Source organism: Taudactylus pleione, unplaced genomic scaffold, assembly GCF_031769625.1.
Source record: "Taudactylus pleione unplaced genomic scaffold, aTauple2 ptg000039l, whole genome shotgun sequence".
NCBI classification, from domain to species: domain Eukaryota; kingdom Metazoa; phylum Chordata; class Amphibia; order Anura; family Myobatrachidae; genus Taudactylus; species Taudactylus pleione.
Window position 1 is genome coordinate 12379380 of NW_028284441.1, and position 144179 is coordinate 12523558.

General features: G+C 42.6%; 4 protein-coding genes across 4 annotated transcripts; 2 read left to right on the top strand and 2 right to left on the bottom strand.

Annotated features, from left to right (window-relative positions):
* Positions 1–15877: 15877 nt before the first annotated feature.
* Positions 15878–18743, top strand: LOC148538618 (general transcription factor II-I repeat domain-containing protein 2-like). Its single transcript, XM_088453493.1, has 2 exons — positions 15878–16926; positions 18506–18743. Exons 1-2 carry the CDS (start codon positions 15878–15880, stop codon positions 18741–18743), a joined length of 1287 nt encoding a protein of 428 aa, XP_088309619.1.
* Positions 18744–40050: 21307 nt separating this feature from the next.
* LOC148538619 (olfactory receptor 6F1-like) lies at positions 40051–41016 on the bottom strand. Its single transcript, XM_088452717.1, has one exon. The coding sequence runs from the start codon at positions 41014–41016 to the stop codon at positions 40087–40089; it is 930 nt and encodes a 309-aa protein (XP_088308843.1). The 3' UTR covers positions 40051–40086.
* Positions 41017–62968: 21952 nt separating this feature from the next.
* LOC148538620 (centrin-2) lies at positions 62969–75585 on the bottom strand. The gene is made up of 5 exons (XM_088452730.1): positions 75429–75585; positions 72052–72210; positions 70284–70412; positions 68338–68475; positions 62969–63867 (listed from the first exon to the last, which is right to left on the bottom strand). Exons 1-5 carry the CDS (start codon positions 75429–75431, stop codon positions 63778–63780), a joined length of 519 nt encoding a protein of 172 aa, XP_088308856.1. The 5' UTR covers positions 75432–75585; the 3' UTR covers positions 62969–63777.
* A 146-nt stretch (positions 75586–75731) lies between these two features.
* Positions 75732–92354, top strand: NSDHL (NAD(P) dependent 3-beta-hydroxysteroid dehydrogenase NSDHL). Its single transcript, XM_088452744.1, has 8 exons — positions 75732–75882; positions 78182–78227; positions 82586–82747; positions 84276–84422; positions 84987–85115; positions 85457–85599; positions 91430–91532; positions 91643–92354. Exons 2-8 carry the CDS (start codon positions 78207–78209, stop codon positions 91973–91975), a joined length of 1038 nt encoding a protein of 345 aa, XP_088308870.1. The 5' UTR covers positions 75732–75882; positions 78182–78206; the 3' UTR covers positions 91976–92354.
* Positions 92355–144179: the final 51825 nt, after the last annotated feature.

A 144179-nucleotide genomic window follows, 5' to 3' on the forward strand; every position in this document is an offset into this window, starting at 1 on the left:
ATTTCTTTTTACATATTTTAAGAATCATATTATAATTTTATAAACTTTTATGTCTTTATAAACAGAAATATTTCATTTGATAACTTGTCTGTAAAACAATAATCAAATAATATAAAAGTGTTTTCTAAAGTGACAAGTGGATAGTATACAATAATTCACGGTAAATGAGAATCTAATTTTTCCCTGCTGTGTCCTAATACAGATGGAAGATGAAGCAGAATCTAAAAACTTGTATCATGTTCTAAAAGCCACATGAGTAAGCTAATGACAAACAGGCTGGAGTGTAAGTTACATTATCCAGGACCAGAAGGTTATCCTCACTCCTCACAAATAGTTGCTGCTTAATATCACCTAATAAAATCTAAGTTCTACATGTATGTAAATAATAATTCAGGTAACTGTGAAGATACAAGTCTGCTATCACACCATGAAAATTGTGGGAACTGTATTTATTTTTTGCAGTAGTTTCAGAGAAAACACAAAATGTGAATTTGTATTTGTGGTATCCAATAGGCACTTTTGTATATTCATGTCAACATTATCAAAATAACCTGTTTCTGTATAAAATGACAATATGATGTTGTGCTGATCAGATTGTCTTCATTGCATGATTTTTCTTCTGTAACATGTTCACTGTGCAGAAATATATATATTATTTGTTTAGGTATAAATAGTTCCTTAGTATGCTGATATAGTCTGCCAAAGTTGTGGGAATCAACACAATTCCCAGAACACCATCACCATTTTATAGCAAGCCTTTTCATCCTACAAAGTAATTTACAAAGTAACAAAGTCACAAACTTTTGATGATTTTTTTTTGACAAAGCATTAACCATGTATTAACCATGTGCACTACAGACAAAAGTTTTAGAGCACCCCCATTTTTACAGTTTTTAATGAAATTTAAGCAATTCAAGTCCAGTAAATAACCTGCAACGGTACAAAGTTAAGCGGCAAATTGCCATAACTAAAAAAAAAAACAAATGACAACAATTTAGATTAGCAAAACCTGAAAAATTATTTGAATGTCAGAGTAATAAAAAAGGACTTTTTCAGAGATCACCTAATGGGTTAAGACCTTACAGCTGTTCTATAACAATGAAAACGATGCTTGCCTGGGACTTGAAGCACCGTCAGTGGATTACTGAAGACTGGAAGAAGGTCTTATGGACTGACTAATCATAATTTTAAATCTTTGGTTGATAACACATGGTTTTTCTACACCGTATGCAAAAAGATGGTTCCTCAGTGTATGGGGTTTACTGCAGCTTCCAGGCATGTTTAAGCCAAAAGTGCAATGCTTTTATTAGCAAAACACCCCATACTGTATATTGCTATTAAAAGCATTGCCCAACTGTCAAACATAGAGGAGGATGTATGATGGTATGGGCAGGGGCGCCGAGAGGGGGGGGAGCAGGTATGAAGTACCCGGGCTTGCCTCCCTTCTACATCACAGCAGTCCAGCACACGCTGCTGTGTGCTGGGCTGCAGTGGGAGACTGCTCGCAGCTGCTAAGCAGCAGCCTCCTATGCCTATGGGGGGAGTGATCACGCTGATCGTACCCCCCATTGGCTATTCGCCGGGCTGAGGGGCTCACAGCGCCCCCCTCCCAGTGAGCAGCGCCGCAAAAAAAATTTCCTGTGTTTTTTTTCCTAAGGGTGCATGGCCACGCCTCCCGCAATTAGGCCATGCCCCCTGTCACCCGGGCCCGGCACGGCTCTTGGCGGCCCTGGGTGTGGGGCTCTTTTGTTGGATCCCAAGTCATTGACTTGCACACAGTGAGTGGCACGCTAAACTGAAAGGGCTATCACGGCCTTTTGCAGCACCATGCTACACCCTCTGATCTGCGCCTAATTGGCCAAGTATTCTTTCTACAGCAACATAATGATCCAAAACAGGCTATGTCAGGAATGCCCTCAAGGAAAAGAACAAGATGTTAGGCTTCAAATCATGGAATGGTCTCCAGACTTAAACCCCATCAAGCTGGTTTGGGAGGAACTGGACAGAAGCGTGAAAGCATCGCAACCTACACGTGTAACACATTGGTGGGAACTTCCGCAACAGTGTTGGGAAGAACTTCCTGAACCGTATTTGATTTCCATTGTAGAAAGAATGTGACAAGTGTGAAAAAATGGGGGTATTCTAAAACCTTTAACTGATAGTGTACATAAAAGGACATCAATGAAAGTGGTATAATTCAAAGAAGCAGCACAAATGCTACAGTATGTATACTTTTTATAATGTCATACTTAGCTACATACATATGGCACATACCATTTTTAGCTACATACATGATGATAAGGGTGGGGATGGGAATAGCCAGCTGGACATGTGCTGATCTGGATCATTATTTTGTTATTTTATATAATGCATACATATTCTGCAGCGCTTTACAGAGAATATTTTGGCCATTCACATCAGTCCCTGCCCCAGTGGAGCTTACAATCTATATTGCCTACTACATGTACACACACACTAGGGTAGAGGTTCCCAAACTCTGCTATAGTCCACTTTTTAAGGATATCCATGCTTGAGCACAGGTGACTTAATTAGAGCCTCAGTTAATTTGATTTAAACTTCTGGATATCCTTAAAACCTGGACTATAGTGGCGGAGTTTGGGAACCGCTGCACTAGGGTTTTTTTCCAGGATCCAATTAACCTATCGGTATATTTTTGGAGCTTCAGCAAGACTGATCTTACTTTCTTGCAGTTCCACGTCGACTGAGCCATACTGTAAATACTGACTACTCATATTCTTCAGAATCCAACCCACATTATTAACTCTCATCTACAATGCCCTCGGCAACACCACCATTTCATACATCTCAAAATAATCTCCCTCACTTCCTTTTAGATTTGCTTATGGCCTACATATCATCTCCTCTCTCATAATATCCTCCCATTCTTGCCTTCAATACATCCCCTGTGCCATTATGTACTTATGGAATTACCTGCCATGTCCAATCAGATGCTCCCATATTCTTTAAATCTTTAAAGCCTCTCTGAAAGCTCATGTTTTTATTAGAGTTACGGCAACTTGATATAGCTTAAGGGTGTGGCATGCCCCAACCTTCCAATGGGTGGCATATTACCTACATGCCACAAAATACTTTACCATGTAGTCCCCAGGATTAATCACATGCCCCTCAGACCCTCCCCTCATTCTCCTCACACTACCGCACATGCTCGACACATCTCCACATGTCCTTCACATTCCTGTCAGACTTCCCCAAATGCCCCTAAGACCCCATCACATGCCCCTCTCCTCTCCTCACACACCCGTCAGATTCCCACACATGCCCCTGACTCCGCCTCATGTCACTGACATACCTATAATGGCTGCACCCATTTAATATGCATACCTTGCAGCCACAGCTGAAGAAATCACCAGGAAAATGACAGCATAATTTTCTTGGACATATGTACATATGCATTAGACTATGGCACAATGCATGCACCTGTGCTAGGGGGTTGGCCACATAGAGATTGCACATGATTGCACTTTCCTGGGATAAAATGCTCCTGTCTCACATGCCCTTCATATGACCCTCAAGTTTACCCATTAGACCTTCTTACACGTCTTCCCAACCTTCCCCCTTCACTGGATAATCTGCTGAAAATACTTTGAACTGCCTGCCTCATATTCCTGTCTCACTGTCCTCGAGCCCATATGTAATTATATTCCGAAATGTGTTTATTAAATGCACTAAAGGTTTAACATAAAAATGTAACATTGAAGCAATCAAGGCAAACAGGACGCGGTCCAAAAATAAACAGTGCGAGCTAACATCCATCCAAAAAGATAAACAGGGGATAGGGGATAGTAGTGGGGAGGGAGTGTGAGGAAAGGGAGGCACAGGGGAGAGAGTGTTCCAAGCAGCATGGGGGCATATTCAATCAGCCACGGGAGTTCACCCGCGACTAATTGCTGGACAAAAGTCCCGCAGCGCGGGATTAAGCTATTCAATTAAATAGCTTTGTCCCCTGAACATGTTATATTAAAATATTTTTATCAAATAGAATCAATAAGCTTACATTAAATAAACAAAATATGGTATCTATTACACAAATTGCAATTGTATTTTGCTTGGCCCACAAAGCTTTAGGACATGAAATAGGGTGGTAAAGTGGGCACAGGGACCAGATTTTCTATATTTGAATAAGTAGCTGTGGTCGTGCAAGGGTTAACTAGCCTTGGGCAACAAATTTGACACTTGAAATCCACAGATGGGGGTCACTTACATGTGAGCCACTTGCAGTTGGCCTTGCCCAACAAGGTTTTGGGCATGAAATAGGGCATTAAAGTGGGCACAGGCACCAATTATTGCATTTGAATAAGTAGCTGTAGTTGTGCAAGGGTTAAATAGCCTTGGGAAACAAATTTGACACTTGGAATCCAAAGAGGGGGGTCACTTACATATGACCCACTTGCAATTGTCCTTGCCCAACAATATTTGGGCATGAAATTGGGTGGTAAAGTGGGCACAGGGACCAGATTTTCTAAAATTGAATAAGTAGCTGTAGTTATGCAAGGGTTAACTAGCCTTGGGCAACAAATTTGACACTTGGAATCCACATAGGGGGGTCAATTACATATGACCCACTTGCAATTGTCCTTGCCCAACAATATTTGGGCATGAAATTGGGTGGTAAAGTGGGCACAGGGACCAGATTTTCTAAAATTGAATAAGTAGCTGTAGTTGTGCGAGGGTTAACTAGCCTTGGGCAACAAATTTGACACTTGGAATCCACATAGGGGGGTCAATTACATATGACAAACTTGCAATTGGCCTTGAAATAGGGTGGTAAAGTGGGCACAATCACCAATTTATATATTTGAATAAGTAGCTGCATAACTACAGCTACTTATTCAAGTGTGTAAAATCTGGTGTTTGTGCCCACTTTACCACCCTATTTCATGCCCAAAACCTTGTTGGGCAAGGCCATTTGCAAGTGGTTCATATGTAAATAACGCTACTGTTTGAGTTCCAAGTGTTATATTTGTTGCCCAAGGCTATTTAACCCTCACACAACTACAGCTACTTATTCAAATGTATAAAATCTGGTGTTTGTGCCCACTTTAATCCCCTATTTCATGCCCAAAACCTTGTTGGGGAAAGCCAATTGCAAGTGGTTCATATGTAAGTGACCCTCCTATGTGGATTCCAAGTGTCAAATTTGTTGCCCAAGGCTATTTAGCCTTTGCACAACTACAGCTGTGATACTCTATAATTGTGCCATGTGGCTTGTGATCTATATATGTCATTTGTGACAGTGGTCTTGGAAAGGGTTACTGCAGAAGCAGGCACGACGGTGTGGAAGGACAAGTCCCCGCGTGCTGCTACGAGACCTACTCGCGGGCTGGATGGTAAACATCCGGGACCCGGAGAGGAGGTTATAAAACTTGGTCTTACCGGCAGTTGGGGGTTGGAGAATAACGGGCTCTCTGTACGGAGACCGGCGTTGAGTGCTAGGTCGCGGTTGGAGACTGCACTGTTCCCGGTGATCAGAGCAAAGCATTTTTCCCGTAGTGATCGTTCCCGGTGTCTGGAGGCCCCCTCTCATTCGCTGGTGCCTCCCGAGAAGGGGGCAGATCGAAGGCGGAGTTAAGATAGCAGAGAGCCAGCCCTCTTTGCTGATTCCTAGTGACTGGAGGCCGACAAGAGTTGAAGCTGGGCGGAGCTACACCCCAGTTGGAGGAGAGATCTCTACGAGTGTGAATGACAGTGGCAGCATCTAAAGAAAACACCTGGAAGAGGTCTGTAAAAATTACTGCTGTCATCATCACGCACTCACTATAGCTCTTAACCTCTTCAATAGCACAGACCAGACACAGACACAGGGAGATATTGAGTGCAGAGTCTAGGATTACATCTGTATAGCTTTCCAACACCTGAAGTGCAGAAAGGGAAGTTAAATACTACAGACAGTTGTCAGGAACTATTCCTGGGGAAGTTTGAGTTATAAAAGCAGGCTTTACACTTCCATCTAATTTCATAAAGTGCCACGCCAGGGAGTTAAATCACTTTGCAATAACTGCACAAGGACAATATTATAAGCCCCATATACCAGCAGGCGAGATAAGTCCAAGAGACAATAGCAACCGGATAACACAGAGTCCTGTTTTAATTACTTCCAGCCTAATTTATATAGCCGACAAACTGTACTTACCTAGCGCAAAGGATTAAACAGGAGATAGTAGTCACCAGTTACAACTGTAACCCTTCAGGAACGAAAGTGACAAACTTATTCTACTGCAATTTACTACGTTTGCAATTGTTTTATTTAATTGTGCACCAACGAAGCCCTGGCCAGGTCGGACACCCAGGAGTAGCCTGGTTTTAGGAATTGAATTGTTATTAGGTGTGTTATCCAATTCCCAAAATTGTTACTTACATTGTGATATTAGTACCAAAGTGAATAGGTTCATTTACGATTGTTAGTGAGTTATTGTTATTATAATACTGTAAGAAAGTCTTCTCCTATAATTTATTCGCTTCTAGATCCTACCTTGAAGTGTTCCCGTTTAATAAATTACAAATTGTTTCACATTGTGTGTTTATTGTGTGGGTGTGCTGAGGACCACTTGCCTCTCTGCTGAGAAATTGAGAAGAGCAAGCCACCGGAAACCCATCAAAGCAATAGAACATTACACAGCTACTTATTCAAATGCTCGTATAAAATCTGGTGTTTGTGCCCACTTTACCACCATATTTCATGCCCAAAACCTTGTTTCGGCAAGGCTAATTGCAAGTGGATCATATGTAAGTGACCCCCCTCTGTGCATTCCAAGTGTCAAATTTGTTGCCCAAGGCTCTTTAACCCTTGCACAACTACAGCTACTTATTAAAATGTATACATTGGTGCCTGTGCCCACTTTACCACCCTACTCTATGTGTGTATATATGTGCATACTGTGTGTATATATTATATATATATATATGTGTGTGTGTATATATATATGTGTACACTGTGTATATGTGTGTGTGTATATATAGATAGATATATATATATATGTGTGTGTGTATATATATATATATATATATATATGTGTATACTGTGTATATATGTATTATATATATATATTTATGTATATATATATATATGTGTGTGTGTATATATATATATATATGTGTGTGTATATATGTATATATATATATATATATATATATATATATGTGTGTGTGTGTATATATATATATATTTATATATATATATATATATGTGTGTGTGTATAGATATGTGTATATTTGTATATATGTGTGTGTATATTTGTTGACTAGACTTTTCATACTACATTCCTTTGTGCACATTCATGATCCCACATATACGCTTACAACATTAATTAGATCACATTCCAAACCATTAAGGGGGTTCATATACATGGCCTCACATCACCATTTTTGTGCATCATATATTACACACACTCTGCATGTGCATTCAACATTAGCCTTTAAACTTTCCTTGAACACAGCCTTTTCATTTGTTTAATTTCTTAATTCCTTTTTCGCATTTGTTAACAGCCGCAGCCCGGAGCAGTAGACAGCGTTTGGTTGCTTGGCAACCCATTGACGCGTCTTGCCCACGTGACGCTGTGACGTAATTCACAGGCGACCCAGCGCACGTCAGAGCGACTACAGCCTCCGGGACAGCGTGCATCACCGAGGTGGGGATATAAGGTAAGACCAGTTCACATTCTGCTTTCATTGTTATTTGTGTGTATGTCAGCCTGAGGACAGGACCCTGCGTGGTCATCCTCCATCGACCCCCAGGGCCGACGTGGGATATTGTTAGCGAGGGCTATGCTGCTGAATGCAGCTTGGCCCCCGACGTCGCTGCTGACATCTGTAAGTGTATATTGTACTTGGCGATGCCGGCTCCCCCACCGGATCCAGTCGCTGATGAGGTTGGGTACACTAGACATCGTCTAGTGTGTACCTAACATAAGATTGCTGGTGGAATTATCTGCTAGGGGGCACCAGTCCAAATTTTGCCTAGGGCACCAAATTGGCTAGGGCCGGCTCTGACTGTCATCCTTAGCTTTCAGTGCTGTTGTGACTTTATATAAACAAATATTGCTAAAAAAAATTGGTGGTTCTTACCTGCCTCCTGTACCCGGGCTGTAGCACCTCTTCATCTCGGCTGCGGCCCAGTCCCTATCCAAAAGGGAAAGAAACACGCAAGCATTGCACATGTGCAGTAACAACAGCTGCAGTCCTTAGAAGCTGAATAGGGCTGCTATAAAAAGAAAAAAAGCATCTGAGCCTTCCCATTGGAAGCTCTCTATCTGCTAATAGCAGTCTGGGCTGGCAGTCCCCGGGAGTGGGAACTCCATCCCCTGGGACTGCCTGTCTGAAGTGGGATTAGCAGAAAGCCCTTCCAATGGGAAGTCACTTCTGCTTTTATTATAGCGGCCACAGGAGGATGGTAGGAAGCGCCGCTGTTAATTGGGGTTGGAGACTGGGGACTCATAAAGAAGTGGTGAATTTTACAGGGGGGAGCTGCAGCCTGCATCCACTAGGTAACAGGGGGGAGCTACAGCCTGCATCCCCTAGGTAAAATCTGCTACTGGCTCAGAATATTCTGGTGGTAACATTTTTTACTTTATCAGCAGTAAGCAAGTGGTATTCCATGAAGGGAATGTTTTACCCCCAAAAATAACATAATATAACAGAGAGGCATTATAATAATATACATATAATGCTCTTCTAAAAATGAATAACAGGTCATATATATATATATATATATATATATATATATATATAGTCAGGTAGATGGCACTATTCGATCGATTATGCTGGTCCATGAATCGATCAAATAGTCCGATCTAATTTACAATATTAGTGATCTGGGTGTGAATTATTTGGATGTAAAATTAAGGTTCGAGAGTGGCAAATTGGTGACTGAATTATTTAAGAAGCCCACTAACAGGAATACTCTCCTGCATTTCGGTAGTTGTCATCCAAAACCACTGCAGTATGGTTTACCATACTCACAATTCCTGCGTGCTCACAGGATTTGTAGTGATGAAGATATAGCTCTCAGAGAGATTGATTTGATGAAACATACATTTCTTGAGAGAGGCTACCCTGTAAATATCTTGAACCAAGCAATTAAAAAAGCCATGGCTATATCGAGGGTTAATTTACATAAAACAGGCAGAATAAAAGAAAAGAAAAAGGGCAGGTTACCCTGGGTCAACCATTATCATACCCAGAGCAATGATATTAGGAGTTTAACCAAAAAATTGTGGCCCATTGTAGGGACTGACTCTGATTTAAATCTGCACGACACTAACATCATGCCCTGTTATACCAGAGGACGAAACCTCCGCAATTGGGTGGTCAAAACTGATATTAGCAGTATGAGTAAGATAGACACAGTGTGCTTTCTGCGTCCTATATTAGGATGCATCAAATGTTTAAACTGTATGACCTGCCGTTCATTAACAGTAGGAAATAGATTCTGTCATCCATACAGTGGTCGTAGATATACGATTCGTTATCGTTTAACATGTACGACTAAGTTTATCATATATGTTATCACCTGTCCATTTGGGCTCATATACAGTACGTTGGTAAAACCGACAGAACACTACGGGGTTTATTTACTAAGCAGTGTTAGGAGACAGAGTGAAAAGTGATAAGCCAATCAGCTCCCAATTGTCATTTTTCAAACACAGCCTGTGAGATGACAGTTGGGAGCTGATTGGCTGGCACCTTATCACTTTTCACTGTCTCCTAACACTGCTTAGTAAATAGACCCCTAAGGGAACGAATGGCGTTACACCAGTCGGCCATTCGGGCTGCTATTTCTTCTGAGGGCAGTGACCAACCGGTGGCCCATCATTTAGCTTCCAGTGGCCATAATGTTGCTTCCTTAAGATACATGATCATTGATCATGTACCCAAATCCCCAAGGCGAGGAGATAGATCTCGCATGTTATTACAATGCAAATCCTGTTGGAGTTTCAAATTAGATGCTCTGGCACCACGCGGACTAAATGAGAATTTGGGGCTATATTGCTTTCTCTGAGAATAGATCAACTGCATAAAATATTGATTATATTATTCATTCATTGTAGTAGTTGTTAGTTTAATATTGGAATAGAGTTTAGATGTTTTTCCTAAGCTGTCAGTATATTCTGATGATATTTTTTGTGTTATTTCTCATTCCATTCCATGTTGAATTTTTTGGGATATTCATGTGTTTGTGACTCCAAAAAGTACCATTATTTAAACAGAGATAAAGATATATGATAAATTCCCAAAGGTATAAAGTAGCTGACGTTATAGCAAAAAGACTCATACGATACTCACAATCGTTCAGCCTAAATCCAAGTGTGTGTCCTCCAATAGCAATAGTGACACTAAGGATCAGACTTTCCCCCTCTTATACCAAACTGTGTGTAGCATCACTTCCTTCACAATGAACTACCTAGTGTCCTACAAAACCACTTTAGATAACATATTCCTAATACCAAATTTACATAGAGTGTTCCTCCCTTAATGATAAGATTGCACCTTTTAATTGTAAGGGGTCAACTTTAGTTTAACTATTCCAAACAGACCAGAATTGTGTTCGGACATTTTTTCCCAGCATCCACCCTGCTTCCGGGATCCTCAGCAGTAGCGTGGGAGCACGCTTCTCACTTGCACTCCATGTGCTCCAGCCGCACCTAAGTGGCATCACTAACAGCGCGGTATGACTGACACCAAGCCGCATAGACGCGGTGACTCCTCCGTTATCCGGGCTTCATTAACAGTGGTGGATACTATAATATGCATTATATTAGATTTTAACCCAATGGAATGCAAAACACTTCCTGTTTGCGTTCCATCACCTGGATTTGGATGTTTACAATAGCGAGTCTACTTAAAAAATACTTTATACGTGCACTGTGAAAATGTCTCAATAGAATATTAAGTGTAAATGAATACTAATAAGAAAATAATCTGTAATATTAATCCCACTTATAAATGGCACTGTGATCCATATGTGGCTAATATTATACATACAATTCAGATTAATCATTAAATATACCTCAATATAGCCAACACTCAAAAAACAGCTCTGTGATTCACGTGCGACTAATTTTTTAAAATACTTTTAATTTGGATACAAACAAATCCTTGAGTCTTCAGATAACTTCAGCTTTACAAAAAGAGGATCATTACACACCATGATAATCATTACAAGTTTGAACACATTAGGAGAACAAAGTCCTAGTCCTCCCTTAGAAAGTACATACATTTATAATTAAAAAATCCCAGTGAAAACATTGGAAGATTTTTTACAAAAAAAAAGACAATGTCTATACAGGTTGAGTCTCCCATATCCGAAATGTTTGGGACCAGAGGAATTTTGGATATCGGAATATTCCGTATTTTGGAATATTTGCATACTATAATAAAATATCTTGGGAATGGGACCCAAATCTAAACACAGAATGCATTTATGATTTATATACATTTTATACACACAGCCTAAAGGTAATTTTATACAATATTTTTAATAATTTTGTGGCTCAAACAAAGTTTGAAATTCATTTATGTTTACACAAATTCACTTTATATACCTTATATACAAAGCCTGAAGGTAATTTATACTTTATTTTTAATAATTTTAATGTTTGTATACAGCAAAATGTAAAGGTTTCATTATCTCAGTCTAGCTAAACAAAATCCGTATTTTGGAATATTCCATATTTCTGAATATTTGGATATGGGAGACTCAACCTTTATCCTCATTTAAACCATTCGGGTAAAGTGTATTTAATGTATATATCCAAAAGGACTCTCGTATCGAAAAAAGCAGTTCTCTATTCCCTTCTCTATGGTCAGCTTTTATATGTTCTAAAATTGTAAAGGTTAAATCCCTTACACTAGAACCATGAACCTCTGAAAACTGTCTAGTTAATCTATGGGTCCTTACATTATTTCTAATGTTACAAAGATGTTCTTGGATACGTATTTTAGCTTCTTAGTTACGTATTTTAGCTTGTCTCTTAGTTTCACCAATAAAGGCTAATCCACAACTACATAAAATTCTGTAGATTACATCGGTGTTATAAGTGACCATTCCCTTCAAAGTGTACATAGATCCATCATCTTTTTTAAGATTAAATGTTTTCTGTTTCCATGTGTTTACAACAGATAAATTTATTACATGGGAAACAACCCTCTCTTTTTTTAAGAAAACTGTCACATATAGTATTGTTTGGTTTCTCAGTTTTCAACCTACTTGGTGCCAAACTTTTTACATTTGTAGCTTTTCTAAAAACCAGACTAGGTTCACTTGGTAGATACGGACCTACAACCAGGTCTTTTAGAAGAATACTCCAATGTCATTCCAAAACTTTTTTAACTATATTGTTCTCTTAATTAAATTGGGTAATGAATGGCCTACATTGCCATTTCTTTTTATCATTCGGGTCAGATTTTTTTGGCAAGCAGCTCTTCCCTTATTCTCTTGGAGGCTTTTTGTCTAGCTTCTTCAATCATTAAGACGTCGTATCTCCTCTCCACAAATATGTCTTTAAGTATCAGTGATTGACTCCAGAAGTCGTCCAAATTACTACAGTTCTTTCTAATTCTTAAAATGTGAGCAAAAGGTACATTATTTTTCCACATGGGGTGGTGGCAACTTGAGGAAGGAATAAAACTATTGGCATCTACTACCTTAAATAAGGTTCTAGTGCTTATTTTCCCATTAGGATTTCCTTCTAGCACTAGATCAAGATAATCAATTTGACATCCAATTTTAGAATGAAATCATTAGTGTGAGGGTGAGTGAAGAATTTATCAATACTAACTTTATCGCCTTGTCAGATGAAAACTAAGTCATCTATATATCGATGATAAAAAATTATATTATCATTTTCCAAAAATTTGTTGTACACAAAAAGTTCCTCCCACTCACCCATCAGAAGATTGGCATATAATGGAGCAAATTTTGTCCCCATCGCCATTCCCTATAGTTGAAGCTTAAACAACCCATTAAACTCAAAAAAATTATGTTCCAATATAAATGTAATATTATTAATAATGAAAGTTATTTTAGCTAATATTTTCTCAGGATCTGACATTAGGACTTTCCTCACTGCCTCTAGACCCTTTAAATGGGGGAATTGATGAATATAAGGCTTGGACATCTATTGTTAACCACTGATATGAAGGGCTCCATACTTGAATTATTAAACTACTACTTGAATCTTTTAAATAGGATTTATTTTTACATAAGGCTGCAATTTGAGATGTATGTAATGTGATAAATTCGCAGTGAGACAATTTATCCCCAAAATAATGGGTCTTCCTAGGGGCATTTTTCATCTTTATAACCCTTAGGAATATAATAGAAGATGGAAACTGTAGGATATTTTACAAATAGATAATCAAATTCATCTTTACAAATCAAATTGTCATTTTTTTGCCTCATTTAATAAACTATACAACTCTTCCTTATACTGATCCATTGGATTTTCAGATAGCACTTTATATGTTGATGAGTCATTAAGGATTTTATCGGCCTCTTCCAGATATGCACTTTTGTCCTGTATTACAACTGCCCCCCTTTATCTGCTGACTTAACAATCAATTCATTATCTTTTTTTCAAAAGTTTAATCCCTTGTTTCTCTACAGGGAGATTACAATTAAATTTAGTGTGTTTAATTTTCAACTTTCTAAAATTATCCTTCACTGAGTCATAGAAAATATCTAAATGACTACCACAAGACTACAGGATAAAATTAAGAAGGCAATGCAACTAGTGGTTTAGGTTGGGGGACATATGCTACTTTCTGTATTGGATTTTTAAGAAAATGTCTTTGAACAATTATATAATGAATACATTTATTCAAATCAATGAATAGATTAAACTTATCTATATGTTGATCAGGCGCAAATGTAAGGCCTTTTTCTAAAACCACAGTCTGTTCTGTGGAAAGTGTCTTTTTAGAGATGTTAATGATCCCTGTTTGTTGCTCTCAAGTGGATATAGTATAACTCTTCTTTTTTGGGGGGATCTGTCTTCCACCTCCTTTCCCTCTTCTAAACAAAAGCCTTTTTTGGTCCCTTGTGGGGAATCCAATCTTACATGTACCTCTTCCCTCCTTTGTCTATGTGGGAGCACATAGCTCCTTCTCTCTTCTAAAAATTTTGATTATGAAATACAATGGGAGAAGGGGACCTCAGGAGTTTCATACCTATTGTGATAAGAGGGGAATCTTTTTCTTTGCCTCCCATAGTTAGGACCTCTCTCTACCCATTGATTCTGGCCTATAGGCGAATTAAAATATGTTTTCTACGTTTATAACTAATCTGCTGCCATTCTGAACTTCTCTTAGAATGAAAATTAGTAAGACGCCTCTATTTGGTCCCTGATCACCAGAATCATCCCTTTTTTACAAATTGTCTATTTTGTTGTGTATTTGTATCATATCTTATCTCAAAATTGGACCAATTGTGGACTCTTCCACTTAGATAGTCATTTTTATCACGGTTAAATTTATTTTGTTTTCTCATTATAATATCATTCTCTAGGTTATCTCATTTAAATTGGAGGTCGCTCACATCTCTTTTAAATTCCTCACTATCTTCAAATTTGATAACAGCTGATTATAATTTATTAAATTCTTCCTCCAATTTAACCAGTTTGTTCTTTCTTTCAACTAAAATTAAACTAGTCAATTTAGCAGAACATTCATTAAGAATGGTATTAAAGGATTTCACCTAAAGTTCTAAAGAAAGAATATCTTCTCTGAAATTAATCCTGTTATAGGAGAACATATCCTCTGTTGAATCCTATCTAGCACCCTCTGGTTATTTTTGTTTGTATCTGTTTTTTTATTCCGACTAACAGGGGATCCACTAAGAGGAGCAGCTTGGTGTTCTAGTGCATGATAAGTGTATTTTTTGCAAATAGTATCCAATGTATGACTGCAGTTACACATATAAAAAACACAGGTATTGTGAATCAATAAATGAGTCCTTAATGCAGGGGTGGGGAACCTCCGGCCCGCAGGCCGTATACTACCTGCAGAGTGTTATCATCCGGCACGGCCAGCTGTCAGCAGCAGCAGAGTCAGCGTAGTGTAGGGTTCTTCTATCAGTGGCGGCATGTAGCACAGCGGGGGAGAGGAGATGTCAGGACTGTCATTGGCGGCAGCTAGTCGCTGACAGCCCTGACCCCCCGCTGCTCTAACAGCAGGTGGCAGGTAGCGCAGCGGGGGGGGGTTGTGTGTGTCAGGGCTGTCATCGGCAATCAGCGTCAGGAGGTCGGGGGGAGGGGGGTTGTGTGTGTCAGGGCTGTCATCGGCTACTAGCGGCAGTGGGGGTGTCAGGGCGGTCATCGGGCAGATTGGTGCAGGTGCTCACTCCATATCAGCGGCAGCAGTTAGCGGAGCGCACGGGGGGATCAGGATGTCAGTGAGTGGCATGCAGGGCTCTCTCCCCATCCGTGGCGGCAGGCAGGCAGTGCACAGGGGGGAGGGAGGCGGGAATCAGGACTGTCATCTGGCTGCCATTGAGCTGGTTAGTGCAGGACTCTCCTCCTAACAGCGTGGGCAGGAAGGCAGTGGTCGCACAGCAGGGGTTGTGTACAGTCAGTGCTGTCATCAGGCTAGTTAGGACTGAGAGGACCCCAGGGCTGCCTTATCAATCTGCCTGTCACACATCCATAGGGACTGCCCCTGCAGACTCTGCCTGGCAACATACAGAAAGCCTCCCCCTTCTCTTGGCTTCTGGAACTGTGTATTCAGTGTATATATTTTGTGAGCCAGAGGACAGTAAGTGACAGGCAGGCTAGGAGCATATATATATTGGCAAAAATCCAGTGACTAGATAATAATAGTTATTAAGTAATGTGACATCCTACAAATGGCGAGTACAAAAAAAAGAAAAGTTGATGCTGAATGTCGGTCTTTCCAAGAAAATTGGACAAATGAGTATTTTTTTATTGAAGTCATAGGCAAACCTGTGTGTCTAGTTTGTGGCGATGCGTTAGCAGTAATGAAAAAAGTCAATCTGGAGCGTCATTACAGCTCAAAACATGCTAAACTCAATGATTTGAGAGGCCAAATGCGTCTGGATAAAATCAAAGCTCTTCAGCTGAGTTTGGAATCACAACAAGCCACTTTCACTAGGCCTCATTGTGACCGAGACAACGTTATTCAGGCGAGTTTTGTAGTGAGCGAGCTAATCGCAAAAAAGCTGCAGCCTCGTGTAGAGGTAGAGTTTGTGAAGGAGTGCATGGTGGCGGCTGCGGAGTTATTAGCACCAAACAAAGTAAAATTGTTTCAGACTATTAGTTTGTCTCGGAGAACCGTCTCAGATCGGATTACTGACTTAGCACAAGATATTGAAAAAACACTGAAGGTTTCTGCAGGAGATTTCCAATTTTTCTCTCTGGCTTGTGACAAGACAACTGACATAACAAATACTGCAAAACTGGACATTTTTGTTCGTGGGATAACTGAAGAGTTTGACACGAGAGAGGAACTGTCACTAGAAGCCATGCATGGCACTACAAGAGGTGAGGACTTGTTTGAGAGACTTGTTTTGGCAATGAAAAAGCTTGAGCTTACATTTGAAAAGTTAAGTGGCCTTACTACAGATGGAGCTCCAGCCATGGTTGGCTCGCAAAAAGGGCTAATTGCATTTGTCAAGAAAGAACTGAATCGTCTCAGTCTTGATCCAAGTGAATTAATTATATGCCACTGCATCATACACCAAGAAAGTCTCTGTGCACAGTCATTGAAGCTCAACAATGTGATGTCAACAGTAGTGTCATGTATAAATTTTCTCAAAAGCCAAGGGCTTAACAGCCGCCAATTTAAGGAGTTACTGAATGATCTTGACTCTGAGTATGGTGATCTTGTTTATCACTGTGAAGTGCGGTGGCTGAGTCGCGGGAACATACTCATGAGGTTTTACAAACTGCGGGATGAAGTCAAGCAGATCATGGATATTAAGGAATCTATATTAGAACCTCTATACACTCCTTCCTATACCTTCTAATATCCTGCCTATACCTTCTAATATCCTGCCTATACCTTCTAAGGATGACGCTAATTTGCGCTTCAGACCTGGAATCTGTGGTTCCAAAGCACAAGTATTATTCAAGTAAAAGTACAGTCAGTTACACGCTATTGATCCAGACACAATTCGGCGCAAAGGAATTATACAGACCCAAGTACAGTATACATACGCAGCGCTTCCGGACCAGATGTTAGGCATCAGCAAGAAACCCCTTCGTCAATCAGCATTCAGCAAGAAGACTAAGACCCAGTGTTGGAGCACACAGAAATAGACAACACAATAGAGAAGTTTGTTGCTGATGCCATTGGTTCCCAAGGGGGATACATCTGTTACAGAGCATTTAACAGGCTGATTCAAATAGACACAACCCAGCCTCCAACAACTGAGGGTCTCTGGTTTCCCGCCCCATGCAACATCCTAACAGTTGTTCATATTATATACATTTTGTTGCTTGAAGTCTCTGCGGTCCATAAGTTGAGAATGCATGATGCGATCTCCACACCGATAATACCGGAATTCTGTTGAAAGAGTACGCATCAGTACAAAACCAAACACGGCTTACTTAGCATGTATAAAACCTTGGTTACCAAATAATCTTTATTTCACAGCATTTATACTAAATGAACAAACTTAAATCTTATCCCTTAAAGCTTATGGAACCTTGCATGTGGATATGTAATGTGTGAGTATGCGGGGTTTGATATAAAGACGCTAGTTAACTTGGAGCAGATGCGTGCGCATAAAGCTAATGAACAGCGTTTTCATATAGGATCTTATGCATTAGCTAATATGCGATTAGTTACCAGCGCAATTGTCCGTATTAATGTGTGTATGAGAAATGGTGCACTTACATCTCACTTAAACTAAGTGAACACCTAGCAGTGTGGAATGCTGAGCCTTATAGTTCCACACGCCCCCCTCTCTCAGCAGCCCCCACCCTTCCCAGGCTCAACAGTCAAGTCCTTTGTTCTCCCAGGCTCTTGTGTAAATGCAAATTAGCACAGCTACAAGACCCAAAACCTAAGATAACACTCTTGGCTTTGAAGGTGTTTTATTGCAGGAAGCCTGCTAATGTAAGGTGTGTATTCGAGCAGGGTCACCTGGAGTGAGAGCAGACATTGTATCCAGGAAGCTTGTCTACACAGGCTAGTTGTCACGTGGCCATTTGCTCTGTTTAGCTAATGCAATATATCCTTTGGGGGAATTATAATAATATACACTTTATCCAGAGCACCCAAACTACGTAAAGTCATTAAATGGGCTTTTGGTGAATCGCCGTAACTTATGGCGATGGTCACAGATGCAATCGCATGATGCAAATAGTAATATCGCCACATGTACTAAAGAGTGAGTTTATCTAAAATGCCGCTTAGGCGGCCATTCGCAAAATGGCGTCTTGCGGCCAGTCGCAAGATGGCGTCACTGCGATTCAATTTTAAACTGATCTTGTCTCAGCCAATAATCCAGCTTCGACAATATGAAGGGAAAACCTGTCAGGGAACTCAGTGATAGCAAGCGGCTGTGTGATCTAGCATTCATGGTGGAGCTGAACATCAGCTCCGTGCTTTCAAACATGAAATCATTTGAAGCTAAATTAAGGCTGTGGAAAGTGCAACTGGAAAGGAATAACACGGTGCATTTCCCCACTCTGGAAGGACAAAAGCCTTCTAGACACTCGAATATTCTGGTGAATGTGCAAAACTAATTGAGGCATTTGATGAAAGATTTAAGGACGTGAAAAATAAACAAATGGAATTGAACATCTTTGCTACACCTTTCAATCTGGAACCGGCTGATGTGCCTGATAACTTCCAACACGAAATCATTCAGCTGCAACGCGATGATGAGCTGAAAGCTAGATACCACAACCTCCCACTGCTTGAGTTCTATAAACGTTATATAAGTAATGCTGAATTTCCCACTTTGAGGAGACATGCATTGAAATATGCATCTCTGTTCGGAACAACTTACTGCTGCGAGCAGTTCTCTTCAAAACTGACCATCGCAAAGAGACGACTGCACTCCAGACTGACCGACGCAAACCTGGAAAATCAGGTGCGAGTAGCAACATCAGCAATACCAGCTAACATCACACGCCTCACCAAAGAGAAGCAGTTGCAGCAATCGTATTAAGAGTGAGTTAATACAGTTTTTAACCAAATATAGGAGGCTCATTTTTAAGTTAATAATTTTGTATGGCCCCCGTATGATTTTCTAAAAATCAAAATGGACCTTGGCAGAAAAAAGGATCCACACCCCTGCATTAATGGTTCGATTCAATCACTCTCTCTGCGTTTTGACCACTGTAGGTTTTTCATAAGTAAGTTGCTGATAATTATTGAACCAGCAAGCTCCTTCTCTTCATACAATAATTATTTTGAGGTAGAAGTTTTTATCAAATTATATTTACCCACGAGCTGTCACTATAGTCCCAAATCAAAAACTGTGGGTGGCTATTATATGCAGAGAATTGGCGAGTAGTTAACAGCACAGCAAGGCTCCGGGTCTCCTGACCTCAGGCGGGAAGACTGCTTATCAGTATACATACGTCTGTCTAGGGTCTGGAGCTAAGTGCCAGGCATGGGCCTAGATGTAGCCGCTGTTAGCAGTACTGTGGGCTCCGGATCTCCATGTGTCCAGGATCTGGGGCTACGTGGCAAGCATGGACAAAAATATAGCCGATGTTAGTGGTGCAGTGGGATCCAGATCTCCCCACCTCAGAACAGTGTCAGCTTATTGGTGAGTGAATACGGGATTGGGGTTCTCTCGGCTGTACTCCCTCTGCTATTAGCCGCAGCCACTGTAATTAGATTCTACTTGTCGGATCTCTGGACCTGAGACACATCAGCATTAGTAGTCCATTTGCAAAGGCAGAGGAGCAGCCCGGGATGTCACCTACGTTTCCCGAAGGTAGGAGCAGCAACGCGTTTCGGCCACCACTGTAGCCTTTTTCAAGCTGTATTGCTCCTATGTGCTCCTGGCCAGTTTAAATAGCCAGGTTCTTTGGCTCATTGGCTAATTAGATCTCTTTAGCTAACTCTTAAAGTGCCTTTTTAGACTTAGCGTGTCTCTATTAAAAATGAGCATAATTCCTGCAGTCATTAGACACACAATTAGATCCATTTGAAACAAGCATATAACATAATTGTGTAATACTAAACAAACACTTTCAAATTCCAAACTAAATTATTTAAAAATATATATGACAAATGAAATCAAATAAATTATACATTCCTTTTTATTCACTTAACCAATACTGTCAAATTGAATTAAACAGATATACACAGATATCATTATATCTAAAAGTTTTATCTAAATTGTAAATTGACGTATCTGATTAATCAGACTACCATAAAATTATCTTTCCACCAGAAATATATTTTTACACAAAATAATGAAATAATAACATAATATATTCAATAATTATCCATATATTATCTAAAAAATATAAATTAAGTTAAGTTCAATAAACTACATCCCTACATATCCATGTATACACATACACATGTATATGGTATATACACACACAACATGTGTGTATATACTCTAAATAATAATAACTATATAAAAATTACATTATTTGTATTTCTATTTATTGTTGGTGTATGGTATTGTTATTATTTTGTTGTAGTATTAGTTGTGTTTACATATTGTATCACAATTGCCATTTACTATTGTTATGAGGATTGCTATATGAGTGTTTGTAATAAGACACTGTCTGCAGGCCCTGTACGGCATGTGACATCATGACGTACGGTATGTGAAGCGTGTGGCATGTTGGTGACGTCACGTTCCCAGCACCTGGCAGTGCATTCTGTCTGCTCATTCTGCAGGGATGGGGGCCTTGTATAAAAGTGCATTTTTGTATTATTTCACATTCTTTTTTTTTCAAATTCATTATTTTTAGATGGTCAATCATAACAAGAAAAACAGAAATAAACATCAATACCATGTCACCGACAGCAAGACGATAAACAATACCAATATCAAACAGCTTTGCACAGTCAAAAATAAAATTGGATTGGTTAAAACAAAAACAAAATATAAATCAATCTATTAGTGGTGACAACAAAAAAAAATTGATAACCAAATTATCAATACAAATAAGTACTTAGATATGAGACAACAATCATAGGTCAGAAACCATTAAGGGGGAGGAAGGGGTTGGGGAGGGAAAGGGAAGGGGAAAAAGACCACAGAAAATAAATGAAATAAAGAATTTCAGCTTAAACTAAAGAAGAAAATGCGCTTGCCCCCCATGGGTCTCCATACACGTCATCTTCCAGAGGAAGACGGGGGGTAGATGTCTATGTTCAGCAGAAAGCCAGGGAGCCCATACTTGAGCAAATATATGTCCTCTATCATGGAGGTAGTAAGTTATCTTTTCCATAGAAGCTATATGCCAAATCTGGCGTTTAAGCGCAGAAAGAGACGGTGGGGAGGTATTTTTCCAATTAAGGGCTATCAGAGATTTGGCCGCCGAAAGAACATGCATAAGTAATTTCTTTGAAAAAATATGAAGATTTGGTGGTGAGCAGCATAACAAAAATACCCAGGGATCTTTTGTAACTGGGGATTCCAAGAGAGAGTTCAAAAGGTCAGTAACCAAATCCCAGAAGGGGATAATATTTGGGCATGTCCACCAAATATGTAACATAGTGCCTCTATGACCGCAACCCCGCCAACAGTAAGGTGATGAGGAAGGAAACATCTGATGGAGTCGCACAGGTGTATAATACCATCGGTAGTAGATTTTGTATGAGGTTTCCTTAATTTTAGTGGAGATGGAGCATTTAGAGATACCGAGTCGGACTTCCTCCCAGGTTTCTTCTTCTGGAGGAGGGCCTAAATCTGTCTCCCATGCAACCTCATGAGATCTTGGGGAAGGAAAAATTATATCAAGAAAAATAGAATAAAGTTGTGAAATCAGGCCTTTGGTTAGGGGACAATATTTACAAAGGTGTTCGAAGGGCGTAAGTTCTCTGAGTACCGATGCAGAAGGTAGAGAGCGCAGAAAATGACTAATTTCAAAAAATTCAAAGGGGCTTAATATTTGGGCTGGGCATTGTATTTGGAGTTCTGGTAAGTACAACCATTGGCCCTGTGTGGAGAAATCTACAGGAAACTTAAAGCCCGCTTTGGACCATAAGTATGCTTTTTAACAGAGGACCCAGGGGAGAATAAGGGATTAAACCAAATAGGAGTTAGGGGAGAAATGGAGGAGGTAAGATTCAATTTGAGTGAATGTCGGTCCCAAAGGGAGATATTAAATTTAAGGGCAGGAAGTTGTTTAATGGTGACAGGGCGTTGTATAGGGGATAGGCCCCAAATGGAGGTAAGGTCAGGAAGGGTAATATAGGCATCTTCTAGGTCTAGCCAGGAAGTGGATCCTGGGGGTGAAAAAGAGGTAACAATTTGCGAGAAATGGGAGGCTAGGTAATAGAGTTTAATATCTGGAAGGCCTCTGCCACCAGCATCAACCGGTCTCTTCAAACCGTTGGCCGATATTCGGGGGAGTCTATGGTTCCACATAAAATGGACCAAAGCTTTCTGGATATCTCGGAGAAGGGTGGTTGGTACTGCAACAGGAAGTGTTTGGAACAAATAGAGCCATTTGGGTATAATGTTCATTTTGACCAATATGATCCTGCCCAGCCAGGAAATAATAAGACGGTTCCAAGAGTTTAGGTCAGCTTGCATTTTGGAAAAAAGAGGTGGAAAGTTCTCATGATAGAGAAGATCATAGCGAGAAGTGAGATAAATTTAAATCCCCAACTATCGAATCCGTTTGGGTTGCCATTTAAACTTAAAGGCGGCCTGGAGAGTCTCAGTAATTGGAGGGGCCACGTGGAGCAATATGGCCTCTGATTTAGAATAATTAATTTTATAATTAGAGATAGCACTATAGGATCGCAGAACGGTGAAAAGGTTGGGAAGGGAAATCTGTGGTTGGGTTAGGGAAAGCAGGATATCGTCCGCAAAGAAATCTTGGAGTGAGTGCGCCCCACCTGCACACCCCATACATCTGGGTGAGATCTGATCTGAGAGGCAAGCGGTTCTATCACGAGAGCAAATATAAGAGGGGATAGGGGGCAGCCCTGCCGGGTACCATTGGTAATGGAGAATGAATTAGAGGGGATACCATTAATAAGAACCTTGGCAGAAGGAGCTGAATACAATGCTAATACTCCCGTGAGATAGTCACCCGTGAAGCCAAACGCCTCAAGGGCGGCCCTCATGAAACCCCAGGAGATCCTATCAAATGCTTTTTCAACATCAAGAGAGAGCATGATAGTAGGGGATCTCCTGGAGTTCGTTATATGAATAAGGTCAATGGCCCGTCTAGTGTTGTCCCTAGCTTGACGACCTGGGATAAACCCAACCTCGTCATAGTGGATCAGGGAGGGAAGGAGGGTGTTCAGTCAATTTGCCAGAATCTTAGCATATATCTTTAGATCTAAATTAAGGAGGGAGATGGGTCTATAGCTAGCGCAATTAAGGAGGTCTTTGCACTCCTTAGGGATCACAATGATTCTGGCTTCCAACATTTCAGCAGGGAAATAGGTACCTCGAAGAGCATTATTAAAAAGGATGTGCAGGTGGGGGGCAAGTAGATCCAAGAACTTCTTATAATATGCTGCCGTGAACCCATCAGGGCCGGGGGATTTACCGGATTTTTGGGAACATATGGCTTGTTTAAGCTCATCGGGTGAGATCTCAGCATTAAGATGTTCGAGAGCACTAGTGGACAAACGTGGCAATTGAGACTTGGCAAGAAAGTCAGAGATTAACTGGGAAGCAGGGATAGTTGGCGGTGGATCTGAGGGAGCCGTGAGGATGTAGAGATTAGAGTAATAAGACTGGAAGGCAGTTCATTATTTCACATTCTTGATAAAAGTTTGGTGGGACTAAAACGTTGAACTATGACACAGCTCATTCTTTAAAAGTACCCATGAGTGCCGCCTTTTCTTCTCTATTATTTATATATGGTAATATATATAAACAAACTGTATATATAATTGTATGTATTGTGATAGGATCACTGGTAAAGTGGTCTGTGGCAGGTACATTTGTCCCAGATTCCTGTCTTTTGTGTTTTAAACCACCAGGAGAAAGTCTGCAGTGTAGCAGGCTTGAGTTTCGGCTTTTTGAAAAGCCGGTTTGGGACCTGGGGGTTGTGGGTGAGAGGAAAGGGAGGGCTCCACCCACGGCCACTCCAGGTTTTGGTTCTCGCAGCCTGGTAACAGGCTTGTTAGTTTTCCACCTGAGAGTGGCCAATATAAGCCTAGTGTGTTTAGGGCTGATTGTCTCACCTGGGAGAGCAGGCAGGGAGTTTGCTCAGAGACACTTGAAAAACCTATTTGTGAGTACTGTACTGTGCTGTGCTTTGTTGCTGGTGAGGGCATTAGGCCCTGCCAGGTTCTGGTAGTGAGGGAACTACCTGTGAAGTTAGTGCCCCGACAGGGCTAGGATTTATATTTTTGTTTTCTTTATATTTCTGTCATTGTACAATAAAGACTGGCGCCGACCAGCTTGTACCTGCATCCAGACTGGTGTGCTGCTTCCCTGCTGCTGTGTGTGTGTGTAAGGAAGGAGTCCTCTACCCAGGAGAGGGACCCCCTAACCTAACTGTGTCACAATATGGTGGAGAATGCGGGCACCCACACACACTGAACTTGCAGCAAGAGGAAAACTTTCCATTTAAAAATTAAAGGGACAGACACCCAATTTGTGAGTGTGGAAATAACAGTGTCCTTGGAGTCCCATAGAGGAGGCGTCAGCCAATGCTCAGAGAGGCAAGGTTCAGCTTCCAACCTACACCCCAGGACAAAATGGAGGACATGATTAAGGCCTTGCTCCAAGCTACAGCAGCTCAGCAGGAATCTACCAGAGCTCAGCAGGAATCTACCAGAGCTCAGCAGGAGACGAACAAACTTCAGCAGGAATCTACCTGAGCTCAGCAGGAATCCACCAGGGTGCAACTGTTGGCCTTGGAGACAGCCCAGAGGCAACAACAGGTCGCCATCGAGGAAACCTGCCAGGCCATAAAAGAGGTGGTACAGCACCTGGTCGCCCGGCCCAGAGATGTTACTACTGGTCCTCCCACCACCACTCACTCCATACGAGCCAGTCACTTCCTCCAAAAGATGACTTCGGGCGATGATGTGGAGGCCTACCTCATCGCATTTGAAAGAACGGCCGAAAGGGAGAGTTGGCCCAAGGAGCAGTGGGCAAGTCTGGTGGCACCTTTTCTGTCGGGGGAGCCACAAAAGGCCTATTTCGACTTATGCCTGGCTGATGCCAAGGACTATAAAAAACTAAAACAGGAGATCCTAACTCGCTTGGGAGTCACCACCTTTGTTCGTGCCCAACGGGTTCACTGCTGGGAGTTCCATATGGATAAGCCTCCACGTTCACAGATGCATGACCTCGTCCATCTGTCCTCAAAATGGCTGCAGCCCGAGACGCTGATGGGACCACAGATCGTGGAAAGGGTCGTGATGGACCGGTACCTGCGATCATTACCTGTGACTCTGCACAAGTGGGTGAGCCATGCAGACCCTAAGTCCGCGGACCAGTTGGTCGAGCTGGTGGAGAGGTACGTGGCGGCTGAGGAGCTGATGAGTATGCCCCACTGAGCCCTGATGGCGCCCCACTGAGCCCCGATGGCGCACCGGCAAACTCCCACAGACACTGGTAAGACTGTTCCAGGGGAGAAGGGTGCTGGGCGGTGGAAGGTACCTAAGACTGAGGGTGTAGAACCTGGAGACAGGCTGCCAGGTCGGGAAGGTTCTTGCCCCGTAAACGACTAGACATTAATATGACTCAGTGTTTCCGATGTGGTGGCTTCGGCCATATTGCCGCTAATTGTGCACTTACAACTGAACCTATGCAATGTGATACTGCTCATGTCTACCGCAGGGGGTCTTTCTTTGCACAGATAGCCTGTACGGCTGACCGGCAGCCTGTGACTAATAAGCACATGTGTGTACTCACTGTAGATGGCAAACGAGTAGAGGCACTGTTAGACTCTGGTAGCTTGGTGACACTTATAAAAGCTGAGCTGGTGAACCCCTTGCGGCGTGAGGGGAAAACTGTTGGTGTGACCTGCATACATGGGGATACTCGATATTATGTTACTGCCAAGGTGAACATCGAGACACCATGTGGTTCGGCTATAGTTTCTGTAGGTTTGGTACATGGTCTGATGTATGATGCAATATTGGGGAGAGACTTTGCTCACTTCTGGAAGTTGTGGGAAAGCCGTTTTGTTCCAGAGGTGAACAACCCCGATCCATTTGAGAAGGTTGTCGATGTAGTGGAGGAGGGAGTTTCTTCTGAGTCAGAGTTATTCCCTTTTTCTACTATGATTGGCGAACTAGAGAATGCGGAGCGTGACGGTGGCCCGCCAACTGATGTGCCTCCCATTGAGGTGGGAAGTGTTGTTGGGCCAGGTGATCGTCTGCCTGACTTAGAGGTCAGAAGAGAGGTCTTTGCCGTGGAGCAGTTGAATGACCCTACTTTGGTAAAAGCCAGGGAGAATGTAAAAGTAGTCGATGGTAAACCTGTAGACCCTGATAGTCCTTTGTCCTATCCCCACATGGCAATGTGGCAGGATTTGTTATATCAGGTGACTAAGAAGGGGGAAGATGTTGTAGAACAACTAATAGTTCCCAAAGCCTACAGAAGAACAGTGTTGGATCTGGCCCATGGTCATATAACGGCAGGCCATCTAGGGGTAGAGAAGACCACTGAGCGAATAATACAGAGGTTTTTCTGGCCCGGGCTGCATAAAGAGGTATCTGACTTTTGCGCATCCTGCCCTGAGTGTCAGTATCATGCTCCCAGGCCACATTTTAAGGGTCCACTAGTTCCATTGCCTATTATAGAGGTGCCGTTTGAAAGAATAGCGATGGATTTGGTTGGACCTTTGATGAAGTCTGCCAGGGGACACCAGTATATTCTGGTCATAATGGATTACGCTACCAGGTACCTGGAAGCGATCCCGTTGCGCAATACATCAACCAAGACCATTGCCAGAGAGCTAGTTCATGTCTTTAGCAGGCTGGGTATACCCAAGGAGATACTAACTGACCAGGGTACACCATTTATGTCAAAAGTCATGAAAGAATTATGTCGCCTGTTCAAAATTGAACAGTTAAGAACTTCGGTTTATCACCCCCAAACCGATGGGCTGGTCGAGAGGTTTAACAAGACGTTGAAACACATGCTTAGGAAAGTGGTTGACAAAGATGGTAGGGATTGGGATTACTTATTGCCGTATTTATTGTTGGCCATAAGAGAAGTTCCCCAGTCCTCCACCGGGTTTTCACCCTTCGACTTGTTGTATGGGAGACACCCAAGGGGGCTACTAGACATTGCCAAAGAGACATGGGAGGGGCAGTCTAGTCCTTACAAAACGGTGATTGAGTATGTTTCTCAAATGCAGGAGAGAATTGCTGCGGTAGTGCCGATAGTGAGAGAGCACCTGGAACAGGCTCAACAGGCACAGCAGAGGGTATACAACCGCAATGCTCGGTTACGCAGCTTTGCTCCTGGGGACAGAGTGTTAGTATTGGTTCCCACTGTGGAAAATAAACTTTTGGCTAAATGGCAAGGGCCCTTTGAAATCTTAGAAAGAGTGGGACAGGTCAATTACAAAGTTTACCAGCCGGGGAAAAGAAAGCCGGAACAGATATACCATATAAATCTGTTAAAGCCCTGGAAAGATAGAACGGTACTGTCGGCCGACCGAGCCCCTCCAGTAAATCCAGGGCCCTTAGTTCCCGAAGTGACAGTGGCAAAAACCCTGTCGGCAATTCAACAACAAGAGGTCAAGGAGTTTCTGATTAGAAATAGGGTGCTGTTCTCTGACGTACCTGGGAAAACCTCGGTCATTAAACATGACATCATCACTGATCCAGGGGTTAAAGTTAATCTAAAGCCCTATAGGTTACCAGAAGCACAAAGAGAATTGGTGTCGAAAGAAATTAAAAATATGCTAGAGTTAGGGGTTATTGAAGAATCACATAGTGAATGGTCAAGTCCCATTGTGTTGATTCCAAAGCCCGACGGGAGTGTGCGTTTCTGCAATGACTTCCGAAAGTTGAACAGCGTTTCGATGCCTACCCGATGCCAAGAGTGGATGAACTGATTGAGAGACTAGGGACGGCAAGGTATTTAACCACTCTGGACCTAACCAAAGGGTATTGGCAAGTACCGTTAACCGAGAGCGCCAAACAAAAGACAGCTTTTTCAGCGCCAGATGGCTTGTTTCAGTACAAGATGTTGCCCTTCGGGCTACATGGGGCACCTGCTACCTTCCAAAGAATGATGGACAGGATTCTAAGGCCCCATAGAATCGGCTGCTTATCTGGATGACGTGGTCATTCATAGTTCTGATTGGCAGTCTCACTTACCCAGGGTACAAGCAGTGTTGGACTCCATCTATAAGACAGGTTTGACAGCCAACCCAAAAAAGTGTTGTCTAGGCATGGAGGAAGTAAAATATCTGGGATACACCATTGGCAGAGGCCTGATAAAGCCTCAGCTCAATAAGGTTGATGCCATACAAAACTGGCCACGGCCTCTGAATAAGAAGCAGGTGAGAGCCTTCTTGGGAATTACGGGGTACTACAGGAGGTTTATACCCAACTTTGCCACCATGGCAGTCCCACTGACTGACCTGACTAAAGGCAAACAAAAAGTCATGGTAGAATGGAGTCCTGAGGCAAAGAAAGCTTTTCAGGAGTTGAAAGTAGCGTTGTGTTCCCAACCAGTCCTGATGACTCCTAATTTTGAAAGGGAATTCATAGTACAAACCGATGCATCAGAAGTAGGTATAGGAGCGGTCCTGTCCCAGAACAAGGAGGGTGAGGAACACCCTATTTTCTATCTTAGCAGAAAGTTGAATGTACATGAGAGAAACTATGCCACAGTGGAGAAGGAGGCGTTGGCCATAAAGTGGGCGTTAGAGGCTCTCAGGTACTACTTGGTCGGAAGAAAGTTCAAATTGATCACTGACCATGCCCCTCTGAAGTGGATGTCTGAAAATAAGGACAGTAATGCGAGAATTACAAGATGGTTCTTGGCGTTACAAACTTTAAAATTTTCAGTGGAACACAGGCCAGGAAGCCAGCTGGCCAATGCTGACGCGTTGTCACGCGTTCATTGTTTGGGGGCTTCAGTTGTTCCGCCCCACAGGTCGAAACAAAGGGGGAGGATATGTGATAGGATCACTGGTAAAGTGGTCTGTGGCAGGTACATTTGTCCCAGATTCCTGTCTTTTGTGTTTTAAACCCCCAGGAGAAAGTCTGCAGTGTAGCAGGCTTGAGTTTCGGCTTTTTGAAAAGCCGGTTTGGGACCTGCGGGTTGTGGGTGAGAGGAGAGGGAGGGCTCCACCCACGGCCACTCCAGGTTTTGGTTCTCGCAGCCTGGTAGCAGGCTTGTTAGTTTTCCACCTGAGAGTGGCCAATATAAGCCTAGTGTGTTTAGGGCTGATTGTCTCACCTGGGAGAGCAGGCAGGGAGTTTGCTCAGAGACACTTGAAAAACCTATTTGTGAGTACTGTACTGTGCTGTGCTTTGTTGCTGGCGAGGGCATTAGGCCCTGCCAGGTTCTGGTAGTGAGGGAACTACCTGTGAAGTTAGTGCCCCGACAGGGCTAGGATTTATATTTTTGTTTTCTTTATATTTCTGTCATTGTACAATAAAGACTGGCGCCGACCAGCTTGTACCTGCATCCAGACTGGTGTGCTGCTTCCCTGCTGCTGTGTGTGTGTGCAAGGAAGGAGTCCTCTACCCAGGAGAGGGACCCCCTAACCTAACTGTGTCACAGTATGTTCCGATAAACTCGAAAATGACTGAACTGATTTTGAATGGGTTTTCACTAAAACATTTCTTGAGATCCTCCGAGTAACATAGGCTATGAATCATCTCGCTATCATATTAATTGGCTACACACACACGCACACACGCCACACATATAAATACACACACACCACTCATATGCAGTTTCCGGTTTGTTCTGGTGGAGATTCACAATGCCTAGGAGAAAATGTTCACTTGGTTATGACAGTGCTGTGGGGAGAAGGACGTGCCCAACTTCAGTGATCACCATCTTCTACCTGAGCGGAGACTGGTACAGGACTTTTGCTTTATGGATCTATCTATCTATCTATCTATCTATCTATCTATCTATATATGTAATCATTAGATTGTGTGTACTGTATGTTAAATTCTTAATTTTAGGGAAAAGGGTGAAGGGGATGGATTTATGCACAGGATCTAATTATTATAGTAATAATGTACCAACGATACTGAGAATTTACTGGAGTAATCTCCTTAATGATAATAGAGAGTTGGTGGTGCTCCCGGGAATTGATATATTGCTATACTGTATTTGATTTTGCACAGGCAAAAAGAAAATAAAAAATTCCCTTTGTGGGGCACTCTTTATGTAGTTGAATCTATGATATGGTTATAGTAGTTAAAATTTAACTTTTATTAAATTCATACCTAGTAAAATAGAATAAATCACGGTGAATACCGTAAATAAATAATAATCAAGTGAGATAAATCACAGTAAATATCATAAATAAACAATAATCTTAAACAAAATGTATAGATTTTAGGCGAAAATATCAGAAAAAGGAAGTAATTATAGACTTCCTAAACTACGGTGATACCAGTAATCATGGACTGACAGTATATAGATCATAAACTGTCCTAAATATTCCTCACAGCAAACAGTGTAACTGAGATCAAGTGACTGAATGTATCAACATGTTTGAGGCAGCAACACAAGGCATATAATTGGTGGGATAGAAGATTTTTGCCTAGGTCCTTGTTATAGCAGCATGATATATATGATATATATGATATAGCTTGTTATTGCACAATTCCCATGTAAACAATCCCATTTGGGTATATAAAGACCGGAGATGGTATAATACTATTGCATAATTCCCTTAAGGCAGCAATAAACTAGTACAGTATTGCACAAATTCTTTCAAGGCCGCATCAGCAAGGTATGCAAAACTGTAATAGTACATATATAAGTCCCTTGTGATATTTTGGGTGGGTATTAATAACCGGACAAACCAATCCCTTAGGATAGCAGCACAGGGATGTATAGTAAAAAAAAGTATAAAATCAAATAATTACTATTACATATGCCCCTGTTATAGCAGCATGGGGAATTATTGCACAATAAAAAGATTATTGCCCAGGCCCTAGTTTTAGCAGCATGTAAAACTATTGCACAATTCCCATGTAAACAGTATCGAGTGGGTATGTAAAGACCGGAGATTGTGCAATGCTATTGCACAATTCCCTTAAGGCAGCAGTAAATAAATTTAGTACAGTGTTCTCCCCAGAATTTTTTTCCAGCCGGGTGGCATCCAAAAGTAGCCGGGTGGGGGCCTTCGCAATTATGCGCCTGCCGGGAAAAGGGGTATCTCCCTTACCAATCCAGCCCGACAGGTCTCAGGCTGCTTCCCCACTGTCAAAAGTGCCCATTATACAGTGCCCCCTGTAGTTTTCCCCTTTATGCATTGTCCCCTGTAGTTTATCCTTGCCCTTATGCATTGCCCCCTGGCTGAAGTAGTGCCCCTATGTAGTGCCCCCAGACTGGTCCCTTATGTAGCGCCCCCAGGCTTAAATAGTGCCCCCAGACTGGCCCCTTATACAGTGCCCCCAGGCTGGTCCCTTATGCAGTGCCCCCAGGTTTAATAGTGTTCCTTATGCAGTGCCCCCAGGCTGGCCCCTTATGCAGTGCCCCCAGGTTTAATAGTGTCCCTTATGCAGTGCCCCCAGGCTGGCCCCTTATGCAGTGCCCCCAGGTTTAATAGTGTCCCTTATGCAGTGCCCCCAGGCTGGCCCCTTATGCAGTGCCCCCAGATTTAATAGTGTCCCTTATGCAGTGCCCCCAGACTTAAATAGTGCCCCCAGGCTGGTCCTGGCCCCAGCCCCAGCCCAGCACTTACCTTTACTTGCTGGCCGCTCCCGCTGCTGCTGCTTCGCGCTGACTGGATCTAACTAGATCCAGCAGGCGCGCGGGGCAGGCTCCTCACGTTGCAGGTGACGTCATGACATCACCCGCGCAGTGCATCACTGGGAACGCTGGCCTCTGAAGCGATCGGAAGCTTCATTAGCCTCCGGTCACTTCAGAGGCCAGTGTTCCACAGCGGGGGTCGGAGGGGGTCAGCGGGGAAAAGTTCCGGCCGGCAGGCTGTTTCTGCCGGACGATGCGCCCGTACAAAACAGCCTGGGGAGAACACTGTAGTATTGCACAGATTCCTTCAAAATCACATCAGCAAGGCATGCAAAAACATCATATTACATAAATTCCCTATGATTTTTTAGGTGTGTGTAAGTAACTGAACACACCAACCTTTAAGATAGCAGCACAGGGATGTATAGTTGAAAAAATAGTATTTAGGTCAAATATTTACTGTTACATATATCCCTGTTTTAGCAGCATGATAAATTTAGCACAGTTCCTGTTAAGTCAGCATAAAGTTAACATATAAAGAATTAATATATAGGCATGCTATTGCATATTTCCCATCAAGGCAGTAACATAAAATTACCGAATTGCATAGATCCCTTTAAAGTCACAGTGTAAAAGCATATGAAGTCATCATATATGATGACTTCATATGCTTTTACACTGTGACTCCACTGCACTGGGCTGCACAGCCTAATATTAAACATGATAATAGGTGCTACCATGCTGAGACCAGTAGTTCTACAGCTAAAAAGAAGCCCCTCCCCTATCCTGTGTGTATTTAAGGTACATTTTGAAGGTGAGACCCCTTCTCTTGGGATAGCACTCCACCTACCTGCCCCAGGTGATTTTAATTGGTATGGGTCCTTGCATTGCAGTACATACATCTAATGGGCCCTATGATAGGTAAGTCCTAGATAAATTAATTAGTGTGTCAGTATTATAGACGTTAGGGACCCACCTATATAAGGTTCGCCGTGATGTGGCAGGTGGGCAAACATCTTTGACCAAACATTTTCTAAGAAACCTTACATTTAAAACCATGTTAATTATAGCAGTCTATTATAGATTTTTTGATCATTAGTATTCTTAGCGCTTATAGTGTGCACCTGCTCTTCCCCCCTTTTTTGCTGTAGAACTACTGGTCTCAGCATGGTACAAACGTTATCAAAATAAGATATTTCTCTTTTAGAAAATGGTTTATCTTATGAATCAACGGATTCATTAAATAAATTTAAACTTTTTACAGATTTAAATAAATTTGTCCGTAAACTCACTTTAAAAAGACACTTTATAAAGAAAGAATCAGGAATAATAAAATATTATGAGAATACCTCTAAATCCGGCCTCAAACCTGTTTCTAAATATTATACGCAGGAATTAAGAAGCAGTCATTTTGACACATTTTATGAAGTAGTCAAAAAAGATCTATGTATGGATGAATTTAAGAAACAAAAAAAAGCAATTTAAGCTATTTTGAAAAACATTCACTTAAAATATTAAAATCTAATAAGAACCTTGTTTTTAAACAGGCAGATAAAGGGGGGGATTAGTTATGAACCGCACTGATTATGAAAATTGCTATCTAAAGACCCTACTAAAGAATTCTTAGAAAAATTCAACCTTTTTTAAATAATGGCCTTAAGGAAAAGATTATTAATAAAGATGAATATGATGTTTTAAATAAAACCAATCTAGTCATCCCAATTTTTTATTTTCTACCTAAGATCCACAATCAAATTACGAACCCACCGGGGAGGCTGATTATACTGGGTATTGACTCCCTCACAGCAAATATTTCTAAATATGTGGATGTGTTTTTAAGTAAATATATATAAAAAAAAAATCTTAGTTCATATATTAAGGATACAACCGCGATTTTACAAATTTTAAAGGGGTTGACTTGGAAAGAGTTATTTATGGGCCACTTTTGATGTGCAATCATTATACACTTCAATTGTACATGAAAAGTAGATTTTGTATCTTGCAGGGAATTTTAAATTTGGATCTCACATTAAGTGAAGAACATAGAAATTTAATTTGTGACTTTATCAAATTTATTCTTAAACATAATTATTTTAAATTTTTAGAGAGTCTTTACTTACAGGTTTGTGGAACAGCCATGGGCACTGTTTTCACTACCAGCTTCACCTGTCTCCATATGGGGAGCTTGGAGCAGAAATATATCTATGAACATAACCCACATAGGAATAACATATTTTATATAAGAGATAAATCGATGATGTTCTAATAATCTGGGAAGGTACACCAGAGCTCTTTATGGATTTTATGTATTACATTGGTCAAAATGAGTATAATTTGATCTTTACTTCCAACTTAAAGAAGGACTCAATTGAGTTTTTAGACCTAGAACTGTCCTCACAGAGTAGTAATATCAATACCTCAAATTATATAAAACAAAGTTAATACAAATAGCTATGTGCACTATAAAAGTGTCCATGCTAAACAGTGGAAGAACAACATACCATTTTCACAATTCTGTAGGATAAAATGTAATTGTGATAAGGAACATGTATACAAGGAACAATTAAGTATATATAGTGAAAGATTTCTAGATAGGGGTTATCCTGAAAAACTTATAAAGGAAGCCATGGTGAAAACTCAAAAAACTGAGAAAAAAAGTTATTTGAATATAAAATTAAGAGCAAACAAGACACAGATCAAGTATTATTTATTACAGATTTTAATGATCAAGATAGAAAGATAAAAAGAGTTTTCCAAATACATTGGGAACTTTTAAAGAATGATCCAATACTCACAAGGATTTTGCCGGATAAACCAAAATAGTTTTTAGAAGGGCACAAAACGTAAAACATATTTTAGCTCCTAGCATGTTACCTTCTATGATTAGAAGAAATGAGGAGATCTGGGGTACTAAAAATAAAAGGATTTTATAAATGCAGGCATTGCAATATTTGTAGATTTGCACATTCCACACCTTGCACTTTTTCTAACTCAGATCAAAAATTTACAAAGATTTAATTGTAATACTAATAATGTAATATATCTTTTAGAATGTGGGTGTGGGCAAAAATATGTGGGCAAGACCAAATGGCCACTGAAAATTCATATCCAAGAACACTTTAGGAGTATCAAAAATAAACATGATTTTCATGCAGTGCCCAGACATTTTCTTCTATATCATAATGCAGATTTGAATAATTTAAAATTCAGTACAATATAACATGTAACATTGGGTAATAAAGGAGGCGATTTAGAAAATAAATGATCAAGAAGTGAAATGTTTTGGATATTTCAAATAAACACTCTGGTACCCAATGGTATGAATGAGAACTATGAGATTGCCACAATTTTATAATATGAAAAATGTTAATTGTTAATATTCATTGCACTGGTAGAGTCTTTTAGTAAGATTGTTCATCAGTAAGAGTGTCTTTTTATGTATCATTTTAAGTGTGTTTATTTATCATATATGTAAATTGTTTGTTATTGTAACTAGATGTCACCAGAGCCCAATATATACCTATTTTAATTTAATGTATAGACAGAAAGTTATCATAGAGAAAATGGCTGCTACTATTTACCTTGGTATCTCCAGAAAAATGGCCGCTTTCTAAGGAAAAAATCCTGCTGTTTTGTATCTTATATATTATATGATATAAGCATGTTCAATATAATTAGCATTACCATATTGCTCCTACAGCAGTTTAAAACAAGCTTATCTGAGACACATTGCTGTAGAACTTAAGATTTTTAGTGATAAGACATAGCGGCTTTAGATTGTATACATCGGGCAGCACAGACGGTGTAATGGTTAGCAAACATAATGGCTGCCACTATTTTTATAGTTTCATTCGGAAATATGTCCACTACTAAGGACATAACACTCGGTTTGCTATATATATTAGCACTGTAGTAGTGTTTTTTATGTCAGACACAATGGCTTTACTGGGATGCTTTTTATCGCTCCCAAGTGCCATTGCGCTCCGGGTAGAAATGCTGCACACTAACGGGAAACATAGTTCCTTATCATCCTGTAGACAGGACACGAGTGCAGTCACTGACAGTGTGGACGTCAGGATATTGCCAAATTAGTCAGCTGGTACAAGCACTTGCACTTTATTACTTGTGGTTATGGTTACATGGTTTGGAGTTATATGTGTTTGCACAAAGCACTGTGCACTTTATTATTTGCTGTGATTTTTTTGATTTTTTGCACAAACACTTTGCACTTTATTTGCTGTGTTTTCGCACTGATATAATCTATATTGTGTATGAGGGACACTAAAATTCTTATATAAAATGAATATTGAATTTGCAACTACAGAGGTGGTGGTTTTTGCATGTAAAAATAGTTTTTTTGAAAAATGATACACAACTAATGCACTTTATTTTTATATTTATTTCCTTGACTGTGAAAAAAAAATTATGGAGCCTTAAGTGAAAGAAACTTAAATTGGAACAAAACCCAGGTGGTTTTGGACTTTATATACTAGATGGCGCTGATGTCTCACAATTGCTGAACAATCTTTACATTTGGACTTATGGAGCAACAGTCCTTTCTTGGGGACACTTGAAGCTGCCACTCGTAATTGAGGAGTGTAATCTCGCTGTCATTTTTGTGACAGTGAGCAAGACTTTGCAAATTGTGGAAGAACTTATGGTGAGCGATGCTCACCATAATTGTTTATATATATATATATATATATATATATATACAAAACAGACATGCTAACCAAATTTGCGCAATCACTGTCTTTTAAACAGTCCAGAAAATGTCCATATATATCAGTGGTGCAGCACTCCTGATAAACTCTTCTCCCATAGGGTATTGCCCTGTATGAACAAAGATGAAAGGAGGCGCACAATAGTGAAGTGTATAAAAGTAATTAACTTTATTAAAAGGATTAAAAACACTTACAAAGGCAATGTATGACACATTGCAATACCACAAATCAAGCATGAGGAAGCGGGTGAAACCCAGTCGCATCACCACACCGGCATCTTTGATGTTATTCCGCGTTCCTCTCTGAACCCGTGACATCACAGCAATCACGTCCTAGTCAAGCCACGCCCAAACGTGTTTCATCCAATCGGACTTCCTCAGTGGGGTGTGGCCATCAATCAATCTCTCTGTGTTTATATACCAGCATATCTGGTCATCTGATTCCATTAGACTAATCACTACTTCAAGTTTGAACAAACTAAACATAGGGAGACACTCATAGAATGTTTGGAAAAACAAAAGTGTCCTCAATCTAAGGACGCCATTTTGTTGTGGATCTCCATACACTAATATAACCTCCATTTTGTTAAAGTCCGGACTGGTACTATTATAAACTACATCCACCAGGTGACACTCAGCTCGTATCGATTCCATAAATTGGATTACCCATAAAAAAGGGTCACGCACAGAAAAAATAGGTTAAAATATAACAATACTATATTTATTTTAAGACCATTACCTAACTAAGCGCACCATCCTTTATGTCTATATAAAAGTATCCAAACATTCGCAGAACCGCAAACTCACTATGTTTAGTGTAAATATGTTTATAGAACATATTATAATACATTAATATGTATAGCATAAAAATACAGTAATCACATACTGGGTAGCAATACAATATTTCATTCATCTTACAGGAATTGAAATAATATATTTTATAAATTATTTCAAAATATCTCATCATAAATATACATTGTCAAAAAGGTCCCATACCATACTAACGACCCAACAGGGATGTCTCCATCCAACAACTGTTGAGTCAACAGTACAGACCCCTTCAACTAGAGAAAGGAAGGAAAAAAACATAAATGAGAAAAGGGAAATAACCTACAAGCCCTTCAATCTGCTAAATATGGAACAATATCGCAAGTTTCATGTAAGCCGCAAGGGGTCATCGTTTTTAATTTATGTATCCACCAGGTTTCTCTTCTTGCCAGTTTCTTCAATATGTCACCCTTTCGTACATCTGGTGTGACATGTTCTATACCTTTAAACTTAAAATTCGTCAAAGATGATTTCTGGCATATAGCAAAGTGCCTGGGGACACTATGATTCACAACCTTATTGATCACATTTCTTATATGTTCCAAGACTCTAAGTTTTAGTTGACGCTTAGTCTTTCCTATGTATTTTATGCCGCACCCACATTTGATCATATAAATTACAAATGTGGTGCAGCAATTCATTAAGCTAGTAATTTTCTGAGTCTCAGAACCATCAGAATTGCAAAATATAGTTCTCTCCTTGCTTACAGACTTTACAATGAGAACAAGGAAAAAAGCCTTTAACCCCATCCATCCAACCTTTTTCCTCTTTAATGGGACGGAGCAAACTTGGCCTTAGCATTTGCTTAAGAGAGTTCGCCTTTCTAAAAATAATTTGGGGTTCATTCGAAACAACTCCTCCTAAAACTGGGTCTAAAGATAACACCCCCCAGTGTCTCTTGAGTACACTCTTAATGTCTCTCTCTCTGCTGTTATATTTAGTGACAAATGAAACAAACAAGGATTCTTCATCAAATCTCTTTCCCTTTGTTTTATATTTCAGTAGTTCTTGTCTCGGAACCCCTCTAGCTTTTTCAATGCTGTTGCTTATTTATATGCACACACGCAATTTAGAAAATGAAGCACCTAATAGTGCTTAAGTGATAATGAAAATTAGTTTGGTGATATTAGCCCAAGAGTTTAACACACAATTTAGCTTATGGTATTAAATGTTTCTCCAGATATTTTTCTAGGAGAGCAATTGCACATATCCATTATATCAACATAGGTCTATTAGGAACAGTCCATTCCTTGATCTATGCCCAAAATTCATACAGATCTTCATGCTCAAATTATAGAAAAATATTAGTTATTGAGAAGACCAATGGTAGGCATTAAATAAACAAGAATAAAATAAGTATGCGCTTATCTGTCTATTATGGAGTTTGGGTATTTGTCTATAAAGTCCCAGTCTACAATCAAGACTTCATCACTTCTTTAAACTGGCATTAAACCTCCACAAAAACAAAAAATACAACATAGGATAGTATTGATTTTAAAAATGTTATACAAATAAAGTGCCTGATGTTTGGTCTGACAAAAAATTGCCAGAATCAATAATTATCCACACTGTGATCCAAAACATGCAATCAGAAAAAGAAACACACATAAAGCATTGACACCTGTGTATTAAAATAAAATATTGATATTGACTATATTACAAAGATAAAATACTTAAAAAACACAACACACATATAACCACATTCTCAATAGTATTATAGGCACAACTTGTGCATATTTGATCAAATGTTCATAAAAATAATGCTATTATGACCCCAGTGTTCCATTTTACATGTATGTATTAATCAGGTAAAGTAATGCAATATAGCAGATCTAATGTAATGCAGTAATCAGAGATTTTTCATGACATTATCATAGAGAAGAGTGAGATAGAAAATTGCAAATTTTAAGGTACATAAAAAATGGCTATTAGAAAAATCAGCTTTATTTCTTAATTGTTTGAAAGTACAAATTACATGACCTGGATCAAACACTACTTTTATTGCTAGAATACCTATTTTGCTTCATCCCAAGAAGTGAATATTTTCCAGACTAGGAATAAAGTTTGGATTCCCCCATATGTGAAAATATCAAGAAAAATGGAGACTTCTATTATTTTTTTTATTGATATAAATCCAAGCTACGTATCATGAAAGAGGATATTTTTTTTATACCTGTTTAAGTAGTGTCAGAGTAAAAAAAGAAAGGGCGAATATGGGGTGAAAGGTTCTCAGTCCAACCTCGTTTTAATGAAATGTTCCCAATTTAGACACCAAATAGAAATGTTTCAAAAACAAGCAGGATGTATGGGAGATTGCATAATACAATGTATTAGTAGAAAGCTTTAACAGCTACTTATAGTTTTATATTTTCTGCTTTACATTATTTTTTACAATTATTTATGTTACTGTTTTATGGTAAATTTACAGTCACTTGCTAGCCATATGTTTTATTAAATATAAGTTTTGTAGTCAAATGTTAACCATAAATGGGCCTCTCAATCTCTAACTACTTATCCTTCGAGCTACACTTTTCATGGCTTCTTTTACCTCTTGGTTTCGTAGAGTGTATATAATGGGATTCAGAAGAGGTGTCACTATCGATGGAATAACAGAGAGTATTTTATTTAAGGGTAAGAAGTCACTTGCTGATGGCCTTATAAACATGAAAATTAAGGTACCATAAAAAAGAAGAACAACAATCAGGTGAGATGCACATGTAGAAAATGTCTTGTGTCTACCCACCGAGGAGGGAAACTTAACTGTGGTTCTTATAATACAAATATAAGATACAATAATAATCAGAAAACAGCCAAATATTACAACACAAGCTTCAGCAAAAAACTGCTTCTCGATGCTCGTTGTGTCAGAGCAGGACAACTTCATCAGTGGAGCAAAGTCACAGTAATAGTGATCAATCTCTAGAGCACAAAATGTAAGGCTAGACATCTGTAGAGTAGGGATAAAAACTAAAATAAAACCAAACATCCAGGATACCAATAGCAGTTTAAGGCATACTTCAGGGCTCATGATAAGTAAATATCTAAGAGGGTTACAGACTGCTACATAGCGATCATAGGCCATAATAGCTAGGAAAAAATTCCCTATAGCACCCAATGAAAAGTGGAAATAAAACTGAATCATACAACCAACAGTCGAAATATATATTTCCTTTGTCAGAAGAGCTCGGAGCAGTCTGGGAACAGTGACAGAAGGATACCAGATCTCTAGGAACGAGAGTCCACCAATGAAGAAGTACATGGGCTTGTGAAGACGTCTCTCACTTTTAATGAGGATAATAATTAAGACATTGGCTGTGATAGTGACAATATAAACAGTAAATAAAAGAAGGAAAATATAAAATCCTGACTCATTTAAGGCAGAAAAACCCAATAGAATAAATTCTGTATGAGCGGTTTCATTTGTCTGCATCATTGTCAAGGTGTCATTTTTAAGACAATTAAATGATAGTTTTTGCAATCTAATACTTTTTACTACAAGAGAAGATGATTATATTTTGGTTATTAAACTATCAATTTTCGCTCCTACTATTATAGTGAGTTTACTTATCTTCTCTCAAACACTGGTATTGTCAAATGTAATTAATATATTTACAACAACACAATTGTATCTTGTAATATGTCATGTATTATATGATCTCTCAGGGGTCTATTCAGCAACAGTGACAATGTTGCCCAGAATATTATTGGGCAACATCTTCACAATATTTTATCAATTATGATAAAATATGTAAGCTATGCAGCAATATTTTGAGCAGGGACAGCGGTTGCGGTAACATGCTGTCCCTGCGATGTCACAGAAGGGATTGTTTTCGGAATTCCGAAAACAATCCCTTCTGTTTGTTCCTCTGTGCATTCTCAGTCATGCGCTCGGGAACAGTCTCCGTCCTGCCTTCCCGGTGACCGCGGAGGGGTAAGTACAGCTCCAGCCTCCAGAAACTGATTGATATGTGTATACAGGCTTTATACTAGCCTGTATACATGTATATTTATATGCTTTTATATTTAACATTTATATATAAATGTTAAGTATAATAGCACATAAATATACAAGTATACAGCTTAGTATAAAGCCTGTATGCACATATCAATACATTTCAGGAGGTTTAAAATGCTCTAGAGTGACTTACCTGCTGCCGATCACCGGGAAGCAGGCATGGAGACTGGGTGGGCTTACAAGATGCTGCAGGGACTTATGGGAAACTTTCCCTCTGTCCCTGCAGTTTTCGGGATATTTAAGTATTTTCCTATATAAAGGAAATATTTATCGAGTGTTTTAACACTTTTTGCTTTGCTGAATAGCAAAAAGTGTTAAAGCACTGTAGAGATCAATGGCTGATCCCTACAGTGCGGTATTCAGCGAGATGGGAATCAACGGAGAAGATAATTGCGTTATCTTCCCCATTAACCTATTGCTGAATAGAAGAGTTACATAAAAAATACGGAAATCATAGTTTCCGTATTTTTTCTGTAAAAAAATCAATGCTGAATAGACCCCTCAGAGTGCATGTACTGCATGTGGTACACTTATGTACATATGCTTTATTTTAAATTCTAAATAGCAATGACAATATTGCCAATAAAACAAAAACATTTTAAATACCCCAAATGTTATTCAGTAGAACATTCTATATTAATTGGTAGAATTATGACATATGCATTAAATAACATTTAAAGTGTGAGCTGTCCACTTACATAATGTCTTACACAGTGGATAGTACACAATAATTCCAAATAAATGATTAATGGACTAAGGGCCTGATTCAGAGCCGTTCGCTATTTGTGGTCGTTCGTTCAAAAACAAGGGGTGGCTATTCAAATGATCCGTTCGCAAATTGCAGTCTGTTCCCACCTCTAAGTCTGAACGAGCGAGCAAAACATACGCTCGTTTATTTGATAAAAACGCCCCCTGGCCGCACGCACCATACGTCATGTCCGCTATTTATTAGATTAATCGAGTACATCGTACAGCGTATGAACTGCTCGCTATTCTTGTGGTTGGTGTTTTCAACCGCTATTTTGCGAGCAGTTCTGAGTTAAAAAAAAACAAGTGACGTGGTCAATGACGCTGCTGTATTAATTATGCACTCCCTTAAAACGCCCGTTTTGACCTTTAAGCACGCCTGCGTTCGGATCTCCACTCCCCGTTTTCAAGCACCTTCCCCTGTTACCACCCACATACGCCTCATTCTGTCACTCAAAATAGCAGGCCCTCGCTATATTGCGTACCAACGATTTTCGGCCGCACTGACTGGTTCGCGTATGCGTACTAAAAACCGTACGCATGCGCAGATGTGCGAACATCGCTCGGAACGAGCGTACTGCCGCTAGCGAGTGGCTCTGAATGAGGGCCTAAGTTAGGATATATTACATGTAACATGCAACAGAGAGCTGGAGGCATACATAATGTTTTATGCGGTTTCAGTGCTTTATTATTATATATTTTAAGAATCATTTTAGACATTTTACATGTTTATGACATACTATTAGTTCTTTATAAACATATGAATCAAATATTTGCTAACTTGTTTCCTATGAAGAAATAATCTAAGAATAGTAAAGTGTTTTCTAAGTTTAAAAGTGGATAATGCACTATAATTATTATTAATATTATTATTATTATTATTATTATTTAAATACAAATAAAATGTTACTTGGACTAAGGTAGAATTTGCAGTATTTAATTTCCATTATTTTTAATTTCATTTCTGCCTAGAAGATAGGTTACAAATCTCCCAGACCCCTTATATTGTTTCAGTGACACTGCCTCTGTAACACATAACCAAACAGTCTTATTTTGCACTGCGGTGATCCCAATAAAGACAGAAAATTATGGACATTCTGTATAAAAAAGCCTGAATCATGTGCTAAAAGACAGATAGGTAAACTAACAATAAATATGGTTTGGGATGTAATATACAGTATCTAGAAGTTTACTCTCAAAAATAGTTGTGGCTTTATCGCTTATTAAAATTTAAGATTTAGAATTATTTAAATAACAATTCCAGCAACTGTGAAGACACAAGTCAGTTTTCACTCCATGAAAATTTATAGTAGTTGTATATATTATAGTAGCTTCAGATGAAAAAAAAATAGTTTGTATTTGTCTCCAATTAAAATGTTTGGTATATTCATGTCAGAGTGTAACATGTTTCTGAATAAAATGGCAAATTACTGACATGGTGATGATCAGATTTCCTCAGTGAAGGATTGTTGTTTTGTAACATGCTCACAGTGCATGTCCTCTACCTGCTATCTGTGTTGAAAAATGAATATTGTTTGCTTAGGTATAAATAGTTTCTTTGTTGGCATGTCCTCACCCACTGAGAGGGTACAAAGGAGTTTGATTCATTTCCCAGAGTTTGCCAATGCTGAGGGAATAAACCTAATTCCCAAAACAACAGCAAAATTTTAAATAAGCCTTTTAATAATGCAAAATAATAAACATATCAATGCCAACATTTGAATAACTTCCCTGGCATTGCATTAGGCGATACATGAAGGTGGACATATTTGTAGAGGGTTGGGTATGGGATCTAGGCGGCACGGGTGCCGGTGGTCAGAATCCCGACTCCCAAAGGTAAGTAGCCTTAGCTTAACCCCTCTACTACATCCGTTTGTAGAAGCAGAGTACATGCTATTTCTCCTTTTCTGTACGGTCATCCTTAGATTTCTGTGTTATTGTGACTTTATATAAACAAATATTGCTAAAAAAAAGGTGGTTCTTACCTGCCTCCTGTGGCTGTAGCACCTCTTCATCTCGGCTGCGGCCCAGTCCCTATCCAAAGGGGAAAAAAACACACAAGCATTGCACATGTGCAGTAACAACAGCTGCAGTCCTTAGAAGCTTAATAGGGCTGCTATAAAATAAAGCATCAGAGGCTTCCCATTGGAAGCTCTCTATCTGCTAATAGCAGTCTGGGCTGGCAGTCCCCGGGAGTGAGAACTCCTTCCCCTGGGACTGCCTGTCTGAAGTGTGATTAGCAGAAAGCCCTTCCAATGGGAAGTCACTTCTGCTTTTATTATAGCAGCCACAGGAGGATGGTAGGAAGCGCCGCTGTTAATTGGGGTTGGAGACTGAGGACTCATAAAGAAGTGGTGAATTTTACAGGGGGGAGCTGCAGCCTGCATCCCCTAGGTAAAATCCGCTACTGGCTCAGAGTATTCTGGTGGTAACTTTTGCTGCTGACAGGATTCGGCAGTTGGACATATGCTGATCTGGACCTTACTCTGTGGATGTAGGTTAGGTTCCTTCATTTTGCATTGCTACAGTAGGTACTTAATGAACTAGAAAGATTGCTACTTGTTTTTTGGAGATGAACCAGGTTTTTTAGGTGGTGACAGACCGTTTTATGATGAGTAGCTCAAACTTATTTCAACAAATGTTCCCAATATCCAGTCTCTCTCCCAGTTCTGTTGCATCCACCTTAAAATTGCTACTAGAATATGGCCTTTGCTTTACCCATGATGCAATTAAAACTCGCCCATTCTGTGATTGACATCCCACCTTGACTATTGTAACCAGTGGTGGTTCTAGGGGCGGGCAAGCAGGGCTCTTGCTCGGGTTTCTGTGGCCTGAGGGCACGGCCGCAGTCTCCCCACAAGTGCCGTCTAGTTAGACAGCACCCGTCTGCTCTTGTCCTCCCCTGCGCATGCAAAAGCTGGCGTTACCCTCCGCATCGGAGAGCCAGCAGCCAGGAGATGGTACATACGGAAAATGCGGTAAAGCCCCGAAAATTGTGTTTTTACCGCATTTTCCGTTTAGTACATCCCGGCCTCTCTCCCTGCCTCTTCTCTGCACTGGACATATTCCTTTCCCCCTCCCTACACAAATGCAAAAAACACAGAAAAAAAAGACAAACTAATACGAACCTCCTCTCCTACTACCCTCACACATGCCACACACACAAAACACATTGACAGGACAAAAGAAAAAACCACAATCAAGAAAGACAGAAAAATGAGACACAGATATATGACAAGACAATAAATAAGCAAAAAACAATTTCCACATACCAACCAGCAATCTATTCCAGTAGCCAAAAACTCTCCTACACCACTAAATAAACTCCTCACCTCTGAAACCTCCAACCAACAAAACCCTCAGAGGTTGGGCTGTTTTTGCTGGTTTTATATGCTTAGGTAGTGTGTACATAATGTGACTGCTTCAATCAGAACATGTTTCTAGGATGATGCATTCATTCATTTTCGAAACACAACCATTCTCCTGTGTGTTTTCTAAACACAACCATTCTCCTGTGTGTTTTATATAATCACATCCATTCTTCTCACATGTGTTTTCTAAACACATCCATTCTCACGCGTGTTTTATAAACACATCCATTCTCATGCGTCTTTTGCCTAAAACTCACACATAGAAGACGTTTGCATTCACCATCGAAAAACACGATTTTGCAAAACTCACTTCTTGGTAAATTTGCGAGTTTGGTCTTGGAAAACCCACGCGTGTTTCTGGGAACCTATTAGAGTTCAATCTCACCCAAACATGATTCTAAGTAAATTTACCCCAATGAGTAGTATTATCTAGTAATACAGTACTATATGCTGTTTACTATGCCTTGCATGAGAAGACAAGTATATACATAGCCATCTATAATAGTTGCATGTATATATATTGATCTCCTCCTATACAAATGGGAGATCTGAATCTCTGGATATGGGTCTTACACACTAGACGATTCTTATGAACAAATATGGACGATAACAATATTGTTCAACGATATATCATTCATAACATTGAGTGTGTATGCAGTGAACGACTAATGATGCGAGCTCCTGCGGGTCGTTAACGATGTCTTTTGTCATCCGTACATGCAGGCCAATCTGACGATATCGTCATGAATTGCCTGTTCAGAGATGTGGCAGGACTTCACTGAAAGATATCTTACAGTGTGTACACCCAATATCGTTTGTCCTGCACTACAGCAAGTTCAAGAGAAATCTTTCAAAAATATCATTCATACAGCACATAGTTTAGTGTGTATGAGCCTTAAAGGTCCTCTGTTTAGATGACAGTCTGCCATTTGCCAGACTGTAATCTAAACAGAGGACCTTCAAGGGTCATACACACTAAACTATGTGCTGTATTTTATATATACATATCATAAAGCTGACGGCAGCACTCTATGCCCTGACAAAAATGTTCTCCTGACAGTGAGACGTTGGTAGTGCCCTGCTGCCTGACTTGTCTTCTTTTGCAGTGAGTGCCGCTGTCTGATTTATGGTATTTGTACATATCTCCTGTAAGACCTGGTTAGAGGGCACCTGTATTTGTATCTTTTATATGCTGACATGAGGAGCACTGACCGAATTTGTGTGTATAGTTAGATAGATATATAGATAGATAGAAATGAGTGCTACATAAAGCAGTATTCTACTAACATGTATATTGAACTAACTCTGTTCATGGTGATACAACGTTTTCTGTACCACTTGAGGCCACAGAGATCACCAAACGAGGAGCAGAGATAGCAGCAGCCATGACAGCTGAGCTCACTGGGTCCAGCAGTAGAACTGAGATGGTTTCATTAAAGGCCGTAAACCACCCTGGTTGGTGTAATTACCCCTCAGCACTAAGATGTCATCTCCCACTGATTTCCCTCGTGTGTCTGTGTGATATCAGTGGGAAGATGATGATGTGGGCTATAGGGCAGAGAGCTGATTTGAAGCACAGCCATCACCAACTGCCACCCGCAAGCCACATTTACATGTAACCAACATTGGCCATGGTCAGGTGGCAACTGTATGGCCGGGTATAAATCCCCAGCGCATGGCAGTATCAGTGGCACTCTTGAGCAGAAGCAGTTGCTGACGCATAAGACAGGCCCTCACAGGAGAGAGCTGCAGACTAGTGTACGCTACCAGCCCCTCACCACTTACTGGAGATCAGCGCACAATCACATCTGTGCTTTTTCTTTCTGTTTGTTGTGTATTGTTCGTTTGTGCACCTACTGTACCTTTAATCTTACTTGGCACTTTATCAGCAGCTACAATGAGCCGACGGGAGTTAGCTCAGCTTATTGGAAGTGAAGGTAAGAAAAATGTTCAGGAAATTAAATCTTACACCAGTTTCTCATTCTTTAGCAGTTGTTCTTTGAAGCGGAAGGAATTATGATAGTGGTCTTCGGATAGTGTCCCTGTGTTCAGGAACTAGGAATTTGAACGCCCCATAGCAAAAGTTTGTAAGGGTCCCTATGTACAACCCAATGGTGAAAAATGTATATAACACATGTAACTTTGACAAGGAAGATGGGCTCCCCTCAGCTCTGGGCCCCATAGCAGCTGTACCGCTTGCACCCACGGTAGTTACACCCATGCCTGTGTTACTGGGTGGCACCTTCCATGCTGTTAGTCAGTTACTGATCAGGAACCGCTAAACATTTGGGGCCTGCATCCATACACTTATACTATTGCAGCTCTTTTTTGATTTTTAAGGGCCACATTTATCAATGAGTTTTATCATTCACAATGAGTGATAAAACTCGTTGCGTATGATAATGGTGCTTCAGCCAATCAGCTCATTAACTGTCATCTGTTTGAAAAATGACAGTTGGGAGCTGATTGGCTGGAGCACCATTTATCATACGCAATGAGTTTTATTACTCGATGTGAATGATAAAACTCATTGATAAATGAGGCCCTTTGTATCTTAAGATAATATACAGTATATAAAAATCATATTATTACTATAACTCATTGTAAACAAACAATATTTGATCTTTGCATGTTACATATGGCTAATTGCTATATCTACAATATATGAAATGCTCTTTCAGATGGAGCAAACCAGAGCATGGCTGGGACATGGCTGAGGTCATGATGCCTCAGACCATTCGCTGGAAGAAGATCAGCAAGAAGAGTGAGAAATGGAGCATCCTCTGGAGAGCTGGGAACCAGCCAACTGCCAGCCAATATCAACAGGTTGCGCAGAATACAGAACACCCCTATTCTAGACACCATCCTGAGGCTCATTCTGCCCCGTCTCCCCACATACAGCAGATGCATTGTTGGAGGAGATGAAGTAGAGATCTGCGCCATTTGCATCTCTGAGATTAAAGCTGGAATGGAAATGGCCGTATCATCCTGCCAGCATACATTCCACATTTCTTGCCTGACACAGTGGCTGCAGATTAACAACGTTTGCCCCATGTACCGCAGACGATGCTACAACTTGGATGTTTTCTCACACCTTATCTGAGGGACACCAACCAGAAGAAGGAGACCCAATATAAACACTAAAAGTCTAATGGGGTGACTTTGTTCAGAAATGGAGCAATTGAATGAGAGTGGATTGGGTTAAACTCTGAGTTTGGGGACAGCCTTGTGGGACACCATGTGATTGGTTTGTCCTATGATAGTTAGGGGGTTTATATATGTGCTATGTAAGGCTTTGTGGGCTGATACTAAGCCTCTTTATTCCTGTCTTCTGTGGAGGATAAGTGCTGGCATTTTGCTCTGGTGATCATATACTGTGATTTAGGTTTTTATCAAGTTGAGTCTCTGGTCTCTCAGATTTCTGCTTTTTTCCTTCTTTCCCTGTTTTGCTATTTCTTCATTTTAAACGTAATCTTTAATCTCTCAGATTTGTCTCCTCCTGCCTTCCCTGTCCTCCTATTTTTTTGCTGTTCCCCATCCCCTATCTCTTTTCTTATTGTTCCCCCTTGCCTTGCACCATGTCTCGTGCCTGGCGTGTAATGAACCCCAGAAAAAAAGGGAGATTCCCTCCAGCACACTGCAGCAATATCAACAAAAATACTTGAATCCTACATGATAATTGAAATTCAGAGGTATTAGTTACATACATTTGCAAATATATGAATAAGCGCCAGGCCAACGTCAAGGCTCCTCTATACTGGCGTCCCTAACATTAAGGGGTTCACATCGGAGGAGCAGGGTACCCCAAAAAACTCCGGCCAAGGACCATTCCCAGGGCATCACACAAAAAGGGGAAAAAGGTGATAGTGAAGTGTAAAGTATAGATGTGTAAAGATAATCAATAAGTGTTAATAAAATAAGGAAGAATTAAAATGACATAAATAATAAACAAACAAATAGAAAGGTGATGAAAAAGTATCTATGTGAATTAAGTGGTGATGCCCTGAAAAAGGCCCAGCCAGAACAACTCCGGGGGCTCCACTCCCAAGACTCCTAGTAAAGGCAAATGTTTTACCTTTAATAAGTCAAACTATCCGTTGATCATTGTGTCTAGTGTTTTGTCTTTCCCTTGTCTACCCTACTCGGGGATTAGCTACTTGCCACTGTTGGCAGCGTGGGTCTTGAGGGATTTCGCCTTTTTTTGCCTGAACTGACGAACCTAATTCGGTTGATTGGATATATTTTAATCTCAATATGACAGTCCCTCAACAGGTTTTGGTTTTACCTCTTGCCGAGTTATTACTTGTGTTACCATGGTTTAAATAGCCTCTTATCCCTCCCTCCCCCCCACCTTGGTTCCTAGTTTATCCTTGTGTGTCTTTATGTTGCTACAAATTGGCACTGGAGCTTGTTTTGATTCGGGTACTTGGTTTTAAATAAAATATTTTTTTTCTTTTGGCAGGTCATCCATTTCATTACAAGTTAAATTCATATTAACATCAATTTCTTTTCTTTCTCCCTCCTTATAGGTGTTAAGTTTTACTCCCTTAGAGTGTGGATTGTTGGTCTTTCATTTGTGTTTTGGGCTGCTAGGTTCATGGCTTCCGATGGTGCTCCTGCTTTTCTGTGGTTGGAGTGTGTTCGGTGGATTGGTGTGAGACGTATGATGTGGCGGGCCTTGCGGTCTAGGCTTTTAAATTTAGCCTAGCAATTGTGTGTTCCTGAGGTCTTGCCGTTAGATCTAGGTGGGAAAGATGACAGGTTTGGAATTGAGGTGCTCCATAGTGAATGATATGGCTACTATTTCATCGGCTTGGCCCGCTTGTACAATAGTTTGGTCATTTTTTTGCCGAGGCCTATTTGGTGTGGTGGCCTTGATTACAAGGCAATTGACAAAGCCAAAAAGAAGGAGAATGCAGCATTTGCAAAATTTGTATTGGCCAATGGAGGTTCCGCTATAATTATTTGTATAGGTCCAATGAAATCCATCTGTCTGAGGAGAGACTTGCTTTTTGCGGAGGATCTGTTTCAGGTTATTGCTTCTGTTCTTTAGGGGTAGTGTGGTGGTGGTGCGATGGTTCTGTAGTCAGACCTTCGCTTTGGTGGGAAAGAACGGTAAGTCACAGTTAGTTGAATTAATGTTATGGTTTTGGATGGGTCATCTTCATTGACTTCTTTGTTCGTCAGACCACTCTGATGGGGGCTGTGTCATCACCTTACTGGGTGGGTAAGCATGTTAGAGGGTTGAGTGGATACCTATTGTTGCTAGTTACTGATGTTAGCTGGGTTGTGCATTTTTGGAGTGGGCTGATTATGGTCGTCCTTTCTTTGCCACCATAATTTAGTAAACGTATTTGAATATTCCTAACATGTCTTAAATAAATAGCTAACACATTTTATTCTGCCAAATCTATGCCTCCGAGTCTTTATTTTATTATTGCTCATATTGAATGTGTTAATTATAAGGTGTATACAAGGGACACCCCTCATCAATAATGTCTACACATTTATACTTTTTCTTTTTTTTGCTGGTTTTTTAATTTTTATTTTAATATAGGTGAAGCTATGGAGGGTTACTTGGTTTTCTTAAACAATAAAAAAAGATAATTTATAAATTTTTCTTTAAATAAATCTGTGTAAAATTACATTTACAGAACATCCAGTACAATGTTACTTTCACTGTTTACTCACCTCTTTGAGGTGATCCATGCATCAGTAGCTGAAACAATCAGAAAGGCAGCTGAAGCAGCATATGCCTGATACTACATAAGACGCTGCTTATGGGGGCTTCTATGTGGGGGATTGGACATGACCCTTATGGGCCATCATTACTCATTATGGGCTCGTTGGATTCAGGCATGCTTGCTGAGAACGTGGTCCTTAAGGCCGACTCCCTTTTATGCAAGATCCACGGCTCAAAGACCGATCAGCTTGGTCGGGGGCAGTGGATTACCCTCAGAGCACAGCCTGTGTCCGGAGTGTGCCCGATATTGTTAGCAGTTAAGTTTGCCAGTTTACACTCGTTAAACTGTTCCCATTGGCTAGCGCATCCAAATTCCTCTCCCCTTACAAAATTTTAATTTTCAGCTGTCTTTAAACAGTGTTTGCTGGCTTTAAATTTGGATGCGTCCTCTTATGGGACTCATTCCTTTAGGATAGGAGTGGCCACTTGTGCTGCAGAGGAAAGCATGTCAGTCAGCAGTATACAGTCACTTGGCCGTTGGAAATCTTCCGCTTACAAGCGTTACATTTGTCCTAATATTAGCAGCTAGGCATGCACTCCCTGTGGGGTTGACCCAGATTTTTACTCGTCACCATTGTGGGGCTGTGAAGGGATTTGGCTGAACAAATTTTTTACCGCGAGGGAAATAAAAATTAAAAAAAAGAAAGAAAATGAAAAAAAAACATAAAATAAATCAAATGAAACAAAAGATGAAACAAAGAAATGACAGAAACCAATAAAAGATCCCCGAGGGTTTATTAGATGGTTTTACCTTCGCCTGTGTCGCCCATTTCCTCCTATTGCACCGCTCCACCCTCCCTTCTCGCTGTTGCCCCATTTTGTTTTGGTATTGCCATGTTTTGTTTTGGAGGAATGTGAAATTATGCCTGTATGTTTTTCTGTTTATGGTATGGATATTGACTGTGTTGGGTGTCACGGCTACAGACTCATGAGACTCCTGAGGAGAAACAGGCTTAACAGAAGGTACAAACTGAGGGGGTTTAAGGAATGACCTTCTCATGAAATAGCACCGGCACGCAATGTTAAAAGTAAACAAGATTTATTCAAAGACAAGACTGTGCTGAAAAGTTCTAGATACTTAAGCATAAAGTCTCCATAAAGCAAAGTTCAGATTATCACAACAAGCAGGTGTCAGGATAGCCACGCAAGAACTAAAGTTCATATAGCACAAAGTTCATATCATACCAACTAACAGGTGCAGAGTTGAACTCCATGAGGTGACGAAGATCCGGTATGGGGCTGAGCCCCAAGACGTGACAAAGATCCAGTATGAAGTGGTGTGGGGGGTTAGCCCCGAGACGTAACTGAAAATCCGGTATGGAGCAGTGCGGGGTTGAGCCCCGGAACGTGACTGAAATCCGGTATGGAGTTGAGCCCCAAGGTGCAAAGGAGATCCGGTATGAGGAGGTGCTGGGGTTGAGCCCCAAAACATGATGGAGGTCCAGTGTGGAAAGGTGCAGGTTTGAGCCCTGAAGTGCAGTGAAGATTCGGTATGGGGTTGAGCCCCAAGACATGACTGAGGTCCGGTGTGAAGAGGTGCAGTGTTGAGCCCTGAGATGAGGTAGAGGTCCGGAGTGAAGAAACTTTTATGATGCAGTTGACAACTGTTAGTTGAAGGTAAACGTGAAGAGACCATGAAACGGCAGCAAAGCTAGGCTAGAAGTACAGCGGAGCCTGCCAGCAGCCTCTAGCGACCACAACAGAACCTTGGCAAGTGTAGTTGATCTTTAAACAGGGATACAGTTCGGGTTCTGACAGTACCCCCGCCCCCTTTTGGGGTGGTCTCCGAACACCCACCAGGCTTAAGAGGAAATTTAGAATGAAAATTATATATCAGCATGGACATTAGAAGCTTTTATCCATGACCTCTCCTCTGGTCCATAACCTTTCCAGTCTACCAGATATTGCAATAGATTTTGATGCTTACGTGAATCCAGAATCTTATCAATTTCAAATTCCACTCCTCGAGCAGTTGATACAGGAGGTATTTTAGGCAAGCTGTCATTAAATCGATTAAGGATCAATGGTCTAAGCAGAGAAACATGAAAGGAATTAGGCATACGCATGGTAGGTGGTAACTGTAACTTACATGCCACTGGATTGATAATTTTCTCGATACGGAAAGGTCCAATGTACCGAGGAGCAAACTTCATGGTAGGTACTTTATGTTGCAAATTTCTAGTAGATAACCAGACACGATCACCAACAGAATATTTAGGAACGGCTGAACGGCTTCTGTCAGCAATAATTTTGTATCTATGAGACGCCTTTTTAAGTGATTTATGTACCTGTTTCCAAATTTCAGAAAAGTGCTGGAGAGTAGCTTTGGCTGCTGGAACATCCACAGCATGAACTAATCGAAGTACAGGAATCCAAGGGTGCAGACCGTAGTTGGCATAGAATGGACTTATACCTGTAGCAGAAGAATAATGAAAATTATGAGCAAACTCCGCCCAGGGTAGAAGATCTATCCAGTCATCTTGAGATGAAGAAAGGTAAATCCTCAAGAAAGTCTCCAAATCCTGGTTCACCCTTTTGGTTTGTCCATTTGACTGAGGATGATATGCAGAAGAAAATTGAAGTTTCATTTGTAACTATGAACATAGAGCCCTCCAAAAACGAGCGACAAACTGAACACCTCGGTCAGAAACTATTTCAGAGGGAAGTCCGTGAAGACGGAATATTTCTTTGATAAAGATTTGTGCCAACTTTCGTGCTAAAGGACAAAAATGGGTCATTTTGGTAAACCGATCCACCACTACCCAGATAACTGTACATCCCTTGGACTCAGGGAGGTCAGTAATAAAATCCATAGAGAGATGGGTCCAGGGTTGAGTGGGACTGGGTAATGGATGGAGAGGACCCACTGGAGCATGACGAGGAGATTTATGTTGTACACACTTTGAGCAAGAACGCATAAACTCTTGAATATTTTTTTTTCATAGAAGGCCACCAATATGACCGTTGAAGAAAAGTTTTATGGACCCCTGGGTGACCTGAGAACCGTGAATTATGAGCCCAAGAGAGAAGTTTACCTCGTAACTCAGGCGCCACCAATGTCCTCCCGGGAGGTGGATCTGGAGAAATGGAAGTTGAAGAAAAGGCCAGAGGATTTATTATAGGATACCTTTGATCTTCAATTTGTTCTTTCTCCTCCAACATTGAGTGAGAAAGCGCATCAGCCTTCTTATTCAGCGAGCCAGGGCGGTTTTCAAAACAAAATCAAAACGAGAAAAAAAAGTGCCAAACGAGCTTGTTGTGGGTTTAAAAATGTGCTGATTTTAAGTATAACAGATTTTTATGATCCATAAAAATGGCGAGTGGATGTATTGCATCTTCCAGCAAATATCTCCATTCTTCTAAAGCCAATTTAATGGCTAAAAGCTCCTGCTCCCCAATGGAATAATTACTCCCTGCACTAGAAAATTTTCATGAAAAAAACCCACAGGTTACTGTTTTCCCATCAGCAGCCAGTTGGGACAATATAGCTCCTACTCCATAAGCCGATGCATCCACCTCCAAGATAAATGGTTTGTCAACATCTGGCTGAACCAAAATTGGAAGCGCTGAAAATGCATCTTTAAGAGTCTGAAAGGCAGCAAGAACCTCTGGGGACCACACTGCAGGATTAGCCCCTTTTTTAGTCATGACTGTAATTGGGGCCACAATTGTAGAAAATGCTCTAATAAACCTCCTATAATAGTTAGCAAAACCTAAGAATCTCTGAATAGACTTTAAGGAAGTGGGCAAAACCTAGTCTTGCATGGCCTTAAGTTTCTCAGGGTCCATCTGAAGTTTGGTACCAGAGATAATATACCCCAAAAAGGGTATGACCTGGACCTCAAAAACACATTTGGAGATCTTACCATAAAGTTTATTGGCCCGGAGACGACTTAGCACTTCCTTGACATGAATGCGATGGTCAGAGAGACTCCTGGAAAAAATAAAAATGTCATCAAGATAAACAATAACAAACTGGTAAAGTATATCTCGGAAAATCTCATTCACAAACTCCTGGAAAACTGCAGGGGCATTACAGAAGGCGAAAGGCATAACAAGGTTTTTATAATGACCATCTCGCGTATTAAACGCAGTTTTCCACTCATCACCTTCTTTTATCCTGATCAAATTATAGGCCCCCCTTAAGTCAAGCTTGGTAAACAGTCGTGATCCCTTGACCCTATCAAAAAGCTTGGTGATAAGGGGTAAAGGATATTTGTTCTTTACCGTAATCTCATTTAGACCTCGAAAGTCAATACAAGGACGGAGTCCTCCATCCTTTCTTTTTACAAAAAAGAACCCTGCTCCAGCAGGAGAGATGAAGAGGGCCTAATAAACCCCTTATGTAGATTCTTTTGGACATATTCCGTCATGGCTTGAGTCTCCGGAACGGAGAGAGGATATACTCGGCCTCTGGGTGGTGTTTTACCCGGAATCAATTCTACAGGACAATCCCAGGGACGATGTGGCGGGAGTACATCTGCAGCCTGCTCAGAAAAAACATCCGCAAACTCGTGATAGGGCTGTGGAAGAGAAGGTGGAATATCAATTTTAACTTCAGCTAGTCGGACAACAGGAGTCAAACAATTCAATTTACATTTTGAACCCCAGGAAAGAATTTGAGAACCAGTCCAATCAAAAACTCTAAGGTTTCCTCATGAAGAACTCCAATCCTCAACTTTAACAACTTAGTTTGATGTGTAACACTTCCATTAGTAATCTTAGTCCCATTCACTGCAGAGATGGATAGAGGACGAGGCAGCTTGGTAACAGGAATCTGCAATTGTTGAACTAAAGATGACGAAATAAAATTACCAGCTGCTCCAGAATCTATTAAAGCAGAAAACACTTGACACGCCGAACAGACATCCCCGATAATAACAGGTATTAAACAATCTTGTTTGGAGGGAATTTTAGCGAGCACCCCTAGTTTGACTTCACCTCCATCAACTAGGGGTGACCGTTTCCCGGCCTTACTGTACATTTAATCAGAAAGTGCTCAGGAGATGCACAGTACAAACACAAATCAGAACGTCTTCTACATTGTTTCTCTACCTCAGATAACCTGGACTTATTAATTTGCATAGGTTCACCAGTTATAACATGAGATGAGCGAACCTGTGGAAGAGCAGTCTTAGAGTGATCACTACGACCTCTTTGCACCACTCGTTAATGCATCCGCAAGTCAATTTTAATAGTTAGAGAAATCAACTCATCAAGTTTCTCAGGAAGATCCCGAGTTACCAATTCATCTTTTAGTCTCTCAGAAAGACCATTCCAATACGCAGCTCTTAATTCCTCATTATTCCGCTTAAGTTCTGCAGCTATAGTCTGAAAGCGTACCACATACTGACCAACTGGAGACATCCCTTGTTTAACCCGCAGGATATCCACAGATGCAGCCACCGATCTTCTGGGTTCATCAAAAATCCTTTTAAAGGCGCAAATAAAGGCTTTATAATCAGACAATAAGGCATCATTCCTCTCCCACAATGGGGAGACCCATTCAAGAGCAGTACCAGACAACAATGAAATAATATAAGCCACCTTGGATTTCACATTGATTTAGAAATCCTCTGCAGGCTTTGGGATTACCATCGAAATGAGTTGGAGTTGGAAGTCGCAGATGGGAGGCGGAAGCCAAAGGGGTAACCACAGATGTATTTGTATCAGGAATTTGGAGTTTATCCAAAAGAGTAGAAAGATCCTGTAAACATCGCAAAACTTGAGTTTGAGTATTTTCCTGTATTTCAAGACGAGTGGTCAAACCCTGAAGCATCTGTACCCTAGAAGCCTATTCCAGATCCAAGTTCATTTTATGGTCTGTGCAAACTGTCACGGCTACAGACTCGTGAGACTCCTGAGGAGAAACAGGCTTAACAGGTGGTACAAACTGAGGGGGTTTAAGGAATGACCTTCTCATGAAATAGTACCGGCACGCAATGTTAAAAGTAAACAAGATTTATTCAAAGACAAGACTGTGCTGAAAAGTTCTAGATACTTAAGCATAAAGTCTCCATAAAGCAAAGTTCAGATTATCACAACAAGCAGGTGTCAGGATAGCCACGCAAGAACTAAAGTTCATATAGCACAAAGTTCATATCATACCAACTAAGAGGTGCGGAGTTGAACTCCGTGAGGTGACGAAGATCTGGTATGGGGCTGAGCCCAAAGACGTGACAAAGATCCGGTATGAAGTGGTGCGGGGTTGAGCCCCAAGACGTAACTGAAAATCCGGTATGGAGCGGTGTGGGGTTGAGCCACAGGACGTGACTGAAATCCGGTATGGAGTTGAGCCCCACGGTGCAAAGGAGATCCGGTATGAGGAGGTGCTGGGGTTGAGCCCCAAAACGTGACTGAGGTCCGGTGTGGAAAGTTGCAGGGTTGAGCCCTGAAGTAAGTGAACTGAGGACTGAGTTTGAGAACCACTGCCCTACACCATCACCCATGTGAAAGTAATGGGGAACGTCGCAATTAAGACATTTCCTGTCCGGTTTTGAGCAGAAAAATAGTCTAATATTCAGACACTGTGCTATGGCTAAATAATAGTTCATCTATACACTACTAAACAGCTTCAGATTACCAGATACGAACATGCACTTGTACAGTTGAGCCATATGTAGAATTTAATCATAAATGTATGTATGTATGTATGTACTAAGCCTCATAATGTTATTGCTTTAAAAGAATTAGAGTAAATATACACACTGGATGTTACGCTCATATAGATAGGAATCATACCATATGTTGCTCTAAGGATACATAAGAAATTTTGTATCCTTTTTAAATTATTTTCTAGAGAAACTTTAATAAAAGTTATATTTTAATCTATGCAATATTACACACGAGTGCCCCAGAATAAGAGCCTTCTCTTTCTCCCATTATACATAATCTCTTGGCTCTAGGAAGCACCACCAATTTGAGTGATTTTCTAACTCGGTATTGGGGTCTAGTAGGACGTATAGTAGGTTTATGTTGGTTAAACAATACATGACTCTTATATACAAATTTTTTGTGCGGATTTCTTCCTCTCCTTTTTTTTACTTTTTAGAAGATAATAGCTAGAATCTGACTGGTTTCTATGAGCAGCATCTCCACTTCTGTAAACCCGCACTTTAGTAAATATACCCCTAAGATGTTTGAAATAAGGCCTCCCCTTCTCACAATTATTGCGGGTAAAGCGGATTACCTGTAATGATTTAGAGGCCAAAAATCTGCTTGACAACATGGTCATTAATATTTCACAAAGGGGTTATGCACGTCATAAATGACATGCTCTACAGAACAAACATCTAAATTTACCAAGATCTAAGCTTTTATCCCCAAAATGCACAAAACAAAGTAAAACTCATATGCATGGATGAACCAATAGTACAAGTAATGTGATAAAAAGCAGAGTTAAGAGATCTTGACCCATTAGAACTCGTGATCCTGAACTCACAGCTTTTAACTCATTGAGTATAATGCCCTGTAAAACTAGGGGCCGAAAATTGTTTTCCCGGTCCTGTTCTACCATCTAAAGTGATGGGAGATCGCGGGCTGCTATTCAATTGTTCCTGCTTTTCGCACTGATCGCGACCAAAGTGGCCGGGTTTAGCCGCATAAATCGGCTACTTCCGACCAAAGTGCTGGGCGCGATCGCGAAAAGTGCCGTTTGGGCGCCCAAACAGGTCACTTTTCGCCCATTTCAGCTCGCACCCCCCTGGGGCTGCGATCTGAAATGGAGCGCTGGCAGCTGATCGTGCCCGACAGGAGCAACAATTGAATAGCTCCGTCGGGCGCGAAGGGGGCTGGAAACAATTCCGCCCATACTGTACTTGTTAAAACAGAAGTGACAAGATACTCTGCCAGTCATTTCTTGAGACAAATAAAACTTTGGTTGCTTCCAATGTCCCAACTGCCTTAGGTGCAGGTTTAAAGGTAAGTGGAAAACACTTTTAGCCATCCACATATGGGCAAAAAATTTCAAACGAGACACTAACATGCAATACGAAATTCGTTATATATCGAATAATTTGTCTACGTGGACGTAGTCAATACACTGTTGCAAAAACTGATAGAACTTAAAGGAACGGATGGATGGCTCTCCATAAAAGCGTTATCAGAAGTACTATAGAAAAAGGCCATAGCATTCAGCCGGTCGCAAGACATTACAGCATGGCACACCATATTTTGGTGTCCCTACATTATAAAATCATAGACCATGCCCCCCCCCCAAATTCTAATAGAGGAGATCGTTCAGACACATTGTTACAGTTGAAGTGCTTGTGGATATACAGGTTGGACACTTTGGGCCCGATTTAGAGATGTACTTAAACCCGCTGGTTTATGTACATTTCAGATGGGTTGCGCAGGACCTGTAATGCGCATGTGCCGATCTAAGTCTACGATGGTGGCTGCCGTGTCCCCTAAGCCGCATGTCAACCGTTCAATCTGTTTGGGGGCGGAGAAGGGTTGGCGACGGCCAGCGTAACAGACACTCTTTCTTTAAACCCATTCATGTTTTTAAAGTCTTTGTATCAATCAAGAACAAAGTTACCAATTGTGTTTTTGTACCCTTAATAGGTCTATGTGCTGTAACAGTTCAGTTATTTTGATTCAAGATTTTCTAAATTTGTTTACTGGTAAAATAACATAATACTTTTAAACATATTCTAAAGGTAACTGAACAGCACTTAAAAAAGAATATGTAACATTTTCGTGTGATAAAGTTTAGTCACATTAGAGTTCTATTATTTGCACTAGAGAATCACTCACCTGAGAAATCAGAGAATGTTATTCTTCAATATAATTTTCTCTGTAAGTTAATTAGGCAGAAAGAAACACCAGAAAATTAATTCCGTGGGGCTACAAAGGAACCATGGAGATCACAGGTTCCCATGGTATTCGCTGTGCTTTGAAATTAATATGCCTTTTGAGTAAAGTAAATAGTAAGTTGCCAACCATTGGGAAAATTCACCAGTTACTGCACTGATGTAAATAAAATTAAAAAAAAAAAGCAAACAATGCTAACCCCTAAATTACCAAATGTAAAGAAATCCTAAAACAGGCCTTTTAAAGAAAAAAAAAATGCAAAGCTTTGTATTAAACTGAAGTTTACTACAGAACTAAAATGTTACTGTGAACTTTATAAAGAGGTCTTAATCCAGGAAAGATCTAATCTAAAAATACAACAAAACATACGCTTTACTATAATTCCCTACAAATAAAAATCTATTATGTAATTTGCTATTGTGTCTGTCGGTATCATGCGCAATGGAGCAGTTACACTTGCACACCCCCTGCTGACAGCTCCCTGTAACTACCCCTAAATGCAGAGGGGAGCACCAACCCGAACCCAGAGCAAGAGCGATACAGGAACGAGGGAGCCTAAATGTGTTAGAAAGTGTGAGCTCAGAGAGGCGGAACATCATCCAAGTGTCAGTGATATGGCACCTCAGATAGAGGGGTTGCAGGAGGGCCTGACCAGTGACTGTGACAGTCTACACATAGCTCTAAAAATGTAAGACACTTGAATTACTGAGGAGTACAACAGACATTGGAAGCAGGCACCAACACCCCAGAAGCACCCAGACACACGCCCCCCCGCCCCCAGCATTTACTTCCAACACTCCAGCAGCACCCAAACACTCTCACTCCTGCATTCACTACTAACACTCCAGCAGCACCCAGACACACGCTCTACCTTGCTTTCATTACCAACACTCCAGCAGCACCGATACACTCTCACCCTTGCACCCACTAACACCCCAGCAGCAACCAGGCACTCACTCTCCCCCCCTCCACAGTAACTTCCAACAACCCAGCAGCACTCAGTCTCCTCCCTCTGCATTCATTGCCAACACCGCAGCAGCACCCACACACCCTCCCCCTATGCATTTACTACTAACACCTTAACAGCACCCAGACACACATGCTCTCCCTCCCTGCATTCACTGCCATGCAAACACCACAGCAGCAGCCTTCAGACTTACAGTTCTCTCCTATTAACTACCCACACCTCAGCATCCAAACACTACCTGTTGCAAATCAGGGTCTTCCGTTCTTGCATTGTGTTGCTCCAGCAGCAACAGCAGAGTTAGCAAGTCCCATGTGTGTGTGAGGGGGAAGATCCAACAAAGGAGGGAGGGGCCATGCACTCCAACCTGTCCCTTTTATGTACATTGGTGCAGTTTCCTTTGCTGGAGATCTGTCCCTAGAGAGCGGACTCCAGGGTGGGGGGCCCTTGGAGATTGAGGACTGTGGCACATGCTACCTGCTTATTCCTGCTCTGGGGCGCATAAATCAGTACCTGGAACGGAATGGAGGAGATGAGTGTGCCCCTTTAATTTTTTGTGCCAAAGGCAAACTTTCATTGTCTCCTGTATTTTCGGCCCTGATTAGTGAAATTGTTAAAGGTGAACTTGAAACAGAAGCTACACTGCTGCAGACTGTTTCAGTTGTCAATAAAAGGTGTCCTTGGCATGGGTCTAAGGGAAATACATCACTAACTAGGCCTGATCTAGTAGATGCTTTTGTCTACTGTGTCCATGATGGGGGTGTAATTGAAAGTATTGGCATCAATTCTGTATTCAATTACCTCGTAGGATTTCTTCAAGATAAAATCTGTACATAAATGACAATAATCTTGCCTCAGAATTATATTAATTGCAGAACTAGCGATTCTATGCTCAGCCATTTTAAATGCAGCCGATATGGAACTTTTTTTTTTTCACTTTGGCACTTCTGAAGAATGGTCAGGGCAAATTATAGCATGGATAAGACACTTTTTCTAAAAGTTAAATACTTCAAAGAAAAGTTGCAGGAGGGGGAACATGTACACAGAGCACCTAATTGCAGGTGTGTGTTTTTGTTACCATTATCAACCACCATTCCTTTGATGATTAAATCCAGTCATCTGACGAAACGCGTTATTTGCATGGCTTGGAATAAATTCTCTCTGTTTGGAAGTGCGCAATTCCTGACTTGCTCGATTCGATAGTGAAAAAGGCAACTACATAGTACAGCCTGTGTTACTGTCATTAACATAATTTTTAATAAATTCTGGTACATAGGCATAAATATTTCAATAAATTTTATAAAAAGTGATGTCCTGCACTATCAAAGCAGCCCATCTTTGTTTTATTATTAGATCTTTCTGTTGCGTGGTGGTCGGGTGAACTGGAAGTTGCAAAGAATATATTCATCTTGGTGCCATATAACTTGATTCCTAATTTTTTAGTGAATAGCACACAGTTATTTTTGTCACATTGACATTTTCTTATTTTTATAGCATATATAAGGCCTACTTTAGATATCATTTTGGACATTATTTCCACTGTTAATGGGAAAGTACTTTGAACTACTGCAATCATACAAATATAACGCATTCCACATTTGTGGCATTTTACACACACACACACACACACACACACACACACACACACACACACACACACACACACACACACACACACACACACACAATGAAAAGTAACAAAAAAAAAACTGATTACAGCCTAAACATAAATAAAATGACAGATATAACAGTATATTTATGTAAACAAGATATCGTACATGTATTATAGAATTACATAAATAGAAATACAGATAAATAATTTTCTGAATGTGCTTAATAGACCCCCGCCCACCCCGGCAGTATAATATATTTCAAAATAAAAACATTTCACAACATCCAAACAAAACGTTCACAAACAGAGTTTTTTTTGTACAAAAATAATATAGCTAAAAAGGCAACTTACATTCAATAGTATTTGGTTGTCTGCAATGTTGAACTTTTCACAATAACTCAATACACAGTAGGAGTCACAATATAATCACTACATAAACAAATAATTTACAGGATACAGAAAGGTGAATATTTTAAAACATGGCAGATATGACAAAGATAAAATAAGCTATTCAAATAAATGAATCTGAGCAGAGCTTCAGGAAAACATGGACTGGTCATGTTACCAAACATATGCTATGTGGTTCATTTGTTTAAAAGAAAGGTAAAATTTAGACCATGTCCATTATGCATTTAAATATATTGAACTTTTTTGCAACCCTAGCTTTACCAAAGCGCCGGCATACACCAATTTAGGCACTTTGCTTTTTGTCAATGAGAAACGGGAAGAAAAAAAACAAACAAAGATGGTCTCATATATGCTGGTTGGCACATTGCGTGGCTTGTCATCAAAATTGGTAAAATGACACATTTGTGCTATCACATGTATCTTCATACACGTCTCAGTGCTTGTGTTTAGAACAGCCGCTTCCTGAAAGTAAAACTAAAACTGATAGTCACCGAGGCATGATGATTTAAGTAAGAACACTTCAGTACAGACTGGTCTTCTTCATTATTCTAAGGAACTCTTGTTCATTCACTTCCCCATCGCCGTCCCTGTCTGCTTCGTCAATCATCTCCTGTAGAAAACAAAGTACAAGAGTAAAATAGGACCATTAAGCCCTACAGCAGACTGCACATGAAATAACACGTCATATGATGCATGTGCCGGGTACAAGGATTATTGTCTACAGTAATTTGCCTGCACATCAGCATTTTCTTATAACACAAAATCAAGAGGTTTATATTCTGTACCACAGATCAACACAAAAAGATTCTAATGTCAAATAGATAACTTTACAGAAAATAAATTGATTACACCTGTAGCAGGATTCCACCACGGGTGTTTGGCGCTGGCAAGATCGCCCCGGTAGGAGGAGAGGACCCTTTTCCTTACAGGGTCGCGGCATCCAGATCACCCCCAGTGGGTAAGCCAGCTATTGCTGCCACTTTTTCAACCGTCCAGCTCATGAGCTGAAAAACGGACTGATACAAGTGAACTATTTCAATACAGAGGTGATATATGTTTGCAGCATTATTGTTACCATTGCAGATTTAGCAGTTCAAGAACGTTTATATACTCTAGGACAGAGGTAGCCAACCCAGTCCTGGAGAGCTAACAGTTCACGTTATTCAAACCACCTAGCAGGTGCACAAGTGTAGTCATTACTCACTAACACAAATCCACAAGTGGAGCTAATTATTTAATTTGTGATGAGACCTGGAAAACATGCACTGCTGGTAAACTCTCGAGGACCAGGTTTGGCTACCCATGCTCTAGGAACACTGTCTATAGAGCATTGTATACTAATCCTGCTACACTTCAATGGAAACAATCACACTGCATCATATGTACTGTACTAACTGCTTTACTCTGCATTGCTATTAATATTTGCTATACCATCTGCACACCAACCATCTCCGCTTACATAGCCCCCATATATGTACTTTTTTCCCTATTGATTACACAAATATATATATATATATATATATATACACACACACACATACACACACACACACACGACTATCAACATGCTATGAACAGAAATCATCTACCTCAACTATACTGAATTTTCTGCACAAAATGGACTTCTACTTTACCGCTAACAGGAACTCTGCTACACAGCACAGAACTACCCTTGCTGGGATGACATTCCCCCCCCCCCCCCCCCTCCCCCCTCCCAGCTTTTCTACTGTGTTGCTCTTACTGCATTTTTGCAATTCACTTATGATCAAAACCAAATCAATTACCTCTCCCTACTTCCATCCATACATGGCTATATAGCATACGCACCTTTCATATGTATACATACACATATGTGTTTCTGTAGATATATATTTGTGTTCCTCATTAATATTCTTTGCACATTGATTTTCATATTCATATACTTGCATTTTTATCTTTATTACTACCTTCTTATTATATATTTCTCATCTTAATTATGTTCTATTGTATTACTGGTATCTCTATTTTTATTTATACTCGTAAATATATTTTCATATTTCCGGTTCTTACCATAACTCTTATTTTCCCATATGTATATAAATTATTGTTAAATTGCAATCCTTCATTCCATCCTTTAATGATTCATGCAATCCTTCATTCCATCCAATTATGATTCATGTTCACTTGTATATTTAATTAATTTATTGATGGTATAGTCATGCAATAATTCTTCCCTGTGCTTATGTATACGCACTCAGGGCCCGATTCAGAGTTGGGAATAGAGTGAGATATCTCTCTCAACTGATCATCTTGGTGAAACCATGCTGCACTACAGGTGCAGCAGATTTAACATGTGCAGAGAGATTTAGATTTGGGAGGGAGGTGTCCAAACTGACATATAAATTATAGAGTAATAATAAAGCTGTGCAGTATTTGTGGGCTACATGCAAAAGCAGCCAGTATTTACCCTAAATGCAAACAAAATAATTATGTATTTACACCCCTTGCATTGCAATATGGTTTGTCCAGGTAGACAGTTAAGTGCTATCTCTCTCTCTATTCCAAACTCTGAATCAGGCCCTCATTTCCACCAATCTCTAATTAAGTATTTATCCACCACTAAGTATATATGTGTCCCATACATATTACTGTAACATACTGTAACATATGTCCCTATATACTGCCATGGTCATCATTCTTGCACATAAATAAATGCCAGAGCACTATGACCTTTCCAAACTCTATGCCAAATATGGTTTACCGTCTTCTAATGACATCTCTCCTATAGTTCCTTAAGAGATAAAAACGCACACCCAATATCGACAACCGGAAAGCTTGCGCTCCAAAGAAGCACCCAGCAACGAGTCATGCATTCCAAAGACGGGATATGACGACCTCATCTCCATCTAATGGCTGCGCATGTGCAATTGAAATAGACAGGCATGCCAGGAGTTGGAGGAGCACGTGACCAACACGTGACCGCAAGCGACCAGTAGGACGGAGGAGGACATGCAGGCCGGACTGGAAGTAGGACACCATGGCCGCAGACGTGACGACGTTGGGCCTCACAGGAATGGCTAACAGCAAACTGACCTCACCGTAAGTGACGTGAAGAAGTAAGGCCCAAATACACCGGAAGGGGGGCAGCACAAACGGAACTATGAATACACTGCTCCTATTAATATATATATATAAATATAAATATATATATATATATTACATACATACATACAAATACATACACACACACACACGCACAGTACCAGTCAAGTTTTTGTTTATTTTAATTATTTTCAGCATAGTAGATTAATACTGAAGACATCAAAACTATGAAAGAACACACATGGAATTATGTTGTAAACAAAAAAGTGTTAAACAAATCAAAATATGTTTTATATTTTAGAATCCTCAAAGTAGCCCCCTTTTGCAGCACTCCATCACTGTCCTTCTTGGTCAAGTAGCCCTTACATAGCCTGGAGGTGTGTTTGGGGTCGTTGAAATAAATATATATATTAATTCCTTTCATGTATAGTTACTCCAGTTAAGCACTAGGTTGTTTTACTACCTGACCACCTTATTATTATCATTATCTGCAGCGCCTTACAAAGTATATAAACAAATTGTAGACAAGTGACAGAACAATACAATACAGGACATGGATAATATATATTGCTACATTAGCGACCATATCACCCAGATAAGCAACAGAGCATAAGCAGCCAAGTGTTAGGTGACCTAGTGGGGAGTAAGAAATAAATGACACTAAAGTAGGGAGAAGCACAAGAGGGTAGATGGCCTGTGCGTAAGAGCTTACATTCTAAAAAGGTGGGGGAAGACAAACTGGTTTGACACAGATGGGGAGGAAGGAGCATATAGCAGGGAGTTAGAATGATAGCTTATAGGCATACCATCCCCTTGAAGAAGTCCACCAGGGACGAAACACGTTTGAAGTCTTACCTCATTGACATATCTTATCTTGTTTTTAGTAGAAGAGGATTAGGTATCTATTTGTTTTTAGCATTTACCTCATTTATCAATTGTTTTATATCTACTGCCTTTTATATTGTTGTCTCTATGTTTTAGTGTCCCATTTTTTTTTATTATAAATAAATTGCATTGTTATAACTCTAAATACTTTGTTTTATTTCATCAGTGAACTATTCTTCTTTGCACTAAGTTATCTTATTTGCACAGATAGCACCTGCACTTTATGCATATATGAATTTTTTTGCATGGCACTGTTAGGCGCTCTGTCCCAATTTCACTGTTTACACACACACACACACACACACACACACACACACACACACAACTGTCTGTAACAGTCACACAGTCAGGAAGTTCATTCTAAAGCAAGAGCTCCCATCCACATCATTTAGGGTAGATACAAGAAAAGCTTATTGAAGCTCAGCGGAAGAAGATTTCAAACACTTATGGGCCAATGCAGGGTTGAAGACAAGTCCCGGGCTGCTCCTATCTGTATGGTATGCTTGGTTTGATACTGGTCATCTCCATAAGTGAACACGTGCGCCAACCCTATTCTTGGTGCAAAAATTCCATAGAGCCATATTTACGCTTGCGTAACTCTGCAATTCCATTCTTACGTTGCAGCACAGCTACGCACATTCAGTTGAAAGTGGAGATGTGACACATGGATATGTCTCTCCATCATCCATAGTTACGTACATATGATTCTGGAGTATGCCAGTGCAAGAGCGCGTAAGATACGCTCCGCAAACGGACATGTATTCAACTTTGCATCAGCCTTCTTATATCTCGTGGAGCACTGTCAAATCCATCATAAGTAAATGGGGAGGTTGTTGTTTGGCTATGAATTTGTATACAACAGTCTGTACACTAAAACTGAGCATCCATATTATAAGGGCATTTGTCCTATTGCGGAGACTGAAACACCTATCCATGGGACAATAACAGTGTAAGCACGTCAGAAAACTTTCCAAGATAGGGTGCAAAATGGAATGGAGCAAGATATCAATATTTGAGGACAACCTATTAAAGTCTGCAAGTAAAGTATAGGACTTTATAGAAGATCTAGATCACAGCAGGTATTCAAATTAAGAATATGACACCTGTCGATTACCTGCAGTTCTTCATCAGTGAGGTTCTCTCCAAGCTCCTTTGCTACACGTTTCAAATTTTTAAAAGATATCTTTCCAGTTTCATCATCATCAAATAACCGGAATGCTTTCATTATCTCCTCCTTGGAATCTTTTTCGGCCTGGAAGAAAGGTAGATGGTCTTGATATATAGCAATTCAAACAGCCTTTACAATCTATGTAGTAGCGCTATGTAGTGTATGTATGTATTGGTGCTAGACTGATTTTCCTTGCAAAACATTTTTATAGTGCTGATCTGCTCTATCAGTCCTTACATTGGCAGCCTGCATTCTACCAAATCCTATATACAATTATTCTACCAACAGAAAGGTCCATAAACAACACTACGCCAACCTACATCTCTTCACTCATCTCAAAATATCTCCCAACTGCCCCCCTACTCTCTGTACAAGATCTGTGGCTCTCATCCACACTCATTACCTACTCCCATTCCCAGTTACAGGACTTTTTCTGGGCTGCACCTACTCTGTGGAATACCAATACTCACATAACAATACTTTCCTTTAAACCTGGGGTGGGGAACCTTTTTTTCTGCGGAGGGCCATTTTGATTTATATATATATATAAAACAGTATTTTCAGGCCTGGTACACGCCACGCCCCCTCCGTGTGACGCCACACGGGGGCGAGGTCACAATCTTAGGTGATTACAGCAATGCCCGGAGCATCCTGAGGATGCTCCAGGGAGCTATAATGGCAGTGGTGTGACCGTCTAAAGCATCCTAAGGACGCTCCAGGCAGCACTGCTGCATAGATTCTGGCTACAGGGTGCCATTCTAGGCTCCCTGATAGCCAAAGGAGGCTAGCAGAAAAATGCTCCAAGGGCCAGACCAAATGATTCCGGGCCTTATACGGCCCCAGGGCCTGAGGATCCCCATCCCTGCTTTAAACCTTTAAGCTTTCTCTGAAACTCCCTTCGGCAAGTTCATCAAATTCCAGAACTACCACCTAACCTCAATAAGTTACCAAATTATCTCTCGTCTAAACAGTTCAAACAAAATTTAAATGTGTTCTTCCCGTACTAAAACATCCCTTTGATTCCAGGCCAAAATTGCTGCAAACATTGTTGTATGACTGGTTCATGCAGCTCAATAAGCACTTTCTTCTATATCTAGCACTTAACCTCATGTATCAAATTCCTATTTCCCTATAGATTGTAAGCTTGCAGGCAGGACTCTCTTACCTTTCTCTCTGTTAACACCAAGGGGTAAATTTACTAAAGTGAGAGTTTTTAGAAGTGAGTTTTAGAAGAGATGTTGCCCATAACAACCAATCAGATTCTAGCTATTATCTTCTAGAAGGTGCTAGTTAAATGTTAAGTAGAATCTGATTGGTTGCTATGGGCAACATCACTTTTAAAAGTCACTTCTAAAAATTCTCACTTTAGTAAATTTACCCCGAAGTCTTGTTTTATTACTGTGTTCCCAATTGTAAACGCAATGGAATATGCGGACGCTATATTAATAAAAGTTTATTAAATAATAGAAATACTTGGAACTGCCTTTGGAAAATCAATACATTCTACCACTAGGAACACTGCCTTCATTACTTTTCACAGTTTTTTTTCATAAAATACTAGGTGGTTTAGCCTCATTTATCTATTAGATGAATCATTTTGTGAGGAGCTGTTTGAGCATTCTATTCGCATCGATGTGCAAATATGACGCATTTGCAGGGAAAAGTAACATGAAAAGATGCTCTGCGCTACCAAGTCACACCATGGAGTGGCACAACTAGAAGGGTTGTTTAACGCGCAAGGAGGCTAGATGTATGAGGACACATCGGTATCACAGTCTCTCTAAGGAATGTCCTCACACGTAGCTATTCTTTATTTTGTTTTTTTATATTGGGTTTTATATTTTTATAAATACACAGAAACTAAAACAAAAAAAAATACGTAGCTGTTTTACCATCTTCTGGGTCATAGCAGACAGAAAGTCGCTGAAGCTGATTTTTCCAGTCCCCTCTTTATCAATATCTGCGATCATCTTCTTAATTTCCTCTTTCTTGGGTTCAAACCCCAGTGCTCGCATGGCAACCTGCAAACATCAAGTAGGAAGCTTAGAATAAACAATTCCACTATCGCCATAACTAGAAGAGATACAGCAGATATTATTTCTCATGTGGGACAAGACGGGTGCAATAGAAGAATTAGTGCACATATCTTAAAGAGAATTTGTAGAATAAATCCCAAGGAGAGCCGGTTTACATGCGCTCCCTAACATCTTCAAACCATGGCCTTTACTTACGAATCAATGACTTTTGAAAGCCACTGCTTCCTGGCGGTTTGGAGATGAAAATTTAAAGCGGCACTCTCATTCATGCTTTACAGTGAGTGCTGCTTTAAATCCAGCTCCAACCCTTCGGGAAGCGAGAGCTTACAAAAGCCGCCACTTTGTAAATATAGCCCCATGTATGTACTGGGGGTCTGATTCAGACCCGCTCGCAAGCGGGACGCTGTTGGGCCAGTGCGCATGCGCACAAGGGAGCCGGCTCCGTCGTGCGCATGCGCGAGACCCGCATAGCGACGGGCAAGCCGTCGCTATGGGTCTCGCTACAAAGGGGGCGTGCCGTCGATGGTGAGTGACAGCATGCCCCCTTTGGTGGGCGTGGCTGCCCAGGCAGAGGCGTTCTCATGGGAACGCCTACCGTCTGGGGCCGGCCCCACTGACATCATTAGTGATGTCAGTGGGAGTGCTTTGGCTCTGATAGAGAAAAAAATCACTCCAGGGCTTGCGGCAACGAGACACTACCGCAAGGGTCTCGTCGCAAGCCCGATGGTCGCGATGGTCTTGACCATCGCGACCATCTTTTTGGCCGCTCGCTATAGTGGTCACCCACAGCTATGCGAGCGGCCAGGAGGCCGCTCTAAAAAAAGAGAAGGAGGGCCCCGATTCAGAGCGAGCACTCTGAAAGAGCGTCCGGCTCTGAATCAGGCCCAGAGTTCTAACATTGCATGCTAAAGTAGGCACTGGGGTCGATTCAAATAGCCGCAAGGCAGCTTGCCCCACGAGTAATTACGGCTATATGCAGAACTTACAGTAGCCCCCGAACTCGCAGATTTGTGTATGCAGTCCAATACAAAAGAAAAGTGCATCCAGAGGTGAGATCGGGCTGCGAAAGGGTGTTTAGCTGCTTTTTCTACGCAGTAGTAACAGCAACTCGCCCCCCCAGCGACTTATTGCACCGACACCATTGTATCATCCCCTCCCTGTATATAACTCCCTGCATCAACAAAGACTTAATAACAAGCCAAACCTGCCCAGAATCATGGAAGATTATTTGGTTCTCAGTATATGCAGCAGATCAGCACTCCCTGAGACATCTGGGTAATTTATTTCAGAATAAAAAGTTTCTGCATGTAGTCTTCTGGGTATAAAGCATCTTGTGCACGATAAAATAATATAGCGCTTTTCTTCAACAGGACTCAAAGTGCCTTAAACAATAGGGGGTAAATTTACTAAAGTGAGAGTTTTTAGAAGTGAGTTTTAGAAGAGATGTTGCCATAGCAACCAGTCAGATTCTAGCCATTATCTTCTAGAAGGTGCTAGTTAAATGTTAAGTAGAATCCGATTGGTTGCTATGGGCAACATCTAAAACTCACTTCTAAAAACTCACTTTAGTAAATTTACCCCTAGTACTTCTGTCTGTAAGAGTAATCCCTAACAAGGAAACCACCTTTAGTTCCTTAACATCAATGGTCCCAGTGCCATCAGTATCAAACAGATCAAAAGCTTCTCGGATCTCTTGCTTCTGCTCCTCTGTGAGTTCAGGCTTCAGACTGGTCTTTTTCCTCTGTGTTGTCACTCCTAATGTCGGCTTCTTGTAATTAGATGCCTAGATAGGCGGAAAACAAATACTGTGTCTACAGGTTGATTTAAAAATTATTTTTTTTAAACAAAGTCTCACTTATCTTCATGACTGCTAAAATTCCCATTCTGCTTACACACAAATATAGGTATGTCGTCAATGACTGTCTAGGCAGTCATTACATCTACACCACAATGCCAAATTTTAGCATGTTGACATGGTTAATACGTAGTTATATGACACACCTACTGTATAGTCATAATGTCAACAATGCAAATCTTAGGGTGAGACATTTCAATAAGTCGACTTATGACAGTGTTGGCATGTTCCAAGTTGACATTGTGCATGTCGACATTATAAAAGTGTTGGCATGTACACACTGTCGACATGGAGTACAAATCATACAGTACCAAAACCCACATATATATTTGAACAGATAAAACTAGACATAGGCTGCATTGACTATTAAAGCTGTATCACTTCTTCTATAATAAGCTTTTTATAGGTCAGCCTCTTGCCCATCTTGTGGGCAGCTATGAATATTCATGAGTAGGAGTAAAGGGGCACATCCACTAGCAGACTGTGAAAAGACTGCACGATTGTGACATTGTAATTGTGCAGTCGTTTCACCCTCCCTCATCATGGGCAATCTGTCATTATCGGCAGATTGACTAGCATGTTCAGGCGATGATAAATGTCAAAAACGACCAGCAGGAGTGCGCATCGCTGGTCGTTTTCGACATTTTCATGGCCGATTTGTGAACGATTAATGAACGATTTCGTTATCATTCAATTGCTCATTTTAATTAGGTAGTGGATACCCGCCTTGAGTGTGTGACTAGCCCATGTATTGGCAGGAGCATGCTCACTGTGCTCCTGTGTAAGGTAGGTTACAAATCAGAACAATGCCAAAACTTCCTGTGTGCCCATATAGTTGCCAGATTCCAGTATATCAGCTGAGGACCGCAGTACTTTCTGACCACACCTACAGCTAATTTACATATTATATTCATTATCAGTATGTTATACCCATGCCTGATACATTATACTCAGTGCCCAGCATGTTATACATTATACTGTGATACATTATACTCAGTGCCCAGCATGTTATACATTATACTGTGATACATTATACTCAATGCCCGGCATGGTATACCCAGGCCTGATACATTACCATGCTGGGCACTGAGTATAATGTATCAGGCCTGGGAATAACATGCTGGGCACTGAGTATAATGTATCACAGTATAATGTATAATATGCTGGGCTCTGATTATAATGTATCAGGCCTGGGTATACCATGCTGGGCACTGAGTATAATGTATCAAGCCTGGGAATAACATCCTGGGCACTGAGTATAATGTATCACAGTATAATGTATAACATGCTGGGCACTGAGTATAATGTATCAGGCCTGGGTATAACATGCTGGGCACTGAGTATAATGGATCAAGCCTGGGTATACCATGCTGGGCATTGAGTATAATGTATATACTCAGTGCCCAGCATGGTATACATTATACTCAATGCCCAGCATGGTATACCCAGGCCTGATACATTACCATGCTGGGCACTGAGTATAATGTATCAGGCCTGGGTATAACATGCTGGGCACTGAGTATAATGGATCAAGCCTGGGTATACCATGCTGGGCATTGAGTATAATGTATATACTCAGTGCCCAGCATGTTATACCCAGGCCTGATACATTATACTCAGTGCCCAGGATGTTATTCCCAGGCTTGATACATTATACTCAGTGCCCAGCATGGTATACCCAGGCCTGATACATTATAATCAGAGCCCAGCATGTTATACATTATACTGTGATACATTATACTCAGTGCCCAGCATGTTATTCCCAGGCCTGATACATTATACTCAGTGCCCAGCATGGTATATCCAGGCCTGATCCATTATACTCAGTGCCCAGTATTGTATACCCAGGCCTACTCCATTATACTCAGTGCCCAGCATTGTATACCCAGGCCTGATCCATTATACTCAGCCCCCAGCATGTTATACCCAGGCCTGATCCATTATACTCAGCCCCCAGCATGTTATACCCAGGCCTGATCCATTATACTCAGTGCCCAGCATGTTATACCCAGGCCTGATACATTATACTCAGTGCCCAGCATGTTATACCCAGGCCTGATACAGTATAATCAGTGCCCAGCATGTTATACCCAGGCCTGATACAGTATAATCAGTGCCCAGCATGTTATACATTATACTGTGATCCATTATACTCAGTGCCCAGCATGGTATACCCAGACCTGATCCATTATACTCAGTGCCCAGCAGTATACCCAGGCCTGATCCATTATACTCAGTGCCCAGCATGTTATACATTATACTGTGATACATTATACGGTGCCCAGCATGTTATACCCAGGCCTGTTACATTATACTCAATGCCCAGCATGTTATACCCAGGCCTGTTACATTATACTCAGTGCCCAGCATGGTATACCCAGGCTTGTTACATTATACTCAGTGCCCAGCATGGTATACCCAGGCTTGATACATTATACTCTGTGCCCAGGATGTTATACATTATACTGTGCCCAGCATGTTATACCCAGGCCTGATACATTATACTCAGTACCCAGCATGGTATACATTATACTGTGATATATTATACTGTGCCCAGCATGTTATTACTCAGGGCCCAGCATGTTATACTCAGTGCCCAGCATGGTATACCCATGCCTGATACATTATACTCAGTACCCAGCATGTTATTCCCAGGCCTGATACATTATACTCAGTACCCAGCATGGTATACATTATACTGTGCCCAGCATGTTATTACTCAGTGCTCAGCATGTTATATCCAGGCCTGATACATTATACTCAGTGCCCAGCATGTTATATCCAGGCCTAACACGTTGAAAACAAATGCAGCCAGTATCAGGACATAACTGGAATCCATTGAGGACACCTTTTTATAATCAAACATAAATAGAGCAAGTCCTGGAACAGAGACCGTCTACCTCGATGGTGTGTAATATATACTATATAATATAATATCTGTGAGTCAGCGATCCCCAAAAAGGAGGAGGATAATGAATGACTTAAAATTAGGTGGTTAAGGAATGACTTAGAAACCATAAGCCCCAGCATACTCTGCCAGCCTTTCACCACATGCTCTCTAAGCTGTCAGCTCTTGGGCTTAGCCCTGCAGTGACTATTTTCTGCTCCAGGCTGGCAGTAACAGCACGCCTCCACCCCTCACTCACCATACTGGGCAGTTGGCAGCAGCAGGACCGCCGAGCCGGGTATATACCACACACACCTATACACAGCCCAACCAACTGCTCCAATAACCAGAACAGGCCGCTGATGTTCAGCCAATCATCGCTCAGTATACAGGACCGGCCACTCCTATTGGTCTGCTGTCAGTGTGCTAGTCAATAACATAAGAAGAGTTATTTACCGGAACGAGGCTTGAGACGCAGCCGTTTCTAGTGGCTCAGAGCCGGTGACGTTTATGCAGGTTACTAGGGGAAACGTATTTCCATTCTCCTATTGGTTACAGCTCTGTGGGTTTCACCAATCAAAAGAAGGCGCCTGTTCTCTGCTGATTCTCAGGCCATCGCTGGGCTGTTATCTGGGAAGTGCTGGGTTATTATGTGCTGCTGGTACTAGCGGGCTGGGAACGGAGGCGGCTGCACATCACAGGGTGGAAGGACGGTAACTATCTAGTATCTACACTGCTGTAACCTCGGGGACTGCGGCCACCGCAACGCAGCTCAGCACAGACATACAGTAGGCCATACCTGTCACTCACCTGTCAGTGGTTGGGTTTAGAGGAGACTGTGTGTGTAATATATAATTATAGATAAAGTCTGTAGGATCTGATCACTCTAGTGCACAGGTTCTCAAACTCGGTCCTCAGGACCCCAAACAGTGCATGTTTTCCAGGTCTCCTCACAGAATCACAAGTGAAATAATTAGCATCACCTTTGGATCTTTTGAAAAGTGTCAGTGAGTAATGAATACACCTGTGCTCCTGCTGGGTGACCTGGAAAACGTGACTTGTGTGGGGTCCTGAGGACCGAGTTTGAGAACCACTACTCTAGTGAAATCTGCATCAGCTTATTTAAACTGGGCATCTACTATACAATTTTCTGTCAGATATCTGTCTAATCTGGCTGGTTGGAATGAGAACCTGGTAATGTATGGGAGCAAATAACAGTCAATCATATGGTTTTAAACACTGAAAAAGGACAAAAAAAATGGTTCAAATTGGTTAAATTTGTGTGTTTTAAACAATTTGTCTGAACAACCATTTTTGGCTATTTTCCAGTGTTTGTGAGCAAATGGACGATTGTCATTACCAGGTTTTCATTCCAACCAGCCAGATTGGGACAGATATCTGACAGAAAATTGTATAGTGGATGCCCAGTTTGCTTCATGCGATTCTTTAAATAGGTCCTGAATAATTTTTCGAGTAGAAAATCCTGAGTGTCCCAGATACTGCCCACTTGCTTTTTGGACACATTTTTTCTAAGAGCCGACCAGATAATGCCCCACTTGCTGGCTGGACACAGATGGCAGTGCTGCCCAGATACTGCCCCATTTGCTACAGTATCTGGACTGATACCCAGTCCAGATACTGCCCCACTTGCTGGTTACAATAAGGGCCCTCCAGTAACAAACACGCAGCCGCTGTAATGCAGATAGTGGACGCAGGTAGTTTCTTCTCTTCACCGTTCACCAGCGACTATTCCCGCTAGCAACCGTGCACCCTTCTTTTTAGACTGAGGGAGGGATCTACTGTGCCCTCCAGTCTGATGCCGCCTGGTACTATGACGCAGCCAATAAGTCGCGCTGCTCTGATTTTTCTATAATCAATGTAGCACGACTTTTGTTTGCGCCAGAGTGCTGGGTGGTAGGGGAATTTTTCTGGGCAGACTAAGAAATAAAGCATGGGGGAACATTATAGGAGGCTTATAAAATATAATTTGCAGAGTTGGGTGTGTTACTAGCAGATTTCATGAATCCCATTGACAACCCGATTGTCTTTATTGAATCAATTTTCACTTACTTCCTATTTTAGGGGCAAAATGATGTAGCGATAATAACCCATTGCCAAAAAAGCGGTTACTACTGTTTCTTCAAAATGTATTAGAAGATATACCATGCAGAAGTTGGAAATTTCTCCAACGTCGGCTTCTGTTAATAACGTGTAATGGACACTTATTAAGTAACTAAAAGCTGAGCTTTTTGTCGCCTTTCAATTAACACCAACCGCTATGGTAATTTACCAGACATCCTAGCGCATGTGCAGTCCTCTTGCAGTGATATTTTATGCACATCAAAGGTTCACAGGAGCCATTCTCTATCACACCAGCACTAGGCTGATGGGGTAGAGGCAGGACAGAGATCGCCAGGGAGGTGAGTTACTGTAAGACCTTTCGGTAACTTTTAAATGAAATTTTAGTGCTAAAATCTCCTACATAGAGGTGCGAGGGAGAGCTTGCAATGTTGTCACTCTGTAAATGCCCAAATATGTGCACGGCCGGGCATTGTGGTGATGCCTGCCGACACTTGCCGCTGGTTTGAATTCCCTCCATTGACCTTTGGCTGGGGTGGACTGAGGTGACCCAGCATACGGGTACATTTTACTAGTGATACAATAAAGAGAGTAGTTTTACTTCCTACTTTAATGATTACTTTAGATAATGGATGTACCTTGCTCTCTCCTGAATTATATATCGGGTTCTCCATCCTCTACCTTGTATCATATGAACTGATCTGCAGAGAATTGCAAAGAGTGTCCCTGATTTCTATAGCAGTATTTTGTCATGTGGTGTTCCCCATAGATAACAATAAATCCTGCTTTGCTAGTCTCTATGCAGTTCATTGGAAATTATTATGTAGTCTATGTTAGATAATCTTTATCCCCCACACCTAAACACAATCTCTTTTTTTTTTTTTGTAATACATAGGTATTATACTAATATCTTTCTTTCTTTTTTTACACCAGAAGGAAGAAGTATAAACTTTCAGCAATGGCTACACGAATACGTCCTGTAAGTATTGTAAAATAGTGCAACTCACAGGAGAAAAAGACTCTAATTTTTTGGGGGGCACTCAAAATAAAGTCTAAATACAACTTATATTAGGTATATATTAAAAGGTTAAAAGCTCATAAATTCACAACTCAACAAAGGTATCCAAGAAAAAAACTGTACTAAAAAAGAAGATAGTGGTGAAATAATAAAATATCATATCACAGTAATAATGGTGTAATAAATAATAATCGATGTCGCAGTTAGAACAATAAAAGTCATTTTCCCGTTTTAATTAATCAGCGTAAACCATCATTATAGCAGATATCCAGTTCTCAAGTAAGACCATGTTAAAATAATGACAAGGCTCTGAATTGCCCATAAACTATGTATGAACATCCATAAGCTGCAGGTATTTTCAGCATAGATGATAAATATAACAGACTTGAAGAGCTTGTGTGCATATTATGTCTATACCCATAAATATCAGATGCTGGATAGCTTGATATGTTGAGAATTTCAGACAAATAAGCAAATGAATAACTTGTAACAATACCTCCGTGACAAATGATGCATAAATATATACATAACCTATAGCAAAATCTCAGTGTCAATAACTACTTCTAGATCATATGTACAGTGGTGGCCAAAATTGTGGACAATTTTTGAAATTTGAATGTTTTTCAACTTCAAATGCTTATAAAAACTGTAATGGTGCATACACACGATCAGATTTTTCCTTCAGATATGAACGATAACGATTTAAAAATCGTTCAGTCGTTCATATCTGAAGGAAAATCGTTCATATCTGACATGCCTGAACGATGGACGATCAACGATGCGCGTTCCCGATGGTCAGATAACGATTTCTGACATCTGATGTGTTTGCAGTCAGACTTGGACGATTCCATTCATTTTAATGCAGTCAAAAATCGTTCAATCGTTCAAATCGTTCAAAACTTTGGTAAAATCGTTCAAATCGTTTAATCGTTAATCTGACAAGTCTGACAAATCTGACCGTGTGTATGCTCCATTACACTTCACGCAGTGCAATGATTCATATATCAAATGAGAGGAAATGTAATGCTGAATTCAACACAATAAACAGAGGTCAAATATTTGCATTACAAGGGAAGTTATGCAGTGAAATCAACACTTAGGGTGAAAATCCCTGTGTACTTATGATGTTACTGTCCTATCAGTATTTCGTTGGGTATGCTTTATTTTTCAAGACAGCAGCACAGCGACGTGGCATTGAGCCAACCAATGTTTGGAGCTCTTCCTACTTTATTATGTGGTGCCATGAGACAATCATAGCCTCAATTAATTGTCTTTTATTGGATGGACGCCTCAGATGTACCAGTTTATTCAAACGGAACCACAAATGTTCTATGGAGTTCAGGTCTGGGCTATTTCCTGGCCATCCCAGCACCTGTATGTCATTCTCCGTGAACCCCTTTTTGCATGTCCGTGCAGTGTGGCAGGGAGCTGAATCCTGCTGGAAAAAAAATGGGGCATTATCTGGAAAAAGAACCCTGATAGAGAAGGTAGAAGTTTTGGTTGTAGGATGGTGTCAATGTACTTTCTGCTGTTCAGTGTGCCATCTATGACATAAAGGCGGCCTACAGCATCTGCTGTCATACATGCCCAGATCATAACACTTGTAGGATTCTTTGTTGTCGCTTGAATAAAATCTGGATGTACCTCTTCCCCCGATGCGACGTCTCACACATTTCTCCCATCACTACCAAATATCGATATCTTAGTTTCGTCACTCCATATCTCTTGTTTCCACTGACCTTCTGTCCATGCAATGTGTTCTTTAGCCCACTGTATTAGTTTCTGCCGCTGCTTTTTATTCCGCAATGGCTTTTTTTCTGGGAATCCTACCTTTTAGGCCAACCTCCGTTCGTCTTCTCTGTACCGTTCTTGTACTGACAAAAACACTAGTTGCACTCAGGTCACTGCTAATGGCCGCAGATGACATCCATCTGTCCCTGACGCAAATTAGTTTTATTCTCCTATCATCAACAGCTATTGTGCACTTTTTCCGGCCTTTTCCTTCTTTGTTTTGTATAGATTGTGTTTCCTGATGGCGTAAACAAAACTTTCGTACTCCTGATGTTGTCACATTCCCACCAATTTCTCTCGCAATTGCTGCATACGAAAGACCATTTTCACTTAACACCACAATCTTGGATCACGTCGCTGTGCTGCGGTGTTGAAAAATAAAGGATACCCAACGAAATACTGATAGGACAGTAACATCATAAGTACACAGGGATTTTCACCCCAAGTGTTGTTTTTACGGCGTAATGCAAATATTTGACCTCTGTTTATTTTGTTGAATTCAGCATTAAATTTCCTTTCATTTGATATATGAATCATTGCACTGCGTGAAGTGAAACAGTTTTTATAGGCATTCGAAATTGATAAACATTCAAATTTCAAAATGTGTCCGCAATTTTGGCCACCAGTGTAGATGAAACCAATACGAAATTTTAGATGTAAAATATGTCATGCAGGTTACTGACTGTTAAGATGAATGAAAAGTGCAAAAGGAACGGTGTGAAGATAACAGCTGCTGCATATCATTATGTCAAACAGTCAATGATATGTGAGTGTGCTCTCAACACAATATCCAATATCGAGAGAACGGCCGTTGGATTGTATAGGTGTGTATGCTGTCCCGATGCAGGAGCGTTAGCCGATAAATGGCTTTTAATGCTCCTACAACGGTCGGGATCCGGAGGTCGCATCCTAAGTACGGTTTAATATTTATCGGTTCGACCTCCCGATCCCATAGAAGCTCGTACACACTGCTATGTCTGCACAGTGTGTACGCGGCTGACAGGGGTCACACTGGGGACAGACTGCATGGCTGATGAGGACAGTTTTATCCGATCAGCCTGCAATCGTAAAAGTGTGTACCCAGCTCAGATGGCATCTGCTGTTGTATTGCATCAAAAAGTAGGGACCTGATGAAAACAGCGCAGGAACCTTCCTAGATTCTCTACAATGGAGAGAGCAGTTCTAAGGAGAGCTATATAGGTAATGAAAGACAGTAACACAATACGATTGCAGAGACCTCTGCTGCTGCCAATCATATACTGTATGTATTGATGATTGGTGAGCGATAGGACTCTGTGTATAGTGATAGAAAACAGATAGAGATGCATATATGACAGGTGACAGATAAGGACTCCGTTACTTACATTGTATTCTATGTGCATTTTATGAATGAAGTATTCTACAGCATATGCTTTTTTATTTTTCTGAGTTTGTCGTAATAAATATCAAATTGATTACACAGTGATTAGTCTTTGGGTAATAATTATAGGATTGCGAAGCTTATTTTCTGAATGCATGTTTTTTGGAAAGAGTACACAATTTCCCTTTTGGGCATTTACAACCAATGAATTACCCACACACAGATCACATGGAGAGAGCCAGAGTCAGACAAGTGTTTGTCTTTCCTTTGCCACCTCCATGTCTGTGCCATTACCCCCTCCATGTCTCTACATTTGGCCCTCTCCCTTACTTACCTTTAGTTGTGATCGTCAGCACCATTCTACAGCATCGCTCCTCAGATCAGACACTTCCTGTCTGATCTCCCACAATGCACTGCGCTGTGGGACCCCATTCGGCAACAGGCAGCCTCAGGATTCACTCACTACCTGTTGCTTTACAGTGATAGTTCTCCCCCACCCTCACCACCCATCACTATGCTCTACTCCACTCGCCGCCTCCCCCTCTAACCGGTCATGCAAACCACAATTATTTTACACACACCCCAGAGAGCTGCGGCGCACATTTTGGGAACCACTAGTGTTTGAGGACACATCTGTACTTTGTCAATGAGTGGTTGCTACTAGTCATTTCCAGTGGGTGTCTGTTATAAACTGAAAAGGACTTTTATATTTCATCTTTTATCATTCACCTGCGGGTTGTTGAAAGTGACGATATTTTGGCGATTTAGCTGCAAGATTTAAAGCAGTAATTTTATGTATATTTTTTTTTTTTTTTTTCAGTGAAAGTCAGGTTGTTTTTTGCAACCCGCAGGCTGTTACCTTTGGTGCTGAATCTGCTTCCTATCGCCTTTGTGTAGAATGTTACTAACATTCGTAAAGGGCAACAAGTAATTTTGAGTTAAAGGTATAAAATTAACTGAGATTTTCTGCAGCAGATTAGTTATTTTCATCAACTTAAAGTGTTTGACCCATTAACCGCGTTTTGTTACTGCACATGTGGAAATGTAACATCTTGCCTTTTCGGGTATTAAAACAGCTGGTATGGAATAATTGATGCAAAATATCTGTAATATCTGCAGAGCCACATGTTATAACATGCATTCATTTTATCCATCTTATATATTCCAGGCCAGCAAGAAATGCACAGTTATTGGGGGTTCCGGATTTCTCGGACAGCACATGGTGGAGCGCCTGTTAGATAAAGGATACTCTGTTAATGTGTTTGATATCCGGCAGGGGTTTGAGAACGAGCGGGTGCAGTTTTTCATCGGTGATCTCTGTAGCAAAAAGGTAAAAAGATATAACTTTCTCATCAATTAAATGGTTTTTGTTGTGTGCTGCATCCCTGGTCACCACTTGTTTGGGAAACCTCTTCTATTAATCTAATTTAGCAAAAACTGCTGTCCTCCTTGTTACACTGCTTTAAGGTGGTTTTCAGCTCATATTAATACATTTACACAGACACCTTAAATTAATTACTTCCTTCTAGGCTAATCTGCATTTATCTTCAACTGCACTTGATCAGTTTATTCTCAGACATATGTTTTTATTTGATCTGGCCACACACTACAGTTGGACTAGTAAGTAATGAGAAGTAAAGAATTCACTCAGTGTTCTCCCCAGAATGGGGTAGTAGCGTGGACTGGGGGCGGACCCAACCCTATCACAGCAGGTAAGCAGCAGCCCATCGTGCACACTGTTCCCCACCCAACCCCCTTCCCATTCTGCATCTCACTTACTGTTTGGTGAGCACCGGGTAGGAGAGAGAAAGGCTGTGACACTGCAATGCTTGCCTACAGTGCAGGGTGGGCTGGGCTTGAAATTGCGGTGCGGCTCCAACAGCATTTGCCGAAGTGGAGGGGGAGGCCGGCATTCTTCTTCCGGTGGGGGCAGCTCCGAACAGTGAGATGCACTGTGATGCGGTCTATAAGTTGCGTTGCACTGACGTTTCTATATGAAATGCCAGTGCAGTGCGACTTTCACCCACATCACGGTTGACATTTTGCAGAGAAGACCAAATGAGAAATCTAGAGGGAGGAGAACACTGGAATTCAAACTCCGCAAAAGTCAATAAGAGTACATTCCTCAAAAATCCATGTAAGTAAACACATTAGACAGAAATAAATAAACCTCAGCGCTCCCTATAAAAGTGAGCAGCTCTTTTTAACACACACCTGAGTGTGTGAATCATCAATAGTAAAAGGAAAGAGCGTTATAATCAAACTATATGTAAATAAACTAATAGCGGCAGCATTAAACAAATATAGGTAAGAATTAGTTGAAACAAAATAATAATAAATCATAAATAATAAAATAAATATGAGTATGTTAAAACAATAGAGGTAGAACCTTAAAAGGTTCTGCAAACACTATTCCGTTTATAGCTCTTCTAATACAATGTATGCTTTAGTCCTGTGAATGAAGGACTGCAGGATTGGTGCCTTATACCTAACAAAGCTGGCAGTGCAGGCTCTCCAGTCTGTCTGCTGTATAGTGTAAACTTTCCATTATGGTACCCTTATTAAGAAGACAAAGTCCCCCTCCCCCAGATGGCTCATGTGTAAAATAAAGGGTTCGATTTGCTAAGCAGTGTTAAGAGACAGAGTAGAAAGTAATAAGGTGCCAGCCAATCAGCTCCTAACTGCCATCTCACAGCTGTATTTGAAAATGACAGTTGGGAGCTGATTGGCTGGCACCTTATCACTTTCTTATCACTTTTCACTCTGTCTCCTAACACTGCTTAGTAAATAGACCCTAAAATCTTATATTATTAATCTGACATATACTCAGCATTTCTATATTTCATATTCAATCCCAGGATTTATTGCCAGCACTACAGGGTGTGAATGTCGTCTTCCACTGTGCATCGCCAGCCCCTTCCAGTGACAACAAGGAGCTTTTCTACAGAGTAAACTATACTGGAACCAGAACAGTACTTGAAGCCTGCAAGGAAGCTGGTGTTCAGGTGATTGGAGTAACAAATAAATATTATTCTGCAACACTGCACACTTTACAAGCTTATGTTTAATTTTTACTTTTATATTTTATTATTTTTATGCTTAATTCTGCACAAACAGGGAAATTGTACCTACCATGAGTCAGGTGCAATAATAAGATAAGTTTAGAGTGGGCCTGCTTACTAGAGTTTACAAAGGAATTAGCACTGTTAACATGTCCAGACACAATGGGATAGCCCCAGTAATAAAATGTATGAGAACACCTTCAGCTCTATCTGCAGCATCGGTTCAGAGTGACCCAACCTTGAATAAAAGTGTGAGAGTGTCTAGCTGTAGCCACTTGTAATGACTTGTGTTATGTGCTGGAGGCTTCCAGTTGCTGGCAGGCATGACTATCCACATTGGGGTGGTAGGTAGTGATAATGGTATCTGGTTGGACAGGCTCCACATTCATTCAGTCATTTTAGTATTCAATTCTGCATTTGCAGTTAAGTCCTAATACATCTTGACTCACTTTTTCGAAGTGATGAAAAAACAACAGGAGGTAATCACAGCTGTTTTTGTTTTTGTAGAAACTAGTGCTGACCAGCAGTGCGAGTGTTATTTTTGAAGGCAAAGATATTAAGAATGGATCTGAGGACCTTCCTTATGCTAAAAAACCCATTGATTATTATACAGAAACTAAGATCCTACAAGAGAAGGTAACATTGGTGCTTTAATCTGTATTTAAAGGTAACCGCAATCAATATATAAAGTAAAATGTCATTAACCTTTAACTGCATCTATTTTACTATTATGCCATAAAGAACTGTGATTATCGGTTGTCCTTAGTGTGTTGCTTTCTGTTTAGCCACTGGCAGTCCTTGGTGGTCAGCGACAGGCACAGTGACATCTATAAGACATAGAGAAGAGGTTGTAATAAAATCTAGTAAAAAGCTGCCTTTTGTCTGTGAATTAGAACAGCTTTGCGATTTATTGCAGAGTATTGATGACGACCACAACTGTATTTTTACCATCTACTGAACATATAACTGTGTTGCAGGAGGTTTTGGGAGCAAATGACCCAGCAAACAACTTTGTGACCGTGGCTATTAGGCCTCATGGCATATTTGGCCCACGAGACCCACAGCTAGTTCCTATACTGGTGGAGACTGCGAAAAGTGGCAAAATGAAATTTATGATTGGGTAAGTGTTGCTGCGTACTTAGGTACAGTCTTATCTCCTAGGCTTTTCATATTCTCTGTCTGTACCAGCAGCCTGGCCTGTTGTCCTGGTGGGAATCAAGAGATCATGGTAGACTTCCATCTGGAAATGCACAAGTTGCAGACATTGGTCTATGCTTCTTTTGGAATATGGGGAAAATTTATCAAAGCTTGAAGAGTGTAAAGTACCAACCTATCAGCTCTTAACTCATTTTACAGGCTGTGTTTAAAAATGACAGTTAGGAGCTGATTGGTTGGCACGTTATCTCTCCAAGCTTTGATAAAACTCTGCCATATTTACCCCATAAAAGTGGTTTCCAACTTTTACGTGCATTGCTATAGTGCAATAAAAATCCCTAATGTGCTGTGTACTGTACGTCGGCTTACCACGGCTGCTGCTGAGCCTGCTACTCAACAAAATCTTAATAAAAAAAAAGAAATAAACAGCGCTACTGGTAGCTGAGCACAATAATGATGTATCTATACGTTTAAACTAACATACTGTAAGTGCAGTACAGATGTGACCTTTTCTATCTTTGCCGCTTTGATGGCAAACGTGCATACGCATCTTGACTTGCCGGGCACACGTGCGGCACAATATGGCAGGCCGAGGCAGCGTTCGCAACATGCATACTCTGTTGCGTATGTGTGACTCGCGCCATACATGGTGCGATTTGCCGCATATGCAGCAAAGAATCAAGAGGACACATCTTTTGTATAACCAGGTCCTCTATATTAAGCCACCTCCATGTAAAGAAACTGAACTGCTCAGTAAAATTACAAACAATCATCCCATAGGTAAAACATTGGAGTTTCTAGCAATTGTTTTCACAGTCAGAATGACTCTACACTGACCATATTATCCGCCAATAGCTGGTTATCTACATTTCAGAGCCCAGAATTAGCAGTACTTTCACATGGAATCCTGCTCTGCAAGGTCCTATGGCGCTGAACAGCTAGAATTAAGGGCCTGATTCAGAGCCACTCGTAAGCGGCCGCTCGTTCGCTCCGAGCGATGTTTGCCCAACTGCGCATGCGTACGGATCGTTATACGCATGCGCGAACCAGTCAGTGCGGTCGAAATTCATGTGCTCGCAAAATAGCGAATGCCTGATAATTTGAGTGACAGAAAGAGGCGTATGTGGGTGGTAACAGGGGAAGGTGCTTGAAAACGGGGAGTGGAGATCTGATCGCAGGCGTGCTTAAAGGTCAAAACGGGCGTTTTATGGGTGTGCATAATTAATACAGCAGCGTCATTGACCACGTCACTGGGTTATTTTATAGCCAGAACTGCTCGCAAAATTGTGGTAGCAAAAACCAACCACAAGAATAGCGAGCAACTCATACCCTGGTCGATGTACTCGATTAATCTAATAAATAGCGGACATGATGTAGGATGCGAGCGGCCAGGGGGCGTAGTTTCCCAAAAAACGACCGCAAGTTTTGTTCGCTCGTTCAGACCTAGAGGCGTGAACAGACCGCAAACAGCGAACGGTTCATTTGAATAGCCACCCCTATTTTCTGGACGAGCAAGCGCAAATAGCGTCCGGCTCTGAATCAGGCCCTAAATCCGCATTATTGGTAGTACAGTTGACATTATTGGTAGTACAGTTGACATTATTGGTAGTACAGTTGGCAGCTGCCACTGTCCTCGTTAAACCACAAATCATAGTTACAAATCTCAGGCGCTGAAACTGACCGACAATGTCAGCAATTTCTGGGGGGGTGTAATAAACAAGACGCTCTATGAATGATAAGGGGCCCTTCCAGCACCCATTGATATTAAAGTGCCACCTAAAGATGCACTCTCCACCTATTGTTCTTCATTTAAATGACTCTTACAGAATACAATCGGCCTGACTAGACGCACATAATGCCGATGTTCAAGTAGTTTTTTTATTTATATTTTTTTATTTCCAAATCTATAAAATCTCCTTTGGCGCATTTGTTACACAGTCCATGTTGCGATCAAGAAGCGCTGCATCAGAAATGTGGTGGAAAAGTACTGGGAGGTGGCTTATCACATGCACGGAGATGGGCAATGTTATGGGAGTGTTGGACGTATCGGTGATAGTGGTTGTGCACACAGGCGTTCAGACCCACACATCGGAGGCCATACTCTAATGAAGAGACTGCACATACTATAGGGCTGGTGCAAGTGATTCAATCTGTATCTCGGCACCTATGGACGCTGACAGGGGGCGTCTCAGTCCTGGCACATTCTGACGCACGGATGTACACCAGGGAAGGGCTTTGTAGCAACATTTGCATAAAGTCGCTGACCGACCACGCCAATAGATGCGGACACATCGGAATCAGGCCTGATAGCTCATACTTGCACTGGAGTCTCTCCAGCTTCCCCCACACAGGGGACAAAATCTTGCACACACCCCCCCTACAGTCGGCACCATCTGACATACATAATTATGAGCGTTCATGTACAAATAGGTGCAATAGTGAAAATAAAAACCTCTAAGACTCTGCACTTTTATTCATCCATTCTTATTCTGTATGCAAGATGTTATTGTTTTTTGTTTTTGTTTTTTTGTATGGCACTTTTATCGCAAATCTATTCTGTTTATTTGTATCTAGCACTTGAGGATACATGTGGTAGTCCTACGCTTTGTTCTGTACATCTGGCGTTGGAGTTATAAGTGCCCCCTCTGTACCTGGTCCCTGTCATATTTTCGTTTTTTTCAGGCCCCTAACCCAATGATAGCGAAGTCATCTCCATCCACTAGGCAACACTCCAACATACTGCATTGTAAGAGGACTGTCTGATATTAACATATATTTGGACAAGTTTGACCATCTCTTAATCTGAACAAACTACAGACCAGTGGTTCTCAACTCCAGCTCTCAAGTTCCCCCAACAGGTCGTGTTTTCTGGATTTCTGGGTGTAGAAACAGATGTGATAATTACTTGCCTAGTAAAATATATCAACTCAACTATACATGATTAAAGAAATGCAGAAAACGTAAGCGTTTGGGGTAACTTGAGGATTGGAGTTGAGAACTAATAGGACATCCCTTTCACTGCTGAATATGAGAACTATTCAAGTAAACAACATATTTAGTGATTCCAAATCAATAAGAAAATTGACTTTACAATTTATTTTGATATTAATTTCAAGAGGATATATAATTACTTCACAGGCTGTGGGGGGAGATGAAGGGAATGTGGGAAACAGACAAACAAAGGCAACTATACAGACTTTTTAACTCTACAGCGTTCGTAACACCATTGTAAAAGCTAGGTCATTTCCTACATGAAAAATTGTTTTATATAATCATCTAATATTTTGTTTAGGCAAATGCTACCCAGATATCCTGTCCTAACCTGTTTCTGTTAGATAGTACTATTGGGCTTTCTTAATGCTTTTCTCTCCCTACTTCATTTGTTGCACTTTAAAAGAAAAGCAAGAATTTTTTTTCTTTACTAACAATGTTTTATTTGGTTTATTGAGCATCTTGTGTAATGAGAATGACAGATGGACAACTGAGCGAGCAGCAGGTCACTAACATACCTAGCAGCTGCTCACTAACATACCTAGCAGGTCACTAACATACCTAGCAGCTGCTCACTAACATACCTAGCAGCAGGTCACTAACATACCTAGCAGGTGCTCACTAACATACCTAGCAGCTGCTCACTAACATACCTAGCAGGTGCTCACTAACATACCTAGCAGGTGCTCACTAACATACCTAGCAGCAGGTCACTAACATACCTAGCAGGTGCTCACTAACATACCTAGCAGGTGCTCACTAACATACCTAGCAGCTGCTCACTAACATACCTAGCAGGTGCTCACTAACATACCTAGCAGGAGGTCACTAACATACCTAGCAGCTGCTCACTAACATACCTAGCAGCTGCTCACTAACATACCTAGCAGCTGCTCACTAACCTACATAGCAGGTGCTCACTAACATACCTAGCAGGTGCTCACTAACATACCTAGCAGGTGCTCACTAACATACCTAGCAGGTGCTCACTAACATACCTAGCAGGTGCTCACTAACCTACATAGCAGGTGCTCACTAACATACCTAGCAGCAGGTCACTAACATACCTAGCAGCTGCTCACTAACATACCTAGCAGCTGCTCACTAACATACCTAGCAGCTGCTCACTAACATACCTAGCAGCTGCTCACTAACATACCTAGCAGGTGCTCACTAACATACCTAGCAGCTGCTCACTAACATACCTAGCAGCTGCTCACTAACCTACATAGCAGGTGCTCACTAACATACCTAGCAGCTGCTCACTAACATACCTAGCAGGTGCTCACTAACATACCTAGCAGCTGCTCACTAACATACCTAGCAGCTGCTCACTAACCTACATAGCAGCTGCTCACTAACCTACCTAGCAGCTGCTCACTAACATACCTAGCAGCTGCTCACTAACATACCTAGCAGCTGCTCACTAACATACCTAGCAGCTGCTCACTAACATACCTAGCAGCTGCTCACTAACATACCTAGCAGCTGCTCACTAACATACCTAGCAGCTGCTCACTAACATACCTAGCAGGTGCTCACTAACCTACATAGCAGGTGCTCACTAACATACCTAGCAGGTGCTCACTAACCTACATAGCAGCTGCTCACTAACCTACATAGCAGCTGCTCACTAACCTACCTAGCAGGTGCTCACTAACCTACCTAGCAGGTGCTCACTAACCTACCTAGCAGGTGCTCACTAACATACCTAGCAGCTGCTCACTAACATACCTAGCAGCTGCTCACTAACATACCTAGCAGCTGCTCACTAACCTACATAGCAGGTGCTCACTAACCTACCTAGCAGCTGCTCACTAACCTACCTAGCAGCTGCTCACTAACATACCTAGCAGCTGCTCACTAACATACCTAGCAGCTGCTCACTAACATACCTAGCAGGTGCTCACTAACATACCTAGCAGGTGCTCACTAATGGTGCATACACACGGTCAGATGAACGATTTTTGACTGCATTAAAATGACTGAAATCGTCCAAATCTGACTGCAAACACATCAGATGTCAGATATTGTTATCTGATAATCGGGAACGCTCAACGTTGAAGCCTCACATGTCAGATTTTCCTTCAGATATGAATGATTGAACGATTTTTAAAATAGTTATCGTTCAGATCTGAAGAAAAATCTGACCATGTGTATGCACCATCACATACATAGCAGGTGCTCCCTAACATCCGTAGCAGGTGTTCTAGTGCCCTCCCCAAATTATTTAGGACAATTTTATGTTCCCCTTTCCCCTCTCAACCCATCACATGAAATGCTACATCTCACAGGACCCAGCACTCTAAGCAGCCATAGTTATCCGCAATTTAGTGCTTTAGTGAGCTTAAAAATACGTGGCTTACAGGGACACATGATCGCTAATTTAAAAACATTTAGTATACAATCTTGGTATTGCTATCTCCATGTGTCACGGTGCTCCAGTTGTGTGATGTCTGATGCATCTCTGATGTGACCACTATAGTTGTTCCCCTTTTCTACATGACACCTATTCAGAGCCTTTTTCAACAACAATATAATACTGTAGTCCATCACCATAAACCCTATACCATGTACACACTGTCTGCGTCCCAAGCTTCCATGAGCTGAAAGGCACCAAGCTCACATGTAATAAATAGCAGTCGAGTGCCATGCTTGCTGACATGCAGGTGGCAATGACCTAACCAGCAACTAATTTAAATTCTCACGTTGCACTCAAGCATAACACCAGAGTTCTTAGTGATCTAATACTATACTACTAGCAGTATTTTATTTTATGTTGCCTTTTTGCCTTTTATTTCTAGAAATGGGAAGAATTTGGTGGATTTTACATATGTGGAAAATGTGGTACATGGTCATATACAAGCAGCTGAATATCTGCAGAAAGACTCCCCTCTGTGTGGGAAGGTACTGTACAATTATGGTTTATATACTGTTCTCCATATAATAAAACAGCAATAGATTATAATTTTCAATATAGGTTAATTTTACTCATTTCCTTTTGTCTCTATATACAGGCCTACCACATTACGAATGATGAGCCAATCCCATTCTGGACATTCCTTTCCCGCATCCTGATTGGTCTGAATTATGAAGCCCCGAAGTACAAGATCCCCTTCTTCTTGGCTTACTACCTTGCTCTTTTCGTGTCTATTATGGTCTGGATACTGAGTCCTCTTGTTAAAATTAAGTCCTCTTTTTCACCAATGAGAGTAGCACTAGCAGGGACTTATCACTATTACAGCTGTGAGCAGGCCAAGAAGGACATGGGCTACAAGCCTGTGGTCAGCCTGGACAAAGCTGTGGAGAAGACCGTTCAGAGTTACTCACATCTGAAAAGAGCTAGTTAGAGTTCACTGAACACCCCACAATGTGGAACATTTCTGAAAAGTGGTCTACAGGCAGCTGCAGAAAAGTTGATATTACCCAGAGCTCAGATGTTTGACTTGATTTTCTAAAGTGTATTTGAAAAATGACAGAATCTGATCGGTGGCTATGGAGAAAGTCACCTTTTATCATAGTGAAAAAACGATTTTCAGAAATGTTCCCCTGTGTGTTAAGATTTTGTAATTCACAACAAAATTTGAGGCATTATTTTTCCTCCTTGTAATTTTTAATGTCAACCTATTGTTGGTATCCACCTCAATGCTGTATCCATTTCCTCAGCTGCAAATGTTCATATTGAATGTAAAATTCCTAAATATTGTAAAGGAAACTAATACTATTAAGCAGTTCAATTAAAAATTTGGATTTATTGTAAAAAAAAAAAAAAGTTTCTTTTTAGGCTAAACTTTCTATACTTGCCAGCGCAGTTTTTTGCTTTGTATTCTTATGTATTGTGGGGTTCTTGCAATTTCCCCAGTTTACACCTGTGGCAGGCATCCCTCCCACAGGTGTAACTCAGGCGCCAAGATTTCGTTTTGGTAAGCCAGACCATAGCCTAAGTTGGACAACGTGTGAAATCTATCATATGTATTATAGCCCTGTCACCAGGGGCGTCGGAATGATTTTGGGTGTGTGTGTGAGGGGCCAATCTATAATTTAATTTTGGCACTGCTCCCCTCCCTCCCTTCAACTTACCTGTTACTGGCATAGGAGCCGAAGCAGTAGGAGGCAGGGTCTGGAGCTGTGGCCATGGATGGTGAGGGGCTGTCCTTTATAGCAATAGGCTGCAGACCCTCCAACATGACCCCATTCCATTAGGTACAAAATGCTCTGCTCCAGAACTTCCTTCTTAATATATGATTGAAGCTACCTGTGCTGAAACTACCTTCTCATGAAATAACTAGCTCGGCACAGGTGACTGCAATCATTAATTAGGTGGGAATTCCAGGAGCAGAGTGTTTTGTACCTAATGGAAAGGGTCATGTTGGAGGATAGGAGGCTGCATGGTACCTGCACTGCATGGAGGAGAAGGAGGTGCAATGTGCTGTCTTTTAACTTAAAGCCCGCATATTACACCTCCTCCTCTTCCCTCCTTACAGTGCAGGGGACGTGCTGCCTATTCCTATAAAGCACATAGATGTGAGGAGAGAGGCAAAGTTCATGCAGGTCTGTACCTGGGGCATACTTGCTGACATTCTGGCTGCCCCCTTCGGGAAGGAGCAGGGGGGCATGGCCAGCATAGAGGGGCATGGGCGGGCGCATTACACTGCATTTAGGGTCGGAGCATGGCCACTCGATCTATATATTTTGGCCTCGCCCCCGCTACACAATGCTGAGATTTCTAGCATTGTGAAGCAGGGGATGGTATCATGATGATGCGAATCTCGTCATCAGACCTCTGCAGCAGGTGTTTGTGGCTGAATTGCGAGGGGACTGGAGGGGCTGGGAGGCTTGCCTACTTTTCCGAGGGGCCTGGTGCAGAACCCAATTTTCGGGAGGCTCCTGGATGAATCGGGAGAGTAGGCATGTATGACCTAGGGCCTGATACAGATTTGGGAATGGATTAAGATTGTGCAAGTAACTGTGCATCTTGGTAAAACCTTGCAGCACTGCTGGTGGGGCATATTTAAAATGTGCAGAGAGATTTAGATTTAGGAGGGGTGTGTCCAAACTCTAAATCTAAAATGCAGTGTAAGAAAAACGCTGTCCAGCATTTGTGGGCTACATGCAAATCATTAGTATTTACTCCACATGCAAAAAAAAATTACGAATTAGCACCCTTTTCATTGCAACATGGTTTGTCCAGGTGCACAGTTACTTGGCCTATCTCACTCTGGGCCTGATTCAGCACGGATCGCAATTGCAACAGCGAACGCAGATCGACCGATTGTTGCGTACTGCGCATGTATATGGACCACATTGTGTATGCGCCGCGATCGCACTGAGATCAAGCACACACACATCAATCCATTGCAGAGTGGGTGACAGGCCATGAGCTTTTGGGTGTGGTGATGGTATAGTGGTTAGAGAAACGCAGGCGTGCCTATCAGTTTGAATGCCGTTGCATGGGCGTGCGTAAATTAGCCACTCCGATTGCCTGAGTACTCACTGTGTGTGACGACTTGCAATTTCTGAGACAAGTCAGACCTGATGTAATTGTGCGTAATGGGCCGATGTACTTGGATGTTACCGAAGTGTATGCATGACTGCGAGGTATTTCAGACGTGAGAAAGCAGAAGTGGGTGTCTCTATGCTGGTGGAGCAGTTGCAGACATTAGCATATTTTCACAGATTCATTGCGTGCAATTACGGAGCTGCGATTGCAATTGTGATCTCAAATCTGAATCAGATCCTCTATTCCCAAATCTGAATCAGACCCTAGGTTATAAAGGATCCAGCTGTCAGATCCAGGAGTAAGATTTTTAATTGTTGCCAAGGAATCGGTATGAAATACCGCCGGCCGAAATTCTCTCGCTCCGGGACTCACTACAAAAGGGGCGGCTGCCGAAGGAACGCCAGCCGTTTGTGGGAGGCACCACTGACATCACCAGTGATGTCAGTGGAGAGCTTCCTGCTCTGTTAGAGCAGGAAGTTCTCTGGGGCTTGCGACGGACGAGACCCTACCACAAGGGTCTCGTCGCAGGCCGCGACTATCGCAACCATCACCTGGCTGCTCGCAAAAGCTGTGGGTGGTCACGAACAGCTTAGCGAGCGGCCAGGAGGCCGCAACAACAACAACAACAACAAAAAAATGCCCTGATTCAGAGCGAGCGCTCCTCAAGAGCGTCCGGCTCTGAATCAGGCCCAGTGCCCCCTGCCCTGAGGTGCCTTGGCACATGTAGCTCCACCATATTTACGGCCCTGCTAATAGAGCTGGTCAGTGAACTGATAATTCAGCCAGAAAGCTGCCCTTTAGTTAAAACCTAGATTTTAGCAAACTCTTTACCTCAAAGGGACATATGCAGTATCTGGTCAGATGAGAATATATATGTACATAACATCTCGGCTTTAACAGAGTGTTCTTAAGAATAATACTGCAGTGACTGCTGTGTAAATATTACCACCTTGAGACCTTTTAATTAATTGAATGTCCTCTCCTTCAGAGCAAAGTTAGCTCACTACTCATGACCTGGATTTATACATGTCATTTTGCCAAAGAGCTAGAACACCCATTCCATCTCATCCTTAAGCTGGGTACACACTAGATCGACTTGATGGCTGACTGGTCGTCGCGCCAACTGAGCAGCCGATTCAGGTAAGTATACACCAGTGGCGTTCCTACCTGTCTTTGCACCCAGTGCAGGCAGCGGCGGGGAGCTTGTACTGTGTGCTGGCAAATAAGGGGACAAGGCCTTGCGGGTGGGGGCACCCGTTTTTTTGTAACACTGAGGGTGCCGGAGGTGCAGGGTGCCCCAGGTGTACAGCCTGTGTAAAGTGCCGGCTCTCTCACTGTGCTAGGAGCCGAGTGCTGCACGGAATGCAGCAACCGGTTCCAGTCACTGAGGGGGAGCCAGCACTTTGGTGTCACCCCTTGGCTGGTGACACCTGGGTGTGGCCCGCACCCCCTTTGTGACGCCAGTGGTATAGGTATACACACACTTACCAATCAGCTGCTCGACATATTATCCTGACGTTACAGCTGGACGGGCATTTGAATTTGCCCACCCAGCTGTGATGTCAGTCTCTTCAGCAAGTGTATGGAGGGTTGGCAGACCGCCAGTACACACAGCCAGATGCGCAGTCGACGCGATACATCTGTGATATATATCCCGGGTTATAGGAACACTAAAGTGCTCCAACAAGATATTGCCCAATAAAGTTGTAGGTCTATTAATGAATCTATTGTTATACCTATGATAGTCATGTCAGATATGCCTGTCTTTATTTTTTCGAAGAAGCGGCTTTTGTCATTTTAAACAGCAGAGTCAGTGTAAAGCAGGCCGGGAATGCCGTTTTCAATCTTCACCCGCAAAGAAGCAGTAGCTTACAACAACCATTTTTTTGTAATTAAAGCCCAAAGGATCTACTCTTTAATGTGATGTATATGATGCTAAACCTGGTGTGTGTACAGTGTTAGTATTGTCTTGGGACTCAGGAGAGTGTTGGAGTGTAGTTTCTATTGTTATGGTTTAATCTTTTAAAGCATACCTGCGGAAGTGATCCAGTCTAGTAAAAAAATTTTTTTTCATTTTAAAAACCTATGTGATTGTTGGGTCTGGGGTCAGGTAGCCTTCACCTCTCTGCCTGGGAAGGAAGAGGAAGCACACCTGTCCCGACTGATCGAACCTACCTGAACCACTGGACACCGAAGACGGGTGTTATACAGTACATGTACCACTGGTTTGGCATGTCTAGGGATTAGGGATGGCCATCGGCCATCAATAGTTAACAACCATTTATAATTTACTGACGATGGTAGAGAGCCAATGGTTTTCCGCCATCGATGGCCGAGTGGGACCCGATGGTTCGGGGTTTTTTGTCGATGGGGTGAAGCTTGGCCGCTAAGCTACGCCCTCGTTTCTGATTGGAGTGCGGCCCGACCTTGCCCCCATCAATGGGGCCATCGAGGGGTACAAACCATCAATGTTTCACCATATATGTTTTTTGTGCCACCAATGGCAGACCATCCAACATAACCCATTCCATTAGGTACCGAGGGTCTCATTCAGAGCCGCTCGTAAGCGGACGCTCGTTCGTTCCGAGCGATGTTCGCACATCTGTGCATGCGTATGGGTTTCAGTACGCATGCGCGCACCAGTCAGTGCGGTCAGAAATCGTGTGCTTGCAATATAGCGAATGCCTGCTATTTTGAGTGACAGGATGAGGCGTTTGTGGGTGGTAACGGGAAGGTGCTTGAAAACGGGGAGTGGAGATCCGAACGCAGGCGTGCCAAACGGTCAAAACGGGCGTTTAATGGGAGTGCATAATTAAGAAAGCAGCGTTATCGACCTCGTCAGTTGGGTGTCTTTTAGCCTGAACTGCTCGCATGATTGCGGTAGGAAAATGCAACCACAAGAATAGCGAGCAGTTCATTCGCCTTTCGATGTACTCGATTAGTCTAATAAATAGCGGAGATGACGTATGATGCGAGCGGCCAGGGGGTGTTTTTTTACAAATAAACGTCCGCATGTTTTGTTCACTCGTTCAGACATAGAGGCGTCAACAAACCGCAAAGAGCGAACGGTCAATTTAAATAGCCAGCCCCTTTTTCTGGACGAGCGAGCGCAAATAGCGTCCGGCTCTGAATCAGGCCCTGAATGCTCTATTCCTGGACTTTCTTAATTGATGATTGCAGCCACCTGTGGTAAAACACCTGTCTTATCAATTATCTAGCTCAACACAGGTGACTGCAATCATACATTAGGTGGGAAGTCCAGGAGCAGAGCATTTTGTACCTGATGGGAGGGGTCAGGTTGGAGGGTAGGCAATTTTAATCACCAGTGGCCTTCCCTACTAGGGATAATGGCTGTGCCAGTCCGACAGCAGCCTATTTTCACAGTGCAGTGTGGCATTCTTTCCGGCTGCACTATTTCTCTAGTGACAGGGGTCAGAGAAACATGTGCCAAGCCCTGATTGGAGGAGCTCAGCACATGGTGACTGATAAGCCCCTGATTGGAGGAGCCCAGTCAGCAGCACAAGCTCCTCTCAGGAGGACTCCATTTTCTCTGCAGGATTCCTGTAAGTATTCAGCCTGTAACCTATCAGCACAGCTCCAGCCTCAGCACCTTTCTGCTGTCTCTCTCCCCCCACCCCCCTTCTCTGCACAGCTCCAATCTGTCTCTGCCCACTCTTAGGGGTCTAGTTACTAAGCAGTGTTATGAGACAGAGGGGTCTAGTTACTAAGCAGTGTTATGAGACAGAGTGAAAAGTGATGTCTGTGATAAGTTGCCAGCCAATCAGCTCCCAACTGTCATCTCACAGGCTGTGTTTGAAAAATGACAGTTGGGTGCTGATTGGCTGGCACCTTATCACAGACTTATTACTTTTTCACTAGCCCTAAACCTCTCTCCTCACACCCTAAACCTAACCTCCTTTCTAGGGCCTAACCCTCCCTCCTAGTGCCTAACCCTATCCCTCCTCCCCCCTAGTGCCTAACCCTCCCTGTCCCCCCACTACTAACCTTTGCGATGACGGCAGTCGGGATGCCCGCGCCGGGATTCTGACAGGTGTCGTGATTCCGGCGCCGGCATTCTAAGCGCCGGCATCCCATTTGCTGGGTTTGTGACTACATTCCAATGGTGCAGGTGTGGACAGGTAATGTGGTGTTGGAGTTCTATTAATGCAGTACTAGGTCTTTATTAAATACTGCTAATTTAATGTTTGAGCTGGTGTTGGGTGGGCATAGTTGTCTGCCAATTAAATGTTAATGTTTTTAATTGATTATGTAATTTTTTATTTTGGGGCTGGGAAGTAAAAGGCCTTTCTATTAAGTGTAAATTTAACATTGTACAGGTTGGGGATAAGAAGAATTGTTATTAAACGTGGGTGCTATATATTTATTGTCAGCTGTTTAGGCAGAAATAGGCATACTTATTCAGTGGGAATGGTGTTTATTTAATGTTGGTGCTGATTCATGGTGAAGGATGCATTTTTATCAAAACACAGTTTAATATCGGGTTGGTTAGGGGTGTAGGAGCCTAATTTTTAAACATTTGTACTAATGATGTTAAGTGAACAGCAGCTACTGTATCTCTTATCCAAACAGGTCTCCAGCACTACAAGACCTGGGCCCAGTAGTAACTGAGAAGTAGACACCAACAACAGCACCAGGTAGTGGAAGCTGGAGGAACAGGTAGGAGAGAGCATAACAATCTGATAACTATTCTGATGGGCTCTCTTGCGGTCTCAGGACTTTGTACCTACCATAGGAACCCGCTCTGTGGGTGCTAAAGCACCCTCAATATTTGGGCTTCTGCTTCCACAAACTATGTTTATGCTTGCCATTTTTCAAGGAGAGGATTGAAGGTTGACCTAATTATTGTAAAAGGCTATGTTTTCCCCCATAATAAGCATCTACTATAACTCTCACCAAGATCATAGGCAGTGGCGGTTCTAGGGGATAGCAAGCAGGGCTATTGCCCAGGGCGTTGCAGTCACCCCATCGCCACCGTCTAATCTGACGGCGCCCACCATCTCTTGCTCTCTGCCATTATAGTTATTAACGTCGGCCAGCATTCTGGGAGACTGGGTCTCCCAGCAGAAGGGAACAAAACAGCGCACAGTTTGGGTATAATATAATACCCAAACTGTGTGCTGTTATGTTCCCTTCTACTGGGAGCCCATTTTCTCCCCATGGCAAATAGTGCCCCCCCATGCACCGCGCCCTGCAATTAGTATTTTTCTTTTGTTTTTTATGCCCACGACCCCGATTAGGATGTCTGGCTACTACTACTCACACTGTGCCGAGGCCAGGGCCGAAACTAGAATTTTTGTCACCCGGGGCAAAGCCATAAGTTGACGCCCCTCCAAAAAAATACATCATAGAGGACGAAAAGGGTGTGTGGTTTTGTGACACAGTAATGCCCCTTATAACACATTATGCCACACATTAATGACCCTTATAACACATTATGTCACAATAATGTCCCTTACAACACATTATGCAACAAAGTAATGCCCCTTACAACACATTATGCAAAACAGTAATGCCCCTTTCAACACATCCTGCCACAGTAATGCCCCTTATACATTAATGCCACAGTAATGCCCCTTATACATTAATGCCACAGTAATGCCCCTTATACATTAATGCCACAGTAATGCCCCCTTTACATTAATGCCACAGTAATGCCCCCTTTACATTAATGCCACAGTAAGGCCCCCTTTACATTATGCCACAGTAAGGCCCCCTTTACATTATGCCACAGTAAGGCCCCTTTTACATTATGCCACAGTAAGTACCCTTACATATTATGCCACAGTAATGCCCCTTATACATGAATGCCACAGTAATGCCCCTTATACATTAATGCCACAGTAATGCCCCCTTTACATTATGTCACAGTAAGGCCCCTTACACATTATGCCACAGTAAGACTCCTTACACATTATGCCATGTAAGGCCCTATCTCCCTTTTCTTATCTGCCAGGGCCGTGCGGTGGGTGAGCTCAGGCTCCCACACGCTGGGGAACTGTCAGTACTGCCGTCATTGTAATGTGGCGCTGCTCGCGAACCAGCAGTCTCTGCTGATTGACGGCAGGTCCGCGAGCACTGATTGGCTTGCGACCGGCACCACAGTAGACTGACTGTGTCTCTGTGCCTCTCAAGGCTGAGATGCGGCTCCAAACCCACAAGAGCAGCAACCTAGCCTCCCAGCAGCCTCTCCCCAGCACCCCCTCAAGTCCGGCACCCGGGTCACGTGCACCCTTAGCCCTCCCTAGTTGCGGCAGTGCCAAGGCCAGGGTCCATGAAGGCCTGTGCACAATGGCCTAATGCGGGCCATACACTAGTACGACCAGCATAAGATAAGATTCATTTTACGATTTCCCTTGAACTCCCCAGCAGCTCCCTGGCAGTCCCGGCCACACGATTGACACACGATGTACATACGATCTCACGGTACGATCGATCTGCAGTTTAGGAGGGAAGGTCATTGAAAGAACACACACTTCTTCAAAATGTCACTGAAATGACTCCAGTCAGACGCACGATGCATCGCATGCACAAATACACAGCACGATCTGCATACGATAACGATAGATATAATGGGCTGCGCATCTGATCATATGATACATTTTAAGAGTGGCGGGAGCGCGCATCGGATTGTATCCTACCTAAAAAATACACGATTTCCACACGATTCATCGTAAGAGTCGTCGAAAATCAGGCAATCGGTCCGAAATCGCACTACTGTATGGCCAGCATAAGTGTTTAACATTGGCCACGCTGACTATATGTAAGGAGGTGGGCAGGTCGGCAGCACATGTGAAGACTCACAGTGCGTGTGTCCATAAGCCAGTGCACAGCAATTTTCTGCAGATCAAAGTGTAGGAAAGTTATTATTAATGTAATGCATACAGTATGTGGTTTTGATGGCATTAATATAATGTGTGTATTGCCGTTTATATGATGTGTATGTCTGTGTGTGTGCTTGCTGGTATTAATATAACATGTGTGTTATATAATTAATATAATATGTGCAGAGGTAGTAGGTTTAATATAATGTATGGGATTAATATTTGTTTGTGTGATCGTATTATTATACTATGTATGGGTTTAATAATTAAATTATTAAAACACACTATGGGCCTGAGTCATTACTGATCGTAACTGCGATTACGCATGCAGGCGGCCAATTGTTGCGTTCTGCGCATGCATCGCAGTGCGTGTAGGGCTCATTGCGATCTCACTGCGATTGCAGATACTACGCAGACCCATCGCAGAGTGATGGACAGGAAGTGAGTGTTTGGGGGTGGTGACGGGGGGTTGGTCGGCGAAATACAGGCGTGTCAGTGCGTTTGAACGCCGTTACAGTGGTGTGCATAAGTTAGTCACTGCAATGGCATACGCAGCTTGAGTACTCACTGCGTGCAACGAAGTTAGCAATGCTAGGACAGGGCTGCTGTAATTCTGCGTGAGGGACCGATGGTACTCGATGTTACCGATGTTTATGAAGCTTTGCAAAGTATTACGGATGTGAGATAGCAGTAGCGGGAGGCAGTGGGCGTTTCTATGCGGGCAGTGCGACGGCATTGCGATTGCAATCATTAGCATGTTTTCGCAGCAGACCTGTGTGTGATTACGAAGCTGTGATTGCAATAGCTATCCTTGCTGAATCAGGCCCTATGTGTGTTAGCATTATTATTATTACGCGTGTTTATGATGGTAGTAATATCATGGGCGTGGGGGTGCTATTAGAGTGATATATTGAGGGTTTTTAAGGTTGCAGATTGGAAATCTTGTAATGTGGCTATACAGTGACAGCAGCCTGTAATGTAGTATTTTGCATGCAGATACAGCCACAGTCGCACACAGAATATAGGAATATAATTTTAATCAGCATAAGCTGCTTGTGCGTCCTATTCTCTTTGCTAAGAAGGCAGGGGCGGATCTAGACTCTTACTTTAGGGGGGGGGGGGGGCGGATATATATATGTATATGTAGTGTTTACTCTAGCTCCGGTGGCAGGCAGGGCGCCGTAGCTAGAGAGGGCAACATTGTGCGCGCAACAAAGGCACGCGCCCGAAAAGGGGGCATGGTCATGAAAAGGGGCGTGTCTATAAGACGCGTCCCCTTTTCGTTATACTTGGGGGCGTGCCCGGCGCTTACGGACATGCCGGGCAGCCCCCAAGCGCTGCAGAAAGGGAGAATAGATGCCGGGCACATGCGCCTGGCATCTATTCTCCGGCGGTGACCGGGTCACCGCATGTTTCTCCACCCGCAGGACTCTGTGTCCCGCGGGTGAGAACGGCACCCGCAGGCTGTGAGGGCGCAGGGCGCTAGGCTGTTTTAGCGGGGCGCCGCGGAGGGCCAAAAGGCAAAAAGCGCCCTGCCCTCACAGCCTGCGGGTGCCGTTCTCACCCACGGGACGCAGTGTCCCGCGGGTGGAGAAACATGCGGTGTCCCGGTCACCGCCGGAGAATAGACACCGGGCTCATGCGCCCGGCATCTAGTCTCCCTTTCTGCAGCGCTTGGGGGCTGCCCGGCATGTCCGTAAGCGCCGGGCACGCCCCCAAGTATGACGAAAAGGGGACGCGTCTTAAAGACACGCCCCCTTTTCATGACCACGCCCCCTTTCCGGGCGAGCGCGCCGAGCTAGAGTGAACACTACGTGCAATATATATATTTTATTTTCTATGGGGTCCACAGCTATTACATTGGGGTATATGGATGTTTCCAGGCACCAAACAGTTAATCCAAGCTCTCGGCTCCCAGGATGCACCAGGTCCTCCCCCATATACCCCGCCCCTGGTTACAGACAGTCAGTTGTTCTGTTTGGTGCGAGAAGGCACCGCACTAACAGTGGGACTGCTGGAGCAGTCCCAAAGACCAGTTTATTTTTTTTAATTTTCTCTTCTGAGCAGGCCATCTACCCACGCCGGCGCCGCAACGCTGTCTAACAACTGGTACTTTCGGCAGGGGCACAGGCTCAGGACAACAACCGGGACACAGGGGATGCAGGTAAGTGCGGTTGCGGCAGCCACTGACGCCGCAGTCCATCCTCCGCCATGGAGACTGGCCGGAGGACTGCCGTAGTGAGCAGCCAGGGTAACCTGCCTCCTTTCACTAGACCACCGGGACTTGATGTGCCTGATAGCCGGGGGAGCTAATGGCGGCAGCCATGTCAGGGAGCCAGGTGGATCCACACAGCATAGGGGAGGTACGCTTTCCCCGGCTGCCCCTCCCCCAACCTTCACTACAGCCCTCACGAGGTTTCCCGTGGTTAAGGGGAAGGCATTGTCACATGTGTACTCTGTTCTATTGCATAAGAAATCATTATATGTAAGGAATCTGAAAGACAGGTGGCAGAAGCCCCTCTGTTGGTATCTTGTATGGCCTGTAAAGCGGGTTTGTCCCCTCAGGATTTTATACAAAATGGTCTGTGTGCTCACTGTTTTAGGGAATCTACATAGCAATCAAATTTGCCGGCTTCTGCCAAGAGCCCCCTTGGGCTTCTTTCTCCCAGATCATGGCGCAGGTGGCGGAACGATTGGCAGTTCCAGCAGCCCCAGTGATGAGATATCCTCAGCCACTGCAACCAGCTATGTTTTTGCCCCCTATGATGCCATCCTGGATGGATATGTATGCGCATATGGGTCAGGCTATATCTTCATCTTCAATAGCTTTTCATCAGCAGCCGCAGACTGCCAGGTCAATGCATACAAAGGCCAGAAGGCGTTTGGCCGCACATGTAGGCCGGGACACGGACTCTGATATGTCCTCGGAGGAGGGCGAGGAGGCACAGGTGTCCTCTCAGGAGTCTCTTTCAGGGGAAGAAGGAGATAATTTTCCGGTAGCTGATGTCCCTTTTTTAATCAGGGCAGTCAAAGCAGTGTTGAATATTGATGAGGAAGAGCCACTGCAAAGAAAGGCGCCGGTATTTAAGTGCCAGAGAGTAATAAAAGCAGAGTTTCCCAGATCAAACCACTTGTCAGAGCTCTTGGGGGAAGCATGGAAGGTTCCAGATAAGAGATTCCATTTTACCAGAAAGATCACAGCTTTATATCCGTTTCCTTTGGAACAGTGTTCTAGGTGGGGGGTCCCGCCATCAGTGGACACACATGTGGCATATTTGGTGAAGAGTACCACATTGCCATTGCCATCTGCCTGTTCTCGTAAAAAACCCACGGATAAGAGACAGGATACTGTAGTTGTCTTAAAGCAGCTTTTTCAATCTCCGGGGCAGCCACCTGCCTGGCTATGGCTGCAGCTTGGGTTGCCAAAGCCATCGAAGAATGGATGAAAACTTTGGCGGAATCCTTGCCAGAATTGTCTAAAGAGCAGCTGGAGATTGTCTCCTATGTCAGGGAGGCTACATCCTATTTGGGGGAGGCAGCATTGGATGCTGGGATACTATCTACCAAAGCATCAGCTGCCTCTGTGGTGGCGCATAGAGCCCTGTGGTTAAGGGATTGGAAGGGGCCTTAGAGTCCCTTCCATTTGCAGGGGGCGTCCTTTTTGGCACAGAATTGGATAAAATTGTGGCTATGGTAGCAGCCTCTAAGGCAGCTGGGTTACCCTCGGCATCAGTTCCCAGGCAGAAAACTTCATCCTTTCGGCCACAGGGGAAGGTCAAAGGTCAACCCTCTGCTAGAGCAAGCTTTAGCAGAAAACCACTACCAAAAAAGCCCTGGCAGAATAAACGCCCGGGTTCCAGGTCCCAGGATAAGCCTGTGGCCTGATGGGGCGGGCCTCTCCCTGGGGGACCCCAGGGTAGGAGGCCGACTTCTTCGGTATTCATACACCTGGCATCTCACGACAACAGATGCCTGGGTTCGGGAAGTGGTCTCCCAAGGTTATGCTCTGACATTCTGGAGAAGTCCTCCCCGAAGATTCTTTACCGTATCCCAGCCAGTGGGTTCGGTGAAGGCTTTGGCCTTGCAACAGGCTGTTCAGTCCCTGCTGAGGGCAGGTGTGATCATCCGGGTGCCAAGGGATCAGTTACAGAAGGGATTTTATTCCAACCTATTCCTGGTTCAGAAATCAAATGGGTCCTTCCGACCTATTTTAAACCTGAAGGAACTCAACATGTTTTTTCGGTTACCCAGGTTTCACATGGAGACACTGCGATCAATCGTGTTGGCCATGGAACCAGGGGATTTCATGGTATCCCTGGATATCCAGGATGCCTATCTGCATATACCAATTGCGTCGTCCCACCAGCAGTTTCTTCGATTTGCAGTGGGGCAGGATCACTTCCACTTTCAAGCACTGCCGTTTGGTTTATCCACAGCTCCTCGAGTGTTCACCAAGGTGATTGCAGTGATAATAGCATATCTCAGGCGCCAGGGTGTCAGAATTCTGCCTTACCTGGACGATCTCCTATTATTGGGACAGTCTCCGCAGGGGCTGCTGTGTCACCTCGAGTTGACAATCTCCTGTCTACACAGGCACGGTTGGGTCATAAACTGGAAGAAGTCATCACTCTAGCTAGTGCAACAGTTGGTGCATTTAGGGGCGCGTCTGGATTCCGTGAGGCAGAGATTGTATCTACCGGAGGACAAGATTGCGGCCCTGCAGGTGCGAATACGCAATCTGCTTCACAACAGTCGAGTCTCGGTACACTCGGCAATGCGGGTGCTGGGGTCGTTGGTGTCCACCTTCAGCATGGTGCAATATGCTCAATTTCACTCCCGTAATTTACAGCTGGGGATTCTCTTACTCTGGAACTGGGAGTATCAATCAATAAGATCTCAGAGGATCCAGCTGTCTCCAGAGGTGCGGTTGTCTTTGTCCTGCTGGTTGCGGACGGGCCATCTCAACGAGGGTCGCCCTTTTTGGATTTCAGAATGGGCTCTTTTCTCCACCGATGCCAGTCTTCGGGGCTGGGGAGCGGTGACGGGTCAGCACGTCTTCCAATGAAAATGGACAGAGGTGGAGAGTCATCTGTCCATAAATGCCCTGGAACTGAGAGCAGTATTCAGGGCATAAGTGCAGGCCCAGAGGTTACTACACGGCAGACCTGTGCAAGTACAATGTCACCACGGTCGCCTATCTAAATCGTCAGGGAGGCACTCTGAGTCGGTGAGCCATGACAGAAGGGTCAAAGATCCTGGTCTGGGCAGAGCGTCACCTTCCTTCGATATCAGCCGTGTTCATACCAGGGGTCCTAAATTGGGAAGCGGACTTCCTGAGTCGGCAGGATATAAACGCCGGAGTGTGGGCTCTTCATCCGCAGGTATTCCAGAGCCTGATAGACAGATGGGGTCTTCCAGAGATAGACCTCATGGCCTCAGAGCACAACCACAGGTTGCCCAGGTACGGGTCCAGAACCAGGGATCCATTAGCCGAGTTCACAGATGCCATGACAGTAAGGTGGAATTTTAGGCTGGCATATCTCTTTCCGCCTCTGGCTCTTCTTCCTAGGGTCATCGGGAAGCTCAAGCAGGAAGACAGTGTGTTGATACTTATAGCTCCCGCTTGGCCCAGGCACCATTGGTTCACCGATCTACAAAATCTCTCCGTGGACACTCCGTGGCCTCTTCCTCTGAGGCAGGACCTGTTAGTTCAGGGTCTTTGCTTATATCTGGATCTTCCTCATCTGTCTTTGACGGCGTGGCTCTTCAGGCCTCCGTCCTCAAAGCTAAGGGGTTTTCAGATTCAGTGATACAGAAGCCATCCTTTGCCCGCATTTACTATAGGATTTGGCGCTCGTTTTTTCAGTGGTGTAAACTGAGGAAATATGACCCTAGTGTGTTTAGGGTCTCCCGAGTGCTGTCCTGTCCCTGTCCCTGTCCCTTTCCCTCCCTTCCCCTCCCTGAGAGTGCAAGCTTCTGCGCTTGGGGTTTGGTTTCAGCGCAGGATTGCTCCGCTACCTGATGTAAGGACTTTTTTTTCAGGGTGTTTGAAGGGTACAGCCGCCTTTTGTTCCCCCGGTGGCACCGTGGGTTTTGACATTAGTACTATCTTCCTAAAGTGGTATTACGGTTTCATATAAATGAAGAAATTGTGGTCCCAACCTTTCAGGCTTCAGGTCTGTGTGTAGGTGAGGCTTCCCAGGATGTTGTACATGCTTTACGTATTTATGTGGATCACACCAACAACTTGAGAAAGTCAAATTCTCTTCTTGTTCTGTATGGCTGTCATAAGCGGGGTTGGCCAGCCAATAAACAGACCTTAGCAAGATGGCTTCGTATGACTGTATCACAGGCATACACTCAAGCTGGTTGTAGGGTGCCAGATTCGGTCAAGGCACATTCTACTCGGTCTGTTGGTCCTCCGTGGGCAACCAGCTGGGGCGCCTCTGTGGAACAATTGTGCAAGGCAGCCACTTGGTCGTCTGTCCACGCCTTTATCAATTACTATGCATTTGACACCTTTGCCTCTCAGGATGCCTCCTTCAGGCATAGGGTCCTCCTTTCTTCCAAGATGCAGGAACGTCCCCGCCCTTAGGGGTACTGCTTTGGTATATACCCAACCTAATAGCTGTGGACCCCAAGGACCTCGAAGACGAAAATAAGAGCTATGGTATAACATAGCTTCGTTAACTCTTTTTCTTTGAGGTCCACGGGGTCCACAGGACACCCACCCTAATGCACCTGGTGTTATTGGGTAATTCTTTGTATCTCTGAGTGTTTCCCTCATTGGTGAGAGATTGGCCTGGAGAACATGGGCCCTTACTTCTTATCTGTTTTGCCTTCTCTTGGTGGGCTTTATAATAAACTGACTGCCTGTAACCAGGGGCGGAGTATATTGGTGAGGACCTGGTGCATCCTGGGAGCAGAGAGCTTGGATTAACTGTTTTGTGCCTGGATGCATCCACATACCCCAACGTAATAGCTGTGAACCCCATGGACCACATATATATATATAATGCTGGAACAGGCGTCCCTTGCGGCGTCTAAGATAATATATATATATATATATCCAGTCACTGTGAGGCTTGCATCTATCCCCAGCCCCTCTTCCCACACATACCCCAGCCGACTTGGCCACGGGAACGTGGCATAATTGGGAGAGGCATGACCATGCCCCCTTTTGGAACAAAATAAAAATCCTTTTTGCAGTTGTGTTACGGGGGGCGATCTCCCTGATCACCCTCTCCTGGATCCGCCACTGGAATAAGGTCCATTTTAAGAGAAAAAGTTTCACGAAAAGATGCTCAGCGCTACCGAGTCATGGTGCGACTGGGAGGGCTCTTTAAAATGCAAGGAGACTTTATGTATGTGGTCACATCTGCACAAAAGTGTGCGTGAATTTTTTTTTTAAAAAAGTGGCAAGTATGTAATGTTGCCTAATCTGCCTCTCTTCCATTCTTTGCTTTGATTTTGATAGATGAATTTAGTGTAGGTTTCTGGTTTGGTAGCCCAAACAGCCTGTAATAGAAGTGGCCTGAGGAGCAGTTGCCATCCTGCCTTATGGCCAGCCCAGCCCTGACCATGGGTGTAAGACAATAGAATAGTTCTCAACATTTAGACTTTCATATTCTGCCTAAAACACACGTGCCACACTCTTCCCACCAGCTTTTCTCATAGATGCGGCTTGACCACCAGCTTTTCTTAAATATGCCACCCTCTTGCCACTAGTTTTTCTTACAAATTACACCTCCTGCACACTAGATTATCCCTCACAATGACCACTGACCACCATCATTTCTTTAAAAAGCCCCTATGCCCATCAACTTCTCCCTCCCACGCCTCCTCATCATCAGATAATTCTACACATACCCAGGGCTGGTGCAAAGTTTGTGGGCACCCTTGGCAAAGCTACACACCACCTCCCTTGCTCCCATGCGGGCCCGTCATGTTGATGGAAGATAGTTGTGATAATCCGTTACTTACAGAATACCTGACTGTGCTCTCCTGGTACATACATCCAGGGCCGGTGCAAGGTGTCTCGGCACCCCAGGCAAAACTTCAGCCTGCTGAAACTCTCCTACCCACCACCAAGACCCACTTTCTATCCCCACAGGTGAAAGTGAGGAGGCGGTGTCTTATAAGTTCCACAGCCGACACCTGCTTTTAGTACAACAAGAATGTTTCTCTTAAGAGACATCCTTAATATTGTGTTAGGCAGACTCTGTGGCGCTCCCCAGATACCGGCGCCCTAGGCAGCTGACTAAAGCTGCCTAATGGTAGAGCCAGCCCTGCATACATCTAATACTGCCTTCTTTAGATAGGGGATCCTTCTATAGATAAGTGACCACAATAAAATACAGATACCATCGCAGTACTGCACAGACAGCAACTTAGGGACCGTCATACCGGACAGAAAACATCAGAGTGCGCACAGACAATATATCAGTAACCGCCATATAACACAGACATCATCTCAGTACACAGAGCTCATTATAAATCTTCCTCTCCTTCTCTCTCTCTATAAAATCACCAACTCATCCAGCTGACAAGGTGTGCTGGGACTTGTAGTACCACTACAGCTGGACAGGCACAGGTAGTTGACATCCCAGAATTGCACATTCCCAGCCTGCTCACTTCTGGATGTTGAATTTAAGCAGAGGTGCTGTATGGAGACAGGGGAGGATGCCCGACGCCAAGCTGGAGACAGTGTTTGTGGCCTGTGATACTTTCTGCCCCCCCCCCCCTTCCCCTTCCACACAATGGAAAAAGTAAAGGAGAGCACCATGCTGATCCGCAGCATACAGAGTGTCCACCAACTTAAATGGGGGTGGGAGGATCTGCCACTGACCAGGAAGGGTAGACTACCGCAGCGCTGGTACAGACACTAAGGATTATATTTACTAAAAGCCGCTTTGGACAATTTTTGGGCTATACTTTCGGTGCTGCAGCCCGGAATGACAGCGCCCAGTCTTTATAACACAGGGACCTATTCATCAAATGATAAATGGCCCAGCAACCATCCGCATTTTTAAGTTACTGGGCCATTCATCATTAGGGGTCCTGTCGGATCACCCCCCGGTATTCAGCAAACTCCGCGACCTCCTCATCAGCTCCCCGGCGGCTGTGCGCATGCGTTGCCGGGACGACGGGGAGCAGGTAAGTAACGCAGCTACTTCTGTAACTGTGATACTTTCCACGGGGACAACTGCTTTTCGGAGCAGTTGTCCCCTCACCGGAGCAATGATGAATTGCTCCGGTGTGAGCAGGACCGGATTTAACGCTAGGCAACCTAGGCGTCCGCCTAGGGCCCGGCATGTCCCAGGGGCCCCGTGACCCCCTGAAATCCGGCCCTGACAATTACAAGCAGGCATCAGTCTTGTTGCTATTACTGGCCTGAGCACAGTGCTCAGGCCAGTAATAGCGCTAATACTGGCGCTGGGCTGGGCACTGGCAGGGCTCCGTACTGAGCCTCTGCAAATCCATCTCCCAGCAGAGCACCGCGCGACGTTGTGACGTCACACGGCTCCGCCCCTTAATGACATCACGCGGCCCACCACCTGTAATACTGCAGTCAAGCCCTGCCCTGGCCTAGCCACAGCTCGAGTTACAATATTGAGGAGGCCTCTGAGCAGAAGGAATACAGTCGGTGCATGAGAAGAGAGGACAGGTTAGGGATGAACTGGTTTAACTCATGAGAGGCTTTGCTGATAAATATTAAGTTGTGTATATACAATATTTAAGAAAGTGTGTGTGTGTGTGTATGTGTGTGTGTGTGTATATATATATATATATATATATATATATATATATATATATATAGTGCAAATAAGCGGCACTCCCAGACTTCAATGAAAATAAGTGTTTTACTGCATCAAAGCATCAACGTTTCGGGGTCATCCCCCTTCATCAGGATACAGTTATAGAGTGAATATCAAACAATTTATACTCACAAACCGTGACGGTGAATCCCCGCAGCGCGCCATCCAGGTCTCCGGCATTCTACTTCCGGTTTTCGACTATGACGTCACACCGGAAGTGACGCTAGCCAGGTCCACGGACTGGCCTTGCTGCTGGCGGTGATAATTAACAGTGGTTAAAACAGTGCTAATTGTCCACAAAAATTGTAGACCACACTATAAAATACATAAATAATTAACAGTCAGATAAATGCACATTATCATATATCACAAATAACTTTTTTTACCATATCCAATAAACCTTAATATACTCATCAATTATAAATCATTATTCTCTTTATCATTATAAAGGAGCACCATCTAGTGGCCATTAAGTATAATAGTTTTACAACATTTTAGTTAAGATTATACCAAATTAACACATCATAAGCCAGAAACACGCTTAATAATAATTTTACTGAGATGTTCATATTTTAAATTAATCACGACTCATGTCATACTTATAAGAAGCAATTTAAATTAAGAGCTTCATATAATCCAAAGGGGCTGACGGTATTCAAAGTAGATATCCATTTACTTTGTATCTGCAATAATCTTCTAGCCCTATCGCCTCCTCGGATGGTCCAAGGGACATGGTCAATCATTCGATATCGAAGCATGGCCATAGTATGCCCAGCTTCAACAAAATGTCTAGCCACCGTTTGATCGCTCTTATGGGGGGCATCCACTAGACGATTTTATCCCTGTCCAACCTCTTAACGATTTTCCCTTGAAGTTTCCCTTGAAATATGATCTTCCACTCTGAACAATTTGCAAAGGATTTGCAAAAGATTTGCAAAGGATTTGCAAAAGATTTGCAAACGATTTGCAAAAGATCTGCAAACGATTTGCAAAAGATCTAACAATAAACTATGTTGTTTTAATCTGTAATTGAGAGCTTTCAGCTATAGTGGGCAGACAGTGGTTCATCGTTTGATCGTTCAGCATGAACGATGTGTAAACGATGTGTAAACGATGTGTAAACGATTTGTAAGCAATCAAGTGAAATTGACCTGCATGTTCAGTCGATGGAGGAGACGATCAAACGACCAGCGGGAGCGCGCATCGTACATCGTTAGAAACAATTAATGCACGATTTGCAAACGATGTTCAAACGATGTTTGAACGATTATCGAACGATTTTGTCATTATCGTTCAATCGTTCAACTTTATCGTCTAGTGGATACCCCCCTACCCTGTAATAGAGCTGCTCTTATAGCTGCTCTGTGTTGCGCCATTCTCTCTTTGAATTGTCTTTCTGTCTTGCCTACGTAGTGTAACCCACATGGGCAAGACAGAAGATATACCACAAATTTGGATGTACATGTCAAAGCATGTCTAATAGTATAAGTCTTACCCGTATATGGATGACTAAATTTGTCACCTGTAATTAGAAAGCCACATTTGACACAGCCCAAACATTTATGGCAACCCGCTTTCCTTGCCAAAAAATGGGTATTTAATGAACCTAATGAAGAAACATCAGTGCGTACTAATAAATCTTTCAAATTAGCTCCTCTAGAGTAGCTTGGTAATAATTTGCTATTCTGTAGAGCTTTCAGTTGTGGGTCTGTTGTAATTATAGGCCAAAGTTGTTTCGCCCTTTTGGTAATTTCATCACTCTGTCTAGAAAATCTGTTGACCCATGGTACTACACTAAAATCTGTGTCAGTTTTCTTTTTTTCTTGCAATAATGTAACCCTATCAATTTTTGTGGCTTTCTTTTTTGATTCCTCAACTAATTTTCTCGGGTAACCCCTATCCAGAAATTTGTTTGTCATTATTTCTAGTTGCCTATCTCTCTCACTAGACTCATTGTTAATACGGCAAACTCTGAGGAATTGCGAATAGGGTAGACTAGATACTCTCGATCTTGGGTGACGTCTATCAAATTTTAGTAAGGTATTGCGATCTGTGCTTTTAACATATTATTTGCACAAGAATATTGGAGGGGTTCATACCCCAGGGTGAGCACCCCAGCGGGACAATTAGTCAAGCTCATATCACCTTTGAGTGCCGGTGATCAAGTATGTATATGTATGTATGTATGTATGTATATGTATATGTATATATATATATATATATATACTGCTTTCTTAAATATTTGTACATACACGACTTAATATTTATATATATAATATATATATATATATATATATATATATTAGTCCATAAATATGTGTGTATTTATTACAGGATGATTATATATATATATATCTATATATATCCATAAATTACAGTAGATGTTGCTGGGGCAAGGTACACACACACAATATATGGACAGCTGCAGGGTGGTGGAGGGTTAGGTTTAGGGCTCCCGGGGGGGACTTAGGGTTAGGCACACCCCCGGGAGGTTAGGTTTAGACTAGGGGAAGGGAGGTCAGCGTTCGGCACCCCCGTGGGGAGGTTAGGGTTAGGCAACCCCCGGAGGACTTAGGTTTAGGTGGCGGGGAAGGGGGAAGTTAGGTTTAGGCACTTAGAGGGGGGATTAGGGTTAGGCACAGGTAGGGGAGGTTAGGGTTAGGCACCCTAAAGGAGGGTTAGGGTTAGGGGGTAGAATTAGGTTAGTTATACTTACCTTTTGGACGATCGGGATTTCCTCCTCTGTCGGGCTGCCGCTCCCTGGATTTGAACCGCCGACCATGAAGCCGGCACTTAATCATACCGAATGCATAGATAGATAGATTGGGTACGGGATCCCGACAGGATTAGGATACTGACACCTGTCGGTAGGTAGGTAACCCCTAACCCTCCCTCCCCGGTGCCTAACCCTAACCTCCTCCTCCCCCGCACCCTAATCCTCCCCCTCAATGCCTAAACCTAACCCCGCTACTTACCTACGGGATGCTGGCAGTCAGGATGTCGGCGCCGGCATTTGAAAGGTGTCGGGATAACGGCGGCGGTATTCTAACCGCCGACATCCCCTTTTGCTGGGATATTGATCGATCTATCTTGTATTTATCTAATTGTATGTATCTATCTATCTATCCTGTATCTATCTTTCTGTCTGTCTGTGTCCATACATCCGTCTGTCTATCTATCTATCTATCTATCTATCTATCTATCTATCTATCTATCTATCTATCCTGTATCTACCTTTCTGTCTGTGTACATCCATCCATCTATCTCATATATATCTATCTGTATCTTCTATCTATCCATCTATCTATCTATCTAACTATCTTTCCTTCTATCTATCGATCTATCTGTCTAGTCCCAAATCAACAAGCACTTATGCTGGACATACACGGCCAGATAAAATGTCTGTCAGACCGACAGACATTTTATCTGGCAGCCTGCCAGCCGCAGATGTCGCCGGCATACACTGTGAGATTTCTCTCACAGTGCGGATCGCCCCGATAATTGTAGCATGTGGGGGGGGCGACCGAGGGTTAAATATTGCTCGGTCGAGCATGCCGGATTGTCCAGCATGCCCGTCCGATGCGATATTTCCCGGTAAACTGTCGGCCGCATCGGGCAGTGTATGCCCAGCCGCGGCCGACAGACAGACATTTCCTGTGTTCCTACGGAAGGAACAGGGAAATGTCTCCTCCCCGGGGGCGGAGCGCGGATGTATCAGCCCGAGCAATATTTAACCCTCGGTCGCCCCCCCCACATGCTACAATTATCGGGGCGATCCGCCGATATCAGGCGGATCGCCCCGATAATTGTAGCGTGTATGGCCAGCATTAGCAAGATTAGATAATATACCTAGGTACCCTCCACATATGTATCATGTGTATATATAGTCTCCAGAACTCTCATATAAAGAAACAATCTCTCACACGCATAGTATAAACCGTTTCAATCCACTATAAGAATTTTTGTTAGTGATAGAAAAAGAATTGAAACATTGGTTTCAATGTTGGGAAAGTGTTTCTTTATATAAGATGAGAGTCCTGTGAGTGCCGCCAATACGGTAAGGTATACTGTATTTCCCCTTCAGTAGCCTTACCTGGAAGTGACGTGAGTGAGGGCGGAAGTGCAGGTTTCTGCCTACACTTTCCACTAAAAGAAGAAAGTTGTCCCCTTGCGCGCTCGCCATGCTTCGGGCTCCAATTATATTTCCCCTCTATGTTCTCGTGCATGGTAGGGAATGATGTTGGTCAGTAACTGATGACATCAGGGTCACTCTAAGGAAGGGGATCTACCCCGCCAATACTAGAGGCACACTGTAGGGGCTGGCAGGAGGAACACTGCGGTAGCTGGCTGGAGGGACAATATATATGTGTGATCTAGTAGCACCTACTGTAATAACTGTGCATATATTACAGTAGGTGTTTCTGAAACAAGATGGATAGATCATACAGTAATATATTCACTGTTATTACAATAGGTGTCACTAGATCACATTAAATATATATTTATATTATATATATTATCATGTTATAAATATGTACATTAAGCCAACTGTGTACACAAACATGTTTATGAAAGGAATATGTATATAATGATATGGATTGTTTATGGGAGGTGGGCCCCAAACTAGTATCTTTCCTAGTGCAAATAAGGAAAATAAGAGAAAGAAACCCTCCAAAAGAATAAGGAATGACGAACCGAACATAAAAGAAACTATCTTTAATTTAAGCAAGAAAAAAATAACAATAGATCAAACCAAAGTCCTAGAAAAAGGACTAAAATTTGCACCTCAGTCAAGTAACAATAAATTTAATTTATTTATTGATACACAGAAATTTATTAGAAAACTCTGTTTGAAAAAATATTTTTTGAAAGATGCCCCCACAAGAGAGACTATTGCTCAAACAAAGAAATACATACACACGGACTATAAACGATCATCAACGTTTTTTTCCGGCACATGTGAAAGGACCACACATAACTACATTTCAAAAATTAATAGAAGAGGAAATTACAAACCTTCCGGAGAAACAAAAAATATCCTATAATTTTACAAAAGAAGAAATAAAAAGCCTAAAAGAACTGAAAGAAGATGACACAATTGTGATAAAACCAGCAGACAAGGGAGGAGGTGTGGTAATAATGGACGTGAAAAAATACAAAGAGGAAGCAAGCAACCTCCTCTCTGACACAAAAACTTACATCCAACTGAAAAAAGACCCTACAAAAGAATTCAAAGAAATCCTTGAATAACAATTTGATAAAGGCTTACAATTTGACATCTTAACAAGAAAGGAATATACGATTTCATCAATATAGAACATCTGAGGATCCCTACTTTTTGTCATCTGCCGAAGATCCATAAATGCTTAGAAAAACCCCTGGGAAGACCCATAGTGTCGGGTATTGGATCATTGACGGACAATTTATCCAAATATGTAGACTACTACTTGCAACCCCTAGTATCACAACAAAAGAGCTTTCTCAAAGATACCATGCATATTCTTCAAATATTAGATACTGTAGTATGGAAAAATAACTTCATACTATGCACAAGTGACATTAAGTCACTATATACAGTAATTAACCATCAAGATGGTTGCAACACAACCCGACACTATTGATCGGCATTGACACAGATTCCAAACAGGCAAATTAATTTTATCATGGACAGTATAGATTTTATTTTAACAAATAATTACTTTTGGTATGAGGACACCTTCTTCCTGCAAGTAAAAGGTACTGCTATGGGGACATCATTCGCACCAAGCTACGCGAATTTATTCGTAGCTTGGTGGGAGGACACTCATATTTGGCAAAACAACCCATTCTTAGACCGGATCAAAATATGGAGAAGATATATAGATGACCTTTTTTTCATCTGGGACGGAACGATAGAAGAACTGTCTGATTTCTTCTTAATGATGAATACAAACACCCTGAAGTTAGAATTCACGTCAGTTTACAGTAAAGAACTCGTCACCTTTTTAGATTTGGAAATCCTTGTTAAAGACAATCAACTACAAACAAGAAATCATATAAAAGAGGTAAAAGGGAATAACATCTTATCAGCACTAAACAATCATCACAAAAACTGGATCAGGAATATTCCTGGTGGACAATTTCGCCGTCTCAGAAGAAACTGTACGGAAGACAATACCTTCAGACAACAGAGTATTGAAATGAAGAGAAACTTCGTTCAAAAAGGATACAAAGAAGAACAACTAGAATCTGAAATTGATAAGGTGTCCAAACTCAATAGAAAAGACCTAATAAAATATAAACCGAAAAATCAAGATGATTATGGACCATTATCATTCATTACACAATACAATAGTAATCATACAATTTTTGAAAGGATCCTGCACAAGCATTGGAAGATTTTACTTCTAGATGAGGATGCAAAACAGATACTTCCTGAGAAACCGAGAATAATATACACCAAAGCGAAAAATCTCAAACAACAACTGACTAGAAGTTTTCTACCTACAAACATCAACAACACAAGGAATAAACGGAGAGGGGGCTTCCACTACTGTACTAAATGTATGGGCTGCAAGAATCAAACAACTAACACAAAAGCCATGTTTCAATTTACCTCAAAAATAACCAAAAAACAACACAAAATTATGAATGCAATTTCTTGTGAAACAGAGGGGGTCATATATTTATTGGAATGTCCGTGCGGTACACAATACGTGGGACAAACAAAGAGAAAACTAAAAACACAAATTTATGAACACATTAACAATATCAAGAAAGGATTAATGAGCCACAGTCTATCAGCACATTTTAGTGAACATCACAATAGGAATCCGAAAGGTCTGACATTTTTGGGCATACAAAAAGAACCCCAAATTGGAGGGGTGAGAATATAGTAACTTTATTAAAAAAAAACTGAAACAGAATGGATATATGCTTTGAGAACTTTGGATCCATATGGGCTCAATATCGATATTGAGCTGAAGGCATTTTTATAATTATTTAAATTATTTTGATTTTTATATTTATTTTTATTTGACAAACTATTGGTACCTTATTTTGACACACAGACTAATGTTCAATATAGTCATCACACTTTGTATACATACACATACAATTTAGAATGAGCGGAGGAATAGGCGAAGATGAGCAAATGACATACGTATGTTTTTAAATGGATTTTATTTCATGGAACCATATGGTTGCCACCAAAAAGAAGGAGGAAGTTCCGTTTTGTGACTTCCTGTTTTAATTGTTCAATAAAGAATAGTACAAATAGAGGCTACAAGCAGCCTCAACCTTATCCTTGATAAAGGACCCAGCGAGGTCTGAAATGCGTTGGAGCGGGAGAGTGAGAGGTCACGTGGAACAGTTCCCATCCGTACAAGCCCGCTCGACATCCGGCTGCCGCTGTCTCATAGCACCGCTGGCAGAACAAGATCCGGGAGGAGAAGGCATCCCATGCAAGGGAGAAGATCGCCGCAACCAGCGACTGCCATCATTTCAACATCGGGGCACTTAGAGTTGAATCCGGAAGGAGAAGGCACCCCCGTGCAAGGGAGATCGCCACAACCACCGGACACTCTCACGTAGTGTAAGGGACAGTTAAGATAGGAACCTACACACTGACTATCACTCGTAGAAGCGCTGGCAAGTTACCAGCAAGCCTCAAAATTCCATTTTATCCCAAAAGAGTATAAACATATACTGTATATGGCATTTGTTTGTTTGTCCGCTCAGCTAATATCAAGTGCTTAAACTTTTTTCTTAATCTTTCCTAGGGCCCCATGAGGTCTAAATCCGGCTCTGGGTGTCAGGCTTCCCCGCTGCGAGTTGGATACTAAAGTATCCCTCACAGCGATTTCTAAACTTCATCATCGGGGCCATACGGCCTTCGATGATGAACAGGCCCCTCAGTCCTGCTCGCCAGTGTCTCTATTCAGTCTCTTTCACACCTCCAATGGCATCCTGTCATCCTGGGCTGCAGCACCGACAGTATAGGACTCAGACGTCCACTTTATTCATACATTGCAGTATGCTGCCGGTGTGACTGCGCTGATCCCATGCATACTGTTTTACATTTTTTGTGTTTTATATGTGTCCCCTGTTCTTTTTGGGGTAATAAATAGATCATTTTAGTTTAGTGGTCATATGAATGGATTTCCACACATTTTGAGAAGAAGAATATCAGAATCCTAATCCACACCCCAGATAGGAGAAAGATACATTCTCATTCATGCAGCAATTCATATAAAGGTAAGTTCAACATTACAAGATGTATAAGGGACTGTATAGAGGGTACTGGAACTGCACAGGATAAAGTAACCTTGATATGTATATGGGTCTGAATACCAATGTAGGTGTCAGACTTATTAATATTTCAGCGCCGGACCTAGAAAGGTGCTCTTCTGCGCACGTCCGAAAATGGGTGTGACCATGAGAAAAGGGGCATGTCTTTAAGACGCGCCCCCTTATCATCACTCCTGGGGGTATGCCCGGCTGCCCCTAAAGTCTTCTGTCTCTGTGAATAGATGCCGGGCGTATGCACACTGCATCTATTCACCAGCGGTGATCGCTTCAAAACAGTCTATATCCCTGAAAAGCTGCACTAACATAGGGGATCACTATATGGGTGTTCTAGTACCGCTAATAAAGCTATTCTGGGTACTTAAGTTTTCTCAATTGCTTGCTATTAGCATCTTTGCATAAGTGTTGAAGAATGCCATTAAGCAGTATTTGTTCATCAAAATAACTAGTCCCAGCAAATTTGGGGTACATGAAAATGGGTGCTAGCATATTTTGAAGTTGCTAATGTGAAGTTTTAAAAAACATAACAAATCCACCTGCCACAAGCACCTGCAATCCCGAAAACACCTGCCCCATACTTGGGGACCCCCCTTGGAGTCTATTTCGCTAGTTTTTGAGTTTGTCCCCCAACTTTGTTTTTTTTTTCGACCCAAAATGAAAGTGCTTTTTTGGGGTGTACTTAAGTATTTTTTAAACTTTTTTTGACACAATTTACCTTTGGGGGACTGTCCCAAGGCTGCAGGGGGGTTCCAGCAAGTTTGCACCCCAAAACGCCAATTCTACACTTTTTTCCGCCAGTTTTCATAGGCGAATCTTTTTCGCTGATTCCAATGCGTTGACTTTCTGCAGCGGCGAAAGTCTTTGGTATTGATTACGGGGATAGGTTTTCGCCTGGCGAAATGACGTAACCGGTGAAACATTTTCGCAGAAAACGGCTTATCGCGGCTAATTGAATATGCCCCTAAATGTGGACTGCTCAGAGTAAAAAGAGCATCAGAATAAGAGTTTTATACACTCTTGCAAGCAAAAAAGTAAATCTCTTCAATCATAGATTACTGAGTTTAGAAGAACTTTTTATTACGGGATGTAAAACCAAAATAAGCCCAACTATAGCAACCGTTCCATACATACATACTTTTTTACAGGATAGGTTATTTTCGGATCAGATGTCTCTGTGCCGTAGCAATGATGAATTGCTCAGGCGCTTGCGTCGAGTTAGTATGTTAATTATCAGGATCCGGTCCCCAATAATAAACATAATGAATAGACCCCCATAGGTTTATGAGTACTCCAACACCTGTGTTTTGTAATACATCCCATATTTAACGGGTAGAAAGGTTATTCAAATATTAAGGCGCATGAGAACATATTCCTGAGATCCTAGCGCCAACCCTAATCCTCACCTCTATATATAGAACATGGTGTCATATACAAAAGAAATGGAAGATGGGAGTAACTAGTTCATTACCTCCAAACCAAATTTAATAAAATCTAAAACAATATACACTCGCAGATAGTATTTAATAAAATACCGCTGAGGGCATCAAAAGGGATTCAACCATGGACATATCCAGAAAGTCTCTTTTACAGTTAAATCCCGGGATTGGATAATCTCTGTGGCAGCACAGGTCCTCCTAGGCACAATACCTCCACACCAACCAGTTTAGAAGACAAATTTAGATGTTAATGGAAAAGCAGGGGTGTGACCTCCAGTGCTCTCTGATGATTATATATGCCCGTCTGATGTTCCATCTGGCACAGGTGCCACCCTGAATGATGTTTATATGTGCCAGCCTCTCTTTCATCCACAATCTGCTGATCACAAGACACTCGGTGACTCTGTTTGGGAGCATATAAGAACAATTGTAAATACTTGATTACATTTATTCTATAATTTTACTATAAGACCCCTCCCCTCTTCCTGTTAGAGGGAAGAGGGCGCAGGGGCGTCTGAACGATTTTATGTTGCCCCCCCCACCCAACATAAAATCATTTTGATGCCCCTGTCTGCAAGTTTAATTCACTCGAGCAAACATTATATACTGCTTGATGATACTGCAATTTCCCCAAACACTCGTTTACTTTTCAGTAAGACTCTCACATTGGGACCTATTCATCATCAATCAATTTTTACAAAAGCAAAATGAAAATTTTCACCTGCAATTGTAAAAATTAAGTATTCGGGCCATCACAGATATCTCCTACTTACCTTCCTCTGGCGGAATGGCCCGCTGTCCCCATACACTAGTATCACAGATATCTCCTACTTACCTTCCTCTGGCTGAATGGCCCACTGTCCCCATACACTAGTATCACAGATATCTCCTACTTACCTTCCTCTGGTGGAATGGCCCGCTGTCCCCATACACTAGTATCACAGATATCTCCTGCTTACCTTCCTCTGGTGGAATGGCCCGCTGTCCCCATACACTAGTATCACAGATATCTCCTGCTTACCTTCCTCTGGCGGAATGGCCCGCTGTCCCCATACACTAGTATCACAGATATCTCCTGCTTACCTTCCTCTGGCGGAATGGCCCGCTGTCCCCATACACTAGTATCACAGATATCTCCTGCTTACCTTCCTCTGGCGGAATGGCCCGCTGTCTCTATACACTAGTATCACAGATATCTCCTGCTTACCTTCCTCTGGCGGAATGCCCCACTGTCCCCATACACTAGTATCACAGATATCTCCTGCTTACCTTCCTCTGGCGGAATGGCCCGCTGTCCCCATACACTAGTATCACAGATATCTCCTACTTACCTTCCTCTGGCGGAATGGCCCGCTGTCCCCATACACTAGTATCATAGATATCTCCTGCTTACCTTCCTCTGGCGGAATGGTCCGCTGTCCCCTTACACTAGTATCACAGATATCCCCTACTTACCTTCCTCTGGCGGAATGGCCCGCTGTCCCCATACACTAGTATCACAGATATCTCCTACTCACCTTTTTCTGGCTGAATGGCCCGCTGTCCCCATACACTAGTATCACAGATATCTCCTGCTTACCTTCCTCTGGCGGAATGGCCCGCTGTCCCCATACACTAGTATGGGGACAGAATTCATCAAGCTCCAAAAATACTCTTGGAATTTGACTGCGGGAGCATTCGCCATCTTCAGATGGCGAATGCTCCCGATACCCGCTGTCCTTCCCAATACCCTATGGGAAGAAGCCCCGGTTCATGTAAAGGGATCCTTTCAGATCCTTCTGCTTCTGTCCTGCTCCTTACACTGGACGTCGGTGGCTCCTTTGCGCATACGTGACCTGCAGGTTGAGCATGCACTCTCCCATCACTGCTCCGAAAGGAGCAGTGAAGCCGATCGTCGGACAGCTGATTTTCGGGTCAGCTGTCACCACGCCGGAGCAATGATGAATTGCTATAGAATCCGCGGTGAGTTAGAATGTTAATTATCGGTGTCTGATAATTAACATCATGAATAGGCCCCTTTAACACATATGTGTTTTCTGAAACTATGCAGATTATATGTACAACAATAGATTTACAAGCTGACAATGTTATAGCCAAAACTATAGCAACAATATAACACTAAAGGGTGTCACATTCTGAGCTGCAATAACCTGAGATCCGGAGATGACTTTGTCAGTCCTGTAGTGAGTACTTATTACATAGTGATCTAGCTAATGTTACCTGGTGTAATGATGACAAATGATCTCTTTAGGATGCTCATAGAGTCACCTATGTCCTTCAGTTTCTTCCTAGAAGTAAGAAATAATAAAAAGGGAAACATAAGTGATCGGCCGTGTGTCTGTATACATGTAGCTGTGGCTAAGGGCAGGTGATGTGGAATACAGGGGTGCAGAGGGCAGGGGAGTCTGGCCGGATCACTGCTCAGCTTGTACGTCTGTCCTGCCGTTATGGAAGGCAGTGCTCCAAACCCAAACCTGTTTCCATGACATGACGTTATCACCGTACACCTGGACAAGTTGGTGATGAATATCAGCTGCTGATGTGCTCTTTAGAAGCAGAAATCTGATCACACTACGCACCTCAATGTTTGATCGTGTCTCCGCCAGCCCCGCCATCTTACATCTGATATTGGGATAGTATTACTAATATGAGGGGAAGTCTAATGGCCGTGAGGGGAAACCGTGGTCTACCTGCTCTGATGGGTAATTAGAATGAAATAGAGAACATTACCTTACTTATTGAACCCCTCTCGTATTACATGATGTTTTGTTATTTGCAGCACACAGTTTGTTGTGGCATATATTATGGTGCTCCAGTAATTCTATATCCATGAAAAACACTAAACCAGTAGGAGGCATTACATTGTCTTATTGACCATGGGGGTCATTCAGACCCACTCGCGAGCGGCAGTACGCTCGCAAGTGGGTCGATGGTCCCCACTGCGCATGCGCACGATGGGGGGAGCTCCGTCGTGCGCATGCGCGAGACCCGGCGAGCGACGGGCTTTCCATCGCTCGGGGTCTCGCACCAAAGGGGGCGTGCTGTCGATGTTGATTGACAGCACACCCCCTTTGGTGGGCGTGCCGGGGGCGTGCCTGCCAGACGGAGGCGTTCCCATGGGAACGCCTACCGTCTGAAGCCGGCCCCACTGACATCACTAGTGATGTCAGTGGGAGTGATTTTGGCTCTGATAGAGCCAAAATCATTCCTGGCCTTGCGGCTGGGAAACCCGACCGCAGGGTTTCCCTCGCAAGTCCGATGGTCGCGATGGTCTTGACCATCGCGACCATCTTTTTGCACGCTCGAATATGCTGTGGGTGGTGACCCACAGCTATACGAGCGTCCAGGAGGACGCTCCATATTAATGGAGGAGGGCCCTGATTCAGAGCGAGCGCTCTGGTCAGAGCGTCCGGCTCTGAATCAGGGCCCATGTCCTCAGTTCAGCCATTAGAAGCCCGATAGGGCTGCTGTTATAGCAGGGGAGTGGCTTCCCATTGGTAGTTCTCTGTCTGATAATTGCAGTCCTGACTGGCAGTCCCAGGGGGAGAAAGCACCTACCCCGATACAGTCTGTCTGTCTGTGATTAGCATGGAGCTTTTCTAATGGGAAGTTACTGACAATGCTAAACAGTCCCTGCAAGTGGTGGATTTTACTGGGGGAGGGGGGGGGGGGTGTAACACTGATAATAGAGGTACAGGGGTTGGGAAAATTAGAATGACAGGGACTGGGTTGGTTATAGAAACAGGGGTGCAGCTAATGCTAACTCTGCCCCTGGTGAAGATAGGCGACATACACACCTACCAGTCACCCATCTCATTGATTCACAATATAGTATTATTACCTTTATATCTAGGTAAATGAACTGTATCACTATCAGTAGGAGTCAGTAACTTACCAGATGTAAATGTACAGGCCTATTATTCCCACAGCGCCTACAGCCATCATGACCAGTGCAGCTATCAGCCATCCATCTGGCCTCTGGTCATTAAATACATCTATGCAAGAAAGGAACAGGTTAGGTGAATAAACTTGGTATCACATGCAGCCATGTCACACATATAACTCCCAGTTTAAAGCAATAATACAACCAATAGAGCTGCTCCTGTAACATGAGCAGGGCTGGTAATGTAGGTAATAATAAGTAATATAAGACAGTATGAGGCAGCTATATCATTCTGTACCCAGTCCCTGAGCTAGAAAGCCTGATCCGGCTATCCTTATAAAGGAGAGGCCAGCAGCATAGGCTGCTACCTGCCCCTGTACTAAACACGACCAGCCCAAGTGCTTAGTTGACAAATTTCCAAGGCCTAGGTGTAATAGCTGTATCCCTGGGAATAATTTGTCCTGGAAATGTTATATAACTAACATTCATTGTTTTAATTCTCTATTCTTCAAATATGGGTTTTAGAAATCAGTCTATATGAGCAATATTTAATATACAAAAATCTGCATTATCTTTAGTAAACATGACATGATGGGACTTGTAGTGCCCCAAGGTATGCAGAGACAGTACCGCACAGGGCATGCTTAGATGCAGTGGCTGAGCAGCAATGTGTCCCAGGAAACAATTTTAAAATTCTGCCAACTACAGTATGTAAACTTGCTGAAGAGCACAATGGATGTACTCAGCCGTCCTGCTGTCACTGGTGCCTGTTATAATAACATAACTCAACTTTCTCAATTTATCAAACAGTTAGCAATGGATAAATCAGAGATTTCTGTATGGTGATTTGAGCTTTTACCGGGAGCAAAACGTTTTAAGAAATGAAAAACCTGCCGCCTTTTAGTGGTTTGTAAAAGCACACATCCATTAATCACACGTTTTGTATTGCAGTCATGTGAATAAGTTGGGATGCGTTTTCAAACCATGTGCAATAATAACATGCTGTGTATAGTTTTACTTTTCAGTAATATAATATTTTCAAACTCGCAGGATAAAATTACCACAGAACATGCATATTTTTAAAATCGCACTTTGAAAACATTCCCCCTATGTCTCTATTTGGCCAACAAAAATTATTTATTTCCACTTAATAAAAATAACAGAGGTGTAATTTACCTTTGGTTGTCGGTATGGGCATCCCATGTCCTGATTGGATCAGTATTAGGAGTAATACTATTCTGTAACACCACACAGCCATTTTGCAACTATCCCTCCTGAAAACTACCTATCAAAAGACTCCAAATGCTGAAGTCTGTGATATCAGCCTGAGCCCCAGCCCCACTGTGATGCGTCATGTGATGTAACAGTGACAGCTAGGAAGTGGCCAGGACCCTAGTAGGCAGGGGCTTATCTATAATGGGTGCAGGTTGTGTGGTGCACACAGGCCCCTAGGTACAAGGAGGCCCACACTGCACACCCTGTACCCATTTATTCAATACTTCTTCAGGGCCCCGCATCAGCGATATCAGTGCTGTGCAAACCACCGGTAAAATGGGGCGATGACCATTTGTCCAGCATTTTGCGCATGCGCAGTAGAGAAATCGCCAGGAAAATGGCTACCGTGCTATTTCCCCAGTGACCTGTATATGCACAGTAGACTCTGGCATAGCACTAGTGTCTACTCTAGTGCCCGGAGTCTGCTGCGCTCAGTGTGCTGCCAGCCACTAGGTAGAGAGGAGAGGGCCCTGGACAGAAACTGCACACGGTCCCCCTCCTCTCTTAATACGCCCCTGCTAGTAGAGATCAGTTATACAGAGAAAAGATACCATTTTCCTGCTGTGTTCTCATTATAACAGAAATTCCGATCAGATTATTCCATCAATGTGCTATTAGCTCAGAGCTGCTATTTGAGATATCTAATTATTACCAGTGTTACCCTATATTTATATATTGCCTACACCAAGGACTCTTGTACTTCTCACTGGCCCACAACCTGGTGATTAGGGGTATATTTACTAAAACACCTAAAATGGAAAAATGGAGGTATTGCCTATTTAATCAATCAGATTCTGGTTATCATACTCTAGAATGTACTACAATACATGTAATATAATCTGATTACTTCTCTTCTCTGTTTTAGTAAATCTAAGGGTGGGTAATTAAGATCCCTGTCTTCCAAAATGCTTTTGTACTACCAAATAATGAATTTGTATTAGTAGTTATCACTATTATTATTTGGGCCAGTAATACCCACTAGTTAGCCTGGGTCCCCGTTATAATACACCCACCCCTGTTCTCCATTACTGTGTTATTGCTACAATATAGAGCTTTGATCACTAAGGATATGGCTAAAAAGAAAAAGACTGTGACCGCGCTTTCAATGGGGATTGTACAATGTAACCTCCACTGTGAGATATAAGTGTAGAAGAAGCAGGACTGTTGGAAGTTACTATACAACCCTCCCCCAGGCACCCCTATCCAGAGGCATATGGACATAGGGTCCAGGATATGCCCAGACACCCCCTAATGTCAGACATCAGTGCCGGTGATTGTGTCATCTCATCTCAATGCAGTGAGTATATACCATACATGCCTACTCTCCCGGGAATCACGGGAGGCTCCCGATTTTTCGGGTAACCCCCCGCGATCCCGGAAGAGTAGGCATATCTCCCGCATCCTGCCCACTTCCTAGTGAAGTGGGCAGAATGGGGAGATTTTACCTGAAATTATCGGGCCCGTCGGGAAGGGGCGGGGCTAAATTAGGCAAATCGTGTCATTTAACCCCGGCCCCTCACGGACCCGCGGATCACGGTGGTTTTCTGTAAAGGGGGCGGGGCCTAATGCCATCTATTGTCTGGCCCCGCCCCCCGAAGAGGAGAGCAGTAGGTCCCCTCCTGCTGCTCCCGGAAAGCTGCCAAGCAATGTAGGTAAGTATGGTATATACAGTAGTCTATATTGTAATGCACTATATAAAATACCCTCCTCCCCCAGTTTTATTCATCATACTATGAATTTGGGCCCTACTGTGGGAGATATGTTCATAGGAAAGTGAGGTGACTGAGTTGGGAGGTTTGATAGGGATATGATAATATGGAGGGAGATTAGATTATGGGGACATGATGATGATCAGGGGCGCAGAGAGGGGGGGGCTGGTACTATTCGCCCGGGCTTAATGGAGGGGCCCGGGTGCAGCGCCACCCCTTCCTCTTGCCTCACAGCCCAGCACATGCTGCTGTGTGCTGGGCTGCAGTGGGAGACGGCTCGTGGCTGCTGAGGAGCAGTCGCAGCAGTCTCCTATGCTTGTGGTGGGAAGCTATCACAACTGATCGCGCCCCCCCTCCCTGACTCTGCGCTGGGCTGAAGGACTCACAGCATCCCCCTCCCCGGTTGCAAAAATATATATATATTTTTTTATCCTAACGGGGCATGGCCACGCCTCTCACGCCCCATGGCCCGACACGGCTCTCAGTGCCCCTGATGATGATATGTGGGAATGATGACATGAAGATAGTGCTAGACACCCTCCTCAGCACAGAGTATATCTCTCTAGTGTGCATTTTGGTGTCACCCTTATAGAATTGTCAGTGCCACTACATCTGTAATGTGACAATATACAGTATTTAAGTATTTTGATATCTGAATAGTATTCAAGTAAGATATCACATAGTACATACAGGTGAGTGTGGCTCTGCGATAATCTTATCTGCATAATATAGAATAATAATCAGTTCCCTGATAATTGTAACCACTATTTAGAACTCAATTCTTGTATCAGATGGATCATTACTTTGATATATGCCACCTGGATTTAAATAGCTCCTCAAAGGAATAACCGGAAATATAATCATTAGAGCTGGGATTTTTATGTAGTATCATGTTGCAAAATATGTGCATAAATATGAAGCAATATCTTCTGAAATATGTAATTAAATATGTAGAAAATATGTAACATCAAATATATTTATAATAGTAATCAAAAGTTAACTTTAATATTTATAATATATTTGGTACCTACTACAGAATTACTTTTACATTGATGCACAATTGGGTGCATTTCCATATCTTCTGTTGTCACCTGTCGGAAAGAATGTTCTTGTACAGAGGAAACGACCTTTACACCTGAACAATGGAATTTTCTTTTAGGACATCTACAACTTCCCCATTCAGTGTTTGGCACAAACTGGAAAATGTTGGATATCCCGGGTTCTATAATACCACCTACAAATTAGTAGAAACAATTTCGCCAATTTACTCCTGCACAGATTTGGGTTTTTGACTCACGTTTTCCATGATACTCATCTATTACTGTGGAGCAGAGGTTCCCAAACTCCTCAAGGCACCCCAACGGTCCAGGTTTTAAGGATGCTCATACTTGGGCACAGGTGACTTAATTAGTACCTCAGTCTTTTGATTTAACCAACCGCAGCTATTCAATTTACTGCGGTCTTAGGTCCGACTAAAACCAGTGAAGTCGGAGAATGCCGGTTACTGCGCCTTAAACTGGGTGTTTGGCCGTGGTAACTGGCATTCTCCGACTAAAGTGCCGGCTGCGAGACTGTTAGTGCTGTACTAAGCAGCATTGTGGCGGCACTTAAGTCAGATTTATGCTCGCACCTCATCAGGGAGACCTGCACATATGCACATCTCCAACAATCGGAGTTGTATGCAAAGCATCGGGTTTGTGTACAGCTCGGAATCAGGCACCTAGTACACTCTAAGCAAACTGGGATGCAAAAGTGAGGAAGTATGTAGTGTGTGTAAGAGGCAAAAGACAGGAGCGATACAGGTGACCTGTGTATGCATCATTCTGCTTTACCTGCAACTTTATACTAATTTGTTTAATGGAATGGGCGATATATCGATCAGTGTGAATTCAGCTTACCAGCTGAGGAGAGACTCTGCTGATTCTGGGCCTGATTCAGACCCACTCGCGAGCGGCTGACCGCTCGCAAGTGGGTCGATGTTATGGACTGAGCATGCGCACGACGGAGGGAGCTCCGTCGTGCGCATGCGCCAGACGCGACGAGCGAAGGAAAGTCCTTCGCTCGTTGTGTCTGATCAAAGGGGGCGTGCTGTCGATGTTGATTGACAGCACGCCCCCTTTGGTAGGTGTGCCGGGGGCGTGCCTCCCTGACGGGGGCGTTCCCACGGGAACGCCTCCCGTCAGAAGCCGGCCCACTGACATCACTAGTGATGTCAGTGGGAGTGATTTTGGCTCTGATAGAGCCAAAATCACTCCGGAGCTTGCGGTTGAAAACCTCAACCGCAGGCTCCGGCTCGCAATTTCGATGGTCGCGATGGTGACGACCATCGCGCCCATCAAAATGCACGCTCGTATAGCCTGTGGGTGGTGACCCACAGCTATACGAGCGTCCAGGAGGACGCTCCATTTTCATGGAGGCCGGCCCTCATTCAGAGCGTGCGCTCTGCTCAGAGCGTACGGCTCTGAATGAGGGCCTCTGTTGGCAAAAGCTCCTATCTTTTTCCTCCTCAGCAACTCCATATGGGAGTTTGGTTAAGTAACTAGTAGATCGTTTATATTTACTCAGATATTTTTTGAATTCTGTTTTTTATATGAAATATATGAGTATATTATAGGTCTAGTAAGGGAAATAATAATAAGGTTTAATCTGGATGGAAGTTCAGTTATCAGTTAATAAATCTGTTCAGGAGATTTATTTACCATCTGAAATCTCATGTTCGTAATTCAGGCTGCTTCTAGAGGAAATTTGGCTAGCTCAGTAGAAGAGTTAGCCTGGGTTTGGTGCACTATTATAGTTCCTGTTATAGGATTTTGGCTACCCTTGTGTTCACTAGCGTAACTATAGAGGGTGCAAGGTATAGTTGCTGACTTTCTGGCTGCCGCCTCCGGGAGGGGGCAACCAGATCAGCAAATCAAAGGGGCGTGGTCTGCATTTGTGGGTGATCGTGGCATTTTTGGCCCGGCCCCCCGTGCTACGGATTCTCTTATAACCACAGGGGAGGCTAGAGGGGTCTGCAAATTCCGGGAGGCTTGCCTGCCTTTCCGGGGGGGCCAGGAGCGGCACCCGATTTTCAGGAGGCTCTCAGATGAATCGGGAGGTTAGGCAAGTATGGTGCAAGGGGTGCACTTGGTATGGGGCCCGGTGGCTTAGGGAGGCCGCCGGCCCAGCAAACAACCCACTTCACCATGCTGACTTTATTTTTTTATTCTCTGTTTATTAAAATTACATAGATGGGCTTCCGAGCGGGGGCAGGTAGGGATAGGGGGGGGGTCACATGGATTGTGTTGGATGAGTCACTCACTTTGTCTCCTCCCACCGCACCATGGCTGCAGAGCTATTGGTCTGAGGTCTCGCGACATGATGACATCATCTCGCGAGTCTCTCTTCACTAGGCTTCGAACGGCCAGCAGGAACTGGGTTGGATGTGGCGCAGCAGTTAGCAAGGCTACAGTGAGTTGTCGGAGGCGAGTGGACTTTACAGGAAAACCAAATGCTATTGTGAGTGACTGTGTGTGTCAAACTGTGATGCTGCAGCTGCTGCCAGCCTGCTCATGAGAGCAATAATGTATAATTTCTATAAATATATTATGCCCATTACTATTATTTATATATTTATATTATGTACAGTAACATATGTATATATATATATATACATATATATAGTGGCAGGGAGGCCACGGTGCCACAAGACAGAGGCAATACCTACCACTTGATTACCTGGGTGTAGGCTGGTTGTCAGTTCCAGTCCAGGTTTTGCAGTAGGCTGTGGTTCCCAACCAAGCAATCAGCACCACATGTGAGCTGGAATTAATGCTTTTGCTGGAAGCAGGGCACAGTGCTCCTGACGCTGGATAAGCTGGCCAGGCGATAGCCTGGGGGTAGTGGTTAGCATTAAGGTGCCAGGACTTAGAATGTCCACAGATCCTAATCATGCTGTCTGTAAGTCAGAGTGACAAACCTGGTACTGCTACTGCTTCATCTTGTGTGGTGTTTGTGACATGCGGTAATAAAAGACTTGATCTCTCAAACAATTGGTGAGGGAGCCCACTCGCAAAAATGCTATTCTGGACTTGATACTCACAAATTGTGACAGAATATTGGATGTAAATGTGGGTGAGAACCTAGGATCCAGTGATCACCAAGTAGTATGGTTTAGTATAAAGACAGGGTCCAATTTATGCCATACACAAACAAAAGTGTTAGAATTTAGGAAGGCTGACTTTGCAGAGATGGAGAGATGTGTTATTGAGTCAGTAGCAGATTGGAGGAACTTGCAAGGAGTGCAGGAGAGGTGGGGAAAAAAATGCAATAGTAAAGGCTACAGACCTTTGTATTAAAAGGGTTAGGAAAACCACCAGGAATAGGAAGCCAAAAAGATGGTTTACAAAACAGGTATCAACTAGTGTGAAACTAAAAAAGATGGCTTTTAGGAAATATAAGCAGACCCAAAATAAGGAAGGAGGCTAAGAAGGTGATTAGGCGTGCAAAGGCAGAAGCTGAGGAGAAAATGGCCCAGTCAGTAGATAAAGGGAGCACTGGCGTCACAAGGGTGGTGCGGGGAGTGCGGGCTGCACCAGGTGACCCCATCCGAGGGGGCGACACCAAAATAGGAGAGCTGCTCTGTTATCTTGGTGTCACCCCCTCGGATGGTGTCACCGAGAAGCTGCAGCCACAGATGCAAGGGAGAGGCTGTTGGCTGTCCAATAGATGCTGCTGCGCAGAGCTGGGAAGATTACTCAGCGTAGCAGCACAGCTGCCCCTAGCCTCTCCCCTGCCCATTGATTGCAGAGGACGGGGGCGGGACCAAGAGTGCAAAACATAAGTGGGTGTGGCTTCACAGGACGAAGCTATGCCCCCTTCCTCCCGCGCGCGAGAACATGGACCCCGTACCGACCACCGCACCGGGTGCATTTAAGGTAAGGGACGCCACTGAAAGGGAGCAAAAGTTTTTTTTAAGTGTATAAGTGAAAGGAGGAAGTAAAATGGAGGAATAATAAGACTTAAGACAGAGAGTGAGTACATGATCGAGGGAGACAAAGAAATGGCAGATCAACGTAAATAATTATTTTTGTTAACTATTCACTACAGAAAAAGAGGGGAAGGGGCCACAGTTAAGTTGCAGGGGCATTCATAAAAATTAAGTACATGAAATTTAATTTACAGAGGAGAGGGTCCTAACAGAACACTCAAAACTGAAAGTGGATAAATCAATGGGGCCAGATGAGATACATCCAAGGATACTAAAAGAGCTTAAAGGGGTCCTGCTAACACCATTAACAGAATTATTCAACCAGTCGCTAGTATCAGGAGTGATTCCAGAGGACTGGAAAAGTGCAAATGTAATACCACTGTACAAAAGTGGCAGCAAAGAAGAAGCACGTAAATACAGACCAGTGAGCCTTACATCAGTAGTGGGAAAAATTATGGAAACACTATTAAAAGAAAGAGTGGTGGAATATCTCAAATCCAACAATTTACAGGATCCCAAACAGCATGGATTTAATCAGGGGAGATCATGCCAAACTAATCTTATTGACTTTTTTGACTGGGTGACAAAAGTAATAGATCAAGGAGGGGCCGTAGATGTAGCTTATCTAGACTTTAGTAAGGCTTTTGACACTGTCCCGCATCGCAGAATGATAAACAAACTGGAAAGCTTGGGATTGAATTCTATGACTGTTGAATGGATAAGATCTTGGATGCAGGATAGGAAACAGAGTTGTAGTGAATGGAGTTTATTCACGGGAAGGAAATGTTACCAGTGGAATACCCCAGGGATCTGTACTTGGGCCAATGCTTTTTAATTTCTATGGTTGAGATATTGCAAATAATATTAAAGGGAAAGTATGCCTTTTTGCAGATGACACAAAGGTATGCAACAGGGTAGACACACCAGGAGGGGTAAAACAAATGACTGAGGATCTGGGTAGACTAGAGGAATGGTCAAGAACATGGCAACTACAGTTTAATGTAAAAAAATGCAAAATCATGCACTTGGGTCTCAATAACCTAAAGGCTAAATATAGTATCAAAGACACTGTAATGGAAAATACAGAGGAGGAAAGGGATTTAGGAGTCACCTTTTGAAATGACTTAAAGGCAGGCAAGCAATGCACCAAAGCATTGAGGAAGGCAAGTCAGATGCTTGGTTGCATAGGGAGAGGAATCAGTAGCAGGAAAAAGAAGTGATAATTAGGGGTGAGCGGGTTCGGATTTCTGAAATCCGAACCCCCCCGAGCCCCCCCCCGATCCGAGGCCGATCCGAGTCAGGCTCGACTTTTCCCGCCTGACTCGGATCTGAAATCGAGGCAAAACGTCATCATCCCGCCTTCCGGGTCTCGCGGGTTTTGGATCCTATATAAGGTACCCGCGTCGGCGCCATTTTCTCACTCGGCTGTGGACAGTGAAGAGGGAGGGTGGGAGTTAGGGCTGGCTGGGCTGTGTAGTGTAGTGTAGTGTTGTGCTGTGCTGTGCTGCTGTTGTCCATAGGGGCCAAAGTCCATAGGGGCTGGCTGTGTTGTACTGTGCTGCTGTTGTCCACTACTTCAAAGTTCATAGGGGCTGGCTGGACTGTGTTGTGCAGTCAGTTGTCCATAGGGGCTGTGTCCACTCCAAAGTCCTGTGCAGTGTCCCAGTCCTAAAGGGGTGCTGTAGTGTTGTCCAGGGGGTGCTCTGTCCGTCAGGGTGCTCCCCCCAAGTGCTAAAAAAATATATATTTTTTCTGTGTTTGTGAATTGTGTGCGCAGTAGCCGCACGTGCATCAACAAAGTAGTGCCAAGCGTGCGCCTGTGTCATAAGTAAAGGGCCGGCTGGCTTGACCGTTAAAGGGTGCTGTAACCCCCAAAGTACACTCCAGTCCAAACCAAAAAAAAAAATATTTTCTTTATTTGTGACTTGTGTACACTGTGGCTGCACGTGCATCAACAAAGGAGAAGTGCCAAGCGTGCGCCTGTGTCCCATAAGTAAAGAGCCGGCTGGCTCATTTCTTAAAGGGTGGTGTAACCCACAAAGTGCACTACTCTCCAGCAAAAAAAAAAATATTTTCTGTGTTTGTGTGCGCCTTAGCCGCACGTATATATCAATATAACATAAATGTAGGACCAAACTTTCTCCGATAAAAATAAAATAGGGAAAGATCAAGAACCACTTCCTCCTAGTGCGGTTGCTGCTGCTGGGAGTTGTTCATCATCCCAGAGAGGAAGTAGGAACACCACTACTTTTACTAAACAACTGACCCTCCAACAGTCCCTAGCGATGAGGATGAAGTACGACAGCAGTCATCCTGAAGCAAAACGTATAACTGAGGCCTTGACTGCTATGTTGGTGTTAGACGTGCATCCGGTATCTGCCATTAGTGCAGTGGGATTTAGACAATCCCGTCTAGATTCCACCTGCATCCTCAAAGCAGCAGCGACAAGCGTGCGTCTGTCTGTTAAAGGGTGGTGTAACCCTCAAAGTGCGCTCCACAAACAATAAAAAAATTCTTCTTTTTTTTTCTCTTTGTGAAATGTGTGGGCTGTAGCCACACCTGCATCCTTAAAGCAGCAGCGACAAGCGTGCGTCTGTCTGTTAAAGGGTGGTGTAACCCTCAAAGTGCGCTCCACAAACAATAAAAAAATTCTTTTTTTTTTCTGTCTTTGTGAAATGTGTGGGCTGTAGCCGCACCTGCATCCTTAAAGCAGCAGCGACAAGTGTGCGTCTGTCTGTTAAAGGATTACATCGGTGACAGCATCCAAGTAGGCATGTCAGACAGTCCGTACCTGTACTGGCAGGAAAATGAAGCAATTTGGAGGTCCCTGTACAAACTGGCTCTATTTTACCTGAGTTGCCCCCCCTCCAGTGTGTACTCCAAAAGAGTGTTTAGTGCAGCCGGGAACCTTGTCAGCGAAAGGCGTAGGAGGTTGCTTCCACAAAATGTGGAGAAGATAATGTTCATAAAATGAATTATCAACTCTTCCAGGGAGACCAGCCTCCAGAACGTACAGAGGGACCTGTGGTTGTGGATTCCAGTGGGGACGAATTAATACTCTGTGAGGATGAGGATGTACACAACACTGAAGAGGGTGAGGAATCGGTGGATGAGGAGGATGAGGACGACATCTTGCCTCCGTAGAGCCAGTTTGTGCAGGGACAGATTAATTGCCAGCTTGTTTTGTGGGGGCCCAAACGAACCAATCATTTCAGCCACAGTCATGTGGCAGACCCTGGCGCTGAAATGTTTGGTTTGTTAAAGTGTGCATGTCCTGTTTATACAACATAAGGGTGGATGGGAGGGCCCAAGGACAATTCCATCTTGCACCTCTTTTTTTTCTTTGAATTATGTACTGTTTGGGGCCTAGTTTTTCAAACTGCCATCCTGTCTGCCACTGCAGTGTCACTCCTAGATGGACCACGTGTTTGTGCCGCCCACTCGTATCTCTTAGCATAGTCATCCAGCTACCTCGATGCAACCTTTTGGATATAAAAACACTATTGTGAGGTGTTCAGAATAGACTGGAAATGAGTGGAAATTAAGGTTATTGAGGTTAATAATAGCATTGGAGCAGAAAAACACACAAATTCTGTAAGTTTAGCTGTTTTTATGCTTTTTAAAAAAAAAATACAGATCCAAAACACAAAACCCAGAACCCAAAACACGGAAGGGTGGTTTTGGCAAATCCAATCCAGATCCAAAACACGAAGAAAGATCCAGATCCAAAACCAAAACACAAAACACGAGAAGTGGCCGGTGCACACCCCTAGTGATAATACCACTGTATAGATCATTGGTACGTCCTCATCTAGAATACTGTGTTCAGTTCTGGAGGCCATATCTCTAGAAGGATATAGACACATTAGAGACGGCACAAAGAAGGGCAACTAAAATGGTCCATGGCCTACAGCACAGAACTTACCCAGAAAGACTAAAAGATCTTGATATGTATAGTTTGGAACAGAGAAGGGAAAGGGGGGACATGATAGAAACTTTCAAATACATGAAGGGTTTTAACAAGGGGCAGGAGGGAAGCATTCTTCAAAGGAAGAGATGGACAAGAACAAGAGGACATGCACTGAAACTGGAGGGAGGTAGGCTCAGAGGAAATTTGAGGAAAAATTACTTCACAGAAAGGGTAGTGGATAAGTGGAATAGCCTCACATCAGATATGGTTGAAGCTAAAACGGTGGAACAATTTTTTAAACACGCTTGGGATAGGCATAAGAATATCCTTAGGAGAGACGTAAGGAGCAAATAGGGTTGAAGTTGCCTAAAGGATACATGAAAAGGCAGACTAGATGGGCCAAGTGGTTCTTATCTGCCATCAAATTCTATGGGCCAAATGTAATAGGGTGAGAGTTTAAAAATTGTGAGAGTTTAGCAGTAAACTCTCACATTGGTCGAGATTTATCTTCAAAATGGGAAAACATCTGGATGAGATTTTAAATCGTGAGAGTTTTCTAAGTCTAAAAAAACATGCAAGTTCGCTCTGTTACTTTGTTTTTGGACTCTATTACATTGGCAAAGTTTAAAAAGTGTCAGAAACTCTCACTTTTCCAAACTCTCACCCTATTACATTTGGCCCTATGTGTCTATGTTTCTATGATGCTTGTTGTGCAGTGGCTACTAAGCTGAAGTGAATAAACGATCCACTGTTTTACCGTACTGCTGGATGTGATTTTTACCGGCTTTTAACAATATGTGTATGTGTATATATATAATACACCTATTAATCATTGAATTGAGGTGTTTCAATCAGACCTGTTGCCACAGGTGTATAAAATCAAGTCATGCAGTCTCCATTTGCAAACATTTGTCATACAAAATGGGTCATTCTGAACAGCTCAGTGACTTCAAGCATGGTACTTTGCAATAAGACGGTTCGTGAAATTTCATCCCTGTTGGATATTCCACGGTCAGTAAGTGATATTATTAGAAAGTGGAAGTGTTTAGGAACAACAGCAAATCACAGAGCGGGGTCAACAACTGCTAAGGCGCATGGTGCGTAAAAGTCGTCAACGCTCGGCTGATTCCATAGCTGAAGAGTTCCAAACTTCCACTGGCTTTAATGTAAGCACAAAACCTGTGTGGCGGGAGCTTAATGGAATGGGGGCCTAATTCACTACTGATTGCAACTGCGATTATGCATGCAATCGGCCGATTGTTGCGTTCTGCGCATGGATATGCATCACAGTGCACGAACATTCCACTGCGATGGGGACTGCAGTAACCACACAGACCCATTGCAGAGTCATTGACAGGAAATACCATTTGGGGGTGGTGATGGGTGGTCGTTGAAACGCAGGCGTGCCAGTGCGTTTGAATGCTGTTACAGGTGCTTGCATAAATTAGCCACTGCGATGCCATACGCAGCTTGGCCTTTCACTGAGTGCGCTGAGGCTAGCAATTTCTGAGTAAGGTTAGACCTTGTGCAAGCGTGTGTGAGGCTCCGATGTTACCCTTTGTTACCAATGGTTTTGCAGACTTGCTAAGTATTAAGGATGTGTGTGCAGACTCAGACTTGGCCACCAGGGAAATCCCCGGTGGGCCCCACTGATTTGTAGCCACGCTCCGTATCGCGAGAGGACGTGGCCTACGTTGCCGTTTGCTATTGAATGGCAGACTGCAGTGCAGCTGCTTACCGGGCAGTCATCAAGGCTGTGACTGAGCCGGCCGGCAGCTGCGCGCAGGGTACTGGAGCATAGTGCAGTCAGGCTCAGCACTGCAGTGCACTACTGGGTAATAAATCCCAGTAGTCTCTGCAGTGGGGTCAGATGAGCATGTACTGAGCTCTGATTGGAGGAGTCCATCACATGCTCCTCTGATCTGGAGCAGCACAGCCTCATGGGAGTGTATCATTGTGAGGCTGTGACTGTCGCTCTCCCGGCTGCCTGAGTATGCTGCTGGTGAGTATACTGTGTGGGCACTACAGGTGGCATAATGTGTGAGGACTACAGTGTAGCACAATGTGTAGGCACTGCAGGTGACATAATGTGTGGGCACTAGAGGTGTCATAATGTGTGGGGACTACAGTGTAGCATAATGTGTGGGCACTAGAGATGGCATAATGTGTGGGCTGCCAGCTGGGTGCAGATAAACCCATATCCCGCTTGGAGGGGTCACTGGTGAACACCTCCCGGCTGGTTAGACTCCGCAGCTTTGGTCAGGTCTCGCCAACAACTGGTACTCGGGGACGAGGAGACCTTATGTACAGGCCCAATGTCTCTGATTTCCTCCTTAGCCCAGATCCTAGCTTGCACCCCTCAGTGGGGAATTCCATACAGCCGGTCATGACACTTTGGGATGAAATGCTATGGAGATTGTGAGCCAGGCCTTCTCGTCCAACATCAGTGCCTGACCTCATAAATGCTCTACAGAATGAATGGGCACAAATTCCCACAGAAATACTCCAAACTCTTGTGGAAAGCCTTCCAAGAAGAGGGGAAGCTGTTATAGCTGCAAAAGTATATGTATTTAAATACAATGTCATTAGAGTCCCTGTTGTCATGGTCAGGCGTCAGAATAATTTTGTCCATATAGTGTATATCTGCAGGCTGTCCAGAACATATGTTCTTCATACAGTCTACACCAGTGGTTCTCAAACTCGGTCCTCAGGACCCCACACAGGACACATTTTCCAGATAACCCAGCAGGAGCACAGGTGTATTCATTAATCACTGACACATTTTCAAAGATCCACAGGTGGAGCTAATTATGTCACTTGTGATGTTGTGAGGAGACATGGAAAACATGCACTGTTTGGGGTCCTGAGGACCGAGTTTGAGAACCTGTGGTCTACACAATCCGTTGTGACTAACGTCACAACTGGGTGGGCATTTACATGCACCCGCCCAGTTGAGCTGTCAATCACCGCTGGCCCGTGCAGCAATTGTACAGGAGGTCAGCCTGATACCCCAATATATCTGCAGCTATATTTACAAGTTTGTCATTATATAGTGACTATCACTACTAACACCCTTCGGCTGCCTGCTGATGATACCTTAATGGGTTTACTGCAGTTTATTTTTTCTCACATTCATATAAAGTTAAATTACAATGTGCAGATTTGATACAATCCACCACCTCTGATCCTTTGTTTAAAACCTATGAAGCCTGGAGTACACTAGTCTCCACTGTCACAGATGGTGTTATTCTCTTAAAAATGTTTCTAATACTCTTTCTTATTTACATATTCACTCATTACAAGAAGTATATGTTATTCCTAACCAGGCCTATATCACTCCTTCACAAAGAAAGCACTATGTACCAGATGACGCAGCCACTTGTTTGAAGTGTACACTATACCGTGCACCATTGTTTCTGGTCTTGCAGAAAAATTGACTGTTTCTGGACCAAAGTTTTATCTTACATTAACAAGATTGTGGGGAGATCACTGCCCAAAGATCCTATTCCCAAGCTGTTTGGTAACACGGTCTTCGCTTATTACCTTTTTTTATGGTGGTCTTAACTATCTCTGAAAAGGCAATCCTTTGTAAATGAACGTCCCGCTCTCCTCCCTCACTCTCTGAAGTGAAACGCTATCTCAGAGAAGTCCTATATTTTGAGCAACACGCCACCTTTCCAAATATTGAGAAATGCACTGAAACATTCCATGCAAAATGGGTTGAATTTATTGATTCTTTAGACTCCACAACACATCAAGATATTTTAGAAATCTTTTAAATTACAACTTGGTATCTATTCAGCAGCTAAATGATGATGTCACCTAACACTCATATTGATACATGGGATCTACCAGTTACACTTTTACTGTTTTAGGATGCTCTTGATTACCTACAGTATAGTTAGGTTGAAGAAGGATTTAGTTTATTTCTCCCTTGTGAACCTACACTCCTTCATAGTAGTTGCCTCAGATGGGTCTATCGTGCTACTATGTTTAGTACACAGTGTTAATATTTGGTATCTCCCCAAGTCTCAGGGAGGTCGGATGTTTAATTTTATTATTTTTTCTTTTCTTAGATTTACAGTTGTTGTCTTACTTATTTTATTTTTGACTATTACTATTCTGTATTCTAATGATAAGGCTATTAAGCATATTGTACTGCTGCTTTTCACTATTTTGATATTCTATAATACTATTATTGCCTGATAGCTAATGGATGTTTATACATGTTGTGATTTGTTTATCTCTGCCTTTTGAAACTCAATAAAACGAAAAAAAAAAGTTCTTATTTTACAGTAATTCTGGGTGGTTATTTACTCTTGTCTCATGAGAACTTAGTAGCAATTTTGATGTTCTGTATTGTGTACTCTCACAAGTCACCATTAGATGGAGCAGGTGTCCCATAATATGAAGTATAGCAGAACTAAATTGGTAGAACAGATGTTTAGCTATAGTTCTATATTTTAATGGTGTGAGAAAGTTAGTGTAAGTAAGAATCTGCTTTATAGCTGTGAGATCATATTTATATTCCCAAATATGCCTTTTGGCTACAAATTAGAGAAGAGAACCATGGGGTGCTTAATTTACCTGGTAATTGTGGACAGAAGAGTTAGAGGTATAAATTTACTAAAGTGACAGTTTTTAGAAGTTTAGATGTTGCCCATAGCAACCAATCAGATTCTAGCTATTACTGTATGTTAAGAAGGTGCTAGTTAAATGTTAGTAGAATCTGACTGGTTGATGTAGGCAACATCTCCATTTCTAAAAACTCTCACTTTAGTAAATTCATCCCTTAGAGTTTTTCTATTCTCTCACTCCTTGTCTCTTTACCACACTGTGAGTCAGAGATTTATGCTAATGCAATGACAGCTGTGATTTCCCATAGAACGCATTCTAAAGCTTAGCTGAGCATAGGGACGCCCACTGCTGCCTTCTCATATCCATCCCACGTCGTACAACAGCGTAAACATCAGTAACATCGATGCAGATCGGGCAGCCACGCAGCTTCTGAGTGAAGTCTGACCTGCCTCACACACTGCGTCTCTCCTGACACGTAGAGAGCTCTCATGCTGCGCAGGAGATCGCAATGGCTAATTTAAGTTTAAATGGTCACACCTGCATTTGCCCAGCCACTCTGTTTCCTCCCCCAAATGCTGACTACTTGACACTCACTTAGCGAGTGAATCCTCTGTACAAGCGTGATCACAATACAATTACTGCACGTGCGCAGTGCAGCATTCGCGCAAGCGCAATGGCAAACAGTCGCTCAATCTGCATTATTATCGGCATTGAGTAATTCTCGGAATCAGGCCGTCTGTTACCATTATAGATAAGGCTTCAGAACTTTGAGATCACTTTGTGGGCCAACTGAGGCCACATCTTTGCGGCAGGAACTGAGTCACAGGCAGTGTAAAGAGGCTGCGGTGCTCTTCTTCCAGGGAAATATCTGATTTGTTAGAGCTCAATCAAATGTATTGAGGAAAGCTCCACTTGTCTTACCTCAGCAGGTAAATATGGAGCAGCATAGTTGTGCAACACCTTGAAATTGCCACCCAGTAGGCCACCGTCATCAATGTAAGGTGTTGTGTGGCACTGCCTTGTAGTATGGCCAGATTTTGAAGTGAGGGAGAGCAAAGGGTAAAATGGCTGCAACTCAGAGAGGCACGTCCCTATGATTGTGAGTGCTGCGCCCTCTCTGGTTTGTTGATGAGGTGAGTTAGTGTGTGGGTGAGGTGAGCTATTGGTGAGGTGAGCTATTGGAATACAGCTAGTGTGGGGATGAGGTGAGCTATTGGAATACAGCTAGTGTGGGGGTGAGGTGAGCTATTGGAATACAGCTAGTGTGGGGATGAGGTGAGCTATTCGTGAGGTGAGCTATTGGAATACAGCTAGTGTGCGGATGAGGTGAGCTATTGGTGAGGTGAGCTATTTGAATACAGCTAGTGTGGGGATGAGGTGAGCTATTGGAATACAGCTAGTGTGGGGATGAGGTGAGCTATTGGTGAGGTGAGCTATTGGAATACAGCTAGTGTGGGGGTGAGGTGAGCTATTGGAATACAGCTAGTGTGGGGATGAGGTGAGCTATTGGTGTGGTGAGCTATTGGAATACAGCTAGTGTGCGGATGAGGTGAGCTATTGGTGAGGTGAGCTATTTGAATACAGCTAGTGTGGGGATGAGGTGAGCCAGGGGCGGATTGGGATGGTAAACCAGCCCGGGAAATTTTTGAAAGCAGCCCTAATGGGGGCGAGCTCTGTTGAAAGGGCGGCGTCTGTTGATAGAATGGGATCCCTCCTTATAAGCGACCACCACATCACAGCTACCAGCATAATGCAGAGAGCATCACAGCGACCACCAAATAATGCAGAGGGAGTCATAGTCACCACCAAATAATGCAGTGATTGAATATATATATATATATATATATATATATTCAGACAGGCAGACAGTTTAAATATAGATAAATCAGCTTACTTACTGACTGTTACACAGACTGTTACAGTCAGAAACTTTAGGCTACCAGCTCCTGTGTGCAGGATGCTACTGTGCCGTCTTGTACTGTGTGTGTGCCTGCTGCTTGTTGTCCCGGAGCCGGACCTGTCAGTGGTGCACTCAGGGCTGATGCTAGGCTTCTAGGCACCCTAGGCCATGCTTGCCGACTATCTGGCTGCCCCTTCCGGTAGGGAGCAGCCAGTTCGGCTTGACTGGGGGGGCGTGGCCAGCAAATGGGGGCGGGGCCGGCCAGACTTCAAGAGTTTGCGGGCAGAGCAGGGGGCGGAGCCACGCGATCGTGTCATTTTGGCCCTGCCCCTGCTACACGCTGCCGATATTACAGGCAGTGTGAAGCAGGGGGCGGGGCCAAAATGACGCGATTCGACGTGAAACGCATCACAGGCCCCCGCTGCCGAGGATTTTTCTGTAATTGCGGTGGGGGGCAGGAGGGGTCGGCAGCTGCCGGGAGACTTGCCTGCCTTCCCGGGAGGTCGGGAGCGGCACCCGATTTTCGGGAGGCTCCCGACCAAATCGGGAGGGTAGGCAAGTATGCCCTAGGCAAAGCTTCACTCAAAAGCCCCTGCTTTCCCCAGCGCATGTGCTACAGTCACGCGCATCCCACAAGCATAAAACAGTTAGTATATGCCACACATCCCTTGTGCATAGCTATGGATGCAGGGGCATATCTATATTGGGTGCAGGGTGTGCGGTGCACACGGACCCCTGGGTCCAAGGGGGCCCAAACTGCACACATTTAGTCTCATACTTACCTATCCGGAGTCTCCAGAGTGCTGCTCTGGCCGGGTTGGCACTGCAGAGCAGCAAAAAAAATAAAAAATCACTGGGAATATGACGGCGGCCATTTTCCCAGTGACTCGTGCACGCGCAGTACTGCTGTTCCCCGGAAACCTATGCATAGATACATACACTCATATAAATACATACTCATGTGCAAATATATTCCATTTTAGAGTAGAAAACATACTGCCTTTTGTTTATTTATGCAGTTCATGCATTATTACATAGGTACACATATACTTAAATAAACACACACAGGGACACGTATATACAGATACATAGGTACATATACTGTACAGTCATATACATATAAATTCACATATACATATATATTCCCTTTCCTAAAAGAAAACATACTGCCTCTTGTTTATTTATACTGTATTACATACATGCGCATATATATTTATAAGTAGATACACATTACATAGGTACATTAATACACACATACAGATACATACATACTCAATATACTTGTATACTAGATGCTCATATTATAGGTACATACATGCATACACATATACCAGATATATATCGAACACATATACAGATACAAGATGCGCAAATACATACACCAGATATACATAGTTACATGCATACATAATATACTAGAGATATAGATTATATATATATATATATAT

Coding starts and splice junctions, on each gene's coding strand:
- LOC148538618 (XM_088453493.1), top strand. CDS start 15,878: ATGGCGAGTACAAAAAAAAGAAAAGTTGATGCTGAATGTCGGTCTTTC. Junction 16,927..18,505: donor CGCGGGAACATACTCATGAG/GTTTTACAAACT, acceptor CCAATAATCCAG/CTTCGACAATATGAAGGGAA.
- LOC148538619 (XM_088452717.1), bottom strand. CDS start 41,016: ATGATGCAGACAAATGAAACCGCTCATACAGAATTTATTCTATTGGGT.
- LOC148538620 (XM_088452730.1), bottom strand. Junction 68,476..70,283: donor CTGCTATGACCCAGAAGATG/GTAAAACAGCTA, acceptor CCTTTCTTCCAG/GCCGAAAAAGATTCCAAGGA. Junction 63,868..68,337: donor TCACTGATGAAGAACTGCAG/GTAATCGACAGG, acceptor TGTTTTCTACAG/GAGATGATTGACGAAGCAGA.
- NSDHL (XM_088452744.1), top strand. CDS start 78,207: ATGGCTACACGAATACGTCCT. Junction 78,228..82,585: donor TGGCTACACGAATACGTCCT/GTAAGTATTGTA, acceptor TATATATTCCAG/GCCAGCAAGAAATGCACAGT. Junction 82,748..84,275: donor GTGATCTCTGTAGCAAAAAG/GTAAAAAGATAT, acceptor ATTCAATCCCAG/GATTTATTGCCAGCACTACA.